The sequence below is a fragment of the Stegostoma tigrinum genome, chromosome 9 (assembly GCF_030684315.1).
Source record: "Stegostoma tigrinum isolate sSteTig4 chromosome 9, sSteTig4.hap1, whole genome shotgun sequence".
Taxonomy (NCBI): Eukaryota; Metazoa; Chordata; class Chondrichthyes; order Orectolobiformes; family Stegostomatidae; genus Stegostoma; species Stegostoma tigrinum.
Window position 1 is genome coordinate 72,615,332 of NC_081362.1, and position 134,858 is coordinate 72,750,189.

At 41.1% G+C, this 134,858-nt stretch overlaps 2 protein-coding genes across 2 annotated transcripts; both read left to right on the forward strand.

The window, feature by feature from the left end:
• Positions 1-7,876: 7,876 nt before the first annotated feature.
• On the forward strand, positions 7,877-19,263 carry LOC125454573 (epithelial cell adhesion molecule). The gene is made up of 9 exons (XM_048535472.2): positions 7,877-8,201; positions 11,597-11,710; positions 13,388-13,643; positions 14,791-14,853; positions 15,662-15,722; positions 16,351-16,452; positions 17,118-17,330; positions 18,625-18,675; positions 18,784-19,263. Exons 1-9 carry the CDS (start codon positions 8,138-8,140, stop codon positions 18,826-18,828), a joined length of 969 nt encoding a protein of 322 aa, XP_048391429.1. The 5' UTR covers positions 7,877-8,137; the 3' UTR covers positions 18,829-19,263.
• A 16,950-nt stretch (positions 19,264-36,213) lies between these two features.
• msh2 (mutS homolog 2 (E. coli)) lies at positions 36,214-109,033 on the forward strand. The gene is made up of 16 exons (XM_048536166.2): positions 36,214-36,693; positions 37,589-37,743; positions 38,406-38,684; positions 43,471-43,617; positions 45,540-45,689; positions 49,321-49,454; positions 63,489-63,688; positions 64,198-64,307; positions 65,550-65,673; positions 67,438-67,588; positions 73,414-73,511; positions 82,608-82,853; positions 86,014-86,218; positions 97,985-98,232; positions 103,086-103,258; positions 104,222-109,033. Exons 1-16 carry the CDS (start codon positions 36,480-36,482, stop codon positions 104,390-104,392), a joined length of 2,805 nt encoding a protein of 934 aa, XP_048392123.1. The 5' UTR covers positions 36,214-36,479; the 3' UTR covers positions 104,393-109,033.
• Positions 109,034-134,858: the final 25,825 nt, after the last annotated feature.

Here is a 134,858-nt window from a genome sequence, read left to right on the forward strand (position 1 = left end):
TTATTTTAGGTACTTCAGTTTAATAAGTGCAAAGAATATTGATGATGAGGCAAAAACGCTGTGAGACTTACAATATAGCATCAACCAAGTCAGCATGCATGATGAGAACATATTGTGGTTGGGGGCGTTGGGGTGGGAGTCTGGTGGTGTTGGGAGGCTAGTTGTCATGAAATGAAACCTTCTGTAATGCTCCCAAGCTCAGTTGACAATGCAGCTCATTGTAGGTGGTTTCACAGTCTGAAGGCAATCGGAGACACCTTCAGTGCCGTCTAACAGAAAAGCAAAAAATAAGCTCCAAAAACATTTATCAACTCTGGTAATTTACAGACAAGTTACTACACCTTCCTAAGTTCAAATGTTCCTACACGTGTGTAATTGAGGGAGTCCACAAAAAGGAGAAAATATCTGTTTATGTAGAAATACTGATAAGGCTAACCATAGATTGTATTATCTTAACTAACCTAACACAACCAAGATACGTTGCTGAGTCACAACTTTAAGGGCTATTATTTTTTATTTCATTGCTAGGTAACTTTATTAAAGTTATTAAAGTTGGACCAGGCAATGTCTCAGAGCACATCACAGAGAGATAAGCACTTCAAATGAAGGAAACATGACATTATTATACTACATTAACGCAGTAAAAATGATTGTGTCCTTTTATTCTGTAATTGTCCAACTTTTGGCCATTTAAGTTGAAATTGTCTGTGCTAAAACTTGGATATATGCCAACTAACACTGTCTAATGATAGCTTACATCCATTATCACTGGATCATTATCCTGGAGTTATCCATCTGACATCATTGAGGGGTTACCATCTTTATCCTTGTTGACAATCCCTCGGTATTAAAGTTGACTTGCTTCCATCTGGTTTACTGGATTCTAAGAGAGCTGAAGAGTTTAATAGTTAAGTTTGAAGCCTGTTCCATATGAGGGTCAGTTGGTGCTTGACAAGTCAGATAGATGTGTCATTTGAAAGTTTGTTCATTATAACCAACACCTTGATCCTGCCCATGTGTTCCCAAAATAAAAATACCCTTTTGAGATAGAAATCTACCATCTTTACCTGGTCTGATCAAGAAGTGATCTGGTTTGTTCTACACGTGACTCCAGATAGCAATGTGGTTGACTCCTAAATGCCCTCAGGGCAATTAGTGAGGGGCAATGAATGTGGGCCTAGCCAGCAACATCAAAATCCGTGAATGAATTGAACACAATCTCCTCACTGACACCCACTTTATATTCCACCAGGGCTACTCAGTACCTGATCTCATTACAACCTTGATCCAAACTTGGACAAAAGAGCAGACAAAAGCGGTGAGGTGCAGGTAATTACCTTGACATCAAGGCCGAATTAACTGAGTGCAGCATCAAGGAGCCCGAGTAAAACTAGTGTCAATGGGAATCAAGTGGAAATCCCACTATTAACAACCTGAGGGCTATCATTCACAGAAACTGAATTGGACTCGCCATATAAATACAATGGCTACAACAGCACATCAGAGTCTAGGAATCCCGCAGTCAGATACTTACCTCCTGACACCCGAAAACCTTTCCATTATCTACAAGTCAAGAGTGAGGTGGAATACTCCCCATTTGTCTAAATCAGTATAGCTTCAACAACACTCAAGAAGCTTGACACCATCCAAGCAAAGTATACTACTTGATTGGCACCACATCTGAAAATATCCACTCGCTCCACCACCAATCAGCAATAGTAGAAGTGTATACCATCTGCAAGATACAGTGAAAAAAATTCACCAAGGCCACTGAGACAGTCCCTTCCAAACTCACAACTGCTACCATTTAAATGCACAAGGGTAGCATATACATGGGAAAACCACCACCCACAAAATGCCCTGCAAGCCACTCACAATCCCAACTTGGAAGTATATTGCCAGTCTTTCAGTGTTATAGGGCCTAAATCCTGGCACTCCCTAACAGCATTCTATGTGCACCTACACAGACTGATTGTAGCAGTTGAAGAAGACAGCTCACCACCATCTTTTCAAGGGCAACTAGGAATGGGCAATAAATGCTGGCCCAGCCAGCGACACCCACATCCCATGCATGAATGAGAAAACCAAGACTCTTGATGTATTATTGCCTTCCTGTCAACCTTCTCCATCTATGTTGGTCATAAGCCAGGGAATTCCATGAATGAGAGAGTGTTTGACCTCTTCGGGGATGCCCTGAGGATACTCCAAGTGTTTCCGCGATTCACCTGAGAGTCTTCTGCCAAAACTGAATTCTGACAAGACAGTCAGTTTTAACATTTGATATCAGACAAATGAAGTACCTGTCCTGTCCAGCAGAGCTGGGTTTCAGCGATGAATGCCTTGCATCTGAGCATGTTGACTTGTCAAAGAATATTATTACTCCTCCTTCTTTCCAACGGATTTGGAAGATCTTGTAAAGACACCACATCAGTACTTTAGGTGCCTACCTTGGTTAGACTAAGTCTCAAAAACATTGGGATTATTGCCTGCTTAAATATGAACTACACTGGGCCCACCCTCACCAGGAAGAATGCAGCAGCTAAAAGGAAGTCCCACCACCAGAGAATGCCCTGACTGTGTCTCCCGCATTTCCCGCAACTCATCCCTCACACCTCCTCCTCGCAATAACAAACAGAATGCCCCTCATCCTCACGTACCACCCCATCAACCTCCGGATCCTCCGACACTTCCGCCATCTGCAACCCAACCCCACCACCAAAGACATTTTTCCTTCCTCACTTTTACCTGCTTTCTGAAGGGACCACTCTCTCCGTGACTCCCTTGTCCACTCCACACTCCCCTCCAGCCCCACCACAGCCAGTACTTTTCCCTACAACCGCAGGAAGTGCCACACCTCCCCCCTCATCCCCATTCCGGGCCCCAAAAAGACTTTCCACATCAAGCAGACGTTCACCTGCACATCTGCTAATGTGGTATGTTGCATCTGCTGTACGCGTTGTGGCCTCCTCTACATCAGGGAAATGAAGCGGAGGCTTGGGGACTACTTTGCACAACACCAATGCTCAGTTCGCACTAAACAACTGCACCTTGCAGTCGTAAACCATTTCAACTCCCCCTCCAATTCCTCAGATGACATGTCAATCCTGGGCCTCCTGCAGTGCCACAACAATGCCACCCGAAAGTTGCAGGAGCAGCAATTCATATTCCGCTTGGGAACCCTGCAGCCCAATGGTATCAGTGCGGGCTTCACAACCTTCAAAATCTCCCCTCCCGCTACCGCATCCCAAAACCTGCCCAGCTCGTCCCCATCTCTCTAACCTTTCTCCCACCTATCCCCTCCTCCCACCTCAAGCCTCACCCCCATTTCCTACCTACTAACCTCATCCCACCCCCTTAACCTGTCTGTCCTCCCCAGACTGAACTATCTCCGCCCTACCTCCCCAACTACACTCACCTTTACTAGCTCCATCTCCACCTCTTTGACCGGTCTGCCTCCTCTCCACCTATCTTCTCCTCTATCCATCTTCTTTCCGCCTCCCCCTCTCTCCCTATTTATTTCAGAACCCCCTTCCCATTCCCCATTTCTGAAGAAGGGTCTAGGCCCGAAACTGCTGATGCTGCTTGGCCTGCTGTGTTCATCCAGCTCTACACCTTGTTATCTCAGACTCTCCAGCATCTGCAGTTTCTACTGTCTTTCCCACTTCAATAATTGTGGCCTTGTCAATATTGCTTGGAGCAGGGACTATCACCCATGTCTTCCTGGAAGCTACCTATGCAACAAATGTCCAAAAAGAATTGCAGCGATTTTTCTCGAAGCTCATCTGTTGTAGCTCCATGATGTAATGTAATCCACAGGCTAGTCCTAGGGATACGTATTGAGACAAACAAGTGCTTGTATAAGGCCAACATCTTGTGGGTCTTCCAGTGTTAAGAGTTGTTCACAGCTGGATTTTGTAGATTGGCACATTCATGGTCCAGGACTGTGCTCCAGGGAATGCAGTGAAGCTCGATGTGAAAAGGACACTGTCTACGGCCCACCTGCCATAGCAAACAGAGGGAATGGAAACTGTGTAGAACCTCTCAGGCATTATAGTTGCTAAGAAATGGGCATATGTTGTAAATTTCAGACACAAATGCATTTGTACTGAGGCATGCCAAAGTGGGAAAGAATTCAAGCAATATTACTCTTCTGGAGATGTCAAACTTGAAACATTATGGAGTGTAATTTTGCAATGTTTTAGGGATAAAACATACTCTTTGAAAAAAAACTCACATTTGAAAATTTTAAATTTTTGGATGAATTCATTTGTATTTCCTTTGGCAATTAATTAGCACATTATTCCTGCAGGAATATTTCACTGAGGAACCTCAGAAATGAGCTGTTTTTGAGTTGGTGGAGAAGCGCCAAATGAATCAAGAGCATAAGGGAGCCAGGGAAGTGGGATGTGGGTGAATAGGAACCAAGTTAAGAGTAGAAGCCATGGGTTTGAAATATTGGGGTCTCGTCTGATGGGTACTTAACAGAAAAGAAGGATGATCCAAACCACTACATGCAGGCTCTGAAGCCAATTTACAATCAGCCAGAATTGGCGGAGCGCAGTGATCTTGGAGGATCGAAGCCTTGGAGCGGTCTGAACAAAAAGATGAGGATTTTTAGATTGATGTGTTGCTGAGGTATGTCTCAATGTTGATCTGTAAGCATATGGTGACAGAAAGTGGTGTGGGTGATAGGATACAGGCAGCAGAATTTTAGGTCAACACCACCAACTGCAAGTTCTCTTCCAAGCTACTCACCATCCTGACTTGGAAATACATTGTTGTTTCTTCACTGTCATTGGGTCAAAATCCTGGAAATCCCTCCCTAAGTGCATTGTGGGCTGCCTACAGCACGTAGACTGCAGCGGTTCAAGAAGGCAGCTCGCCAACACCTTCTCAAGGGCAACTAGGGATGGGCAATGATTGCTGGCCAGCCAGCAATGTCCATATCCCAGGAGTGAATAAAAACAAGTTTACAGACTGCATAAAGTGGGAAGAGATCACTAGAATAGTCAGAGATAACTCAAGTTCACATATGCAGTGATACATTCAGTGCACGGAATAACTTAAACTCATATTGATATCACAGCTTTTGAATGTCAAATCAATATTTTGGCTTTATTAAGTTATAGAACATTTATAGTCCAGAAGGACATTATTCAGCCCATCATCTCCATGTTGGCTCTCCATAGAACAATCCAGTCAGTCCCAGAAGGCAGTGCATCTGTGACTTTTGAGAAATTGCCTATGAGGCCCTGTTAGTGGCAGAAAGTATCAGAAATCTTTGTTAAACATTTATCTTCTTTATAAATAAATTGGACATCATGATGACAAAGATTCATCTGACTTGGGATGTTCATATAAATAGTGAGGCAATTAATGAAGAATACAATGCCTCAGTAAAAGCAATTAAGTTCAGTTTTGTGGAACTGCAAATGATTTGTTCTAAAGGTTTCTGTAAGCTAAACATTTTGCATGCATGTTTTCCCCACAAGCTGTTACTTAAATAGTTGAAATTGAAAGAAAAAATTACTAAATGAGTCAAATTTTTAACATTCACCAACTGAGTCAACAAAATGCATTATTTTCTATTTCTACCATCCAAAAATGCATAGAAATAGTTTTAAATATTTCATTTAGAAATGATTTGTAAAATTTTGACATGTCAACATATTATTTATGTATGTATCTATATTCTAACCCTTCATTTTTATATTCATCACACAACTACGGCACCCTTAAATATCTATAATTTGTTTTCTTCACTGTGTAGCACAATAAATTACCATATTATGTGAAATATGCTGTGTTTTAAATACAAAGTATTCTAGCAGATATTTACCAAAAAAACTGAATTATTGAAATGAAATTCAAAAGCATACCTTTGAGACAGTGGTTAAAATGGATCTCCAATTAAAACAAACCAAATATAACCCAACACACTTGGAATTGATTATCTTTTCCTCACCTTCTGTCCAGCCAGCCGTCCACATCCAATAGATGTCATCGTCTATATGGCATTATCAACAGGAACAACCTGTGCACATTTGAAGCCTTTAATGAACTGAAACTGCTTAAGGCACTTAGCAGGAAATTTATGAGAAGCTATGGCATCATGAGGCTATAGGGTGACATAGACATGATGGTTGAAATGGCTGTTGTCAGTGGACTTCACTGTGAGGAAGTACACACATTAGAAGGACTAATATGGAAAGTCAGTATACTAGAAAACATACATACATGTTAGAAGTGTAAATAAAATTAGAGACCACATCATGCATGCCCACAATATTTCTGTGTTTTAAGATGGCAATGGAGAGTGCTGACACTATACAACACTTTTCACTGTATTTTGTAACAAGATATACGTGACAATTAATAAATCAAATTTTAAAATACACTGCAAGTTTAAATCAAACTGATAAGAGGTGGTCAAAAAGGTATATGGTTTACTTTATGAAGGGCAGAATTTTTGAGGCCAAACAGGAATGTTTTATCATAGGCAAATCTAGAGGTAACAAAAGCACATATGAGGGTTTCAGCAGCAAGTGAGCTGAAGCAAAATAAAAGTGGAAATAACAAAGTGTGGAGCTGGATGAATACAGCAGGCCAAGCAGCATCTCAGCAGCACAAAAGCTGACGTTTCGGGCCTAGACCCTTCATCAGAGAGGGTCTCTGATGAAGGGTCTAGGCCCAAAACGTCAGCTTTTGTGCTGCTGAGATGCTGCTTGGCCTGCTGTGTTCATCCAGCTCCACACTTTGTTATCTTGGATTCTCCAGCATCTGCAGTTCCCATTATCACTAAAAGTGGAAATAGGCAGGTTTTGTGTTTGTATGGAAATTGCATTTGCATTAACATTTAAGGTGAGATCAAATACTTTGCTATACATTGCCATCCATTTCAGCCTCCTAAAATGACCCCAAGCTTTCGACCGATTCCCATTTTAACACTGCCCCACTTTGACTCCAAGCTCTTTGTCCTCAGCCTCTTAAACTGTTGCATTGAAACTTAATTGTAGTGCTTCATCCCTCCATTAGAGACTTTACAATCTTCCAGATTTACTATTGATCTCAGTAACTTCAACTAATAAGCTTTGCTCCAGTTTTTTATTCCCCAAAACAGTAGCTGCTGGTCTTGGTCCCACATTAAATCTCCTTTAAGCTCATCTTATGTTGTATTCCATTATTTACACAGTCTCCCTTTTATCATTGAATTCTGACTGCTGCTATTGCATTTGTTTTCTCCTCCCTTCGATCTCTCTTTAAAGTCGTTACACTCTAATTCGTACACTTATTACTAAAGACCATTGACCTGGATCACAATAATAGTTGTTCCTCCATGAGGTCGCGTATTTTCCGCTTCGATTTTTGATATAAATTTATCTATTAAATCACATTTTCCTTCACTAACGTTGAAATACACAACGAATTAGTTCCTGACAATGCGCCTTGAAACACGTTTGATTTGATTTAAAATGACTTTGCCGTGACTAGGCCCTTGGGTCAGTGAACATCAAAACGAACATAAACAAAACCGTTTGGATTCACATGATAATTTAACATAATCTTCGTCTCACAGTGATGTATGATAGTTAACCAAAACCTCAGTGATTCAGTGTCACATCTTTGTCAGTTTCTCCATATTGTGGGTGGGGTGAGGAATTTGAGACTTCTTTTTCAACGGATATATTTTGGTCTACAATCTCAGAGAGAAAGGTGGGATAACGCCCTTTTCGTTCGGAGGAAGAGACAAATATGGTATTGCAAGGGGCAGTGAGTGAACCGAAACGCTGATGTTACCCAACAGGAGAAAGACTGTCTCCAGTTTCAGCAGGTAATGAATTGACGTCAGTTGCAAATGGTATAAATACCTGTCGCTAGACAGAAACCGGTTGAGATCGTAACAGACGTTCGTGACTGCACTGGAAAGGTTCAATTCTCCTTCGTTATATTTGGGCTAGTCGGTCTTAAGACAGCAGTTGAAGAATTTTCTTTTCTTTTGAAGTGAGGGCTTCGTTTGTTGGGAAAGTTGGAGCTTGTGCCTGAAACTTTTGTTGCCCGTTGGAAGCAGGAGAGCGAGGACTGGGCGTTGTGAAGAGATTCTCTGAGGTTTTTGTTTTGCTGTCGTGACTGAGGGAAGATGCGTGTCCTAGGCTGGCTGCTTCTGGCGGTGTTGAGCGCCCTCACTCAAGGGCAAGAGATTGGTAAGTGTTTGAGTAAAGCCGCCGCTTTGTTCTCCAGGTGTGGGTTCCACCCAAGCAACCTGGGCGTTAAAATACACTTAATGTCTCTTTAAAATCTCTTTAAACACTGAATATAGCTGATTCTATAACTTTCAAAAAAAATAGAAGTGTTTTAGTTTGACTCGATGGAGCTCATGGGTTTCGAACTCTCTCTCAATTGGTCTGGATGGGGGGGTGGCTTTTTTTTTTGCTCCTGTTGTTTCGAGCGGCGAGGTGGGGCAGACGACTGTTCCAGTGCTGGCCATTAGGTCGCGCCAAGGGTGCCGCGTAGTTCCTCCACCTCCCTTTTGAGGTCGCTTCCCACCCACGCGTACACGTACGAGGTTTTATCCGAGTTGGGTTTTTAGTCGTTTGGGGAAATCCTGCAACTCCATGTCGAGTGCAATAACGTTAGACTAACGTAGGAATTGCTAAAGAAACTCGGCAGTTGTTGGATCTTACCCAGTTCCAAGACTGTCCCTCCACTTGGACCCCTCCCTCTGGCCTTTTTACCTGTACTTGATCAATTAGTTGAGAACTGTTGACATGATTTTGATTGCCTCAATTCCTCTTGCTTTCCCCCTTCACCAAATTCAACCTATCTCTCTGAGCTGATTTGACACTTAGATTGACCCCTGACTTTGTTATTAAGCCTGCTAATAAAGGTGGTGGTTTTGTAGTCTGGCAGACTGATGTCTACATAGCAGAGGCTGAGTGCCACCTTTGATTCCCTCTTCTGGTCTTTTCCTGGACCATGACTCATCAGGCCATTGTATCTATTATGGTAACTCACTACTCAGTGATCTCCCTTCCTCCTGCTCCCCAACTGCTTCCAAGTTGATAGCTCTCCCATCCCTGACAGCTGCTTCTACCTCCTTCCAAAAATCTACAAACAGGTCTGTCTGGGCAGGCCCATTGTTTCAGCCTGCTCCTGCCCCACAGAATTCATCTCTTCCTACCTTGAATCAGTCTTCTCTCCCCTGGTCCAATCCCTTCCCATGTATGTCTGTGGTTCCTCTACTTTATGCTGGCTTCAAAATTTCCAGTTTGCAGGTTCCAGCCTCCTCTTTACAATGGATGTGCAATCCCTTTTTTATATGTCCATTCCTACCAGGAGGGTCATAGGACTCTTTCCTGAAGCAAAGACCTGAACTATACCCACCACCCTCTTCCACTTGGCCAAGCTAGTCCTCACCCTCCAGTTCTCTTAACTCCTTATTTTCTTCAAGTAAGAGGGGTGCCTATGCATTACCAGCATGGGTCCCAGCTGTGCCTGTCTCTTAGTGGGGTATGTGCACCATTCCTTGTTCCAGTTCTACTCTGGCTTCCACCTGCAACTCTTTCTCTGATTATAACTATAATATTGCTGCTTCCCTCTCATCCAGAATTGGGAAGGTTTGTCATTTTTTTCTTCCAATTTCCACCCTGTCCTCATTTTCACCTGGTCTGCCTCTGATTCCTCCCTTGACATCTGTTTCCATTTCTGGGGATAGACTGGCCACCAATTCACTTTAAACACAGCTGTCTGAACTATACACTCTCTGCTTCCTGTAAAGACTGCATCCCATTCTCTCAGTTCCTGTCTCTGTAATATGCTCACATGAGGCCACCTTCAACAAAGGAGCCTCCACAATGTCCACCTCCTTCCTCAACTGAGGATTCCCAGCACTGTTGTTGACAGGGCCCTTAATCAGATCTGACCTATCTCTTGCACTTCTGACCTCGCCCTTCTCTTCCCTCCCACAAGTTTTATAGGGTTCCCCTTATCCTCATCCACCAGCATCTATGTCCAGAAGATCATCTGATGCCATTTCCACCACCTCCAGTAAGATGCCATCACCAGACATGTATTCCCCTCCCTTGTCTGCCTTCCTCAGGGATGCCCTGATCCACTCTTCCTTTGCCCCCTTCCCCTGTAACTGATGAAGGTGCAACACCTGCCCACTTACCACCTCCCTCCCCAGTATCTAAGGACCCAAACATACCTTCCAGGTGAAGCAACACTTCACCTACACTTCCCAGAATCTATTCTACACACTTGCTCAAATGTGGTCTTCTCTACATTGGGGAAATGAAGTGTGGACTGAGTCTCTGCTTCACAGAACACTTGCATTCTGCTTGCAAAAAAGACCTGAACTACCTGTTGCCTGCCATTTTAATGCACCACTCTTTACCCTGGCCAACATCTGTATCAGGTTTGCTGCAGTGAAGCTCGAGGCAAGCTGGAAGAACAATGCCTCATTTTTTTGCTAGGAGATCCTGCAGCCCTCCAGACTCAATTTAGTTCAATAACTTTAGGGCCTAATCTTTTGCATGTCCTAGCCCCCTACCCCACACCAAGCTTTGTCCTATAGCCTGCCATTACACACTGGCCACTGTTAACCACTAATAGTCACATTAACAACAATTCACCCCCCCCCCCCCCCCCCCCCCCCCAAAAGCCAGATCATTATCAATTCCCTTGTCTTTCCAACTGCTGTTCTCTCTTTGGGCTCTATCCTACCACTTACTCTGTACGACATCTCCCACCCTATCTTCTGCATATGAACTGACCTTTTCACTACACCCAAAACATGAACTGATTTCTCTTAAGATGCTGCCGGACCTGTTGAGTATTTCCAACAACTTCTATTGGTCTTTGGATGCTGCCTGACTTAACTGAATTTCTCACTAATTTTGTTTCTGATTCCAGCATTCTGTTTTTTATCAACTTTGGAGCCTGAATACCACCTTCCTGCCTTTTTAACCCATTCCCATACTCCATGGGCTGCTTTCAGTAGAACCAATCTATTTGTCTACTAACAGTCCCCGTTATCAGCTTTTCTTCCCTGGATTATTATCACTCATTCCTTTGCCCAACTATTTTTGCTCACTGGTCCCTGTTCCCATCTATCTTATACTACTTCTGTTCGCTCCCCCAATTCCTGGTTACCGGCACGTATGCCTGACTGCAGCATATACCAAGGGTCACTGGAGTCAGAGCTTTCTCTTCATGAATCCTGCCAAACCTAGTGAGTTTCTCCAGCAATTTTTTTAGCTTTTTAGATCTTCAGCATCTACAGTTCTCTTTTTTTTTAGCTTTTTTCTAGTTCTGTTTTGAATGTTTGCTCCATTGTTTGGTAGGTCATCTCCTTGCCTTGAATAACGGTAGACCATTTAGGTATGAGATGAGGAAATTCGATATTCTCTCTTGGCAAATGCTGCCAGACCTAGTGAGTATTGTTAGTTTCTGGTTTCCAATATCACAGTATGTTGCCTATTATTATTGCAATATGGTGAGACAGGTTTTTTAAAATGCAGTTGGTCTTTAACTAATATCTTTGTTTTAGTTGCATAACTAACAATGAATTAAATGAGCCTAAACTAACCTTTTTCAGACTGTCCAGTGTGTATGACAAACCGATTTGCTAAATGTCTAAGTAATGATGGCGTTTGTACCTGTACTCTGCAACTCTCTGAACAATTCAATCGTCCAGTCAACTGCAGTATCTGTAAGTATTTTTTAAGGACATTTTAGTGTTTTAAGCCTAGTGAAATGATCCTGAGCATAAGGAATGTATCTCTACTGTTTTAAAAATTGCTAGCAGTGATGTTTTACTTTTACTTAAATTTCAGAAAAGTGTGTCCTGCTGTTACTTTCTAAATTACCTTTTTTTTATTGCAAGTGATTCTTCAGTTTGCACCTTTTTAAAATAACTTCTGTGCATTCTTATAAATTGAACCAGAAAATGCTGGTTGAGGAGCACTGCAATTCCACAATCTAAACCACCTAATGGTAACTTTTGGTCACCAGTACATCAGCATTGCCCTCCCACATTTTGAATTTGTGCAGAAGGTGTTGCATCTTGAATAAACTTTCAATCGAGTGTAAAAGTACCTTTTTTTTCTCAGATTTAAATTGTCTTCAGTATACCTGACACCCAGTGCATCTCTCTTTTTCCAGCCAACTTTTTTCATTCTTCCACAAGGGTGCACAATTTTTCAGTGCTTCTTTCTTTTCCACATTTTATTTGCTACCTTGTGTTTAGTTGATGTGCCTAAATTAATTAACCTCACACTAATTTGGTTTCTTAGTTTTGCTTTTATTCTGCACACGTGTGGACATCACTACCTGGTCAGCATTCATTGCCCATCTCTAGCTGCTGCCTTGAACAACTAGTCAATGTGTTCTAGATAGAACTTCCATTAGCTTATGGATTGGACAGGTGTCAATGACTAATGAAGGAAGTGGTGATAAGACTGTTCCTCTCTCTTTTTGAGACTTGCTAATGTGCTCAGCATTAGTTTGAATCCCCTGTGACTTGTCATTGGAAATCTTGAGTTGGCCACTGATGTAGTGTTTTATTGATAAAGCTATCCTTCACTCTGGCTCTTAGTGTACAATACTGACAAAATAATTAAGTAGCATTTGAGGCTAGAGAAGTAAATGGGTGAGTCAAGTTTGAGGGATTGCTAATAACACTTCAGTAGCTCTAAGTTGTACATTATACTGTGGCTGGTTCTGCTTGGAACTCTACTGTACATCAGCTAATATTGTCCCCCTCAATTCAGCAGCAGTAGATGACTGAAGTTTCACTTGCAAATCCCACTTCTAGTAATCTAGATAAATAGCTTGTACAATAGATACCACAATCCCCCTTAACAGGGTGGAGGTAGTGTGGTGCTGCTGTCACTGGATTAAAAATCCAGTGCACTAGCCTAAAGTAATGGCAGCATGGATTTCATGGCCACTGTGGCAGATAATGAAATTTGGGGGTTAAAAGTAGCCTAATGGTGACCACTGGGTTTTTGGGGTGGGTGGGTGGGTGGGTAAGAAAACAAATTCCCCCTGGTTCACTGATCCCTTCTTGGAAAGCTTGTCATCCTTGCCTGGTGTAATTAACACAATGTGACTCTTAACTGCTGTGAGCAAAGCCAAATCCCATGAATGAATTTTTAGATCTGTCTATTTTAAATTTGAGGCAAATTAATCCATATGTACAGTTAGCCAAACAAACACTACAAATTTTGTTAATAGTCAGCAATTGAGGTAGCTCACAGTATAACAATCACTATTTTGTAAATAAAAACTTTAATTTTCTTCCATGAAAAGAATCCTCAACCTTCTTGCATTACAGATTCAAATTGAGCTATCATTAATGTGTAAATTTCATTCTTTAACACTTTAGTGACCACTAAGTGCTGGATGATGAAGAATGAAATGTTCCGATTGAAAAGTGGCATTGGAGCTCGCAGAAAGCCTACTGAGCACGCTATGTTAGATAATGATGGTATCTATGATCCTGATTGCCAGGATGATGGCAGTTTCCATTCTAGGCAATGTAATGGGACCAGCACCTGCTGGTGTGTGAATACTGCGGGTGTTCGAAGGACCGACAAGGGAGATGAGAACATTGAATGTCCTGCCCACCCAGTCTCAACTTTGTAAGTATTTTGCTGGGGTCTGGGGACAGTAAGTGGGATATCAGTCAGTGGCTTGGGAATGCACCAGCTGCTCCTGGTTGTATGCTATATCATCCACTTGTATGTTGTGTAATAATGCTCAAACTGTCCTACAATCTCAGCACTCCTGTAATTATTTAATCTGTTTCTATTCAGTGAGCAGCTTGAATCCCTGTATACATTTTGTCAGCTAAATGATAACACTCAACAGCTTATGTTGTTAGCTACATTGTGTCCAGCTGACAGATCAATAAGTTAAGGGAGGAGGAAAAATTGGCAAGTGGAGTATAATGTGGAATGATGTGAATTTCCTTGTTTTGGAAATTAGAACAACAACTCTCAAATAGAGAAGCCACAAAACAAGGGGCCTTTGGGGTACTGGAGCACAAAACCAAAAACTAGCAAACAGTGCCGCAGTTAATTCTGAAGGCTAATGGAAAGGTGGCCCTTATTTCAATGGGGTTGGATTATAAGAGTAGAAAATTCTTAACGCACCTCCATAAGGTGTTGGTGTGATCATACCTGGAGTACTGTCAGATTTTTTCCTCTATTTAAGGAAAGCTATTTTATTGGGGGTAGTTTAGAAGCAGTCCACTAGGATAACTTCTGGTGTGGAGGCCCTACTCTGAGCAAAGGTTAAATAGGTTGGGACTCCAACCACTGGAGTATGGAAAATGAGGTGATATGATTGAAAGAGGATTTTAATGGAGCTTGTCAGTTTAAATGCTGACACTCCTGGGAGAGCCTAGAATCAGAAGGCATTGTCTCAGAATTAGAGGTACCAATTTAACACAGATGAGAATCCCTTAGGGTTTGAGCCTTTGGAACTCCTTGCCACACAGATATGGGGGTAAAGTCCTTGCCTCTATTTAGGGCGGAGGGGAGGTTGTGGAGAAGGGCAGGAAAGTGAATGCTAGAGTAGCCATGATCCTACTGAATGATGGAGCAGACTCAGGTCTGAGCAACCTATTTCAGTTGCAATGTCTTACAGACATTAAAAAAGTGAATTGCTATTTTTAAATAGGCAGCTTTTGTAGTATCTAGTGACTTCCTCAAATGTGTTTGAACTTTTTTGTTGATGTGATTATCAAAATAACATTGCTTACTAACTCTTCCTTTTTTACTGCAGTTGGTTTCAGATTCAGCTGAGGCACAAACCCATAAATGAAGTGGATGAAGTGAAACTAAAAAAGTAAGCATTACTGTTCAACTTATTGGGTACTATATCATGAGGTTTGTTCCCAAAGTATATATGGAGTCAAAAGTTGTAGCTTTCAAATCCGCTATCTCCTCCAGGAGAATGTGTAGGCTGACATTTTGATACTGTACTGAAGGAGTGCTGCATAAGTGCAGTCTTTAGATCTGAGCCATGGTCCTGTTTCTGTTGCTGGCATTTATGTCCACTGTTCAAGAAATCAGTTGCTGTTTAAAACTTGCCTGCGTTTTCCTTGCATTACTGCATTTCACAAAGTAACTTGAGTGTGAAATCTAACTTTTTAGAGCAAGTTTTGTTCTTAAGATATTAAGTACTTGAATCATGATGACTAACACCTGGTATTGTGCACAACTCTACCTCCAGCAACCTTGGTGCACCAGTGCACAAGACCAGAGTTAGGCCAGAGCTGATGCAAAGATTGACCTCCTGTAGGTCACTTATAGTGGATTGAGACTCTAAATTTGCCTGTGAAGAAGCCACTTTATCCTAGTGTTCTAAACACAATAAAACTGACTTTGCAATAGTAGGAACTGCTGACTCTAGAGAATGAGAACCAGGTGTCGAGCTGGATGAACACAGCAGGCCGAGCAGGAAAGCTGACATTTCTGGTCAGAACCCTTCAGAAAAGAAGGGTCAAGACTGATTTTCCTGCTTGGCCTGCTATGTTCATCCAGCTCTACACCTTGTTTAAAACTGATTTTAGTACCTGGTCTTTATGTTCTATTAACTGGTATGTTGTATTGTGATTGCATTCTGTTTATCATTCCTAACATTTTCTCAAAAGGGCTATCAAAGACCTCTTTTCTGCTTACCAAGTGGACCCTGGTTACATTGAAAAGATTGAGGTAATCAAATGAAATTTTATTTTGTTTTTTCTTTTCTCCAACTAGTGCTAACTGTTTGAAAATATCTAAAATCCTGTATCCAAATGGCAATTTGTGTGGGCCCAAGAGCAATAAAATGCAGACATGAAGCCACATAAATCTGTTATTGTATGGCAATGTCTGCAGTTGTTGCTTAGAAGCTATTTTTGTGTAAGTAGCTTTTATGGCTGATTAAGATTTATAAGCACTTTTCCAGAATGCCATATTCTGTAGATTCATGCCTTGAACATATGGTGCTGGACATAAAGTCTTAAGTTTATTGTACGGGGGTCGGGACAGGGAGAGTATCTCTGTGGTTCTGGTTTAGAATTTAAGTCTGCATATTTACTGCAGAGTTCTTATTTCAGCTTCCATTGGCCAGTTCAAAAGTTTAGGGATCAAATGATGTGAATGTAAAAAGTCTTAAGGCATATACTTGGATTTCTAGTTAACCTTTTGTCCAACTGGCAGCTGACCACAAAATACAAATTCTCTTAAGTGGTCCTTGTGTCTTTACAACATTCACCAAGATTTTCCCCAGTTGCACTACACTTTTGAGTGTCTTAAGACAAATGTTGTACTCAAACTTAGCCTTTGTTTGCTTTTTTAGTATTTTGCAGAAGACCGTTATATAACCGTGGACTTGAAACAAAATTTGACTGTGCAGACACCATCTGATTTGGCTACTGCAGCATATTACCTGGAGAAGGATGTAAGTGGCATCAAACATTCTTGCCAAAGTAGGTGCTCACTGTAGCTCACCCTTCTCCCCATCCTGAAAAATACCCTGCATTTGGCATATAAATTTTCACTAATAGCCAAAAATCCAGGAGATGGGAGTATTGGAGGAGGCTCTGGCCCATGAATCCGAAGGCTTACACATTTTCTAGGGGAAAGCAATTTGATTTCCACAGCAGGAGGTGGTGGAACTGAAATTTAGTTAACAAATCTAGGATGTTGCTGGTGACTATTTTTTAAAAAATAGCTAATGTCCTTCAGGAAAGAATCTGACTTCCTGAGATTAGATCCACAAAAAGTAGTTAAATTTTGACTAACATCTTGCAGTTGCCCAGTAGGACTGCCTTCAAGGGCAAACAGGGATGACCATTTCAGACTTGTCACATCTGTTGGGGTAGGATGATTGATTAAAATTCTTCAATGAGGAAAGTGATTGAACTCAATTGTCTTGCAATTCCTCTAACATAGAATTCTTTGGGGCTGACTGAATAATCTACTGTAAGACTTTAAACCTAACTCTTTATGCTATGAGATTGCACTTTGGGAAGTGCATTTAATTGCTAGATGTAACTCATGGAGTTTTTTGACTAGCTACAAGGCAACATTTGTCTGTATAACCCTTTTTTCCTTCCTTACCAGGTCAAGGGTAACACCTTGTTCTCCTCCACATATAATCGATCAATTCAGGATGATGGAGTCCCATTTAATGGAGAAAAGCTTAGTTTTGAGGAAGCTTATGTGTACTATATTGATTCAAAGAATCCTGAGTTCTCCATGAAGCGAATGACTCCTGGCATTATTGCTGTCATTGTGGTGGTCTGCCTAGCCATAGTTGCTGGACTTGTTGTGCTTGTAAGTATAAACAGAACTTAGTTATTGGCCTAGCATATAACTTTTGGTGTGATATTACCTATTAAATGAAGTGCTGGATTGTGGTTTTTTCACTAGAGCCAAATTGGTGATCTTTAGCAATCAAGATGCTCTGTAGATGTGTAAACAACAGAAATCTGCATAGCTTTATGTCCTGCTGTGTTTTACAGCTGAATCAGCAATGATCTTGAGTAAATGGAGGGAGTATCTAGATATTTTCCCAACTTGCCTGTTCAGAGAGCTAACACATACCACTAGAGCAGGTGGGGCTTGAGACTGACCCTCTTCTTCCAGAGGTGAAGACTCTACCACAAGAGTATCCAATTGAGGGGGTCCTATGATCCCTCAGACACTAACTCATTTTGCAATTGACATGAAGCAAATAAGCTCAAATGGGGCTGAAATAGATCTACCCTGAGCTCAATGAACAAATGATTTGGTCCTGTTCCAAGTGTTTTCTTTTTTTCCAAAGATGAATTTTTTTTTACAATGTTCAGTTGTGTGCACCCTGTGATACATCCACTACACCAATCACAGGTATCTGAGGAAATGTTCTTCACTGAAGTTTAGAGGAACATATGTTCCTCTAAAATCCTAGGAGGGCTCCACAAAGTGGATGCTGAAAGGCTCTCCCTGTGGGAGAAACAGAACTGAAGGGACACTGTTTGTTTGAAAGAATCCCCACATTTTGTGGGAGTTGGCTATTCTGCCCCACCAAGCATCCCACCAGACCCAGACCCATCCCTCTAGCTATAACACTGTATTTCCCATAGATAATTTTACCTAACCTAAACATCCTTGGATGCTACTGGGCAATTTTTAGCATGGCCAATCCATCTAACCTACACATCTGGCCTGTACGAGACCCAGAGCAGCTGTGGAAACCCCCCACACAGGACAATGTGCAAACTCCACAGTGTCAGCTGAGGGTGGAATTAAACCCAGGTCCCTGGTGCTGTGAGGCAGCAGTGCTAAGCACAGCCACCATTTTATTTTCAGATGTACATCAGAAATTTGGGGTTGGCACTTGGGTGCTCTCTTCGGCTCCTTCTTACTCACTGAATATTAAGCCAGAGAGAAATTCTTGAAGTTGGGGTATTGAGGGTGGGCAGGAATATGAAGGTGAGGCTCTAATCTGATCAGCCATGATCTAGTGGGCTCGAAGAGGCCAAATGTTTGGCTGTTCCAAATTTGTGTTCATGAGGTTATAAAGCTGTACTTGCCAAAGAATAAGTTTCAACTTCTAAAATGTTTTAATGGCTTATTTCTTTTCCAGTTCCTTACCAGAAGGAAGGCTGCCAAGGCCCATATATATCAAAAAGCTGAGGTAAGGCTTTTGTTCTTACCCCCCCCCCCCCAAAAAAAAATTGCAGTTAGTGTTTTTAAAGACAACGCTACTTCTGCTTCAATGTTTGCATTCTTTCACCTCTTACAGGGAAGAGAATTGGATGAAATTCAGAAGCAGCAGCTGACTACCTAATCCTCCTAGCAAAGGTGTTAGTTGCAAATCTCTCACTCTGAATTTGGGAGATCATCATTATAAAATGAGGCAGTGCAAGTGAACAGACTCCTGGTTTGGGATTCTCTAAAAGGTTGCTGTGCAGCTCTTTAACTTCCATTCATTTTCAACTTAATTTAACTGCAATCCAACCTTTTCCTGTGTATTTGGAAAGAAGAGCTCTTAAACTGGTACTGTTAAAGACATTTTTCTTCCCCTCCACAAAAGGAGATGGATATCATACTGGAGTCAGCCATTTTTTATTGGGTTCTAATAATTTTGTACTTAGTCTGGAATTTTAATTTCTTGGACTATTATTATTTTAGGTCACTGCTTTTATACTTCAGTACTTCTATTGAAGTGTAATGTTTAAATGGCTTTGTAAAATTCTTTTTAATAAAGACTTAAACTTCTGAAGTGACTTTGTTTTATTTGTGGTGAGGCCTTGACTTTTCATTGCAATCTATTTTCACTTTCCCCATCTGTTGCTTTTGCATGCCCAGGTTCCTGAATTATGGTAAAATAGTTTATCTTGTATTTTATAACCTTCATGACTATATTTGCCATAAATCCTTAAATTTGCTGTTCTGAGCTGTACATTCAAGTGTCATTTTAAAGCTTTTTTCCAACTCAGTGTTACAGAAACTTGTACACTACACTAAACATCTCCTTACAATGTTGAATTGTAACTTGCAGGTTCGAGTTGGCCACTCAGCTCTTGAATTATGTATGGAACTTTACGACCAAGCAAAGTTCTGAATGTCTCTTTTAAACGAACTGGATATAGCTAGGAAATACTTCACTGTAACACCAGTCTTGAGCTTTTTTAAACACTAAACGACAGCATCTGTTTATTGTACTCGATACAAAAAAAATCAAAGTTCCAACTTCAGGCTATGCTAGCTTTGAGAATTTGGTAATGGGATTCTTTTAAGTTTTTTACATTGAATGTGTGCATGCTTTAAGTCAAAATCATTACAGAATGAGCTACCATCATATTTGAAACCTAGATAACAAAGTGTGGAGCTGGATGAACACAGCAGGCCAAGCAGCATTTCGGGAGCACAAAAGCTGACGTTTTGGGCCTAGACCTCTCATCAGAGAGGGGGATGGGGAGAGGGAACTGGAATAAGATTTGTAGCTCAGGTTGAGGTTCTGGATGTGAGTTTGCTCGCTGAGCTGGAAGGTTAGTTTTCAGACATTTCGTCACCATTCTAGGTAACATCAGTGAGGTTTCCTTGGGCGAGCAAACTCACATCCAGATCCGGAATAGAGAGGGGGAGGTGGACTGAAGATGCAGAGAAAACAAGATAGGTAGAGAGGAGAGTATAGGTAGGGAGGGGATTGGTCAGTCCAGGGAAGATGGACAGGTCAAGGGAGGCAGGATGAGGTGGTAGGTAGGAAATGGAGGTGTGGCTTGAGGTGGGAGGAAGGGATGGGTGAGAGGAAGAGCAGGTTAGGAAGCAGACAGGTTGGGCTGGTTTTGTGATGCAGTGGGGGAAGGGGAGATTTTGAAGCTTGTGAAGTCCACATTGATACCATTGGGCTGCAGGTTTCAGCCTGGGAACCCTATCTTTGCTCAATATCCATGTCTTGAGTGGAAGAAAATTTGAATAGCATGCAAGATTGTTAATACCTTTTTAAAGTTTAGTTGCCTAAAACATTTGAGGAAGCATTTTCCAGAGCATGCCCCAACCCTTCCTACCAGATGAGGATGTCAATGTTGAGCCACTTACAAGTGCTTTACTCTGTAACGTGGTTGATCCATGCCCACTGAAGCCTGGGTCACAGCAGCCTTTGACAGGGGGCACATCTCTAATCTCTAGCTTGCAACATTTGCATCCTCTAATTGAACAGCTGTCTCTTTCAAGATGGTTTAATGGCTCAATCCTCTTGTCAGGTGTAAAGGCTTGCCATTTAACAGAATCTGAGCCTGTTTTGGGTTTTTTCTACTGGTAGTGGTAGTGTCAGCGTCTCCTACCTGGAAAGGCAGGATTGTGATGGAAGGTTTTTTTACACTAGCCAGGCCCTGATCCAACTTTAATCAACGTTGGAGATTGTAAATGTAGTTTCTTTTATGTGGAGATTGTGATGAGGTAACTAGTTCCCTGGTTGGACCAGGTTAGTAACCCAGAGGGCCCAGGCAGACTAAGTACTGGGGTGTTGGATCTGCTGCTCGCTGACAACTGCCTCTTGGGGGAAATTATACCAGTGTCAATATCTTTACATCTGTAAATAAAGGGTGGTGTGATGGGACACGGATTCCTGGAGTTATTTCATCTTAGTGCACAAATTTGGTACATTTTTATGCAGAAAAGTCTCACTAGTTAAAATTCAGCAGGGGAAGTTTTTTTGGGGGGGGCGGTGGTGGGTGGGAATTCTGGTACCTTCTGTATAATAAAGTAGGCTACATGAAGTTCAAGTGTTGGTGGTTTAAGAAAATCTCTTGGGGTGGGGGTGGAAATGGATCTGATTTTTAAAAGAAGTCAGTGGGGTTTATTTAAAGTGATGATGGCGATCCCAGTGGAAGCTAAATGTTTGCAACAGGCTGACCAGAGGTTGGTTGAGATGTAACTTTAAAGAATTTACCTGCGTGGGTAAATTTTACCACCTTTTACCTTGGAGTAGGTGAAGAAGCCGAAACATTAAGAGATACAGGAGCAAGTCAATCTTTAGTGAGCAACAAGGAGATATGTACTTTGGAATGAGATTTGACAGGAAAAAGGTGGTAGAATGTGGAATTCATGGCAAGAGCAATGTTCTGTAAGGTCAGAGTTTGGTGAAAAGCGATTGGTAACCACAATTGAGGAAATTCTCAGTTCCAGAAATATACTTTATCCTTGTTAATGGTACAGCTGAGTCACAGATGGGAGTGGATGCCTACTATGGTTGAAAAGCCAGTGGGGAAAATCACACCCCTGAGTTGTTACAGGAAGCATATCCTGGGATTTTTTTTTTCCTGTCTCTCTAAGGTCACAAACCCACAAGTTGAAACAGGAGGACAAATCAAGAATAAAGATAAGCAAGTTGAAGTTCAATTATAATATAGTATGTTTGATCAAATGGTTAAGAAAAAAAAACAAGAACAGGTAGTGGACAAAGTGGATATTTTTAGTTCAGAGGTTAGTTGAATTGCAAAGAAAAAGCAGTGACATCAAAAAACATACACAGAACAAGAATCTGAGTGTATCCCAGAATTTTACTACCTTAAAAATGAAGTCTTGACGAGGAAGTGGACACCATTACATATTAAGCAGATGAAAAGTGGGCAGAAGTTGATCAAGTTGTATTACCAGTGGGCTATAGAAAGGAGGTATTGGAGATAACATGAGAGACCAGTAGGAGGCCTTTTGGGAGTGAGGGAAACTCAAGCCAAAATACAAAAACATGTTTATTAGCCTAGACTGCATAAAGATTTGGTTGAAATTTGCTGGATATGTCATACCTGTCAGGTGATAGGAAAACCTCAGGCAGTGATAAAACCAGCACCATTAATATCCATTCCTGCATTGAGGGAACCTTTTACAAGAGTCTTAATTGATTGCATAGGACCCCTCCTAAAAAAAAAAGTGGGAATCAGTATTTGTTGACCATAATGAATGTCTCTATTGGATTTCCAGAGGCCATTCCATTATCCACAATCACCATTTAAAAGATTGTAGAAGATTTACTCATTTTTTTTATTAGATAAGGATTACCCACAGAAATATAGTCCAGTCAAGGATCAAATTTTACATTAAAGTTATTTGGGGAAGTTATAGATAGCTTAGCAATAAAACAATTCAAATCCACTGCATACTATCCAGAATCTCAGGCAGCATTAGAATAGTGGCATTAAACTTAAAATAAATTTTGTACTACATGCAATTAGGGATGCACCTAATGAATCAACTAATTCAGTCAATTTGAATTAGTTTTTAGGCATGAGGTGAGAGGACCACTGAAGTTAATTAAGGAGAAATTGGTGGATCAGAGTTCAGAGATTATGTATTTGCACTCTGTATCTAATTTCAAGGAGAGATTAAATAGAATGAGTGAATTGGCTAGACAGCATTTAAAAGTAACGTAGCACATAATGAATCAAAGCAAATGAGATCAAAAATCTATAATTTTGCTGGTGGAGATGAGGTGTTGATGTTGCTACTAGTGGTAGATCAACCATTAAATCAAAAGGAAGTTGAGTGAGCTGAATTATTTGATAAGAATGCCAGATGGAAGGAAATCTCACAGAGTGTGTCATGTGAATATATTCAGAAGGTATTTTGATTGGGATGGAAAGAAAAAGGAGAATGCGGTACTGGTTACAACACAGAGTGAAGAACCGAGTTCAGATGATTCTGAAGTGGGCATTCCTCAAATGTAATCAGACAATGAGAAAGTTCTCAGAAATGGGATAAATTATTGAACTATCTTCCAGAAGAAAATCAAAATGAATTGAAAGAGTTATTACAAATATATGGAGAGATATGTGTGAATAATCTGGGAGGTACTAATCTGATCATGTATGATGTAGATACAAGAAATTCTGTTCCAATTAAGCAAGGTCGTTATGGCACAGGTTCAAAAAGAGATTGAATGTATGCTCAGATATGGCGCAATCAAAGTGAGTTGCAGTGACTGGAGCTCACCCATAATAATGGTTTCAAAACCAGATGGTACCCAATGTTTATGTGTGGACTATTGCAATGTCAATGCAGCTGCAAAATCTGATTCATTTCCCATTCCACATTTGAAAAACTGTATTGAGACTTGGGACAAGCAGTTTATATTTCTAAGTTGGGCTTACTCAAAGGATACTGGCAGATACATTTATTCAAGAGAGCAAAAGAAATTTTGGCTTTTGTGACACCGAATGGACATTACCAGTTTAAAGTCATGCCATTTAGTACAAAAAATGCACCAGCCACATTTCAAAGACTAACCAATAGAGTAATTTCAGGATTACCTAACTGTGTGATGTACATAGATAAGTTAGTGACTTTTAGTTACACCTGGAAGGAACATTTGGAGCATCTAGCACCATTATTCGATCAATTTCTGGAGCCAGACTTGAGACAATTCTGGTTAACAGTGAGTTGACAAAATCCCACGTCATGTTCCTGGGCCATGTTTTGGACATGGACAGATGGCCATACAGGATGTGAAAACGTAAGTTACTGGGGAGTGTCCCATACCATCAATGAAAAGGAAAGTAATACGATTCCTGGGACTAAATGGTTTTTATCAGAATTTTGTACTGAACGTTGTGGGTCCACTGGCTGACCTGTTGAAGAAGTGCAAAAAATGTCAGTGATGGAAGAGAGTCAGCAGGCATTTGACAGCCTGAAAGCTGTGTTAACCACCGCCACCATGTTAGCCAACCCAATTATGCAAAGCCATTCAAGGTAGCTATTGACCCGAGTGATGTGGGTGTTGGTATTTTTGCTGGTGGATTTGAAACATTACTGCTTTTGATCCTTCTTTAGATTGTTGTTTGTACCCTAAGAATGAAGAACAGCATAGCATGGACGAAGGCCCTTCGTCCCACCAAGCTGATGGCGACACAAAGGCCTTTCTAAGCCAAGATCCTTTCGCCTCTACGCAGTTGCAAATCTCTCTAGTAAGACCATAACTATAGTAAATACAGTAAATGCAATGTCTGTGAGTCGTCAATTCAGCTGGAAAAATTGGGTGTGCCGTTGAATTGTTTGCTTCATTGAAAGGATACTGAAAAGGTTGGGATTTACTGGTTTGGCAGAGGGCAGGAGGGTGATCTCAGCAAAGCCTATAAAAATCTAACAGGATTAGAATGATGTTCCTGATAGCGGGGAGTCCAAAACAGGGGTCACAGTCTAAGGATACAGATAGGCCATTTGGGATTGAGAAGAGGGTCATTTCTTCACCCAGAGAGTGGTGAATCTATGGAAATCTCTGCCACAGGAGCTGGTGATGTTTAAACATTGAATGTTTGCAAGAGGGAGCTAGATACAGTTCTTATGGCTAGGGGTATCAAAGGACAAGGGGTGAAAGCAGGAACAGTGTGCAGAGTAGGGTGATCAGCCATGATCATGTTGAACGGCAGAGCAGGCTGGAAGGGCTGAATGGCCTAATCCTGTTCCTATTTTCTGTGTTTCTGCATATTAAATAGCCTGCCTCCTTATTCCAAGACTATACCCTAGTTCCTGATTTCTCCAGCCAGGGGAAACAGCCTTCCATTATCCAATTTGTCAAGCCCTGCATGACTTTTGAGTGTTTGAATGAGATGACCTTTCCTTCTTCTAAACTCAAGATAATAAACCCCAGATCTATGTAATTTTTCCTTCTAGAATGATCTCATCATCCCTGGAATTAGTTTGGTGAACTTCCCAGGTATATTTTCCTCTAGGTAGAGAGACCAAAACTGCACACAATAATCCAAGTATGGTCCAACCATGTAATTACAGTAGGACATCTTTAATTCTATACTCAGAATTAGAATTAGGCTTTTTTGTCACATGTACTCAATTTTGTGGATATATATGAGTACAGTGAAAAGTGTACAGTCAGAATTTCCAGCTTTGGTACAAAATCCTTGGTATAAATTAGAAAACTAAAGAAATGAAGTTAAAAGTTCAATGTTACAGTGCTTCTAAAGCAGAGAGAGAGAAACAAAATCAGACTGAGCAGATGAGTCTGCGCTGGGCTTCACCTCAAGGCAGGAGTCCTCGAGTCAGCACTGGCTCAACTCACTGCCCCCGATGTCATGAATGGGAGGTAAATAGAAAGAGAGAAAAAAATGAAAAGAGAGAAAAACAAAAGAAATGAATGGCATGTAGGAGCTCCAGTTCATGAGCCCTATTCTGTCACCATCTTGGAACAAAAGCAATCAAATCAAATTCTCTTATAATAAAGTCTGACGTATTGTTTGCCATTTTAGTTGTTTGCTATACCTGCATGTTAATTTACAGTATCTCATCAATAAGGATACCCAAATCCCTTTGAAATTCAACACTTCCTAGCACTTCTTACCAACACATTGCCCAACTCTGTCCCTGTCTCAGCTTATCTGCTGCTCAAACACTTAACCATGCCTTTGTGATGTCTAGGCTTGACTATTCCATTGCAATCCTGGCTGGTTTCCTGCAATCTACACTCTGAAATTTTGGGCGTCCAGAACTCTGCTGCCTATGTTTTAACTTGCAGCAAATCCAGTTCAGCCAACACCCTACCTGTGCTCCCTGGTCTAAATTGATTTGCAGTCATGCCACATTTTAATTGAAAAATTCTCAATCTTATTTTCAAATATGAAGTTGTGTTGTTATCATGAGCAGCCCAATAAGGCATGGGAAATATTTTTCATTGCCCACTCCTAATTGCCCAGAGGGCAGTTCAGAGTCAACCACAATGCTATGGATCCAGAGTTAAGTGAAAGCCAGACTAGGTACAGATGGCAATTACCTTCCTCAAAGGACATTACTGAACCAAATGGCTCTGAATTCCAGATTTTTTAATTATTGAATTCAAATGCTACCATCTGCCATGGGGGTCATGAACTCAGATGACTGGGCCATTATCTAGGTCTCTGGGTTAATAGACTAGCAAATCTACTAGTGCATCATCTCCCGATACAGAAACAAGAAAATGGGAGAAATGGAAACTAAAACCATATGAAATCTGGAATAAGACCCAGGCAACCTCTGGAAATATATCAGAGCTAGTACTTCCAGCACTGTGTTAGTCTTGTAATTTTTTTTCTGTGTGGCAGATCTAAGTGCTTCCAGCACTTGTTTCTTTTATAAACCTACTTGATATTCTTCACCGACAGAACTGGTTTCCCTCTATCTGAAATTCATCACTTTCCTGTTGTCCAGTCTTTTCCGTCTACCACTTCAAGGGTTTTCCATTTCCTGACCCTTTATCCCATTCTAATGAGGCACAGTTATCCCTCTAATACCTCACCAGATTAGCTTGATTGCTGTTCTCTTCTTCCTTAAACAAAGGCTCAACATGTTTTCCTTCTGCCTGGTGAGTCTCTTTTCACATTTGAACAACTTTGCCTTTGACTTCACTCTCATCCTTCAAATAAAAAGTGTTGCTATGGGAACCCATATGTGTCCTAACTATGCCTCTCAAGTTCTATCGCTTATCTTTGTTTTGATAGCCCATGGATTGCTGCCAACTTTCCTGCTCCTGTCCTGAACTGGAAAACTTATTTCGTTTTGCTTCCAATTTCCACGGTTCCCTCAACTTCCTGGGAGAACTCACCACTCAGCAGATACCCAAAAAAACCAGCATCTATTGCATTTGCTTCCTCTTTGAAAGGCCAATGTGCAGCTGGTTGAGCACTGATATTCGGAGACTGTCTGGTCAGGGATGCTTCTGAAGGTGCTAGAGAAGGGGAAGATGGTGCTCCTATTCTCCGACAGCGACAGCAGATTCTGGAGTAGGCAAAGGTGCAAAGGAGACGAGCGTTTTTCCCAATGGACCCGCAGAGGAGGCCACATCATCAGATTCTGGCAGCCTGATCTCAGCTTGCTCTCCAGGACAATGGCATCCATTTTGTACTTCCCGAGGGAGCATCCATTTTGTACTTCCCCACGGACCTTAACCAGCTCATAGTTCAGATGGCTTCTACAACGCTCAGTGGCCTGGCTCAATTAAAATGTTTTTTTTCAACCACAACTCTTAAGTATGAAATCAAAGATTAATAGTCCATAATTACATCATAATGACATTACTTACCTTTTCATGTGCTGATATTTTGAAAGAACTGGTCAGGCAGGTTTTATTGAGTCCAACAAGTTCATTTTATTAGACCAACATCACCACTGTAACACATGCACACACGCACTGAACCATACATTCAAAACAAGAAATGATAGAGTACAGGAAGTTAATTTTTACTAATGATAGTTCAAGGGAAATAACACAAAATACAGTTCATTATCTATAGCTGGTGAGCTAATCCACCGCAGCTATCAAAGGCTTATGTTCCCAGTGAGGTGGTTTAAATCTGAACTTGATACCTCATTCTTTTTGAGACACTGCTTAAACCGAGGTGTTCCTTTAAAATCCTCTGTACACTGTCACACAATCAATCTTAAGCAGACAGGGCACATTCTTAGATGGAGTGATAGGGAGCAGCAAGAAAGAGAGAGAGAGAAACTAGCTTTCCTCATTAGTTGCCAGTGTTCTGCTCAAATCCATGTATTTAGAATATACATACAAACAGCCTGGCTTATCACATAACTTCTGTCATAGTAGTTCAAAATTAATTACAAATTCCAAAAGGTGGCTTCATTAGCTCATGCCTGTTCAGTTACCTTTGCCATATTCTTTCACCGCCCGACATTTTAATGTCATTGTGAACTGAAGTTGCTTATATCAATGTTTTTTAAGAGTACAGGAGATAGAGTTTTGCACATTCTTCACAGGTTTATTGACTCCAATGTGGTCTCCCCAGAGTGTGTGTCACTATCCCAATTAAGTGGTACGTGGACTGCATAATTGAAGCAACCATTTTAATGAAGTCAATTGTCCCTTAAAATTGTTAGAGAGATAGTAGGAACTGCCGATGCTGGAGAATCTGAGATAACACGGTGTGAAGCTGGATGAACACAGCAGGCCAAGCAGCATCAGAGGAGCAGGAAAGTTGACATGCTGGATCGAGACCCTTCTTCAGAAAATCTGAAGAAGGGTCTCAACCCAAAACATCAATTTTCCTGCTCCTCTGATGCTGCTTGGCCTGCTGTGTTCATCCAGCTTCACACCGTGTTATCCCTTAAAATTGTCTTGTTAAAAAGATCCAACAAATCCAGCTGATGAGAAATTTTAATATTTGGCATAAATACTCCATGTTTTCATGTGGGTACAATATATAAGAAAAGTGAAAATAAAAAGAAACTGGTATGATTTCACAACTTTTTATTTATTGTAATCAATTGTACACCTTCTTAAACTGTAGGTCAATGGTCCAACAACCAAGTTGGGAAATGCTGTTTACCAAACTAGGCAAAGTGGTTTCATTGTAGCTTACTGGAACTGAAAAGGAATAAAGTTCCATAGTGGACCTTCCTGAAACTCACTGTAACCTCTGTGCTGTATTTGGTGCTGGTGGTTTCTGGTTTCACATGTTATATTAACAAAGAACAAAGAACGGTACAGCACTGGAACAAGCATTTTGTCCCAACAAAACTGCACTGACACATGATGCCTTTCTAAACTAAAAACCTTTTGTAAAATAATACAGTCATGGAGTTATACAGCATGGATATAGAGCCTTTGGTTCGACTTACTCCGTGCCAAACTGGAACCCCAATCTGACCTAGTTCCATTTGATAGTATCTGACCCATATCACTCTAAACACTTCCTTTTCAAATACCCATCCAGATGTCATTTAAACGTTGTAACTGTACCAGTCTCCATCACTTCCTCTGGCAGCTGGTTCCATAAATGCACCACGCTCTGCATAAAAAGTTACCTGTCAAGTCCTTTTTAAATCCTTCTTGACTCGCCTTAAACCCATGCCCTCTAGTTTTGAACTCCCATACCTGGGGGGAAAAAGACTTTGGTTATTCATTTTATCCATGCCCCTCATGATTTTATAAACCTCGAAAAGGTCCCCTCTCCACCTCAGATGCTTCAGGGATATAAAAACAATCTCTTTGGTTTCTCCCTATAGCTCAAGTCCTTCAATCCATCAGCCTCCAACGCTCCAGGGGAAAAAAGAACACAACGTATTTGGTTCAGGGATAATGGGAACTGCAGAGGCTGGAGAATCCGAGCTAACAAAGTGTGGAGCTGGATGAACACAGCAGGCCAAGCAGCATCTTGGGAGCACAAAAGCTGACATGTCGGGCCTAGACCCTTCATCAGAAAAAACTTTTTCTGATGAAGGGTCTGGGCCCAAAATGTCAGCTTTTGTGCTCCTAAGATGCTGCTTGGCCTGCTGTGTTCATCCAGCTCCACACTTTGTTATCTCACAACCTATTTGGTTTCTCCCTATATCTCAAATCCTCCAATCCCTTAGCCTCCAACGCTCCAGGGAAAATAGCTCCAGACTATTCAGATCTCCCTACACTTAAACCCCCCAAACTGAGCAACAACCTGATAAATCTTTTCTGCACCCTCTCACATTTTACAACATCCTTCCTATAGAAGGGTGATCAGAATTGCACACAGTATTCTAAAAGTAGCCATCACCAATGTCTTGGACAACTGCAGCATGATATCCTAACTTCTATCCTCAATGAAGGCAAGTATGCTAAACGCCTTCTTCACCACCCTGTCTACCTATGACTCCTGGTCCATTTCTCTCTATTTCCTGCTTAATCACACATCTGTCAAGATGCCCCTTAAATGTTGGTATTGTATCTGCCTCCACCACCTCCTCCGGCAGCTCATTCCATGCACTTATTACCCTTTGAGTTAAAACTTGCCTCTCAGATCTCTTTTAACTTGCCCCATTTTACTTTAAACCTATGTCCCTTAGTAATTAACATTTCTATCCTGGGAAAAAGACTATGACTATCCATTCTATCCATGCCTCTTACAATTTTGTAAACGTCTATTGAGTTGACCTTCATCTTTTGACATTATAGTAAAAACAAACAAACTTCATCCAATCTCTCCTTATAGCTAACTCCAAATCAGGCAACATCCGTATAATCTGTTTCTACACCCTCTCCACAGCCTTCACACCGTTCTGGTCGTGTGGCAACCAGAAATATATGCAATATTCCCAATGTGGCTTAACTGAAATTCTATACAGCTGCAACATAGCCGGTCAATTTTTAGACTCTTCGACCTGACCGAACGAAGGCAAGCATACCACATGCCTTCTTGACAATCTTATCCACTTGTGTTCCCCCAGAGAACTGTGGTCCTACAGATCCTTGTATGTTAATGCCACTAAGGGTCCTGTATACTTCCCTCCTGTATTAGAGCTTCCAAAATACATCTACTCAAATTTGATTGGATTAAATTCTATCTGCCATATCTTCACCCACGTGTCCAGCCTATCTATATCCTGCTGTATCGTCTGGCAATCCTCCTTACTATCTGCAGCTCCCCCCAGGCTTGGTGCTCCCACAAAATTATTAATCAGACTACCTACATTATCCTCCAAATCATTTATGTATAGGTCCAAAACACAGGACACCCAGCACTGATCCCTGTGGAACACCACTAGTCACAGATCTCCAGTCAGAAAAATATTTTTCCTTTGCTACTCTCTGTCATCTACAAATAAGCCAGTTCCCTGGGCAACATGGCTCAGTGATTAGCACTACTACCTCACAGTGCCAGGGACCCACCTTTGATTTTATCCTTGGGCGATTATCTGAAGTTTGCACATTCTCCCCATATCTGCGGGTGCACCACTTTCCTCCCACAGTCCAAAGATGTGCAGGTTAGGTGGATTGGCTTTGCTAAATTGCCCATGGTGTCCTGAGATGTGCAGGCTAAGTGGATTAGCTATGGGAAATGCAGGATGTTAAGGTTGGGGGTGGATTTGGGTGGGATGCTTTTCAGAGGGTCAGTGTGGATTCAATGAGCTGAATGGTTTGCTTCCACACTGCAGGGACGCTAAACTTCTATATCCATCTTACCAGCTCACAACGATCCCATGTGATTTCACCCGTTGTATCAACCTACCATGAGGCACCTTGTCAAAGGCCTTGCTAAACATCATACAAATAACATATATCTTTCCTCACCAATCATCTTTGCCACTTACTCAAAAAACTGAATCAAGTTTGTGAGACACAACCTTTCTTGCACAACGCTATGCTGCCTATCTCTAATAAGTCTGTATTTTCCAAATGTGAATAAATCCTATTCCAAAGAATATTCTCTAACAATTTCCCTACAACTGACATAAGGTCCACCGATCTGTAATTTCCCAGATTATCCCTGCAGCCCTTCTTAAACAAAGGTACAACGTTGGCTATTATCCAGTCTTCTGGGATCTCTCCTGTGAATAAAGAGGATATAAAGATTTTCTCCAAGGCACCAACAATTTCTTTACTTGTCTCCCTCAGCATTCTGAGATCCCATCAGCTCCTGGGGACTTGTCTACCTTAATGCTTTTTAAAATATCTAACACCTTTTCTTTTGTTATACTGACATGCTCCAGATTATCAACACACCCCTCATTAAGGTGGGGACACAAAGGGATAAAACTGAGACCTCTGCTACCCTCTTCATCTTTGTACATCCATAAAATGCCTTGGGATTTTCCTTAATCCTGTTTGCCAAAGACATTTCATGGCCCCTTTAGGGCCTCCTAATTCCTTGTTTGAAGTCTTTCATGCTATCTTTGTATTTTTTGCAGGGTCTGTCTGTGTTCTGTTTACTAAACCTTACATAGGCCACTTTTTCATTTTTGACTATGCTCTCAATTTTTCTCGTAATCCAAGGTTCCCAAACCTCGCCATCCTTAGCCTTCATTTTCACAGAAACATGCTGGTCCTGAAATCTAATGAATTGGCTTTTGGAAGATTCCCACTTGCCAGATGTGGATTTACCCTCAAATAACAGTCTGTAGTCTATATTCCACAATTCCTATCTAATATTGTAGTTGTTTAGCCTTTTCCCGGTTTAGTACTTTCACCCTAGGACTACTGTTATTCTTGTCTATAAGTAACTTAAAACTTACAGAATTATGGTCACTGTTCTGGAAATGGTCCCCCATTGAAGCTTCAATCATCTGGACATGCTCATTCCCTTATACCAGCTCTAGTATGGCCCCTTCCTCAGTTGGACTATTTACATATTATTTCAAAAAACCATCCCAGATATACCTAACACATTTACCTTCATCCAAGCCCCTGATAGTAAGCCAGTCCCAGTCAACACAGGGGAAGTTAGCCTGAACCAAAACAACAGACCTGTTGTTTTTACATTGTTCCATAATCTGTCCACATTTCTGTTCCTCTATCGCCCGCTGGCTATTGGGAGGCCCGTATACAATCACATCAACGTGTTTGCAACCTTCCTAAGCTCCACCCTATGGCCCTGTATGAGTCCTCCCAGGTGTTCTCCTTCAGTATAGCTGTGAAGTTCTCCCTAATCAGTAACACAACTTCCCCAACACTCTTACGCCCCTCTCTATCTTGTCTGAAACATCTAAATGCTGGAATTTAAGCTGCTACTCTTGTCCTTCTCTCAAAAAAGACTCAGCAATAGCTATATCATTGTTAATCCACACACTAAATTAACCTGCTTTACCTTTCATACTTCCAGCATTACAACAAATACAATTCAGATTGCTAGTTTTGCCTTATTCAGTAACCTCCCCTGTTTGTTCTGCCTCCTGAGTGTTACTGACTCATAGTCTCTGACTCCTCCACAATTATTTTACATGCTGATGTACTGCTCCAGTTCTCACCAACCACTCCCCCACACAAGTTAAAACCCGCTGAAGTGGCACTAGCAAACCTCTCTGTTGGGACATTGCTGGCCCTCCAGTTTTGGTGCAACCTGTCTTTCTTGCACAGTCCCACCTGCTTTGGAAAACGTCCCAATGATCCACACATCTAAAACCCTCCCTCCCACACCAGCTCTTTAGCAATATATTTAACTGTACTATCTTCCTAGCTTCACTGGCACATAGCACAGAAAGTAATCCCAAGATTACAACCCTGCTTTTCCACTTTCTTACCAAACTCGCTTTGCAGGACTGCATCTCTGTTTCTGGCTATGCCATTGGTACCGATTTTGACCACGATCTCTGACTGCTCATCCTCCTATTTCAGAATATCCTGTGCCTGCTCAGAGACATCTTTGACCCTGGCACCAGGGAGGCAACACACTATCCTGGAGTCTTGTTTGTGGCTACAGAAAAGCTTATCTATGCCCCTGGCTGTAGAGGTTTAATCACTGTTGCTTGTCTACACTTTGACCTCCCTGCTATACAACAGTGTCAGTTGTGGTGTCACTAATCTAGCTGCCGCTGCTTTCCCCTGAGAGGCTATTCCCTACCCCCAACCCAGCCAACAGTGTCCAAAATGATATATCTGTTTGAGACAGGAATGGCCACAGAGGACTCCTGCACTGCGTGCTCAAGCCTAGTCATTTTGCTGTTGGTCACTCAATGCATTTCTGTCAGTGTATTCCTTACAGATAGTGTGACTGGCTTGCTAAATGTAGTATCCATGACATTTCCAGCCTCACTGACGCTCCATAGTGAATCCATCCAGCTCCATGCAGCAAATCAGGAGCTGCAATTGAACATACCTCATGCCAACATAGTCACTATGGATAATGGAAGTGCCCCTGATTCCCCATACATTGCAGAAGGAGCATTCCACTGGGCTGAATTCACCTGCCATTGTGAACCTGATTGACTAAATTAACTTCACCAACTACAGACAATAATCTAGGAACTGATTAGGCAATCACTAATCTACTCATCACCAAACTCAGGTCTCTCACTCACACTGTCTATATTGCTGTGTGATTTGCCTGGGCAACTTACTTTTATTTTTGCTTATAATTTCTTCTCTCACTAGAGAGTAGGTGGCACGGTGGCTCAGTGGTTAGCACTGCAGCCTCACAGTGCCAGGCACCCAGGTTCAATTTCAGCCTCAGGTGACTGTCTGTGCAGAGTTTGCACATTCTCCCTGTGTCTGTGTGGGTTTCCTCCCACAGACCAAAGATGTGCAGGCTAGGTGGATTGGCCATGCTAAATTGCCCATAGTGTTCAGGCATGTGTGGGTTATAGGGTAATGGGTCTGGGTGGGATGCTTCAAGGGCCTGTTTCCACACTGTAGGGAATCTAATCTGGATTGGTATGGGGTAAACTGTTCCCATCTCTCATCACAATTGAACAATGGTTGTCTTTTTCTCACAAGCTGTTTGTTTTAAAAATAAAGAGCTTTCAAATTCCGGCCCCTCACCCAGTGCTCCAGCGAATAATGTATCATGTGGCATTGAGACAAATACATCAGTAAAATCCTAGGTTCAATTCAAGTTGGTTAGTAATTCCCTTATTGGTAAGAGTATATAATCAATTTTTATTCAAAGAAATAATTCACTTTTATATCACCTTTTTTTCACAGCCCCCAGGACTCCCCAAAGCTCTTTACAGCAAATGAAGTAATTCTGGTGTAATAACTGCTGCAATGCAGGAAATGTGGCAGCAAATTTATGCACAGAATATTTCCACATACAACAATGAAATAATGACAATCTGCTGTTGTCTTCTCTGTTGAAGGATAAATATTAACAAGGATTTTGTTTTGGGGTAGCTGGGGAGGGCGAACCTCTTGTTGTTCTTTGAAATAGAATAATCCTATGGGCCGGATTGCTGTCCAGGACTCCCGATGAAAGATGTTGGCACAGGTATTGGGTTACCAAGATAGTAGGAACTGCAGATAACAAGGTGTAGAGCTGGATGAACACAGCATGCCAAGCAGCATCAGAGAAGCAGGAAGGCTGATGTTTCGGGCCTAGGCCCTTCATCAGAAATTTCTGAAGAAGGGTCGAGGCCCAAAACATCAGTCTTCCTGCTCCTCTGGTGCTGCTTGGCCTGCTGTGTTCATCCAGCTCTACACCTTGTTATCTCTTTGTAGGGTTACCAACACTGCAGACGCATGGCCTGGAGTTTTCACCATGGGACCTCATTGTTTCCAAATGCTAAAAGAGCCGAACCCCCAACCCATCTCCAAACCTTTGATAAATAATTAAGTACTCAATGGAAGTGCTAACATTTTTTTCTTATTCTGGACAACACAAGCATGCAGCTGATTGATTTTAAGTTTCTGGACACTGCAGGCCCATTCTGGACGGTTGGCAACCCTAGATGGAACAGGTCAGTTTAGCCAGGTAAATGGCTCACTGCTGCCATTATGAAAAGTTGGTTCCTGGTAAAGTAATATAGAGCAGCAAGACATCGAAGCGTATCCGACAGGGAAAAGTTCATCCACAAGTCCAGGAAAGATAAAGTTAAATCAATTGGATTTGCTCATAGTAGATAGTTGCAAAAATGACTCTATTGACCATTTCATACTAGCAACAGGCAAAGTCAACGAATCGTGTATGAAAACATTAGACCGTATAACTTTCAGTGAGATAGAAATTATTCCTGTTCTGAAGGGTCAATGGTCCCGAAAGGTTTATTCTGCTTTGTCTCGACAGATGCCACCAGATTGGCGAAGATTTTCCAGCAATTTCTGTTTTGCTTTCTGAATTCTAATATCCACAATTTTTCCGGGATTTTTTGTTTAGAAACCATTCTCCAGTCGGAGAACTCCACTTTAAGCCACGTGGGGATTGTTGCCTTTTTGGCCCCGCCCAGATTGACGTTGAGGCTCCGCCTCCCACCACTGCTTCTCCCGCGCGGCGGCCCCGGCCTCTGACCCTTGGCCCCGTCGCCTTTTCCTTGCGCGCCCCTGTTGTTGACCCGCCCCCTTCTGGTTCTCCCGCACAGCGTCTGCTGTATCCGTGATCCCGCCCCCTCCTGGTTCTCCCGCGCGGCCGAACCGTCGCTCCGCCTCCTCCTGGTAGTCCCGCGCGGCCAAACTGTCGCCCCGCCCCCTCCTGGTTGTACCGCGCGGCCAAACTGTCGCCCCGCCCCCTCCTGGTTGTACCGCGCGGTCGCCGTTGTGCTTGAGGGAAGGCCGTTCTGGTCTCGCGCTGTGGTGTTTGACCTGTGACCGCGGAGCTTGGCGAGATGGCGGTGCAACCCCGGGACCGGTTATCCGGAGCGGACAGCGGGCAGGATGGTAGTGCCTTTGTTGCCTTCTACAAGTCTATGCCCGAGAAACCGGACACTACTTTTCGTGTCTTTGACCGTAATGACTACTACACAGTGCACGGGAAGGATGCATTGTTCGCCGCCAGGGAGGTGTTCAAGACCAACGGAGTGATCAAGACCCTGGGATCGGGTGGGTGCTTGGCTTAGAGAGGCACAGAACCACAGGCCGGTCCGACTGTATATGGGGCAGCTCATCTTATCGGATTCTCTTCACTCATCATTTGGATAAGTCGCTGTCTCGGCGGTTTATGCGATGCTTAGCCACTCTGTGCTCCTGTCAATCTGTGATGCTTTTTTTTGTTGTCACACAGATAGTAGGAACTGCCGATGTTAGAAAGACCCAAGTCCCGTAAATCGCTCTGCGTTTTTGTAATTAAGTCCTCGGCCGCTACATTGAATGTGTTAACCTGGAGGCTAATGGCAACCCAAGTGACTATGTAAATTCTGTTAAATGCTGTTTTACTAATTCAACCACTCTTTTGGGCAGTGGGTTATAGCTAGTTCTCCTCATATCTTTGCTTAGATTGAAGGTAATGGAAATACGTCCTCCTATTCATGTGGGAGCATTAACTCGTAAAGCATCACGGGGAATGATTTTAAAGGAGGCAAATGGTAATTCTTAGGGTGTGTGTATAATTTTTAAGAATGCTGGTGGAATATTAAAACCTGCGTGCATATGGGTGTCTGGTTAATTTAATTCTGGTCTTCGTTAAATATATTTCAGTTAGGGTTACTTAATTGCCTTAACGTAGTAAGGAATGAAAGAAAAGCATATCTAACTGTACTTTGTCTGGTCCACTAGCTCTATGTGAAGTTAAATGAGCTGGAATGTGGTAGCTGAGGACACAGTGGGGATGCTGAATTTCCTTCTGTTGTGGCCAATGTGCTCACATTGTCTAAACTTACATTGAAGAATAACCACTTGAATGGACGTCTATTGTGGTTGTGGAATGCACTCAGTCAAAACCAGGAGGTGAAAATGAGAAGAAAAATTGTAATAGTAATCATTATCCCTCTTTTTCTAGGAAACAATAAGATTGAAAGTGTTGTCTTGAGTAAAATGAACTTTGAATCTGTGGTCAGGGATCTTCTGCTTGTCCGACAGTATCGTGTGGAGGTTTATAGGAATAAAGCTGTGAGTAAGTCCTCAAAGGAGAATGATTGGTACTTGGCCTGCAAGGTAAGCGTTGGTAAACTCTAAATTTGTTGAATAACTTCCAGTTTAGTTTGAGCATTTTTATGCCTTTTTTAATGGGGGGGGGTGTGAAAAAGAGGAATTGCCTTCCAGATGTCTGGCTTTTTCTTTACGTGCCTATTATGTGAAAGGAGTTCAAGGAGCTTGCATGATATCAACTGATCGCTGCAATGCTTAGAATTGGGATTCTTGAAATACATTAAATGGCTGTGTTCTAAACCATGCTGAGAGAGCTGCCTGGCAGAAACTGTAATCATTTTGGAACATTTGAGATGGTTAATGGATTCCTTAATTTTCAAAGCTATGCATGTAATAGGGCAACAGTGAAGAGGGTTTAAAAAAAAACTTTTAACAACACCATATTTTCAAGGGAGAGACACTCCCTAGGCATTAGAAAAAGATCTGAGAGAATATGTTTAGGTAAATTTTGAGGTAAGTAACTTGTCGAGAGAGATGTTCATTCTCTTTACAGCGTACTGCTATAGCAGAAATGTGATGCCCAGATATGTTCAATGGTTGTGAATCTGCTGTTCCCTCACAATCAACATTTGGGGAAGGTCTTGAGATATGTTAGTATTTTGAAAATCTCTAGAATTATTACCTCGTAGAAATCTAATTTCTCTCTCTATTTTTTTCGCTCTGTATAGGCTTCTCCTGGTAACCTCACTCAGTTTGAAGAAATTCTTTTTGGTAACAGTGATATGTCTGCTGCAGCTGCAGTGGTGGGTGTTAAACTGGGCACGGCAGATGGGCAGAGGTTAATTGGTGTTGGCTACGTTGACTCCACGCTGCGGAAGCTTGGTGTGTGCGAGTTCCCGGACAATGATCAGTTTTCCAATCTAGAGGCTCTCCTGGTGCAGATTGGGCCAAAGGAATGTGTTTTATCAGGTGGCGAGACTGCAGGAGATGGCACTAAACTTCGACAGGTACATTTCTGGTTCTGTATTTAATGCTCAATGACTGTGTCTAGCCATAATGTGAATTTAGTTCCTGTTCAGATGCGCAGTGCTGATATTTATAGCATTGCTGTGTTGAGATTGAGGGTCCATATTGCCTCAGTTGGTGAATTTTTTTTTGGGGATTTGATGAAGGACTAGGGACTCGTCACAAACAGCATATTAAGAGTAGAGTTCACTGCAGTGCTCAAACAGTGGATTGCAATTTGACTGGGGAGTGTAGTATGGCTAGCTCTAGAATTAGGCTTAAAAAAGCAGACCTGAAATGATGTGGACCCAGACAGGACAGAGTCTCAAGTGGATATGGCCCAGAGCCTAAGAAATCTGGATTAGGACAAGATTGGGCCTGAAAAGAGCTGCCATTGCACCACCTGTGGTGGGAGGCCTGTATTGGCAGTGTGATGGGTGTTTACGTTGTAAATTCCCATAGTAACCGCTTACATTATTCAGTTGTCAACTGTTGTCATCAATTAGTCTTATGTGTAACTTTAATAGAAAACACCAATTGCTAGCTAATATAATTGAAGTTGTTCTGACCTTTTTTCAGTTCGTTGCTGTAAAATGATCACAATGTCCTTTTTTTAATCTTCAGTGTGTTAAGAGCATCTGGAAACCTCTTGGAGACCTTGATAATTGTTTAACCTGCCATATTACTGTCCCTGTATCTCTTCTACTCTTCCTTTACCCCATTCTTCTGAAGCCACTCATGATTGTGTATGGCTTTAAGAACGTTGTGGTTTTATTTACTTATCCAAGTGAATTTGGAGCACTGTTTGCTTGTTGACTAGTTTGGGTCTAGTGTGGCAAAATCAATCTAATCTTTTTCTCCTTAAGTATGCCCTTAGTCATCTATTTTGTTGAGTTGAACCAGGTTCAGTGTGTTCATGTTCTTTCTGTCTGCAAAGTGCAGGGCCTTGTTTGTTTATGTAGCTTTCACAATATGCAGGTGCGTCATACTGATCCAAGCTATCTTCATTTAGTTTTGAACAAAATTCTCAAATGTTGTCCAATTATGGAATTACATCTACTATTGGTACTGTTTGGGTTTTGCAAGCACATGTCAGTTGGATATGATCATACCTTGCCCATTGTGAACAGCTGTAGGGACATGCTGTTTGATAGACTCCACCAGTCATTAGAATGTATGAATTACATACCTCGCATCATACAGGTGCTGAAATTCATATACCACATTACCGGTTTATGTGATAGACATAACATCATTTTGGCTTGATGGTAGCTTCCTGTTAGTGGGCCTTGCCACTTGCGTTGCTCCATAGCTTCAGCTATTGCTCAAGCCTTTGAGATGCTTTATCTCCCAGAGTAATCTGATGTAGATTGAGTACTTTCCAAGAATATGTTCTGTTCTTAAAACCAGCATACAGACATGCTCCAGTAGAGGACAACTGGCAAATTTTTGTTCTTCCTCACCTATACCCCGTTTACATTACTTTTTGCGGATTACATCGTCAAATGCATCGCACATAAGGGTCAGGAACATAAAAACAGGACCAGGCTAGATTGCCATTCAGAACTCTGCTGCTGAATTTAGGTGTTCACCTTCATTGCCTAGTTCTAAATCATTGAAGTACCATTTGAGACTGGATGTATTTTCCTTAAAATAAATATTTACGCTCTGTATTTTCAAATGAAAATATGTTCAATTTGCCCATCTTGCCTACTGAATTAGAAAAGTTTCAGCCTGCAAGATATTTCTTGCCCTGGAGTAAAATTCAAGGTTTACTACCTTTTTTGATCAATCAGTGTGTGTTGTGAAGGGGGCTATCTTTCTTCAGTATTAATGTGAGTTTCAGCAGAGTTCCGATGTTAGAAATTGCACAAACGGTGTCCTACATTTTAACCAGTGATGTGTACAATTGATTTTAAAAGTGCAAAGTGACTGGCAAAGGCCTTTAACTGAAAAGTATTTAACTCTGTTTCATTTCAATGAGTTATTAATTGAGAGAGACTAGCAACTGAAATTTCTTCCCAGGAATTCTCGTTTTTGTTTCAATTCCATGCTGTTATCTTTAACCAAAGTATCTTTGGTTAGAATGCCGAAAGTTAAGGATTAACAACTGTGTTTTCTCTCCTTAACATCCTTTCAGGCTTCACTTTGTTCTTGGGATAAGCATTAAATCATGGTCGAGTTCTTCCAACACTTGCATGAGTGCTTCCAGTTCTCATCAGCACCAATCTATAATTAAGTATTCTGGCTGAGTTCTTTCATTCTTATTCACTTGTGGGATGTGGCTGTCTCTGGTTGACCAGCATTTATTACCCATCCCTAGCTACCTTTGAACTGAGTGGTTTACTAAGCCGTTTCAGAGCGTAGTTGAGAGTCTGTGGATCTGGAGTTACATGTAGGCCAGACCAAGAGACAATGGCATATTTCCTGCCTGAAGAACATTAGCGAGCTAGATGGATTTTTCTGACAATTGGCAGTAGTTTCAAGGTGATAAGAAGATTCTTAATTCCAGATTTGTGTTTTTTTTAAATTGATTACAAATTCTGTCACCTGCCCTGGCAGGATTTGGACCTGGGTCCCTAGAAAATTAACCGAGTTTCTGGGCTAATAGTCTAGTAATAATGCCACCAGGCCATTTCCCCACTGTGGTTTTTTCCTTTACAATCATTTTTTTTTAAAGAAGATTTATACAGGTCATGCATGTTTTCAGTCACTCAGTAGGTTTTGTCATATTTATTTCTGCTCCTACACCCTAAAGAAACTACACTTTCCATACTTGGTAGGAATATCTTTGGTTGAATTTGCCAGCCACTTGCAGATGGGCAAACAGGAGACTATGAAGTCTTTGCCGTTGCTGGTAGGCCATCCACCTATGGTGCAACTGAGATCCTTAAGTTGGCAATTTTCGGTAATTTACGTCATTCCCCTGTACGCTCAATTGAACTGAGAGGAAGAAGCATGTCCCCAACTTGCAGGGTGAGTGGGAGGTACATCCTTCCCAAGCTCCCCTGTCAATTTTGCATCCTCATCTCCACTTTCACCATCGTTCTGCCCTTTGATAGATGACCTATTCCGAACAAAATCTGGCCTTTCCTATTCATAGAGCCATCCATGATTCTGATTCCTTCTGGGCCTTTTGCAATACAGGCAATGGCTATCAATCTCAATGTTGTCCAAAAAACCGTGACCTTTGATTGGCAGTTCTCTGAGATGGAGCTTCCTCCTGAATTCGGATGGACATCTCGTCTCCTAAACCCAGAAAACTAAAATGCACTTCCAACAAGTTCCCACACTGAAATATCTCTTGCTATCAATAAAGGTCACTGGTGAGACTCCAGAAAATATAGATGATTCTCAGCAAAGACAGACACAGCCAACAAATTTCATCACCTCTAATGTCCCAGCTTAGCCTTTGGCTGACTGATGAATGATGAACGAGGATCTCAAACCTAAACTCATGGTTTACCAGCAGCAATGGTTCCTGTGCCTTTGTGTTTTGGAGACTTGGTCAACCTACTTCAGGTACTTCAAGGCAGTACAAAATTGCCACAGCAGTTCCTTTGCAGAATCCTATAAATCTGGTGGCAAGGAAGGCAGTCCAACAGTAATGTCCCCATTAAGCCATCTCTGCAGGGCAGGATATGGATATTCTTAACCCTAATACCCAAAGCAACTGCTTTCCTCTGAAGTCCATTGTGACAAGAAACTGTTGGGAGGATATCTAATGGGTTTTAGGGATGTTCTGAAAGCGTCTGTGAAGAGATGAAACATTCCTGTAAACTTTTGGGAGATTTTGACCTTTTGAGTGAAAATTCATAAGAATCATTTGGGAAGACATGGGAAGGTCAAGGCATTGATAGGAGCAGACACACCACCAAATAATTAATCTGCCAACTTGTCAAACACCAACTGCTCTGCATGAGGCAGAGCTTGCAGATCACGTGTTGAACTTGTCCCATGGGTTCCGAGACCATTGCTAAGAATAGAAGCAAGCCATCCTTGGTTGAGAAGGAGAGAAAACATTGTTACCTGATGAGTGACAACAGAATGAGTCAACCAAACAGAGATATGTTTGCCCCTGAAATTTCTGCAAAGAGCCCACCTTCAACATGCTTTTTCTCATGTGCAGAAGTTCAAATTGTGTCTGGTCAAAAGAATAGGAACGTTGATTTTGTGGGTTGGTGTGTTGCTCTCTAGTGAGGGATAAATCACTTATGAAGCAATTATATAATGCCTTTTGATGTTTTACCATATTGAATGTGCGTTACAGCCAGTGACGTACTTTTAAGTGTAGTCACTTATAACGTAGGTGATGTGGCAGCAAGGTCCCACAATCAACATTGTGATAACAGCTAGAAAATCTGTTATACTTACTCAACATAACAAAGATGATGGCTAGAACTGACAACTTCACTGCTCTTCATAATAGTGCCTTGAATCATTTAAGTCCACCTGAGAGGCCGAAAGAGCCTTGTCTTAGCATCTCATCTGAGCAACAGTGCTGCAGTAGTGCGACATTCCCTCAGTAATACAATTGATTGCCAGCATTTTTATTGTGCTGCAGGCCTAATCTAAGACTTGAGCCCACAACCTTTTGGTTGGAGAAGAGAGAATGCTACCAAAATATGTTTGAGTTACTTTTTGTACTTAAACAGCTGTGCATGGGAGTATGATGGATGGTGCTTGAAAAGCTTCTGCAATAACTGTACAGCGCACTTGATAAGTATTCTGTTAGCTTTAACGTGTCCAGGTAGACTGCAGTTGTGTTTTTACTGATGTATATTACAGATTGTACAACGAGGAGGCATCTTGATAACAGATAGAAAGAAAAGTGAGTTTACAAATAAGGACATTGTACAGGATCTAAACCGCCTGCTGAAAGGAAAGAAAGGAGAACAAGTGTCAAGTGCTGCTTTGCCAGAGATGGAAAAACAGGTGAGTGAAGCAGCTATCATTTTTTTATTTTAAAAAAAAGACTTTTTTTGTTTTTATAAGTAAAATAATGGGGATGCTGAAAATCTGAAATTAAAAAAAGACTTAAATGTTATTTCAATATACCAGACCAGAATTTTCTGTTTTGTTATGCTCTATGTACCGCAGACTTTGCCTTGTATTTAAACAGAACCTTTTTGTTTGTACTTGTAAAATTTTCATACTTCAAGGATCCTGTTTATGGAACTATCGATGGCAAGAACAGTTAACTGTTTCTGAGTCAGGTGCTACCATTGCTTGCTGAGCACGTTTGACGTTTTCTGTCTATGTTTGATTTCCAGCATCTGCAGTATTCTGCTTTTTAAAACATTTTGCTAATCATAATAAGTTAATGTCAGAAAATGGATAATCTTCAAATAACTCAGAAATAAACCCTTATTAATTTCCCTGTTCATTTTTGCAACATCTGTGGCTATCTGTTTCCAAGCCTGTGTAGCCACTGTCCTAAAAAGGGCAGAATCCAGTGTTTTAAGTGAAATATTGACTTTCCCAGCCTTTCTGGAGGCAAATTCAATTCATTAGTCCTTCTATAGTAACTTGAATAAGAATAGTTCCTTATAGGTCATGCATGTGAATCCACTTCCCACCATCCTGTACTGCCAATACATACATGCTAAAATCAATCTTTCCCTGACAGTTTATGCATTGGGGTGTGATGCCTATGAAATATTTATTCAATTTTGTAAACTTAGAAAATAAAATGCAGAATATTTGTGTAATCCAGCTTCCTGTTCCTTTATGAACTGGAAATGGTACATGGTCTGGAGTGTCATTCTGCATGTTGGCCTCCTTCCTTTAAAAGTTTAAAGCAAAGTTGAGGTGGCTTGTTGGGTCACTGGTTAAATATCCTAACTGGATCAGATAGAATTGAATTGAATCATGTTTGAATTATGTCGAACCAAATTAATTGGCTGGACCACATTTTGGTAAACTATCACCTAACATATGTAAAATGTTCGAGTTTTGAGAAGACTTGTAGCTCAGGTTGAGTTTCTGGATGTGAGTTTGCTCGCTGAGCTGGAAGGTTAGTTTTCAGACGTTTCGTCACCATCCTAGGTAACATCATCAGTGAGCCTCCGGTGAAGCGCTGGTGTTATGTCCCGCTTTCTAAACCTAAACAGATAGATAAATAGAAAGCGGGACGTAACACCAGCGCTTCACCCGAGGCTCACTGATGATGTTACCTAGAATGGTGATGAAACGTCTGAAAACTAACCTTCCAGCTCAGCGAGCAAACTCACATCCATACGTAAAATGTATTAACTGTATCTTGGGGCTTGACAAATTGTGGAGCAGCTAGAACCTACCACTGGAGCTTGGAATTTTTCCCACCCTATTCAAAATATCCACTGTAAGATAGCCATAGGGCTGATGCTGAATGTGTGACAGCAAGTTCAGTATTTGCTGTTGTTAAATAAGGTGTTCTAACTGATGAAACTAATTATTTGGGACTCCTTGATGCTGCATTCTGCCAAGTATCACTGATAGTATATCTCTTAATGGTGAGAGAACTCTGTCTCAAGTAAACAGAACTTTTGAACTCTGTAGGTTGGAGATTTGTTTTATGTCATTACACTCTCTTTTTTCAGATTTTCTGACTAGCCAAGAAAAGAACAGTTGATTGGCATTGGCTTAGTCTTACTTGCTGCATGCAATTCATAGTATGATGGCAAAGTAGGCTGCTTTTGATGTTCCCTCTAAGCTGCATAATCACACACTTAAATGAATCAGTCACACAAAAATCAAAGCATGCATCAGTTGCAGCCTAGGTGCTGACGGCTCATTTGCAAATGCTAGATTCCTGTAAGAACCTATGTTGTACACAGTTGATGTTGCTAATGTAAATTTTCTTCGAATTTCAAAAGGTCGCCATGTCTTCTGTTTCTGCTGTGATCAAATATTTGGAACTTTTATCTGATAAAACTAACTTTGGCCAATATGACTTGATTACGTTTGACCTGAGCCAGTATATGAGGCTGGATAATGCAGCAGTCAGTGCACTCAATCTTTTTCAGGTGAGTGGGCTGGGTATAACTCTGTACCCTGTCAGTCTGAGGACAAATGTTTTCATTCAGAGGGAGAAGATGACGTTCCAGCCCATTAACCCATAATTGCTAAAAGCATGTCGCATAGTTTTAAGTGCTCTAATTCAGACCATGTTGTGTTATATTAGTTTAAAAAAAAGAGCTTTTGGGCTGGGGTAATTGTGCAAATTATTGTGCATTAATTCTTCAGAATGTGTTAGAGGTTATTCAGGCTAGATAATGCCAGACAATAAATATTACAGAAACAATCATCAGTATAATGCCCTAGATTATTGTACATTAGGTTCTTTGTAGATCTTTGTAAGTGCATTTACACTAATCATTAATTAGGCAAGAAGGATTGTTATTGGCTCATGATTCATATCAAGGTAAATATGTACACCAACGTTGCATGCTAAATTACTGTGCTGTGACACATTGCTGCAGACTGAAGCAATGTTGGTATACATTGTTCTATGAGAGAGTTAGAACAGTTCCTCGTTCATTCCCCGAGATATATTCTTATGTTCACTTTCTGTATCCCTCAGTGCATTTCCTGTGGATGAGTAGGGGCGGCATGGTCATTTAGTAGTTAGCACTGCTGCTTCAGTGCCAGGGACCTGGTTCGATTCCAGCTTTCGGCAACTGTCTGTGTGGAGTTTGCACGTTCTCTCCATATCTGGGTGGGTTTACGTCAGGTGTTCCAGTTTTCTCCTACAGTTGGAAGATGTACAGGTTATGTGAATTGTCCATGCTAAATTGTCCCATAGTGTTTAGGGATGTGTGGGTTAGCCACAGGAAATGCAGGTTTACAGGGATTGGGTGGGGTGGGTAGTCTGGATGGGATACTGTTTGGAGGGTTGCTGTAGATGCAATAGGCTGACTGGCCTGATTCCATTCTGTCGGACTTCTATGGAGTATGTAAATCTAATTTGAGGACATTTAAATCATCAAAGTTTGCATTATGCTTAAAAGCGTCACCAAAATTTTATGTTTTGGTTTCTTCTAAACTTAAAAAGTTTCCAATCAATATTTGGAAAGTTGAAGTCACCCACGACTACAACCTTGTGACTTCTGCACCTTTCCAGTATCTGCCTCCCAATCTACTCCTTCACTTCCCTGCAACTATTAGGGGGTCTGTTTTTTAAAAAAAAAACCCAACAAAGTGACTGCTCCTTTTCTTGTTCCTGACCCTAACCCAAACTGACTGTGTAAACTATCATTCACAAACTGCCTTTCAGTAGCTGCTATACTAGCCCTGACTAGCATTGCCAATCCACTGCCTCTTTTACCACCCTCCCTATTTCTTTTAAGGCATCTAAATCCCAGAACTTTGAACAACTATTCCTGTCCCTGAGTTAACCAAGTAACATCACAGTTCCAAGTACTGACCCACGCTCTAAGTTTATTTGCATTATATACAGTAAATGGAAAAGCCCTGGGGAAAATTGATGCACGGCGAGATCTGGGTGTTCAGGCCCATTGTACCCGAAGGGTGGCAATGCAGATCGATAGAGTGGTCAAGAAGGCATGCTTTCATTCATTGGACGGTGTATTGAGTACAACAGTTGGCAGGTCATGTTACAGTTGTATAAGACTTTGGTTCAACCACATTTGGAATACTGCGTACAGTTCTGGTTACCATGTTACCAGAAGAATTTGGATGCTTCGGAGAGGGTGCAGAGGAGGTTCACTAGGATGTTGCCTGGCAGGAAGGGTGCTAGCTATGAACAGAAGTTGGGTAGATTAGGATTATTTACATTAGTAGGACGGAGGTTGAGGTGGGGAGGGGACCTGATTGAGGTCAACAAAATCATGAGGTATAGACCGGGTGGATAGCAAGAAGCTTTTTCCCCAGAGTGGGGGACTCAGTTACTAGGGGTCACAATTTCAAGGTGAGAGGGGAAAAGTTTAAGGGAGATACGCATGGAAAGTTCTTTACACATTGCCAGTGGAGGTGGTAGAGGCAGACACGATAGCGTCATTTAAGATGTATCTAGACAGATACGTGAAAGGGCAGGGAGCAGAGGATACAGATCTTTGGAAAATAGGTGGCAGTTTTAGATAGAATATCTGCATCTGCGCAGATTTGGAGGACTGAAGGACCTGTTCCTGTGCTATAATTTTCTTTGTTCTTTGTTCTCCCCTCCACCTCCCATCTATTGCGTAACCACTGCTTATCCAAACCCTGTGGTATAGCTGGGAGTAATACAGAATATTTGGGAATCGTACATGCAAAGCCGGATTCATTTTCTGTCGTAACCCTCTATTATTTACAGCCTCCAATGCATCCTGATAAGGTAGGATATTTTGGCTGCTAGGTCACCCTTTTGTAATAAGCCCCCCCCCCCCCCAAAAAAAAAGCCCCATGCGCACACAGACACACAGTTCAGCCAGTCCTCTTTGTATGATCAGTTGAAATTATGATGTCTGGCTCCTCCTTGATACACTGCATTATAACCGCACCTTTCAGGAACCAGTCTTCTTGTGGTCTGGCAAGTATTATGTATGGTTTGTATTACAGCATACTTAATGGCCTCACTAAAAATGATAAAACTTCTAAATGATTCATCAAATGAACCATTCTCCTCCTTGAGCTGAATGACTAACTGTTATTAATTTGCCCACAACAGACTGTCATATGAAGTAAATCCTCGGTCATGGACAAGCATAAACCCAAGATCACCTGTTCCACCGAAGCATGTGACATTTTCCATGCATCATAATCAAATAATTTTCTCCACTTCCTTTTTGTCCCAATCCTTTACTTATTCCAACCCCTCTCAAAGATGATGTTTGCTTAATATCAATTATCTGGGAGGAAATAAGGAAAAGTGCACTGAACTCTATGCTTAAAAGAATTTATGACGTCTGTCCGATTTCTTCTATTTTACTCATAGCTAGAATATCCTATTATTGGTAGGTATTCCAACTTCAGGTTTGGCCTATGATACAAAAAATGTTGGACTTCAAATTGAGGTTGAACTTTCTAGTTTTTGCTTTAACTTTGTTCTATCTTGGGTCATAAGTCAATACAAAATGTTTTTCACTATGACACTGAAAAAGTTAAAAAATGAAAGGTTGTTGTGTTGCCATTGATATCCATAAAATGTAGCCTCCCCCTCTGGGCATGATTAATTGTAGCTGATGAATTCATAGGGCTAACTTATAAAATGTTGGGCCTTAAAAGATTCATCACTGATGCATGATCAGTGAGAAGCAAAAAGACTTAGAGTTCAATATTGACAGAACTGCAATTTTAATGCAATTTGCTTCTCAATCTTAATGTTAAGAAATGAGCCATAATGTTCGTGATACACAGGATGACTACGACCTTTATAAGTCCTGGGACCATTTATCAACAGTTTGGAGTTATCCATTAACAGATGGACCAGAACCAAATGATTTGGTGATTGTTATGTATTTCATTCATTTCTGACTTCTCATAATCTGTAAAGAATTTTATGGCAATTGTTTATCACTAGACTGATCCAAGATATTCAACAGCTCTCCTTTGAACGAATATCCTTTAGTTGTTATGAATGGAATAGTATGGTGAGTAACTGATACACTTTAAAAAAGCGTTTGGTGGATATCACTTAAGATACTGTTTTTGTTTTAGGGTGCATCAGAAGATCCCAGTAATACGCAGTCATTAGCCGGTTTACTGAACAAATGTAAGACCCCTCAGGGACAGCGCCTTGTCAATCAGTGGATCAAACAACCACTGATGGACAAGAATAGAATCGAGGAGAGGTAGGCTATTTTTTTCTTTTTTTTGAAAGAAAACGTCTCCAGTTCTTCAAGTTGCAGCTGTTATGTGATGTCTTGCCCAAATGAACGTTGTTTTATCACAGCCAAGAGTTGAATATTTGACAGATGTAAGGGAGTTGGGCATCACATTCGTGCTTGTTTGACATTTTGGCTGTCGATATTCAGTGCCTTTTGCTATGGTGGTCACTGACCAAGGATGGAAGGCAAGAAACTAGGCTGATGTTCCTCTCAATTTATGTATTGAGTCTGTTTACATTGATCTTATAACAGATCACAGTGGACAGTGGAAGGAGCATGCTTTCACTAGAGTCCCTTCAAATTATGGTTTCTCAATCCAATAGCTCAAGAGCTTGCAGATCAAGAATTGGTCTCCGCAGTGCTCATACTGCCAACCAAATAGGATTGCCTTCCCATTATCTTAGCATGCAAGCTATCTGCCATGATCATTATGCCACAGCAGCTGATCTCTCCTAACTCTTGCTGAGACTTTCCTGGTCTTTATGGTTTAGTTTGTTCATATGTTTGTTACCTCTAGATTTAACAATTCCAAAGTCCTCCTGGTTAGTATCCCACATTTTGCCCTATAGGATAATCCAAACCTCTGCTGCTTCTATACCTACTTGTTTTATGATCTTTTCATCTATCTCCTCTCAACAGTCATCTGCATTTGCCCTGAGTTGAGCAAGTTTTGATTTCAGAATGCTCATTCTTGATTTTAAAATTCATCCGTGTCACCTCCTCTTGCAACTCTGTAAATCTGCTCTAACCCCACAATCCTCTGCAATCTGTGCCTCTGTAATTCTGGCCTCTTGAGCATTCCTGGTTTTAATTACTCCAGCATTGGTGTTTGGATCTTCTAGTGGCCTGAGCCTCAAGCTCTGAAATACCCTCCATGCACATCTCTGCCCCGTATCTTGTAACTCTTTTTCTTAAAACCTACTTCTTTGACCAAGCTCTTGATTTTTGACTTAATATTTACTATGTGAGCCTCTTGTCTTCTTTTGATTTGTAATGGTCCTGTAAAGCACTTTGGAAGTTTAAAGGCACCATATAAATTTAATTTACCATTATAGTTAAATACAGGATGTATATTTAAGTAAGCTACTGTACTGTATTTCGAACGTTTTGCAATAGTGATTAGGAGCTGTAGGTTTTTTTTAAAAAACTTTATCTAGCTTTATAATATTAGGCATGAAATTGAGGTGCTGGTGTTTGGCTGGAGTGGACAAAGTCAGAAGTCACATGACACCAGGTTATAGTACAATGAATTTATTTGAAATCACAAGCTTTGAGAGTGCTGCTCCTTCGTCAAGTGAGGTCTTGATTTGAAATCCATGTCACTTCCTCTTGCAGCTATGTAAATCTCCTCCAACCTATGCACTTCTGTAATTCTGGCCTCTCGAGCATCCCTGATTTTAAGCACTCTGGTGTTTGTGGCCACATCTTTAGTAGCCCGAGCCTTAGCTCTGGAATACCCTCCATACACACCTCTGCCCATCTATCTTGTCATAATTCTTTTCTTAAAATCTACCTCCATTGACCAATCTTCACCTGACGCAGGAGCAGTGCTTTAGAAGCTTGTGATTTCAGATAAACCTGTTGGACTATAACCTGGTGCCTGTGACTTCTGACTTTATAACATTTGGGGAAACAAATAATAAAATTGTCAGTTTGTTCCCATTATACACACAACCTAGAAAGTCGTGATGTGGTGAAAAATATATTTGGGCTATTGACGTAAAATCCATCGAGCAACCAAATTCCCATTTTAGGACTGTTTTCTATTAATAGCGTTTAACGATGCTGCGATAAATTGAGCTGTGCAATGTAATGTTGGACTGTCTCCTTTTCTGTTAACTTATAATCAACATTAGATCTCTAGTTCAAGCCTTGCAATGTTTAGGCTAGTTGAGGCCCTTGTGTCAGCAGTTAACCCCCATTCTTCCAAAATAGGATTTGATTTGAGTTGGATGAATAGGTGTAATATTCATTTAATTTAGCTATAGCAGATGTTCACGAAATATGGGAATGAGATTGTTCTTTTAATTTTGTTTTTTGAAAATGAATTAAAGCAAATTTAATCAAGGTACAATAACAGCATTGTGAGGGCTAGTATTTTGGAGATTGAAGAAATTAGAAGATAGTTCAGATGGTAACTGTGGTTACATGTAAGACATGCGTGCTGTTGGATATTTTAAGTTTTGGCTGCACCAAAACCGCTCTTGTGATATTTAGCTTGAAGTTGACCAAATTTTTTTTTACCTGAACAAAATACAGCTAAACTGAATAATGCTGTATTTACAGCTGAGACTTTGAGGCCTGAAAGGAACATAGCTCTGGTTTAAAACTGTATATTGTGGGTTACAGGCTATAAACATTCTTGTTCATAGGAAGTAAACACATTCAAATTTCAGCAATAATGAAAATAGCAATTGGTTTGTAATTAAGAGTCTTGTATATAATCAACACCACCAACTTGCATTTATTTAGTACCTTTGATAGGGTAAAACATTAATGGTGCTTCATAGCAGGCATTGCATTCAAAACCACTTTACATTGCAGATATTGGCACATTCTTCTGAATGAGTTAAGGAGCAGTTACCATAAGTGCTTACTGATCAGAATTCCCCTGCCTGTATTGCTCCAAATTCACACTGCACCTCACCATCTGACCAAGCCTGACACTTTGGTTTATATCTGCCATCCCTGCTGTCCACTAGTTAGTCCTGGCCCCTGTGAAACAGTGCATGATGGCTTCTTTTAGACTAAGTGTAATTGTCTTTATGCATGTTAGTACTATACTTGGGTGCCTGATTTTACGTGCGTGTCTTTTTTTTGGTGCTTGTCGAACTTCTCGTGCTAATCTTTGATTTTCTACTGCTAAAAGCAGTATATAATTAAGTTGATTACTTCATTTTTCGATAGGGGTAGACATGGCTTAGTTTCATTTTAATGCACTTGTAGGTTACTGATGAGATACCTGGAAGTCAGTTTTGGTTTCGCACACTTTAGTGAGGCTTTTAGAGTCTTGGTTTGAAGAGCTTCAAGGATTATCAGTTCAGTGCAATTTTTGTTTCGAAAGTAGAAGTTGTGTAGTACAAGTGTCCAGATACTTAGAGGCAAAACAATCTGGAGAGCCAGTCTGTGGGTTGGGCTTTGCTAGAGAGTGAATAACTACTGGACAGTGGAGTTAGGGATCCTGTAGTTCTGCTGAAGTTGAGTTATAGTGAGTGTAATTTATTGTTTGGCTAGGGTGTCTATGGGAGAAATAATGGCCAAAGAGATAAAGCATCTCGTGATTGTGCCAAAATATGCCAAAAGGATTTGTCAGTGTTATTATCAGATCACTCTTTAATAGACTGACTCCCATGTGTTGAACTAGGCAGCAAAAGACTTGCAGAGATTTACAAATATCCATTATAAATCGGTAGTTTAGCACAACTATCAGTTTCTACTTTTTACTTTTCTGCAAGCCACACCCTTACAAAGGAAGAATCAAGGTCTTGCTTTTTTTTTAAACAGAACAATTTAAGCAAAACAAATCCAGTCAAGCCATTTCTGAAGAGGGGTCCCAACCCAAAACGTCACCTTTCCTGCTCCTCTGCTGCCTGGCTTGCTGAGTTCCTCCAACTCCACAACCTCTTATCTCTGATTCAGCATCTGCAGTTCATTCTGTCTCCAAATCAGTTAAGCCCACTAGTGGCAGTGTAACAAATTTTGAAAGGAAACTTATTAGAAAATTTCAAATATTTCAAATTAAAATGTCATTCGTGGGAATAATGAAGAATCTTACGCCTATGGTGCCCATCTGTAGTGAAACATTCAGTGGAGTATGTGTGCTCCCCCTCCAAGGACATCAGGAAACTGATGAGGAACCCAACCTTTTGAAAAATACTTTATGGTGGGGTCCTGGCGAGTGTTCCTGAACAAAAAGACCTTGCGGTGCATGTTCATAGTTCCTTCAGGTGGAATGAGTTTCTAGAGGAAGTGATAGAGGCCAGTGCAATTACAACAAAGAAAAGGCATCTGGATAGGTACATGAGTAGGAAGGGTTGAGAGGGATATGGGCCAAATGGTGGCAAATTGGACTAGATTAATTTAGGATATCTGGTCAGCCTGGACAAGTTCAACTGAATGGTCTGTGTCACTCTGACTCTAAATGGATCCACCAATTAACTAATTGCCCAGTTCAGAGGCTGGCTGCTTTTATAAGGCTGCCAATAAATCACCTGTGTCTCTAAGTTAACGAAGTACAAACGTTGTACATCAGGCATAACAAAAGGGAAGGATAGGGAGTGGGGAGCAGAATAAATTAAAATGGAGTTGGAGGGGGAAATAAGACATTCTGCACTCTGCAAACTTGGATATCTTCTAATCAACCAGTTCAGAGATGATATTACAAACCTTTGGAACAGGTGGGTCTTGAACCCAAGCCTCCTGGTTTGGGGGTAGGTAATCTAGCAATGCATCACAAGAGTCCCCTTGAGTTGAACCCAGTCTTACAGGCAGCGGTGCTAACCACTATACTAATATGGAGCTGTTTAAAAAAAAACTCAAATTGAAATGTTTTGCTTATTTTACCGAAACCAGGATTGAACAAGGGTCCTTAAATCCTTATGCTGTTGTTTTCATAACTGAGCTATTTCAGCAGATAGAACCCTCTTCAAATACAGATCCCGTGAATGTCACCTGCTCTGTGAAATCTGTAGCTGTTTTCAACTTTACCCTTTAAAGGGGCTTTCAGTTCTAACACTGACATGTAACTCCACCTACCCTCCATTTACACTTTGGTTATGGAGGAGTATTGAGAAATTCAGTTGATGATACCCAAACCCAACCTCGTCCCATTTATACCAAAACTTTAATTGATGGCTGGTGTGCATCTGCTGCATGTGTAGTTTCTCTGTAAAAATAAGTTAGAGACTTATAAGTAAGAACTTGTCTATTCTGCTTGTCTCCTCCCACCTCAGATTGTTTAGGCCACTTGAAAGGCTGCAACTACTGCCTAACCTGGAGGATCATTAACTAAGCACGTACTAGGGGATTGTTTCTTTTTCTGATTCCGTTATCCAGCTGCTGATGGTTCAGCTTCCCCTTTGGATTACGTACTGGTCTGCCTTGGTTTTTTGTCTGTTCCTGTTTTCTGTATATATTGTTGTTTTGCCAAAGAGGAAGGTATGATAATGCTTTAAAGCACTTTTCAAAAAGAAACAAATGAGCAGTGACATGAAGATTTGGAGAAACTGTAACAACAGAGATAACACGGTGTGAAGCTGGATGAACATAGCAGGCCAAGCAGCATCAGAGGAGCAGGAAAGCTTGAAGTTTTGGGTCGAGACCCTTCTTCAGAAATGGGGGAGGGGAAGGGGATAAATAGGGAGACCGGAGGAGGCGGATAGAAGATGGACAAAGGAGAAGGGAAGGTGAGAGGAGACAGACAGGTCGAAGAGGCGGGGTTGGAGCCAGCCTTTTTACTGTATCCACTGTTCCCGTTGTGGCCTCCTCTACATCGGGGAAACCAAGCGGAGGCTTGGGGACCACTTTGCGAAACATCTACGCTCAGTTCGCAACAAACAACTACACCTCCCTGGCGCGAACCATTTCAACTCCCCCACCCCTCCTCAGATGACATGTCCATCCTGGGCCTCCTGCATTGCCACAGTGGAACCACCCGCAAGATGCAAGAACAGCATATAATATTTTGCTTGGGAATCCTGCAGCCCAAGGGTATCAATGTGGACTTCACAAGCTTCAAAATCTCCCCTCCCCTGACCACATTCCAAAACCAACCCAGCTAGTCCCCCCCTCCCAAACCATTCCTCCCACCTCAAGCCCCATCTCCTACCCACTAACCACATCCCGCCTCCTTGACCTGTCCGTCCTCCCTGGACTGACCTATCCCCTCCCTAACTCCCCACCTACATTCACCTTCACTGCCTCCAACCCCGCCTCTTTGACCTGTCTGTCTCCTCTCACCCTGTCTTCTCCTTTGTCCATTTTCTATCCGCCGCCTCCAGTCTCCCTATTTATTTCAGAATCCCCTTCCCCTCCCATTTCTGAAGAAGGGTCTCGACCCGAAATGTCAAACTTTCCTGCTCCTCTGATGCTGCTTGGCCTGCTGTGTTCATCCAGCTTCACACCGTGTTATCCCAGATTCTCCAGCATCAGCAGTTCCTACTATAAACTGTAACAGCAGTTTTGTTTCTTTTAGTGGAGAAGTTCTATGTGGTTGTAAGTCTTTGGTACAAATTTTATCTCTCTTTTTGACTGAAAAATGTTTTAAAAGTTAATTCATCAGAACTAAGAATGTTCCTGTAATCATTCATGTAGAGCACACATTGCCTTAGGTCTTTGAGCCTATTTAAATAGACACTCCCATTCAAACCAGTTCAAACAGGTTTCTGTTGCTGCAATTTGACTGAAGGGTTGGGCATTTTCGGTGGGTTTGGATACCTACTTTGGTGGGATTACTGTGGTGAGCTTGCAAGTTTCAGCAAATACTTGTAAAATCTTCCTTTGCAGCCTTAACCAAATACTCTCTCGGATTCTCCTAAACACTGGATTCCTAACAGGTTGTTTCCAAAATATCAACACTAACTCCGAGCGAATCATTGTAAACAAGATCTGCTTTTGGCTTCTGATCTGAAAACCAGTAACTGCAAAGGCTGGGATCTCTTTCTTTTAAATTGTGGTTTTCCCTTGGCTGTAGTAAGGAAACTAGCTGTATACTGGCACTGAGCCTGACTTTTCTACAGCAACACCCACATAGGTTGGCTTAGCACTTTTATGCTACTGAAATATCCCATGCTTTACAGAAGCATAATCAGACAAAAACTGAGCAAAAGAAGCAGACTTCAAAGTGTCTCTGAAAGCTCGGTCATGTATGATCTTAAAGGTGGCAAGAGATGTTGAATAGAAAATTTCAAGACTTTGAGACCTAACTAGCTAAAAGCTTGGACTCAACTGGTGGGGAAATTGATGGAGGCATGTCAAGGAGGCCAAAAATGGAGCAATGCAGAAATCTAAGGAGTGTGTGACTGAATGATGTTGGAGGTAGGCAAAACAATGCCATGAGGAAATTTGACCACGAAGATGAGAATTTTAAAATGAAGGAGTTGCCTGTCGGGGTAAATTAATAAGTAAAGCGGGGACTTGATGCATATCAGGACACATTCATCAGGATTTTGGATGTGCTGAAGTTGGCAAATGGAATATGAAATAATTAAAGCAAATATGCATGCTTCGTGTGGTGTTTGAATCATCACAACTTGCTCCTGTCTTTCTCACCATCACTATCAGAACCTCACACAGTTGCATAGCTCAGTGTTTTCCCTAGATGCAACCCTGAGTGGTCAGAGTTAGAAATACTCTGTTGGACAAACTAAATGCCTGGCCTTAATTATACCAAGTTGTTTTGGACATGTTCATTCCTGTGTTTGTTTTTAAAAGAACGGTTTATCCCTCTGTCCAGCATATCTTTCCAAAGGTCACAAGATGTCTTTAGACATTTTTTTTGTTTCCTTCTTTTGTCAGTTTTACCCTCACTAACCTTGCAGGTGGAAGCTAATTTCAGTATCTCCTTGTGCCGTTCTGATTTAAGTTGATAACTTTGCATTGACCAGAAGTTAGGTGCCTCCACCTTTTATGCAGGAAGGCTAGGAATTGTATTCCTTTAGGTGCAATCTGAAATAGTCACAAGATCTGGATTTTACTTTGTGGTTTGGGCAAATGAGATCTTTAGGTGTGGATGCTTTCCCCATATATTCTACTGTTAATATAGTTAAACAGTAACTATTTTTGAGTTGGCATGCCCTCTTCAAGGCTGCTATTAATTCTTAATTTTGGAAACTGACCATGTAGTGCTCTTTTTGAACTGGTAGTGTAGTTGTGAAGCGACTTTTGGCACACTTGTTTGAATGTTGTTTTCCATTTTTGTTTTGCCATTATTGACAGTAAGCAGCTGTTTTGTGTTGGCTCCTCCTCCCAACCATGTTCTCCCTGCCCCACCACGACCACTTCAACGTTGCCCTGTGTTGCACATTTTGTGGTGTCCTGCTTACCCAAAAGCTTCATGAGGAGCATGCTTAATGTCTCCTTACCATGATGTTGTTTATTTTCTTGTTTTCTGTAGACCTGAATTTTGAGACTCATTCCATCCAAATCAGTTTTGATGTGTAATTGTAAGGGCCCTGCATGTGTTGGAACAGTTCAATTTAGCTGTATTTTTCTCGTGTGGCTTCAAGAGAGCATATTCAAATTTTGTGAAGCTTTCTCTTTTGCACCTGGCTTTCAGGTTTTTTGGAAGTTGTTTGCATTTCTTTTATTTCAGGGGCAAGGAGTGATATTGTGTGATTATGTTGTGGGGGAGGGCAGTGAAAGAATGAGACCATGTGAACCTCCAAAATTGGGCCCCAGGATTAGGTGTCTCCCATTTCTTATGGGGGTTAAGAGATACTTGGTAGTTTTAGGGTTTAGGTATGCATATTGGTATTTGATGTATATACTTGTTAAATAGGGAATTTCACTTTTTCACACTGGAGGGAGGTCCTTGTAAGAAGCCTGAGAGGCCAGGTTTTGGGCAGGGTCTTCCAGTAAAGAGACAATTTGTGGACCTTGTAGGTTACTGGCCTGTTTAGTGGTGTAGGCAAGGTGGCAGTGGCAATAGAGCCAGGGACTCTGTTGTTGGCATGTTGTTGCTCTTCGCAGAGTGGAACATTGAGAACTGGAACACCTCACAAAGACGTTGAAGAACCTCTTTCGCTGTGCTTGAGACCCCAATTTGATGATGAACTCTGACTTAAGCAATTTATTTTTATCCTTATTGTACCTCAAAATGGCACTGAAATTGGCGATAAAACACTTGTCACTGTATCTTCAAGATATGTGTAACAATAAATAAATCACTTATTACTCATTAATGAACAATGCTTCATTATTTTCTGGAAGATGACTGAAGAAACATAACACGACAATAGTTATCTTGTCAATAGCCTCTCTGGGAGTCAGTTAGTATCAGGATCGAGCAGATGCTGCATGCATGCAACATGATTTAATTTTATTTTTTCTCCCCTGCATTCTCTGTTGTTCTTAGACAATATAATCACAAACATGACTGCTTTTATGACCCTTTTGCTATTGTGTTATTTTGCTGCAAATACGCATTTTTGGACTAATCCACGTGAAGATCAAGCTTATGCATTGTGTTAAGTAGGACAATGTAGCTTTGCCTGCAACATGTATTTTGCAGAGATAGTAGCAACTGCAGATGCTGGAGAATCTGAGATAACAAGGTGTAGAGCTGGATGAACACAGCAGACCAAGCAGCATCAGAGGAGCAGGAAGGCTGACCTTTTGGGCAGAAATGGAGAAGGGTCTCGGCCCAAAATGTCAGCCTTCCTAATCCTCTGCTGCTTACCCTGCTGTGTTCATCCAGCTCTTCACCCTGTTATCACATGTATTTTGTAAGGTCTTTTTTGGCAGATTGGTGAGGTGAAAGCAGATTGTCCTCCACGCTGCACAATGTGTCTTTCCATAAAGTTTTAGATATCATTAATTAACCTTATCAGACATGCTATGCCACATCTTTTAAGGAGGTAGGCTTCCTTTTCCAGGAGTAGGGACACTACCATTGTTTAAAAAGAGCTCTCTTGAATGCAGATTTCACCATTTGCATGGAAATGGTGAAATGTTAGCCTTTCAGAATGGGATTTCTTTATTCATTCACGGGATGAGGGGATCACTGAGTAGGCAGCATTTATTGCCCAGAAAGCAGTTGCTGTGGGTCTGGAGTCAAATATAGGCCACACCAGGTAAGGACGGCAGTTTCCTTCCCTAAAGGACATTAGTGAACCAGATTCACAGTCGTCACTAGACTCTTAATTCCAGATATTTATTGAATTCAAATTCCACCATCTGCCATGGTGGGATTTGAACCCGGGTCCCCAGAATGTTATCTGGGTCTCCGGATTAATGGTCCAGTGATAATACTACTAGCCCAGTGATGTTACCTCTGCACCACCACCACCTCCTTGACCTGAGTATCCTTAATCTGTTTGCACATGTAATGGCACACCTCTAGAACGGGTAGGACAAACCCAGATGTCGAGCCTAAAGGTAGGATATTACCACTGTGTCACAAGAGCCCTCAGGATATACAGTTGGTTTGGTTTAAAATATAATCTCAAAAGACAAAGGGCTAATAGTTACAGAAATGTTCATAGGCCTTTATTCAACTCTTGGAACAAGGATTCAAGCAACTTGTAAAATTATATGCAGCAAAAGCACTTTTAAAGCTAGTTGAAATCCAATAAAAGTAACACTTAACTACACAATGTTGCATATTAGGACACGTGAACACTGCCAACCTCTTCCCAGTTATCCACTGAAATAGAGTTCCCACTCCCTTAACGTGTCTCCCCCACACCTCCATACAAACAGGAGAGTTCTGACTTAATTAATCGAGAAAGCTGGCTTCTTCAAAACTGTATGAAAATTACTGCATCCTTACTCATTTTTTTGTGTATCTCTGCGGAGTTGCTTGTGACTATCCATTTTACACATTGTACTAGCTAACTTTAATGTGCCCGCAACCTTTTTCTTCTTGTGACCTGTACTGCAGCAAGCTTAATTTTTTAGTTTGGTAGTGTTAGCTGTTGTAGCTAGTGCTAGAATTCTTGCCATTTTGTCAAAACAACACATACGTATCATGTTTCCTCACTTATTTGTGAAATCAATTTTTCCACAAGTCTGTAGATAAATGCCTCAAGATATTTTATATAGTGAAGGTAAATTTGTTCTAGAAATGCAGTTCATTGTTTTTAGTTGAAGACTAGATTCTTTCAAAATGGAAGATTGTAAAATTTGTAGAAAAGGACCCTACTGCTCTCTGCTGGCCACAACTTAGAATTTTTTAATGATATTGTTTAAATTCCAATATCTTCTTGAAGAAGCAGGGGTTGTTGTTGTCCAGCTGGTTTGGAATACACCCCTTTTTATCCAGAAAAGCAGAGGTGTTGAGGAGCAAAAGGTTAGAGAGCAGTCCTTTGCTTAGATCAGGCCGTTGGTATAATTGTCACTATGCTTTCTGAGCATTCTCAGTGGGAAGCAAAAGGACGTAATAGCCTGAAGTCTTTAGCAATCAGATTTTAGAATTTATTTTCTCATACAGCTCGTTGCAAGAAACCCGTATGCCCATCTATATGGGTGGGACATGAGCGAAAAAACAACTAAGATTCTTTTTCAAGTTGGCAACATGTAACCAATGGAGTTCCTCAGGGATCTCTGTTGGGACCACAACTGTTCACAATATATATTAATGACTTGGAGGAAGGAAGCAAGTGACTTTAGCCAGTTTGACTGCTGACACAGTTATAGGTGGAAAGGCAAGTTGTAAGAGGGATGTAAGCAGTTTAGAGAGAGATTGATTGATAGGTTAAGTTAGTGAGTTTAAAAAGTTGGCAAATGGAGTATAACGTGGCCAGATGAGAAGTTCATTTTGGGAGAGAGAACAGTATTTAAATGGGGGGAGAAAAAGACTGCAGAACAAAATGTCTTTGGTGTACTTGTACGTGAATCATAAAGCTGGCAAACAGGTGCAAGAGGTAATCAGGAAGGCTAATGGAATATGCACACTTATTTTATGGGCATTGGAGTACAAGAGTAGGGAAGTCTTACTGCAACTTTACAAGGTGCAGGTAGGACCACATTGGAAGGACTATGAGGAGGTTTGGACTCTTTATTTAAGGAAAGATCATTTCATTGGAGGCAGGTCAGAGAATGTTCACTGGGATGATCTCTGTACGGAGGGATTGTCTTATGAGTAAAGGCTAAATAGAGATAAATAGGGCCCTACTCCCTGAAGTTTACAAGAGTGAAATCACATTGAAACATATAGGATTCTTCAAGTATTTACGCTGTCAAGCACTTTAAGTTTTCAAAGATTTGTAGCTTGGGTTGTGGATGAGTTGTAGACATGCGCATCGATCCGGTAGGTTTGGTTGCAAACAATTCATCACGCTACTAGGTAACATCGTCAGCGTGCCTCCGGTGAAGTGTCGGTGTTCTGTCCTGCGTGTTATTCATATGCTTCAGTTTGTTGTGGTATCAAACACCCCAGCAAACTGAGGTGTGTAAATAACAATTGGGACAGAACACCAACGCTTCACTGGAGGCACCCTGATTATGTTACCTAGCAGGGTGACAAAATATTTGCAATCAAATCCACTGGCTCGGCAAGCGTGTCAGCAACCTCAGGGTAAATACTTAGAGGATGTATATCCTTGTGTGAGACTCTGGGACCAGAGGGTATAATCTCAGAATAGAGGGGTGGCAATTTAAGACTGATGAGCAGGAATTTCTTCTGTCAGAGGGTTGTAAGACTTTGGAGCTCCCTGCTACAGAAAGCTGTGGGGCAGCCCCTGTGTGTATTTTTAAGACCGAGATAGGTAGATTCTTGATCAGTAGGGTTATGGGGAAAACGCAGGAAAGAGCCTGGCCTACTCCTGTTTCTAATTCTTATGGTCTTGTGGTCACTCACCATCCTGTCTTGGACACATATCACTGTCCCTGGGCTAAAGGGGACTCCCTTCCTAACAAACCATGGCTGTACCTAAACCAAATGGACTGCAGCAGTTCTAGAAAGCAGCGCACTACCTCCAACTCAAGGGTAATTAGGGATTGACAATAAATGATCCCCGAGCCATTGCCATTCTCATTCATGAATGAAAAAAATGTCAGTATGCAGGAATGACAGAAAAATGTATAGTGTCTAAATGAAAGCAGAAATGCGATGAGTATGTCTTCATTCCCTTTTAATTGCTAGTTAGAACTCTGAATACTCACATTAAGAAGAAGAGGCTAATGTACAGCCTCTTTTACAGTGTAGTAGCATCATTGTAAAAGACAGGGTACAATTAGAACATAACGACCTTTTAAAAGGGGAGGGGAAGAGGAAAATATATAAACTTCTGTGAGATGTCTTTTATATTTTTGCCTGCAATAGACTCTGATAGCCATGGGGTGGCAGGAGTGCAATTCATGGCTGATGTAATGCCAAGTTTGAAGACAGCAGAATGGAAGGATTTGATCAGTGAATGTAACATGCTAAAGTAGAATCTTTTTCTTTAAGTTATAGTTGTTACTTATAGTTATGCAGAATAATTCTCGTCATTATCTTAGTTCCTAAAAAGCATGATTGGCTGAGAATATTTGGGGCGCCTTGCAGTTCTGAAAAGTGCTGAACAAATACAACTTTGATTTTGAGAAAATAATTCATTGATTTTTTGGTTTTGGTCAGGAAGCTCCAAAGTAGAGGGAAGTGAGGGCTATTCCTTGCATCAGTTTTACCCCTTTGTCTGAGTTCCTCCGATTTTGGCTCCTCGGATTAGGCCAGAAATCAAACTGATACAGAGCCCAGCCAGCATGGTTCCAGGTTCTTGCCTTGCTTCTGCTGTGACCAAATGAATCAAACACATTAATTTTGTGTGATTTTAAAGTAATGGAACTGTGTGACAGGAACCAAGGAAAGAGAGATAATGGGAACTGCAGATGCTGGAGAATCCAAGATAACACAGTGTGGAGCTGGATGAACACAGCAGGTCAGGCAGCATCTTAGGAGCATGAATGCTGACATTTTGGGCCAGAAGGGTCTAGGCCCAAAACATGAGCTTTTGTGCTCCTAAGATACTACCTGACCTGCTGTGTTCATTCAGCTCAACACTTTGTTATCTACGAACCAAGGAAATCTTTCCTTTCCTAATCCTGTCTGCCCTTCCAGATCTGGTATCTGGCCTTTGGGATTTTCTACAGAGAAGCAGTTTAAATAAGGAATTGGACAGACTAAGGCAGTACCACTACCTGTCATCTCTAACTGGTGACACTCATTTGTGCTTCATTCCACAGCTTTGCGTCCTATTTGTCCCTCCACTCTGAACTTTTAATTAAAACCAAAAACGTTGTTGAGCAGTTTAGAGATTTTCTTAAAAGCAAATGATGATAACTTCTTGTTTCCCTGAAAAGATTGAACCTGGTTGAGGCTTTTGTGGACGACACTGAATTACGGCAGAGCTTACAGGAGGATCTGCTTCGCCGATTTCCTGACCTTAACCGCTTGGCAAAGAAGTTCCAGCGCCAAGCAGCAACTCTACAGGACTGCTATCGGATTTATCAGGCTGTCATTCATCTCCCAAATGTGGTGCAAGTGTTGGATAGATATGAAGGTAAGAAATAACATCAAAGTTCCCTTGCGTTCAGCACATTTTTCCAAAAGGTGTTGGCTTGTGTTTTGTTTTGATGTCCCTGAAACAATTTCGGAGCAATGAAGTGTAATCTTTAATTTAAAATCCTGCTGAAAATTGAGCTCTATTAGAGGACCACTCGATGCACATAGGAGTTCCTGCAGGAGGCTCTTCTGTCTTCCTGGCTAAGGCCTGAGCAAGTTGACCTGCCAGGTCTTCACTTTGCCTTGAACTCATCCCGTCAACCCCAAAATTGAGATTGGGTGAGAAGCAGCCAAAGCGCTTTACTTGAGGTGAGGACAATTGGCTGAGCTGGAACTTGCCCAGCTCCAGCATATGTAACAGTCACCCACCATTGTAGAGAGGTTGGGGCAAGCAGGTGTGCAAGTGGAAGGGCAATTAGAGAATTTTAGGGACAATCTTGACCTCTAACCAGCCAGTAAGAAACTCAGAGCTTGTCTAATGTGACGAACACTGATTTATTTTCACAGGAGTACACACGATGTTATTGAAAGCTGTATTTATTTCCCCATTGACTGACCTTATCTCAGACTTTGGCAAGTTTCAGGAATTGATTGAGACGACATTAGACCTGAATCAAGTAAGTGGTTATATTGAGACAGTTAATGTATGAGGTTCTTTTTAAGGTTTGAATTGGGTTTGTCAAATGAGAGTGAGACACTTTGTGAGCTAAAGAAAGGGAGAAGTTTAGACATATCACCTCTTGATAATTTCCGATTCTAGTGTTAGCTGACAGGCAAATAAGGAATTTGATTTTGTTTTCCAGTATTTTTCACAACATTCTATGTGGCAACTAATTTAAATTGAAATTTGGAGAGACTTTAAATTCCTTATAAATGATCAGAAAGTGGAAAGAGCTCATATTTTTAGTTTTGCACTATATCTGGGAAACATAAACTTAGGATATTCAGTGTAATTCAGTTTGTTGTTTGGCTGTTGTGCTGATGGCTATACCCCTGGACCAGCAGAGAAGCTGTATGTAACGCATTATAAGGGGCTGAAGCTGCACTTGCTGTTTGACCAGGAATTGCTTTGAGCATCTGAGGGCCATTCCCAGGGCAGTATGATAGATAAAGATTTATTTGGACAGGAAAAACAAAATAGTTAGAAAAGTACTTGCTCCAGGTAGACTGTTGGGCTCTGTTGTTTGCCTTTTGTAAAATCATGCAGTGAGATTCATGATTAGCACTGCCTTTACTGGTACGAAAGTGATTGTTTAATGATGAATTCCGCAAAATACAGAAAAGCAAATCACTTGTCAAATGATGTAAGATAACAAGATGTAGAGCTGGATGAACACAGCTGGCCAAGCAGCATTATAGGAGCAGGAATGCTGATGTTTCAGATTTCTGAAGGGTCTAGGCCCAAAACGTCAGCCTTCCTGCTCCTATGATGCTGTTTGGCCTGATATATTCATTCATCTCTACACCTTGTTATCTTGGATTCTCCAGCATCTGCAGTTCCTATTATCATTGTTAAATGATTTGTCAGGATATGTTTCTGATTCTACTACCTAGCAGTGACTAAACTTCAGAAAAACTTCATTGACTATGAGACACTGGATGCTTTCAGGTTATAGAAGGCTTTATTCAAATATATACATCCCTTTTGTTGTTTTATAGATAATTACTTTTTGGTCGCCGTCAGTTCCAGTTTTGTGCACTTGTTTAATTTTTATGACTTCCTTCCCGTGTCCAGTTACAATAGAAAGGGAGAGCCAAATTTTAGCTCACATGTGTCGTCCAATCTCTCTTTGCAAAAAAGTAGAGATTGAGAGTTGATGCAGCTATCTCAACCTTAAATCAATGACTTGATTTGACAGGTGGAAAACCATGAGTTCCTAGTGAAGCCATCCTTTGACCCAAACCTAACTGAACTGAGAGAGAAGATGGATAAACTGGAGAAAAGTATGCAGTCAACACTCAACCAAGCTGCCAGGGAGCTAGGTATGAAATAGATTTGAGATAAACCTGTGCTATTAGGTGGTGATGGCCTATTGGTATAGTTATTAGACTGTTAATCCAGGGACCCATGTAAAGTTTTGGAGATCCACATTTCGAATCCTACCATTGCAGATGATACATTCTGAATACAAATGAAAATCTGGAATTGAGCGTCTAACGTGATGACTGTGAAACCATTGTTGATTGTCAGGAAAACCCGTCTGATTCACTAATGTCCTTTTTAGGAAAAGAAATCTGTCAGCTTTACCAGGACTGTCCTGCATGTGACTCCAGATCCATAGACTATAAGAAATAGAAATGGGAGTAGGCTGTTTGGCCCCTCAAGCTTTCTCCACATTCAACAAGATCATGGCTGACTTAACATTCCTCATTTCCACTTTTCCTGCATATTCCTTGTAACCCTTGAATTCCCCACTGATAGGGAAATTTGGGTTTTAAATATACCTCCAGAGCTGTCTGTGACAAGGAGTTCAACTGACACCCAGCCCTTTGCTAGAAGAAATTCCTCCTCATCTAAGTCTTAAATTGATGTTCCTTTTTATTCTGAGACTACACCCTCGTGGACTCTGCCATGAGGGGAAGCATCCTCTCAGTATTTATTCTGTCAAACCCCTATATATTTCAATGAGATCACATTCTTTTAAACTCCAGTGACTAGGGTCCCAGTCTGTTTTACCTATGTTCTTAAAACAATCCATCCATTCCAAGGATCATCCTACTGAATAGTTTCTAAACTGCATCCAGTGAAACAATATCTTTCTTTAATGAAAGTGACCAAAACTGCTCTCAATACTCCACATGTCGTCTCCCCTTCACCTTGCACAGCTACTGATAAGAGCTCCCTACTCTTTTATAGCCCAACACCTTTGGAATAAAGGCCAATATTCTGTTCGTGTTCCTGATTTCCTGTTCCATCTGTGTACTATCTTGCTGTGTTTTGTCTGCAAGTACCCCAAGTCCCTTTGCAGTTTTTCTGTTGTTTTTGTTCTCCCTTCCAAAATGAACAATGTCACATTTTCACACATGCCAGTTTCTTACCCACTTACTTAACCTAACAATTATCTGTCTCTGAACTGTTTGTATCTCTCTTGTAACTTGCCTTTCCACCTATTTTGTGTCTTTTGCAAATTTGACTACAGTACATTCACTTCCTTCCACCCAAGGTCAGTAACATGTCCTGTCAACAGTTGTGATCTGAGCACTGATCCTTCTGGAAACCCTATCAGTTACAGGTTGCTAACCTGAAAAAAGTCCCTTATCCCCATTCAATTGGCTGCCTATTAACCAATTCTTTATCCATGCCAATGTACTGCCTCCCAAATCACGACTTGAACTTTCGTGAAGTACCTCTTCAGAACCCTTCTGGAAGTCCAAACACAGCACATCTTGTCCCCTCATTCTACGCTTGTTAAAATTTTCTTGAAAATCTCTAATAAATTAGACTTCATTCCCTTTCATGAAGCCATGCTGACTCTACTTGATTAGATTAAATGGTAATGTGGTTGATTCTTAACTCCCCACCGGGAAATTAAGGGTGGGCAATAAATGCTGGCCTTACGAGCAACAGCCACTTCCCGCGTATGATATTTTTTAAAAAACTGGTAATGTCAGTGAGAGTTAATAAGTGTGCATTATTGAAGAAAATGTCTATGGGAGCAAATAGGAGTAGGAAAATAAAAGGAAAGATACTTTGTAATTAACTATGTGGGTTTTTTTTTTCAAATTGCCTTATTGATTTATCTACAGGTCTTGAAGCTGGCAAGAGTGTGAAACTGGAGTCAAATGCTCAGTTGGGCTATTATTTCCGTGTCACTTGCAAGGAGGAAAAGGCTCTTCGTAACAATAAGAAGTTTAACACCATAGATATTCAGAAGAATGGAGTTCGATTCACTAACAGGTTAAAATGTTTTACTTTTAAATCCCTTGCTGTTGCCATAGTCAGTAGCTTGGATGGCGCACAGGGTCACAGAATTGTTAGTACAGAAAGACGTCATTATACCATCATGTCTGTACTGGCTCCCTGCGTACTTTAACCTGGTCCCAATTTCCTTCCTTTTGCCTTTAAACCCACACTTTTTTTTTCTATTTAAATAATAGTTCAATGCCCCTTCAAATACTTCAGTTGAATCTGGCTCTGTCACACTTGCAGGCCATACATTTGTGACCCAAACAACTTGCTGCTGTGTTTAAAAAAGGCTTTTTCTCATCACCCATTTGCAGAACTCTAGAACTTTGTGTCCTCTGGTTTTTGATCTCTTTGAGCCGGACCAGTTTCTCTGTTTCTACTCCGACCAGACCCCTGAGAACAAAATGTGCCGGAGATCACAGTGGGTCAGGCAAGAGGGCCAGTTAACGTTTTGAGTCTAGATGACTCTTCATCAGAGCTGACCTGTCCAGACTCCTCATTGATTTTTGAAGACTAGTATCACATCTTTTAAACTTCACCTTTCAACTTCTCCAGGAACATTACCCTAAACCTCTGCACACTGTCCAATACATTCATGTCTTTTCTGTAGTGCAGTTTTTCAGCTGAGTTTTAATTAGTGCACTAAATAAGTTCTTCATAACCTTCCTGTTCTTGTTCTTTATGTCCAATTTTATGAAGCAAAGGATAATTTTCTTTATTAATACTCAAATCCCTGTGCTGCTACACACCCTTTTAGAACAGAACCCCTTATTTTGTACAGTCTCCTGTTCTTTGTACCAATGTACATCATCTAGCACTCTTTCTGTCCTCACCCACCTCAAATGAAGTTGATTTGCCACCAATGAGCCCATTCCACCAACATGTCAACATCCTTCGAAGTTCTATACTGTCTTATTCTCAATTTATAATTTTCCCAAGTTTTGTGCCATCAGCAAAATTTGAAATTGTCTCCTGCATCCCAAGAACCTAATCATTTGTACACAATCAGGAAAAGACTCCCAAAACTGACTGCTAAACTCCACTGTAAACCTTCTAACCAAAAATTATATCCATTAACCCAATATGCTGTTTCCTATTCTTAGACCAATTTTGTATCTACATTGCTACTATTCCTTGAGGTCACTGTATCGCATACCTTTTTTAAAAATTAAGTTCATGTACATCATGTCAATAACCTTCACCTCATTCGCTCTCTTACTAATTTATAAAAATCCAAGTCAGTTAGACACTGTTTCATAAATCAGTGCTGACTCTTCCAGATCAATCTGGATTTTTCCATGTGACTATTAATTCTGTTCCAAACAATTGTTTCCGGAAGTTTCCCTACTAGTAAAATTAAACTGACTGGTCTCCGATTGTGGGGCTGATCTTTTCCATCTATTCTCATCAAAGATGTACGTTTGTGACCTTCCAATCATATGGCATCACCCCTGAATCTAGAGAAGATTAAAAGATAATTGCCCATGCCCCTGCAATTTCCACTTCTGATTTCCTGCAATATCCTTGGATGCGTCTCATCTACCCAGTTTCCTTGTCAGCTTTAAAACTGATGGCTTATCCAATACCACCACCTTATCAGCCTTAAACCCTTCTTGTGACTGAGTTTGCTGCTCTGTCACAGCCTGATATGTAAGGACAGATGCAAAATTTTAATTTAATGCCTCAACCAAGTGTTTTGCTTTCCAAGTGTACATCCTGTTTTTGGTCCCTGATTAGCCCTATGCCTTTTGCACTTCTTCACTATTGATGCATTTAAAGAAGACTTCAAATTTTCTTTTATATTAGCTGTCAGTATTACTTCACAATCCCTCTTTGCTTCTTGATTCTGCCTTTTTACACCTTATGAATCTTCTCTATTTGGCTTGGTCCTCAACTGCATTTACCATCTGACATGTTGTAAGCACACTTTTACTTCTTTAACTCAGTTTCTATATTCTTTACCATGTAGGAAACTCAGGATTGATTTGTCCTGCCTTTCCCTATGGAGGGAATTTACCTGCATCCAAATCCCCACCTCTTTGAAGATAGCCTGGTCAGCTACAGTTTGTTATGCCAGCATTTTGGTTCAAGTCTTGCTATTATTGTAGCCAGCTCTCCACCGGTGTAACATTCTACCCTAGATTGATCAATGTTATTTTCTACCATCATCTCGAACTTCATGATTCAATGATCACTGACCCCTAAATGTTCAGCTCACTTTCACTTGATCTACTTGGCCCATCTCGCTCCCAAGGATCAGGTCTTTTCTTGATGTATTGGGCATGTACTGATATGGAAAACTGTCCTGAACACAGTCTAAGAACATTTGTCCTTTGCTGCTTCTTACACTTACATACCTCCAGTTGATTATGCAGCTAAGTAAATTCCCCAGTCATAACCATTCTATAATGTCTGCACATCTCTCTCATTTCCTTGCAGATGTGTTCCTCTACGTCCTTCCTGCTGGCTGATGGTCTATATATTGCGCCGAGCAATGAAATATAATAATTATTTTTCAAGCCACTTGTACTTAATGTGAATCCAGATCTTCTCTTTCCTTTTGTTTTAGGAATATTGACTTTGAATCGAAATGTGCATAATACGGCATCAAACATGGTGCATTTTTCTTTCTTTTCATTCGGGGAATGTAGGCTTTTCATGGTCCAGTATTTATTTCCCATCCTTGTTCCTCATGAGAAGTTAGTGGTAAGCTGTTAACTTGAACCACTGCACAGCAGTTGGGTTAGGTATCCCCCTACAATGTGGTTAGGGATGGAGTTCCAGAAGTTAGACCCAGCAAATGAATGACAATATATTTCCAGATAAGTATGGTGTTTGGCTTGGAGGGCAGCTTGGAAGTGCAGATATTTCCATGTGTCTGTTCCTGTTGCCCTTCTGGATGGTAGTGGTTGTGGGTTTGGAGGGTGTTGATATAAAGTTCCTTGTTAAGTTGAGTTGTTGCAGTGCAGCGTGTAGATGGTGCACTCTGCTGCTTCTACGTGTCGAGGTGGAGCAAGTCACTAGTTATGGATATGGTGCTAATCAAGTGGCTGTGTCATCCTGGATGTTGTCAAACCTTTTGTGCTGTTCGAGCTGCACTCCTCCAGGCAAGTGAGAAGTATTCCATCACACTCTTGACCTGCACCTTGTAGATTATTAAGATAAGCTTTGGAGAGACAGGGGGTGTGTTACTCACGTTGTATTCGTAGCCTCTCTCCTGCTCTTATGTCCATAGTATTTAAATGACTAATCCACTTTGATTTTTAGTCAATTGTTAATCCTAGGATTAATTCTAGGCTTTCGCAAAAGAGATGTCATTCATTTAATATTAAGGGGCAATGATTAGATTCACTCATAATGGTCATTGACTGGCACTTGTGTTGGTGTGAATGCTACTGGCCACTTATTAGCCCAGAACTGCTTGTTGTCAAGGCCTTGCTGCATTTTGACTTGGACTGCATCAGTAACTGAGGAGGCATGACTGCTGAGCAATCTACAATCATCAGTGAACATTTCCACTTCTGATCTTATGATGGTGAGTTTATTCATAAAGTTCATAAAGATGGTTGGGCTTCGGATCCCACCCTGAGGAACACATGCAGCAATATCCTGGAGTTGACTGAGTCAGGATCATATGGCACAAACAGACCCTTCAGACTAACTCATCCACACTGATCAGACATGCCAATCTGACTTAGTCCTATTTGGCCCCCAAACCCTCCTTATTCATATAATCATCCAGATACTTTTAAATGTTGTAATTGTACCTGCCTCCACCATTTCCTCTGGCCGCTTGTTCCATACATCCACGACTGTCTGTGTGAAAGAGTTACCCCCCAGGTCGTCTTTAAATCTTTCCCCTCTCACTTTAAGCTTCTGCCGTCTGGTTTTGGACTCCCCCTACCTAGGAAAGAGGCCATGGCTATTCACTCTATCCATGCCCATCATGATTTTATAAATCTCTATAAGGTGACGCCTCAGCCTCTGACACTCCAGGTGAAAAAAAGCCCCAGCCTTTTCAGCCTCTCACTGTAACACAAACCATCCAGTCCCGGCAACGTCCTTGTAAATCTTTCTGTACCTCCAGCAACTGCAGTCATTTTCCTTTATGCTAGGTTCAGAGTGCATAAGTTCATTAGATATTCTTAAATATTAATTCTTCTTGATAGCTTCCATAAAAATTAAAATGTATCAGGAGAGTTGTACATGGAAGTTGAGATTCTTTTGAATTTTTAAAAAAATATGTTGGAATTTGTTTGTGCTTCAGTTGCGGTTGCAGTATTGCACTGAGATCAAACCTTGGAATGTCAGCCTGTTGTGTTGGTAAAATGAAATTTTAAGAGTTGCTCAATACTTTTTCATTGAGGAGCTGTGTTGGCCAAACCAGCCTTGCTTTGTCATCTGTACTGAATTTGCAGATCCTAGCCAGAGTTGGAATTTGCATTCTGGTTGTCCTCACAACTGCAGACGAGGAGTGCAATGTGGGGAAACAGTGTGCAGATTAATCAAGCCAGGACCTCTTTCCTGATTGCGGTTTAACTGTAGTAGGGATATATTTTTACCTGTGATTCTTTGTATTCTTTATGGCTATCCTCCATTCCTCTATATACTTTATTATGGTTGCCAATCGTCGTGACATCATGGTCTAATTCTGCATATCTCTAACCAGCACATGCTCCTCCAAATTTCTCTTGTATCCACTTGGCTTCTAAGACACAGCATAATCTTTGACAAAGTTCAGTAAGCAAGGTATGAATATCCATGTTAATGCCACCCAGTATTACCTCTTTCCGATAGCGGTGTAAACTATGCCTATACTTTCCAGCAAGTAATTCTATAATGCCCCATTATAAGGGGTATAGATATGGCGTATAAGAAGCGGCTTTATCAGTAACCAGTGGACATCGCTTTTTCTGCAGTGCACATCGGTTTCAATCTAAGAGGAAAGTTGGAAAATTCTTTTGCTGGGAGGGTGGCCCAAGTCTGGAGCACATTGCCTGAAAAGGGTTGTTCAGTTAGAAACTCTCAACATCTAAACAGTGCTTAAATGTTCATTTGTGTTGGCTTAGCCTCATGGGCTGTGGGCCAAGAGCTGGAAAATTGCATTAGTGTAATCAGATCTTTGGCATTTGAGATGATGAGCAGAGTGGCCTCCTTCTGTGTTGCAAATACAAAGTCTATAACTTGAGAACTGATCAAAAAGCATAGCCGCTGTGCGCTATAGATCTGATCTTGCAGATAGGGGTCAGAGCTGAGAATTGGAGCATGACTTCACAAACCACTTCTCTAATTTTAATGAATGTTTCATCTGCAGAATATTAAAATTTAATTAGATAGTTTGAGAAACCAAATACTGTGTTATGAGATGTGAAGTGAACATTCTGTTCATGCAGAGCCAGAGCGTAACCTTATGACATAACCATGCATAGCATCACAGAAGGAAACCATTCAGCTTATCGCTCCTGCACCAGTTCATCACACAAGCTCAAGATCAGAAGGGTAAATGAAGGCTTTTCCTTGTTTTAGGAAATATCCTTTCTCACAATTCATCTAAATCTCAATCAAGATTGTACATACCGGACACCTACATAGATAGGCTGTGTCCTGAACATACCATTCTTAATATCACTGGAGCATATCCTGGTTCATTGTTGAACGGTCTATCATGTATAACATTATCATTGTACAGTGCATGACAAATGGCGAAAAGCTTTGAGCTCTGCTTGCCAAGTGTAAAGATGAAATATCCTTAAAATGTGCTGCTCTGGTGCTGAATTTGTGGAATGTGAGCTCAACTTTTTTTTCCTTACTTGTAGTAAGTTGACCTCCTACAATGATGATTACATGAAGAGTAGGGAGGAGTATGAAGAAGCTCAGAATGTGATTGTTAAAGAAATCATCAATATCTCAGCAGGTAAGATGTTCTGAAACAAGTTGCTCTGTGTGTTGTTAACTGAAAACATAGAGAGATCCTACTGATCTGTTCATTTGAATGTTAATGGAATTGTTCCACATTTTGAAAGAAGAGGGTGTAGTTCTTCCTTATAGAGTATCGATCATTATTTCACCCTTGAAGACCATCATTCTAAACACAGCAGCAAGCTTTAAAAAGAGAGCAGAGAGTGGTGAGAGGCTTCATCCTAAACACAGTTTTGAGAGAGGAGAAGCAACAGCAAACTTCCTTCTAGAGTTGCTGAGCTGAGTTTCACAAAATGTGTGGGATATCATGGAAGTTAGGAGTTGATTCTTGTTGCACAGCTGCTGTTTGGTACTGTTACAATCTGTTTTTCAAAACATCCAATTCTACTGCAGAAGAGAGAGCTAATTTGTCAAAACATATAAACACAGAAGACCTTCTGGAGAAGAGTCACCAGACCCAAATCATTAACTCTACTTACTTTCCATGGATGCAGCCAGATATCGTTTTTGTTTAAAATAATTTTCTACTTATTCTAAATGTTGGTTAGGTAATTGAACGTGAGGTACGGCAGGGGAGTTCAGTCCTATGTGTGGCATGGCCTGCAATGTGCAGTACATCTTGGATCCGCCTGGCAGTCTGGATGACCACATCTGTAGGAAGTGCCACTGTTTAACCAGCTTGAATGTCACCCAGTGGTGCACAGTCATGAGGGTTTAGTTTAGGTAGATGGCATGTTTTTAGACATGGCCACCCTTCTTAACAAAGAGGGCTTAACAAGAGAAAGAATTAGTGACCACCAGTCAGAAGAATGAAGGCTACCAAGTAGTCTGGAAAGCCCCAGAGTGGCTCACTTGAGAAAAGTTTGGAAATGGTAGAGTAACAGTTTCTCTGGAGTGTGCAGCCAGAGTCCAGTTGCACGAAGAGCAACATTGGTCGGAGACTCAATTATGAAATATACAGACAGGCCATTCTGCATCCATTGAAGTGACTCCAGTGTGGTTCTGTCACTTCCCTAGGGCCAAGGTCAAGGATATCTCTTGCTACATGACCCCCTAAAAGGGAAAGGTAAACAGTCAAGGATTGTGGTTCACATCAGGACTAATGACCTAGGTAGAAGGAGGGATAAGGCTCTGCAGTGAGAATAAAGGGGAGGCAATGGCCTAATGGTATTATCACTGGACTGTTAATCCAGTACTCCAGGTAATGTTCTGGGGACTTGGGTTTGAATCCCACTGTGCCAGATGGTGGAATTTGAATTCAATAAAAACAATCTAGAATTAAAAATCTAATTATGACCATGAAACAATTGTTGATGTTTGGAAAACCCATCTGGCTCACTAATGTCTTTTAGGAAAGGAAAATGCCATCTTTACCTAGTCTGGCTGTATGTGACTCCAGACTTGTAGCATTGTGGTTGACTTTTATGGGCATAGGGCTGGGTAATAAATGCTGGCTTAACCAGCAATGCCTTCATTCTGTGAATTTTCTTAAAATTGAGGAGCTAGTGTCAGATTGAAAAGAATGACCTCAAAGATTGTAATTTCTAGATTACTCCTGGTGTCACCTGCTGTTAAGTATCATAGTACGCTGTTAGAGCAGCTGAATGTGTGGCCGAAGAATTGTTGCAGGAGGGAATGCTTTAGATTCCTGGATCACTGAGTGCGTTTCAGAGGAAAGTGAGACCTGTACTAGCCATATGGGTTATGCCTGAACCATAGCAGGACTTAACTTCCTTGTAAGGGGTTTGCTAATGATGTTATAGAGGATGTGACATTGCAGAAATTGACTCGTTTGTGAATATCACAATGATGGATGATTAGAAAGTTCCTCAGTCAAGAATGTGGGTAGACTGATCAAGCTGGTAAGGGTTCATATGATCCAGAGTAGTTTGGCACATTGGATCCAAAATGGCAGTGGCAGGAAATGGAGGGTAATAGTCAAAAGTTGTTTTTATGACTGTGAGCTTGTGTCCAGAGACAGGATTCAGTGCTTTGTCCCTTGCTATTTATCTGTATTAATGATCCAGACACAAATATAGGAAATTTGATTAATAATTTTACAGACAGCTTAGAAACTGGTGCTGTGGCAGCTGGCAAGGAGAAAAGCTTTAGACTACAGTTTGATATAGTCCGGCTGATCAGATGGTTAGAACAGTAGGAAAAGGCATTTAAACCTGAAAAGTGAGGTGGTGCAGTTTGGGAGAACTATTGAAGAATTACCGACATTTACTCTGAGCCCATAGACTCCCCTAGCTGCCTTGACTACACCACCTCCCACTTTGTATCCTGTAAAAACTCTGTCCCATTTCCCCAAATCCTCTGTCTCCGTCGCATCTGATCTGACGAGGAGACATTCCATTCACGAGCATCTTTTTTAAAGAATGTTCATTTTCCCCCATCTGTCATCCAGACAGCCCTCTATAGCACCTCCTCCAATCCCCGTTCCACAGCTCTTAACCACCATGCCCCCCCCCCCCCCCCAAACATAATGAAGGTAGGATCTCTCTTGTTCTCATTTACCACACCACCAGCCTCCACATCCAGCATATCATCACCATACGCTTCTGCCTACGCCAATTAGACCCCACACCTGGAACATCTTCTACAGGGCCATTCCTTATTTCGTGCCACCGTTCTCACCGCCCTCTCCAATTCGCTCGGTACCATCCCCTGTAACTGTAAAAGATGCAACACCTGCCCGCACATCACCTCTGTCACCTCCATTAAAGGTGTTAAACAACCCTTCCAAGTGAGACAGAACTTTACCTGCATCTCTTCCAACCTAGTCTGTTGCATCTGGTGCTTTCAAGGTGGTATTCTCAACATCGGAAAGACCAAATGTAGATACGGTGACCGTTTTGCTGAGCACCTCCACTTGGCCATAACAACCAACCTAACTTGCCGGTCACCACTCTTTTTGACTCGCCGTCCCAATCCCTCTCCGAAATGTCTGTCATCGGCCTCCTCTAGCATCACAGTGACGCAAAAAGCAAATTTGAAGAACAGCGACTCAGCATTGAGTTCTCCAATTTCAAATAACCTTGCCACCTATTTCCTGCCTCCCTTCCAATCCACCCCCCCTTCCATTTTGCCTTCTGACCCTCCCAACCACCAATCTGATTCATCCCTCCCATTGACCGACACTTTTATCTCCTGTGCACCCATCGCCATCATTCTGTCTCCACCTTTTTCCTCAGTACCCCAACATCCAGCCCTGACAATAGGTAATACCTGAAACATTGACTACCCCTTTCCTCCAGCTGCTGCCTGCCTTGCAGTGTTCTTCCAGCCTCCTGTTTGCCTACAAAGAAGAATACGCGATGAATTCTAGGACTCTAGAAAGTACAGAGTATCAGATTTACCTCTGCATGTCCACAGATCGTTAAAGCAGCAGGAACAATGGATGAGGTGGTTATGAAGGCATATGGGATATTTGCCTTTATTTGTCGAGGAATTGAATAAAAGGGCAGGAAAGTTATGATTGGATTGTGCAAGACATTAGTTACCAGTTGATAATGGGAACTGCAGATGCTGGAGAACTCAAGACAACAAAGTGTGGAGCTGGACGAACACAGCAGGCCAAGCAGCATCTCAGGAGCACAAAAGTTGACGTTTCGGGCCTAGACCCTTCATCAGAGAGGGGGATGGGGAGAGGGAACTGGAATAAATAGGGAGAGAGGGGGAGGCGGACCGAAGATGGAGAGAAAACAAGATAGGTAGAGAGGAGAGTATAGGTGGGGAGGTAGGGAGGGGATAGGTCAGTCCAGGGAAGATGAACAGGTCAAGGAGGCGGGATGAGGTGTTAGGTAGAAAATGGAGTTGCGGCTTGAGGTGGGAGGAAGGGATGAGTGAGAGGAAGAACAGGTTAGGGAAGCAGAGACAGGCTGGACTGGTTTTGGGATGCAGTGGGGGGAGGGGACGAACTGGGCTGGTTTTGGGATGCAGTAGGGCAAGGGGAGATTTTGAAACTTGTGAAGTCCACATTGATACCATTGGGCTGCAGGGTTCCCAAGCGGAATATGAGTTGCTGTTCCTGCAACCTTCGGGTGGCATCATTGTGGCACTGCAGGAGGCCCACGATGGACATGTCGTCTGAGGAATGGGAGGGGGAGTTGAAATGGTTCGTGACTGGGAGGTGCAGTTGTTTGTTGCAAGTTACCAGTTGAGCTGGAGCACTGTGTGCAATCCTGGTTATCTCAGTATTGGATCAACGTGATTGCACGAGAGAGGGTGCAAAAGAGATTCAGAGTGTAGCATTACAGCAATGAAGAAAGATTAGAAAGGCTGTGGCACTGTCCCTGGAACAGAGATAGCTATGGAGAGACCTGAGTGCAAAATTGAGGGCCATAGGTAGGGTAGATAAGAATTCTCTCCCCGTAGTAACCAGGGACCATAGATTTTAAAGTAATGTGCCGGATGTTTAGTAGGGATTTAAGGAAGAATTTTTCACCTAGAGGCTGGTGGATACGTGGAACTCACTGCCTTGAAAGGGTGGTAGGGGCTGGAACCATCACTATATTTAGCCGATATTTAGGTGAACACTTGAAGCTGTGCATTCTGCAACGCTGTGGGCTAAGTGCTGGAAAATATAACCAGTAATTGGTGCTTGATGATCGGCATGGATACAAAGGACTAGGAGAGCCTTGCCACAACTTCTGTGACAACTCTGAGCAAGTAGATGTAGGATGTGTCAATTTCAGAAAGGAATTCCAAAAAATAAAGATGATTCAAAATCAAGAGCTTATAGTGTCAATGTAGTGTATTAACACAGATTGGCCATTCTTCAGTTGACCAAAAGGGCGTAGGGGTAAATTGGGCATTTTTGAGTGCAGCGGTAACTAATGTGCTGTGAAGATCAGTGCTGGGCCTCGGCTATCTACAGTCTAAATTAATGACTGGGATGTTAATAAGCAGAATAATGTTATCAAAATTTTATAATGATAGATTTCTATGTGTAATACTATATTGCAATGAATACACAGTGCTGTAGAATGCTATAATCAGGTTAGTATGTTGTACCCTAGTATAAAACCCTTCTGAGGATGTGCCATTCGACCCAAAAATGTTAACTCTGATTCCTCTCCACAGATGTTGCCAGACCTGCTGAGCTTTTCCAGCAATTTCTATTTTTATCTTTGATTCATAGCATCTATAGTCCTTTCTGTTTTTATTTTAAACGATTTCCGTATTGACATTCTGCAAGATTCATCCTAAGAGTTGACATGCTGGTACAATGCACAGATAGAAAGACAAATGATACATTGATCCTTATTTCAAGAGGATTTAGGATGCAGTAATAAGGAATGTTTGCTACAGTTCTGCAGAGCTTTGGTAAGAACAGACCGAAGGTGCTGCATACAGTTTTGATTTCTCTCCCTAAGGAAGGATTTTAGAAATTGCTGGAAAACTTCAGCAGTTCTGGCAGCATCTATGGAGAGAAGTCAGAAGAGGCTTCTTCAGAACTGGACACTAGAATTGAAACATTAACTATTTTCCCTCCACAGAAGCTGCCAGACCTGCTGAACTTGTCCAGCAATTTCGTATTTTGTTTGTTTCACATTTCCAGCTGCACGCATTGATTTTATTTTAAGGATAAGTTTGTCTTTGAAGTTAGTGCAGCAAAGATTCACTAGATTGATTTGCATGAGATAGGTTGAGTAGTTTGGGCATGTATTCACTGCAATTTAGAAGAATAGGAAGTTGTTTCATGGCATGTAGATTCTAACAGCCTTGCCCGTGTGGCTGTAGATAGGTCAGTTCCCCAAGCTGTAGAGTCTGGAATTAAGGTGCATTGTCTGAAGGAAAGGTTCAATCATTTATGATCATTGAGGGTTATTAAATCTTCTGATTTCTTTGCTACAGTAAGTTGTTGGATGTTCAGTTGTTGAGTACCTTCAAGGCTGTGATTGATAAAACTTTGGGAATTTGTGGGTCATACAGATTTAATTGGATTTGATTTCAGAAATGGAACACCAACAGTACCACTCTGTCCCTTACAATTATTTGTTATTTTTGGAAGCTACAGAAGTTACCATGCAGTAGTGAGGCTGGGAGCTGGTATGGAGCGCCTCCTCATTTATAACTGCAACATTAGCCTGTAGAATTTGATCCATTTTAATTAGATAATCTGCTTTGAGACTCCAGCTAGTAATTAACCAGAAGGATTTTTGTCTGGTTCGTTTGTTTGCTAAATAAATCTTCCTATTGATGATACAAATAAGATACTGTAAATGACACTGACTTCCTGCTGCCACTATGAAAATAGGGCAGTGCATAGTTCCTTGGTATGCCCCCTTTTACAGTGGGATTACAGGTTTTTTGGAGGAGTTTATTATTGCTGTCAGATTTGAATATCATTATTAAATTGTGGATAATACCCAAGTTCACGCCATCTTCAATTTTGACAGTGGTTTATATTGTCCTTACAATTTTTAAGTTAATTACAGTTAACCATAGTCAGTGAAGTTTCATGTTAAAATAGCAAGGGCATAGTAAGGCAGTTGAATATTTAAACAGAATTATAAGAGATTACATTTGCGTAGGTACTTAATCCAATTCATTATGAACTAATGTGCATTTGTTAACAGTGGACATACCTATGCCTCATAATGTGTTGATGTAAATTCAGCACAATTTTACAAACTAACTGGGTAGCTTCAGTCAAACAGTAACTAAGTGTCTTTCAAGCTGCCTGGCTTCAGTTGAATTTGAGTGGATTTATTTGAAAAGGCCTTTTGTTATTGGTATGTATTCGATATTGTTTCTTTTATGGCATAAGGTTATTCTTTACAGAGAAAGCATTACATTTTTTCCCTAAAATTGAGGCATGCTACTGTTGTGGCTAACTTAACTATAGTGGATAATAAAATGTGAGGCTGGATGAACACAGCAGGCCAAGCAGCATCTCAGGAGCACAAAAGCCGACGCCTCGGGCCTAGACCCTTCATCAGAGAGCTCTCTGATGAAGGGTTTAGGCCCGAGGCGTCGGCTTTTGTGCTCCTGAGATGCTGCTTGGCCTGCTGTGTTCATCCAGCCTCACATTTTATTATCTTGGAATTCTCTAGCATCTGCAGTTCCCATTATCTCTTAACTATAGTGGAAATGGATTGATGAACCAGTAATTTATCATTAACCTTTCATTTCAGGTGTGTTTCCTGAAAGTCTGTCTTGTAAAATATTTGCGTAGAGATCATAAATTTCACCATAATGATCACAGATGAAGTGTCTTTATGATGTGGTTTTAGAATGAATGTTGAGTACTTCATTGCTTTCAGCAGGATTTGCAACTAAGACATGGCTAGAACAGTTTTTTCAGCTATATTAGTGCTTTCCTGATCTGTGTTTGAAAGAGATTTCTTAATGTTTCAGTTTGAAAGATGCCTTAAAATGTTAGTGTGACTTGCAGCTCTGCTGTGCTCCTGCTTTGTTGCAGTGGTAATTTGTAGCATAGCTATTAAATTTATCTATCTTCGATGGCTTTCCCTTTTTAAAGGGGAAATAAATATTTTTTCATCCATTGTCAACTTAAGTACCCCAAGATAGAGAGTAGACAAGGTTTCTCCATCTCTGTCCCACAAAAATATGCTGTGCCTGATTAGAGCTCTCCTACTACTCAGTTGGATGTTTTCTGTTCTCATTTCATCCTACCTTATAGCCTTTGAGTACAAATGTCAGGAGCAGCAAAGTTGGGAATTCTGCTATTGAGTGTTAGATTGAGACCATTACAACTGAAAGGAGAATTTCATGTTTAGTATGAACTGGATTCATGTTCAGGCACCTGAGGTGAAAGGCAAGTGCCAGCCAACGCTTTATTCCGTTTCTAAAAATATTGTAACTGATTACAGAATGACTAATTTAAAACTCCTACAAGCAGGCCATTGTGTACTTTTAAGCAATGGTGTTTCTGTAACTTTTGTAATAAAATTTTAGCCTCCAGAATAAATCTGGCAAATTTAGTCACCCATTACTGATCTACTCATTTGAATCTAAATTAAGAGCTTAATGCTGACCATGAATCCACTGCTGATTGTCAGAAAAACCCATCTGTTTCACTAGTGCCGTTTAGGGAAGGAAACTGTCATCCTTACCTGGCCTGGCCTACATGTGATTCCAGATCCATAGTAATGTGGTTGACTCTAAACAGCCCTCTGGGCAATTTAGGGATAGGCCATAAATGTTGCCGAGCCAGCGACACCCTCATCCTGTGAATGAGTAAAGAAAAAAATGTTAATCTATTGCAATGGAATGGGTATTCAGGGAGGTACGCCAAGTTACACTTGCATCAGAGCTAATCGTGTGAAACACGCTTATTCCATCTTTGCTTGTTTTTGGCAATATCATATGATGGATATCAAGCACCAGCATTCCACCTGACAGTGCCTTGCAAGATTCTCACTTCAACTGCACCTAAGCATTAGAAGTGCCTAACTGTGCTGCTGGCACTCACATGATCTTCAGAAGGAGCATTTCACCTGCATCATTTATGCTCTGTTGAAAACTTTAGAACCCCGTTACCTCTACCAGGTGAAGGGGAGACAGTACATGTTGTCCAGTTACTGTTAATTCTGTTACTGTGCTGATCTTGCTCCTTCACCGTTGTGCATCATGGTAACTTGAACTGGCGAGCAGGACACCATTAGAAGGAAGTGGTTTTCGTTTTTTAAGATATCCTTCTGAATTTGACTGTCTTCGTGGCCTGATCTGCAGTAATCTGCAGAAATTGGATCTTGGGTGAGAAGAGACCCAGTGGGCCAGATTTTTAAAAAATAAAATGTCAAGTTCTGCTGTAGGAGCATAAGTGCTGTCTACCGTCCTACCACCACCTTCCCTGAAGTCTTCACATTCTGTTTCCCACCCCTCTCCCACACACCTTCTGAAGGATGCCAGTCTGACTGGTGACAGAAGACCACGCCATTTTATTTAATTGAGATCCAGTTTAGGCAGGGCCTGCATGTTCATGCCAAACATTTTACGTGCTCCTACACCTTCTCCACCTGCACATTAATTTTGGGGCATAGGTAGATATGCTTACTTTGTTCTGAAACCAGTGATGGCTTTGAACAGTATTTGTTATCTTTTTCTACATTTACAGGATATGTGGAGCCTCAGCAAACTTTAAATGATGTGATTGCTCAACTGGATGCAGTGGTCAATTTTGCCCATGTATCTAATGGAGCCCCAGTACCATATGTAAGGCCTAAGATCCTGGAGAAGGGCCATGGTCGAATTATCTTGAAGGCTTCCAGGCATCCATGTATCGAGGTTCAGGATGATATGGCCTTCATACCCAATGATGTTACCTTTGAGAAGAGTAAACAGATGTTCCATATAATAACAGGTGAGTGTTTGTACTTTTACAAGATAAAAATGACTAATTTAAAGATAAATTCAAATAAACTAGGCTGAGGCTTTTGATGGACTAAAGAGAAGGAGGTACATATTTACCCTACTTTGATTATCCCATAACCTTCAGTATTTGCATGGGATTTTCTAATAATAAATTCCCTTGTAAAGTAAGTCTACAACAAGGAATGGAATCATTATATATCTTTTGTGTTTAGCCAGGTTTATGAAAGATTGAAATTCTGACTGAAGATATAGGGGTGTAAAAATGGGAGAGGTGCTGTTATTGTAGTGACGGCATAAACAAATCACTGGTCGAAATAACAAGCATGTCGAAATAAAAAATAAAAGCCACAGATTAGTGCCTTGTCTCTCCAGAGGTGCAGCAAATGTGGGGATCCTGGTTTAATTTGGGATTTTGGACATTTTTGGGGGGAAGAAAAAGTTCCCACCCAGAGATAAGTAAACACAATTATGAAACATTTTGTGGTAATATACTGACTTGGGTGGAGGATAGTCATTAGAAAGCAAATAAAGTAGGAATAACTGGGTCATTCACAAGCTGGCAGGCTGAGCCTCGTGCAGTATCATAGTTCTTGCGTCCCAGTTGTTAGAAATCTGTACCTTGATTTCGATGTGGAAACCAAATGCCGTATTTGAATGATATCAAATTTGGTAGAATGTGTCATGAGCTTCATACAAAGAGGTTTCAAGAGAATTGGAGAAGCTGAATTGGTAATAGCATGGCACGTGGAATATTATGTGGATAAATGTGAGGTTATCTGTAATCTTTGGAGGTAGAGAGCACCATTTAAATGGTGAGAATTTGAAGAGTATTGAAGTTTAGAGACATGGGTGCCCTTGTTCAGAAACCAGTGAAAGTTAACGTGCAAGTGCAGCAGGCAGTTGGAAAGGTAATGGTCCTTTTGCCTTTTCTCCAAGAAATCTGAGTACAGGAGTAAAAATGCAGTTATGGTCCCCTTACCCCACGAAGCATATACTGCCGTAGAGGGAGTGTGACGGACATTCATCAGAGTAAGTCCAAAGGAAGTGAGACTGTCCGTTGAGGAATCTGTGTCTGTATCCTCTTGAATTTAGAAGCATGGGAGGTAATCTCATTGAAACTTACAAAATTCTTAACGAGCTCCATGTTTCCCCTGGATCAAGAGTGCACAACCGGTACTTTCTCAGTAAAGGGCAGTCCATTTAGTACTTGTAGGAGGTATTTCTTACAGATGTCCGTGGAAATGCAGTCATTAAATACGTTCAAGATAGATACCAACTGATTTCTGGATGCTAATGATATCAAGGGATGTGGGAACCAACATGCTCTAGGATGGTGAATAGGCTCAAAGGATTGAATGACTTACTATGGCTCCTATATTCCTATGTACCAGTAGAGGATACTGGACCTAAATGGATGGGCACTTATGTGAGTGAAGCCTGTCTGTGTTATGTCAGGCGTTCCTTCCTTGTATTTTGATCAGATAACAAGGTATAGAGCTGGATGAACACAGTAGGCCAAGCAGCATCTTAGGAGCAGAAACAAAACCTTGATTTTACTTCATTGACATTAGCTTACTGTGGATGTAGGATTTAATTGACTGTCCTCTGCACACATTAAATAAGAACAACTCAAACCACAAGGAACAGATAGCAACAGAGGTGGGGAATGCTGGTCTCTAAACCTGCCTGGTTAAAAGCTGCTGTTTCAGTAATGTAAATGTAAAGGATATAATCCAGTGTATCAGAATTCAGCAGCCAGTGCTAAAGGTGTACAGGGAGGGAGAGCATCACAAGAAGTTTGAGCTGCAGTCAAGGCATATGCCCAGTCAACTATAAACATTGTGTAACAAAGTGAAGTGGATGAACACAGCAGGCCACGCAGCATCTTAGGAGCACAAAAACTGACGTTTCGGGCCTAGTCCCTTCATTGTGTGCCTGATTTGATTCAAGGATCATTGAGCTATCACATGCTGAAACTGAGCCCTCCTCCACTTCAAATCACCGATCATTTTTTCTCAATATTGTTGATGTGTGTTCTCTTTGGAATGACAGCATCTTGCCTCCCCTGCTTGTTAGGATATACCAGCTGTGGCTTAGTGGTAGCCACTTTCATCTTTTGAGTCTTAGGTTTCCAATTTGAAGTCTCACTCCAGAGCTTTAACTCAAAGTCAAGGCTGACTCCATTGCAGTACTAAAGGAGTGTTGCACTAGTAGTGGTGCTATCTTTCAGATGAGATTTTAAACCCAGAACTCATCGACATGCTGAGGTGAATGTAAATGATTGTTACAAAGTAGAGGAAGGGTATTATTGTCAGTGTCCTGGCCAACGTTTGACCCTCAACTAATATTTTAAAAAATCTTGCTGCCAGTAGGGGTTTGCTGTGATTTTTTTTCTCTTTGCAATGAGGATTTGCCGGAAAAAACGTACTCCCTTTGCTGGGAAACATTTTGATAGCTGGGGTATGAAAGGCATTATATAAAAATGCAAGGCTTTCTTTATGTGCACAGTATGAATGGCCATATGTAGGTCTCATTATTAAATAATAAAAGATGGTCCCGAACAACTAGTTTGAAAGACTGCATGGCAATCCTTTCCAAAGAAGTCAGAGAAACTTTGTATTTGAAATGTGTTACTGGTGAAAACCTGTTGTTACAAGGACCTTTCGTTGTTGTGTAGCTACTGAAAGTTCCCGATAAACATCTCAAAACAAACCTCTGATTGTGAACCGAGATGTTGTAACAACAATCAGTAGTGAGTTTTGAAGATAAAAGATCTCTAAAGAGAGGCATGGCGTTAAAAAAAAAACCAAATCTGCCTACAAACGTTTCCTAGAGGGGGACTATGAATCTGGGGTGTAGGTGCTGGTTGAGCATCAAGTAACGTCAGGAATCTTTTCCTTAATGAAGGTTATTACTGACAGAAGCCGTCTAGTAAAGTCTTACTTTTTATTTGCTCCTGTTTAAATGAGGAAGCAGAACGACTCTCCATATCAATAAAGTGGATATAGAGAAACCATTTGATCAACTGCAACAAGAAGTTTCTTCCTTGGTAGAATTCTGAGTGGCCATGATTGAAGTCAAATATGTTTCACTGGACTGATGTAATCACCTTTGTTCATGCTGCTAATGTTTCTACTTGTATTTAATAGGTCCAAACATGGGTGGTAAATCAACATATATCCGGCAGACCGGCGTGGTGGTTCTGATGGCTCAGATTGGTTGTTTTGTACCCTGTGACTCTGCAGAAATCAGTATTGTTGATTGCATTCTTGCTCGAGTTGGTGCTGGTGACAGTCAGCTCAAAGGCGTTTCAACCTTTATGGCAGAAATGTTGGAGACAGCATCTATTTTGAGGTAGGGTTTCTGAAACAATTTTCACCTTCCTGGAACTATTCTGTAGGTGAAGGCTACGTATTCTCTGCTGTAACTGGAGAAAACATTGTTTCCTGTCAGGACCACCTCTGTAAAGCGGATGGGACAGAAGATGGGAACAAATAAAGATGCATCCATATAAGTTGGCATTAAGATTCATTGTCCACAAATTTCTATCCTGTAAGTGCAGTCTGGCTGATATCACTTTTAAAGTGGACAGTTCTGTCCTTTGAAAGTGTGCCTAAGTAAGGTGCTACTAAACCAGTTATTGGATCTCCATTAGCAAAGTGAGGATTGGAAACTAAATATACCAGATTAGAAGGTTTACAGGACGGACAGGGAAAAGGGCAGAGGAGGTGGAGTAGCCTCTCCGATTAGAAACAAAATTATTTCAGTGCTGAAGATGGATATAATGAGGGGGGAAGCACTCACTGGAGACTAAGTGGTTGGAACTAAGGAGCAGTTAAGGATGTTTAAAAAAAAAAGTGGTTTACTGGTTCTTGGTAGCAGTACTGAAGTGCTAGATTGTACCAATACAGAAATTAGCTAAGTATGTAATAAAGCCAATTTTTTGGGGGGGGGGTGGTTTAACATAGATTGGACGAGGCAGACAAGCACCTGTCAGAAAGGTAGTGGATTTCTGTAGTGTGTCTGGGATAGTTTCCCACAGCAGTTTCTCTTCACTGCAACAAGGCACAGCCATAGGCAACTAAAGAATTAAGGGCTTACAAAAATGCAAAAAACAACACGTTCTGCTGAATGGGAAAGATGCAAAATCTAGCAAAGTGCAACAGAGCAGCTTATAAGAAATACTAAGAGATTATGAAAGGAAACTTGATGGGGATGTCAAAACCAATAAGTTTCATATTTTACATAAAGGAAGAGAGTGTGGGCAGGAGCCGTGTTTGTCCACTAAAGATTGAAAGTGGAGATATTGTCAATGACAATGAGGAAATAGCAGACATGTTAAATAATTATATTCCTTCAGTATTTGCAGTGGGAAAGCAGTCTAGCTTGCCAGAAGTCCAGAGGAAATTGACCATAGATTGGGGATAGGGATTGAATAACATTAATACCATTAAAATGTTGAAAATACAAATATTAATGGAATTAAAGAGTGACAAATTCTTGAGACCTGACAGTGTCCACCTGAAGGTGTTAAAGGAAGTAGGAAGCGCATTCTGAATGCCCTTCCTATAATCTTTAAGAGTTTGATAGATACAGGAGTTGTTCATCTGGATTGGAAAATTTTAACAGTCACTTGGTCATTTAAGAATGGCAAGAGGAAAACCAGAGAACTACAGACCAGGTAGTCTAACATCTGTGGTGGGGAAATTTAGGTTCTATAATCAAGATGGGGTAACTGAGCACTTTAAATTTTCAGTTAATCGTGGAGAGCCAGCATGGATTCATATCAGGTAGGTCTTGCCTGACAAATGTCATTGAATTTTTTTGAAGATATGGTTAAGGTATTGGATAAAGGAATGTCTGTGGATATTGTTTACAAGGGCTTCCAGAAGACATGTGATGAAGTCCCAAAAGCGACTGCTAAATAAAGTAGAAGCCCACAGAATTGAGGGCAAATGACTGACATAGCTGGGAAATTAGTTGAGTGGCAGATGACAAAGTGGAGAAAATGGGTAGGTACACAATTGGCAGCATGTGACAAAGTGGTCTCGTACAAGGATCTGTGTTGCAGCCTCAATTATTTAGATTATTTATGAATGACATGGATTATGACAAAGAAATTCATATGTCCAAGCTTGCTGATGACACAAAGTTAAGTAGTATTGTAGACAGTGTTGATGATAGTCTTTCAATATCCCTTTCTAATCTTATGCTAAGTGAACAGGCACACTATGGCAGGTGGAGTTGAGTGCAAGTGTAAGATTATGTTTTGTACCAGGAAAGGATAGATCAGGGTACATTCTAGATAGCATAAAGTTTAATGCAATGGATGTCCAAAGAGAATTTGGGGTGGGGTGGAGGTTCAGGTCCATAGATCTTTAAAATGTCACATACAGGTACAGAAAATAATCAAGAAAGCTGAAGAAATTCTGGTTTTTATATCTTGAGGACTGAAATACAAAGGATGCTGAAGTTATGCTATGGTTGTACAACATACGAGTTAGACCCGACTTGGGCTACTGAGAGCAGATCTGGGCACTACACCTAAGAAAGGATATATGGCTTGAAGGCTTTTAAGTTATTAGAAGACAATATGCAAATTAAGCCTGCTTTCTGTAGAATTCATGTTAAGGGGTGATCTGATCAAAGTCTTTGAGGAACTTTGTGGCACAATGATAGTATCTTGGCCTCTGAGCTAGGAAGGCCTTGGTTCAAATGACATGCTGCGCAGGTTTGTAGCAACATTCTTATAGCAGATTGATTTAGAAAAATCTTGAAGTCTTCAAGATATTAGCAGGGTAAGAAAGGGTGGATAAAGATAATTTATTTCGAATGGTTAAAATTCTAGAACTAGTGCATGTTTGGCTGGCAGTAATTCTCTGACATTTAAGAGAGATGTTAGGATGCAAAGGGTGATTGATGTTTGGAACCTTTTCCCACAAATAGTGGTGGATGCTGGATCACTCGTTAATTTTAAGTCTGCGATAATAAATTTTTGTTCGCCAAAGGTGTTAAGGGATGTGAGTCAAAGGCAGGTATATGGAGTTAGTGAGATCACAACTGATTTGTGGCCTGAATTGTGGAACAGGCTCGAGGGGCTGAATGGCCTTCGCTGTTCCTATGTTCTCAATGTGGTTGAGGCTAATCTGAGCTATGAATACTAATTTAACACTTAAAGCTTGAATTATTGAATGAAATAACTTTTGCACATTACTGTCTCAGGTAAAAGCTGGGTGCATTTTTTTTACTGAATAAAAGCAAAATATTGTGGATGCTGAAAATCTGAAATAAAATCAGAAAGTGCTGGAGAAACTCTTGCCTGACCGCATCAGTGACGAGAGAAACAAAGTTAATGTTTGGAGTCCACATTGGCACTAGGGAAGAATCATATTGGACTTAATGTTAACTCTGAAGAGAGAAACATAGATACTGATAGACCTACAAAAGTTCTCTAACACTTTCCTTTATAATTAAATTGTGAGCAGCTAATTGAGTGGACTAGATTGAAAGATCTACAAGTAAACACTGTTTCATGTGGAAGGTGTGTTTGGGGCCTTGGACACCAAGAAAGAGAGGTAGATAGCCAAGTGTTAGGCCATCTGCGATTGCATGAGAAGGTGCCATTGAAGATTGAGAAAGTGTTAGGAGCAATGGAGGAGTGGCTCATAGTGTCGCAGAGGGAATGGTCCCGGTGAAAACCTGCAGGACACTGTTTTGAATGTCATCGCTGTCCTCCGTTTTTCTTGCATTCTTTTCCCTCACCAAGGCCATGTTCTGTTGGCTTTGTTTGCAGCAGTGCAGACCCATTTTTCCCTTTCCACAGATTGTAGGAACTGCAGATGCTGGAGAATCTGAAATAACAAGGTGTAGACCTGGATGAACACAGCAGGTCGAGCAGGAAGGACGTTTCAGGCCTAGACCCTTCTTCAGCAAGGCTATATACTGCTCAGTTAAACTTCCCTGCTTTTGTCTTCCCTTTATGCTAATATGCATTTTTAATAGCCACTGATGGGCGTGGGCAATACTACCTCTCCACATTTTGTTTAAATCCATTTTATATCTCCATCCCTGTTTCACCACTATTGTCAGCCCCTTTGTCTTTTGCTCCGGGCAAACAGTCTGTTCCATTACTATTCCTCTGCCTCTGAGTTCTGAAGAATAGTCGTACTGGATTCAGTGTTAATTCCATTTCTTTCTGCACAATTGTCAGACCAGAGTTTCTCCAACATTTTTATTATGTGCTGTCTGCTTTTGGTGGTGAAGAGGACTGAACATTTATCATTTTAACTGCATTTTTAAAAGAAGAATATAGGTGTAGTAAGAACTTGAATTTTGGGAAGAAGCTTGCGTTTTGCAGCAAGTTCAACATCATCAATAATTATCACATTGAAAGCACTGATTACTGACTGCCCTCTTTTTTTGGAGCATTCTAATGACTTTCATGTAGCAGTTGGTAGTCCATGGTTCAAGTTTAAATTTTTGTATTTTAAATAAAATGTCACCAGAAATTTAAAGCATCAAAAGCAAAATAAGGAAATATTAAGTTAAAACAAAATACTGGAAGTTGCCCCGATAGTATTGTTTCTTGCTCCACAGATCCTATGATCTTTCTTCAAAACTGGAAAAACCTATCAATGCACCAAGTTTTAAGCAAGTACAAAGGCAGAGGAAGGAAGGAGAAACTAGTTGAGAGAGAAGGGGAAAATCTGAAACGATGGAAGACAGGAGGGACTAAATGACAAATAGATGATGATACAAAGGAAGTGGACAAGGAAAGAAACAAAACATGGGTTGAGAGCAGGTGCAGACAGCAATAATAGAATCACCACCAATGGGTGATGGCTATGCACATAGTATTTATGAGTAGGAAATAAGCCAATCTGTCCTTTAAGCCTATGATGCTATTTTATAGCCTGTGGACTCAATTCAACTTCCCTGTCTGTTCCCCATAATCCTTCATTTATTTGTCAAATAAATGCCTCATTAGTTAGACTACCCTCTTTTTACAACGCTCGCCCTCCGTCCATTCCCCGATTACCCCGTCTTCCCTTTACTACCCTACTGCCATCCTATGACCCATATTCCCTTTACTGTCATTGCTCTCGCCCACTGTCACTTGCCTCATTCCAAAAAAAACCAATGGGTACAGGCCTAATATGTTCAACCTTTCCTCATAAATTAAGCTCATCATCCCAGGATTGAGTCTGAACTTTGTCTCAACAGCTTTGAATGCAGTTTCAAATAAGGAAATCAGAACTGTACTGTTGACGATATAGTTTCAGCAAGGCTGTATACTGCTCAGTTAAACTTCCCTGCTTTTGTCTTCCCTTTTATACTAATATGCATTTTTAATAGCCACTGTGGGGCGTGACAGTACTACCTCGCCAGTATTTATTGTCTGTCCCGAGCTGCCTCCTTGAACCGCTGCAGTTCATGTGACACAGACAGACCCACTGTGCTCTAAGGGGAGTTCCAGGATTTTGATCTAGCAACAGTGCAGGAAGAGCAATATATTTCCAGGTCAAGATAGTGAGTGGCTTGGAAGGTAATATTCAGGTGGTGATGTTCCTATATATCTGTTGTTCTTGTCCTACTAAATACTAGTGGCCGTTGGTCTGGACGGTACTGTCTAAGGATCCTTGGCAAATTTATGCAGTGCATCATGTAGGTAGTATTTGCTGCTGCTACTCAGTGTCAACGGCGGAGGGAGTGAGTATGTCTGGATGTGGTGCCAAGCAAACGGGCTGATTTATCTTGGATGTTGTCAGGCTTTTTGGCTGTTACTAGAGTAGCACTTCGTACAAGTCTGCCATTATATCCACTGCCCTATCTTTTATTCTAGTTTCCTATTTCACTTTTTACATTTATAGCAACCTTTTATTTTGGGTTTAAACAGTAGTCTGGGACATTATTGATTAATCTGGCCGTGTTGCACAGTACAAGATCTAGAATGACCAGCTTTGTGATCAGAGATAATGGGAACTGCAGATGTTGGAGAATCTGAGATAACAAAGTGTGAAGCTGGATGAACACAGCAGGCCAAGCAGCATCAGAGGAGCAGGAAAGTTGACATGCTGGATCGACTGCACCCATTGTGGCTTCCTCTACATTGGGGAAACCAAACGAAGGCTTGGGGACCGCTTTGCAGAACACCTCCCTTGGGTTCGCAGTCAACAAGTGCACCTCCCAGTCGCAAACCATTTTAACCCCCCCTCCCATTCCTTAAACGACATGTCCATCCTGGGCCTCTTGTAGTGTCACAATGATGCCACCCGAAGGTTGCAGGAACAGCAACTCATTCTTCCTCTCACCTATCCCCTGCTCCCACTTCAAGCCGCACCTCCATTTCCTTCCTACCTAACCTCCTCCTACCTCCTTGACCTGTCCATCCTCCCCAGACTGACCTATCCTCTCTCTACCTCCTCACCGATACTGTCCTCTCCACCTATCTTCTCCTCTATCCATCTTCGGTCCGCATCCCCTTCTTTGATGAAGGGTCTAGGCCTGAAATGTCAGCTTTTGTGGTCCTAAGATGCTGCTTGGCCTGATGTATTCATCCAGCTTCACACTTTGTTAACCAGCTTCTTTGCTTGGTTTTAGAATGCACTGCTGTAAGAAATTTTCTTAAGTACCCTGTGTGAATTTGGGCTATTTTTGCCAATCTTATTTGCTTAATATACATGGAGTTTAAAATCGCTTACTACCTTCTTTACATGCCCCCTTTATTTATTTCTGTGCTCTCTGTCAAACAGTGTACAAACTATTAGGCGGCCTATAAACTGCTCCCACAAGGGATTTGTTGCCTTTCAAGCAAAGGTCTAATGAGATCATTTAATTAAGAGCTTCACCACCATCTTTAGCTTGCTGTCCTTTTGATAGCTGTAGGTGGTGATGAAGCTCTGTAAGTTAATGCAGTTTCTAATCAAAAAAGAGATACAGTTGTCCGCATTTTACTTTGAGCTTCATTGGAGCAGGTTAGGTGGTCAAAGACAGATGAAGCGTGTGGAGAATTGAAATGTCTGACCAGGAAAAGTGCAGATAAGGTCATGCTTGTGACTGAATGAAGATTTTCTGTAAAGCTGTCACTTCAGTCTGCATTCAATTTTCCCCCCGTGTGGGGGTGAATTGCAGTTTTAACTTGGAACATTTATGAATTGTTTTTAAAGACAGGGAACTGGATTGTATTTAGCCTCTGGAACACAAGTTGAAATTGCCTTAAATTGAATTCAAGCCATATTGGCAAGAAAGGATCTTGTGACATAAATTTGCATTCATTCCTAGTGCATTATTACTCCCAACCCAATTTGCTATTAATAGACCATCTCTTTGAAAGACTGCAGGGTGACTGACTGTCTGGGAAATTAAGGTATAGAACTCTTGAGATTGGGAGATTCGTCAGCTATGACAAGCTCCTTGATCTCCAAAAAAAAATGGAAATATTTTAAATATTTCTTGTTTCTTAGAATAAGATTAACTTTGTATATATAGTAGTCATCCAGTGCAATTATTATTGAGTTCCTGCTATAACCATGCCAAATCCAAATTGGTGTAATGCTTTGAGCTCACCCTAACCCCTTCACCTCGTATGTGATTGCCCCTCCTTAGCTCCCCAATCTTTCGTCTGATCCCACTGTCAGCAAGGCAAAAAAAAAGTCATTTATTTTGAACCCTTTGCACCATTAAATGCCTAGATAATTCTGGTGCAATGGCATATAATTGATTTATTTTTGTAGACATTTCAATAAGTCATTGATCTAAACAACCCTGTAAATGGATTATTTATTTTGATTAAATTTTGTTCCAAAATGCCTTTAATCAATACAACAATTCACTCTTGTACATAGTTGCATAAGGGCCTGCAGCAACCTCTAAATTTAATCATTTGGCAAATGCTCAAATTTTGTTGGCTTTGGATGCCTGTATATTTTTAAAAAAAGTTAATATATTGTATGGATAGAGAGAAGGAAGTAATAGTTATCTACATCCCTGCACAAATTGTTTCATGTTTGCAACTTGCTTCAGAATAGAAGTTTACTTTAAACACAAAAACCTCCATGGGTGAAGGTGCAACAGTGCTTGTTGACTTAATGAGCAGTTCTATTAACTAACTCCATTAACATCTCATTGTTATTCTTATCATGTGACAATTTGAAACCTAATGCATTTCCATTTAATAAAGAAGTCTGGCTGTGATGGGCAGGTGCTTTGAGATAAATTAATTCTTTAAAAATTAGCTCTTAACATTCAAATTGATTTAAGTCCTCCTGCTTGATTCTGCTTCTGCCATTTCAGCTTTGAATCCCCATGCTAGGGAAAGGATGACTTAGAACATAAGAAATAGGGGGGAGAGTAGACTGCTGTGCCTTTCCATGTGGTTATAGTTCATCTACTTCAACTTCAACTTCATTTTGTTGCCTGCTCCCCATAGCCCTTGAGTTTCCTGACACCAAACTTCTGTCCATTTCAACATTTTGAGATTGGGAATTCTAAAAGTTCACAACCCTCTGAAGAAATTTCCTCCTCACCTCAGCTCTAAATGAATGGCACCCAAACACGCTATAGCACTGACCCCATCAAACCCTTTTAGTATCTTATATTTTTAATGCGATCATCTCTCAACTGTCTAAATTGCAGAGCTTAGAGGCCCAATTTCATTGAATCAGAGAATCCTCACAGTGCAGAAAGAGGCCATTTGGCTCATCAGATCTGCACTGACCCTCTGAGGAGCATCCCACCTTGACCCAGACCCCACCCTATCCCTGTAACCCTGCTTTTACTATGGCTAATCCACCTAGTCTGCACACCCCTGGACACTGGGCAATTTATCACCTAACCAACGCATCTTTGGACTGAGGGGAAACTATTGGGAACCCATGCAGACCCAGGGAGAACATGCAAACTTCTCAGTCAGTCAAGGCTGAAATGACGCCCTGGTCCCTGGTGCTCTGAGGCAGCAATGGGAACCAGTGAGCAACTGTACAGTCCCATTTACTGAGCCTTTTAATTGCAGAATAGCTCTTTCAACTCAGAGACCAGTCTATTGAAGCATCATTGTACCACTTCCAATGCAAGAGCATCCTTCCTTAATTATGGAGATCAAAACTACACAGTTCTTCAGTGCACGTTTGTGTATCGCTGTAGCAAGACTTGTTTGTTTTTCTACTCTAATTACCATGTAATAAAGGCCAACTTGCTATGCCTTTCTAATTATTTTCTATGCCTGCATTCTAACTTTGTGTTCTTTGTACAGGTGCACCCAAGAACTTCTGACGACACTATTTCTAAGAAAAAGCTATACTTATCTTCCTATCAAAGCCCATAAGTTCATACTACCCCACGCACGCAACTGCAAGCTTACTGGTCTCTTCGTTTGTCTATGTCTCTCTGCAACCTCTGTATTCTCCTCACTTTACATTTCCACCTAGCTTTCTATCGTCAGCAATTTTGGATATATTACTTGTTCAGGTCTCTAACGTGGAATGTAAATACTGAGACTCCAGCAATCCCTGTGGTACTCCAATAGTCACAGACTGTCAAATTGAAAATGCTCATTCCTACTGTCTGCTTCCAAGCCATTAACAAATCTATCCATGCCAATATATTTGTCCTAACTTGAGTCCTATTTCGTGTATTGATAATTTTCGTGATATTATCAAATGACTTTTGGAGATCTGAGCACTTTGCAGCTCCAGGCTCTAATAGATAAATCCTTTTTTTTTAAAAGAAATTACTTCAGATACCATTCCCTTCAGTAAACCATGTTGGCTCTGACTGTCATATTAAGAGGCATCTTGACAGATACTTGAAAGACAGGGAATAGAGGCAAAAGGTATTTAGAAAGGCATCATGTGTTGAAGCAGGCTTGGTGGGTGAAGAACCTGCTCCTTTGCTGTATTGTTCTTGATTTTTTTTTTAAGAAAACTGTTCAATATTCAGTACATTATTTTGGTTCTGTGCGTTACCTTATCTGGTTTACAGATTTAATAAGTTGCAAATTATTAACTTTGAGATTTATGTACCTCTGTGGTTAAGGAGCTGAAAAGGGCTGCAGTGCTCACCAACCAAGCACCTACGTACTATCCTGTGATTTAGCTCCTCAGTAGTAGTAATCAGTTATTGCCGAAGTTAGGTTTTTAAAGGATATAAATTATAGGAGGAGAATAAGGAAGGTACAGTTGCAGCTCAGGTCCCAGGAATAGATCTATTAACTAGTGTCTTTTTACGGGAGGTTGCAGATTTTAAAAAAAAGTGTTGGGTCGTCTGCATAGCATTCAAACTAACAAGAAGAACAACAGAAATTTTTGACGGAATTCAACAGGTCTTGTTGCATCTGTGGGACGAAAGTTAATGTTTCAAGTTTGGAGAATTTTCATCAGAACTGACAGCAGCTAAGAAAAGCTGGTATTTATGCTGCAAGTAAGATTGGCAGTGGGAGGGGAAGGGATGGGGGTTATGGTGCAGTAGAGGTGAGTGGATAGGTGGAGTTGGGACCAGAGAGGGAGAGAGCGCAATGAAGGGCAGGCCAGGGCAGAAAAGAAGCTGAATAACTGATAATGAGAACTGAGTAGGTGAGAATGGATTGTCTGTGCCAGTAGCAACCTATGTCGTAACAGGACTGGGTGTATGACGGGGTAAAAAAATCATAGAAGAATGGAACCAGGCTTTAAAGTTCTTGAACTCAATGTTGAACCTCAGGCTGTAGAGTCCCCAAGTGGAAAATGAGATGCTGTTCTTCAAGTTTACACTGAGCCTGACTGGAGCACTGCAGTAGACCCTAGACAAGAATGTTGAAATAGGACAATGATCGTGTATTGAAGCGGCAGGCGTCTGGCGACTCTGGACCGTTTATTTTTCAGAGACAACCTAGGTGTTTTGCAAAGCAGTTACCCAGTCTGTGTTTTGTTTCCCCTATGTAAAGGAGACCATGCTGTGAATTTGAATACAGTGGACTAGATTGAATGAACTACAGTTAAATGATTCTGAGCTTCTAGTCATCTGCCACTTCAGCAAAAATGAACCAGAGTTTCCAGTCGCATGCCACTTCAACATGCCATCATTGTCCTGTGACAGCATTTCTGTTGCAGGCCTGCTGCTGTGTTCCAAGTGAGTTACAGCGCAGACTGGAAGAACAGCATCTTGTTTTTCACTTGGGGACCCGACAGCCTCTGGGGCTCAACTTTAAAGCCTGATTCCATCCTCCTTTTTTTTAAATCCATCCCTACATCTGATCCTGTTATGATGTGGATAACAAAGTGTGGAGCTGGATGAACACAGCAGGCCAAGCAGCATCTCAGGAGCACAATAGCTGACGTTTCGGGCCTAGACCCTCCTTCAGAGAGGGTCTAGGCCCGAAACGTCAGCCTTTGTGCTCTTGAGATGCTGCTTGGCCTGCTGTGTTCATCCAGCTCCACACTTTGTTATGTTGGATTATCTGCAGTTCCCATTATCACTGTTATGATGTGGGTTGCTTTTAGCATAGCCAACCCATTCTCACCCACCCTGTTATCACATGATATAGTTTGCTTTCAGCACAGCCTGCACATTTTCTGCTACCTTTTGCTCTTATTATCACTTATTCAGCATCCCTTCCATCCTGGTCTGCCATCAATAATCCTGTCATTTCTACAGTGCTTGTTCTCACACCCTCTCGCTCTCGTGCCGTTGCGTTCTCTCTCCCCCTCTCTGATGCATGTCTGCCCCCAGTTTCACAAGCATGCATGTGCATATACACACACCAGCCTGTAGCATGAGTACCCACATGCTCCTGGCTGCCATCAGTTCTCATGAAGAGCCACCAGACTCAAAATATTATCTTCTCTATTTCCCCCGCCCCACAGATGCTGCCAGACTTGCTGAGTTTCGCCAGCCATTCCTGTTTTTGTTTCAGAACTCCATCATCCACAGTTCTTTGTTTTATTAAGAAGAGGAGTTTGGTATGTCGAGTGAGGTTGGAGGCTAAATGTAAGGAACGGATAAACTTTCTTTCCTTGTATCTTGCCAAGGAAAAAACCATCATCAACAATGCATGTAATTTTGGATGGTTGTGTTTTACAGTGCACTGTGCATGTTTGTGATATCTTTTGACCCGTTGGCATTGACTTTGACATTGTTGTTTGCCAGATCGGCAACTGAACACTCTCTGATTATCATTGATGAATTGGGAAGAGGCACCTCTACATATGATGGCTTTGGACTGGCCTGGGCCATATCAGAATACATTTCCACCAAGATTTGTGCATTTTGTATGTTTGCCACTCATTTCCATGAATTGACTGCGTTAGCTGACCAAGTACCAACAGTCAACAACCTGCATGTGACAGCGCTCACTACAGATGAAACACTAACCATGCTGTACCGTGTAAAAAAAGGTAAAGCACAAACAAACAGCTGGATCAACTTGACTTGAAATGTTGTTTCCTTTTAAAAACTGTATGCTATTGTGTAGAACAAATTAAATGATGATAGTACTTATTTCAGAGTTTCCAGTTAGTCTATTGGAGTGCAGCACATTGCTGATTATTTTAGTAATATCGTATAATATTATCAGCTTTCTTCTTTGAATGGATCATTTCTGTTGATTTTTTTTTTCATGTTAACTAGGCGTTCTAAACAAATGGCCAAGATTCTGGACATCAATGGCCTAAATATCCTCAATGGAGAATTTTTGGATTCTAGGATTATCATGATTGTGCTTAGAAGGCAATGTCGTCAGTGTCAATACAGTGTGGAGCTGGAGGAATGCAGCCGGTCAGGCAGCATCAGAGACGCATGCTGTGTTGACTCTGACTCCATCATCTGCAGTACTTGTTATCTGCAAAATCTTTATGTACTAACTGTTTCCTGCCTGAATTATTTTTGAGTTTATTCAGCAATATCATCTTCTGGAAGAATGGAAATACTTGGGAACATTCACCCATGTAACAGCATGGGAAGGAAGCAGCGCAAATGAAATCTGTGTAATTAGTGTATTTTAGTTTATTTGTTATCTGAAATTTTAAAAATTATAGAAACAAATTGCTTTACGATATCAAATTCCATTTAGCTGCTTTATAGTTCTGAAAGTCCTGAAGTGATTTGGCAAACCAATCAAATGTAGCACTGCAGAGAGTGGATGAATGAGAATTTCTGGTGATATTGATTCATTTGCTTCCCACAGTCGGGCTCAGGATGCAGTTCAAACCACTATGTGAAATAGACTGGTTGAAAATGATGTTAAAAATGAGCCGAGGTAGATCAAAAGTTGCTCACTTTTTTTAGAAGTGGCATTACTGGGTCTGTGTTTTATAAGTGGATATGAAATAAGACAATTACTGTTGACTAAGAAAAGCATGATGAGTAATACACAGCTGGAGTAGGAGGATTGAAGACCTGGGGTTCAGCTCATTTTGAGCATTTGTAACAGTGTCATTTCAGGAAAGCAGTTGGTGCTGAATGATTTGAAGCCCAGCAAGCCTGTGCAGGCCCTTCGTTTCAGAGCCTATAATTAATGTGGGAAGGAAGCAATTGTAACTATGAACAACATGTTGAATATATAGTGTCTTAGAAGTTCCATGTGTTGCACACAGTCCAAATCCATCCTGCACTTATTGAAATGTTTAGCCTTTACTCACCTTTCTCTTCCTTTGCCCTCTCAAATTGCTTCCCCTCCCTTGCCCCCCCACACCATCCCTTCCTTTTTCATCCATACTTTTATGAGAGAGGGATGGGAAGTGGCAGAGGTGAGTGTGATGGCCAGCCGCAACGAGAATGTGTTAGCAAAACAAATGTTTGAAGGTGGATAAGTCACCTGCACTGGATGGACTACACCATAGAGTTCTGAAGCAAATAGCTGAAGATGTAGTGGAGGTGTTAGTGGTGATGTTTTAGGAATCATTGGAGTCTGGAAGGACCCCTGAGGACTGGAAAATTTCTAATGTAACCCCTCTATTTAAGAAGGGAGTGAGGCAAAACACGGGAAATTACAGGCTGATTACCTCGGTTGATGAAAGACTTCGGAGTTCATTTTGATGGATTACATTCTGAATACTTGGAAGGGCATGCTAAAAAGGGACAAAGTCAGCATGGTCTCATTGAGAAGAGTTCATACCTGACAATCCGTTAGAATTATTTGAAGAAGTAACAAGCAGGTTAGACGGAGAGCCAGTGGATGTTATCTACTTGGACTCCCAGAAGACCTTTGATAAGGTGCTGCACAGGAGGCTGCTGAGTAAGATTAGAACCCATGGTATTAAAGGGACGTTATTAGCATGGTTAGACGATTAGCTGTCTAGCAGAAAACAAAGTGAAGATAAAAGGGTCCCTCTCAGGATGGCAGCCAGTGACTAGTGGAGCTCTGCAAGGGTCAGTGTGGGGACCGCAACTTTGCACTTTGTACATTAATTACCTAGATGAAGGAGTAAAGCGTGGGAAAGTGTGAGGATGTGCTCTTTGGTACAAAGAATAGAGGCATAGACTGTTTTCTAAATAGGGAGAAATTCAGAAATCTGAAGCATAAAGGCACTTGGGGGAGCCCTAGTCCAGATTCTCTTAAGATTATCGTGCAGGTTGAGTTGGTAGTTGGGAAGGCAGATACAATATTGGCATTTATTTTGAGAAGACTAGATTATAAAAGCAGGGTTGTACTTCTGAGGCTTTATAAGGCTCTGGTCAGACCACATTCAGAATATTGTGAGCAAGTTTGGGTCCCATATCTGAGGAATGATGTACTGGCCCTGAAGGGGGTCCAGAGGAGGTTCGTGAGAATGATCCCAGAATGAAAGGCTTAACATGATAAATGTTTGAGGACTCTGAGTCTATGCTTGATGCAATTTAGAACAATGAGAACAGAATGCTGAAAGGCTTGGATAGAGTGGACATTGGGAAGATGTTTCCATTAGCAGGAGAGACTAGGACTTGAGAGCATAGCCTTAGAGTGAAGGGAAGAGCTTTTAGAATGGAGATGAGGAGAAACTTCTTCAACCAGAGAGTGGTGGGTCTATGGAATTCATCGCCACAGAAGGCTGTGGAGGCCAGGTCATTGAGGATATTTAAGATTGAGTAGAGAGAGGTTCTTGATTGTTATGGGAATCAAAGGTTATGGGAGGAGGTGGGAGAATGGGGTTGAGAAAGCCATGATTGAATGGTAGAGCAGACTTGATGGGTGAATGGCTTCATTTCCACTCCTATGTCTTGTGCTCTTTTCTACCCCTTCCATTTAAAAAGCCCTGGAGAAGAGCAAAAATCTTGCAGGTAGCAAGCTGTCTTATTGGATGACAGTACCCCTTGTTCTAGGTAAACAGATCTATAAGTCCTTAGAAGCAAGAGAGAAGATGGGGGTAGACAAAGCCAAAACCAGCTGAAGAGAAAGTGAAATGAGAAAGCACAATAATCCCCAGTGTTTGTTTTCCCCAAAATAAAGCCTTCGTGGTAAACAGTGAGCAGCCGCCCAAACTATTTTCACTGTAGTAAGCCAGGCCACTTGACAGAGATCTGTTGGTAACGAAATCCACAGGAGGGACTGCAAGCAGGATGTGGTCCATAGCTGAGCAAGTCATATGATTTATATTCAAATACAACTAAACTCCTGATTACCTTTTCGCTATTTTCTGTTTATGGAGAAAATAGCCTTAACTCTTCAAAGTAGCTGGAGAAGGAGATTAGCATTCTCTAAGACACTTGCAGTTTTAATGACAGGAGTTGAAGTTCCACCGAAGACCAGAATTAATGCCACTGTTCAAAGGACTCCAAGCGAAGTGTGTAGAGGTCCAGTTCATAAAATTTTACTTGCCAAGCAAATTAGTTCCAGAGGTAGAAACAATGGGTGTGATCTCAAACTCGACTATTCAAGAGAATGGACTTTTCATTTTGAAGTGATTTGCCCACTTGGAAGGCAGTACCTCCGAAGGGTTGGGGGGAGGCTGATTCAAGCAGTAGAATTCTGCGGGTTCAGAATCTGAAGAAGATTCCAAAAGTCCCACAAGTAGCAATAGAGCCTGAAAGAATTGGAGATGCTAAAGAAAAGCTAACTAAATTATAAGGGCCTGACTAGAGTGTACAGTGTTTTTATGAAACTGTTCATGTGGTTATTCATCATCTGTGAAAGCTATAGATGACAGAACATCCCCCTCCCTGTTTCTGGCCATCACAGCCAACACTCCTCCAACTTTATATTCCATTGCACAAATCTCTAATATCCATGTGCAGCAGTGAGTCCATGTGGAAATCAATACTACATCATGCCAGACTGCATTCTGAATGGCTGTACAGCTTGTAGAGAATGTCTGTCACTGCTTCTGCCCGCTTTATGCGTATCATGAGTTTTGTCTCCAGTACTTAGAATAATCCAGTAATTGATGGTCTCTATAAAGAAGTAATTGTTGCCATCACTTAAGATTCAACATTTTGACAGTTTGTACCAAGTTCCTGTGTTAATTTGGAATCATTATCATAATTAACATTTTCTATGATTTGGTTTTTTTCCTCTCCATTTAAGTGCTGTCTCATTTACTCTCCTTCAAATTTCTGACATTTACGATTCTTCTCACAACTCATTCTGCTTATACAGTATTAAGAAGTGTCCATATTGTTTTTCTTTGTCATTTCCAAGTCTTGGAGCTTAACCTTGTGCATTAGTGACTGTTACTGAATGCAACTTTCCAGAAGTATTCTAACAAGACTGTTGAAATCTCAATGTGTATAGTTAGCTCATTTCACACTCTAGTTCAGTGGTCTGGTTCCATTGTTGAATGTTGCTGTATAATGGAAGCTTCGTTGTCAGTTTGAATTTTGAAGTACTGATCTTTCAGCTTTGTATGACTGGACAGGAAGTGTATGAGAGGTGTTACTCAAAATACTATATGTAGCACTATTTTGTGATTGACACGTTCTGTAAATTTAAGCAAATGTGGAATGTTATAAGTGAAAAATTCAAGATCTCTTGCCATAGCATTTAACCCAGAAGTGTTGTTCAATTTTTGAGTTTAATTTTGATCAGTCTTATTCTTATCAGTAAGTCTTATTGTAATCATACATCATCTCACTAATGAAACTGCTTTCAGCTCCTGAAGTTCATTAACAGCATTGTCTTGCAGACATTGTAATTCTTGTTCAGCTTTGTTTATTTCAGTATTTCATGATCTGAATTCCAGAGTATATAAAAAAAATTATTGTTGCAACCTTTCTATTCCGAATGTAACCCTCAACATTGGTAGCTTTAAAAAGTTTTTTTTAAATTTAATTTTAGGCGTTTGTGACCAGAGTTTTGGTATTCATGTAGCTGAACTTGCTCAGTTTCCCAAACATGTTATTCAAAGTGCCAAGGACAAAGCCATGGAGCTTGAGGAGTTCCAAAACATTGGAAATTCTGAGGATTCTGATGAAGGGCCTGCAGCTAAGAAATCCCGCCAAGAAAAGCAGGTTTGTGGTTAAATTAAGAGCTCAAATGTTTGGCTTCTTTAGAATTATTTTGCATTTCAGAAGCAATAGTATTTCATACTGAGTTGAACTCTCTTATGTTAGACCTTGCCATGACATTACATATTCAAAGACCATATGTAGAACATGGACTCTACCAACTCCATACATTAAACCTGACCCAAAAGTACACAACTGTGAAAGGTCTTTACATCCATTTCATAGCCATATCAGTTGAATAAAAGTATTATTCAATCTCCATAAACCCATTTAAGTAAAGACACAGTAAGCAACAGAAAAAGGGAGCTATATTAGTGCCCCATTGAATTTCAAACCACCATTTCCTTTTGTTTCATCAAAAGCTACTTAGACATCTGATCTTCTGTTTGCCTGACCCGTAGTCCACTTTCTGTACGTGGGTGTTCAGCATTTTTTTAGGATTTCAATCCAGGCAGCCACTTGGGCAAAATCTTGTTGAGGCTTCAGGAGTGTCACCTGCAGGCTAGAAAGACTACAAGAGACTTGTACTGCCTTTTCTTTTTAAGGCTCACATGGTGGGCCTTTCCTTGGACCAAGACTCTGGAGACAGAAGTCTTTATTACTGAGAGCTGCCAGCACCTGTTGTGCTCAGTAGTATTGGGTAGTGAGCATGTTCTGTGGGTTTAAAATTTAAGAGGTTGTCATCATTTTAATTTGTTTAGTGGAACATGGGCATTGCTGCCAAGGTCAGCACTTACTGCTGATCCTAAGTGCTTAGGAGGGGATTATGATCATCCTCCTGAACAGCTGCAGTCTTTGGGGTGCAGAAGCTGGTTTAGTGCAGCAGCGGACTCACTTGGAAAATAATTTTAATGGAGTCCTTTTATCTGTATGATCTGAGCAAAGGTACAAAATATCACATCATTAAAATATTGTAGCAAGCAATGCACACTGTAAATCATGAGTATTTTCTCTTTCATTTTCTAGGATGGTGAAAGGATAATTGCAGAATTTTTGTCAAATATCAAAGCATTACCCATTACTGAAATGTCTGTAGAAGACGTTAAGCAAGAACTGATGAAGCTGAAGTCTGAAGTGCTGGCACAGAATAACGGTTTTATCAATGAAATTATTTCGAGATCTACAATCTCTGTGTAGGCTCGCAGATTTAAGTGAACTTCATAAAATATTCAGATATACAGTTTTAAATTTAATGGGAAGTAAGTTTTGTGGTTGGGGAGGGTAGATGGATCAAAAGGATTTAAATTGAATCCCACCCAAATTATATGGCTAGACATGGGAGAGGAGTTTTTTTTTTAAAAAGCAGTTTCCCTCCATGAAGACTGTATGTTACTGCATCTCTATGGAAGACAGACTTCATACATTGTAATAAAGGGTTTTAGATTTTGAGAGCCAAGAAATCATGGTTTTTGGCAATGGAAAACCCCTCATTTTTCAAGATCTTAAGTGTTCTTGTAAATGTCAGCAGTTCCCATATGGAATTCAGGTGTACAATGGGGCACCATTTAAAGGAGTTTTATTCTTGTCAACCTCTGCTTTATGCCATTTATGCTGCATACTGTAGCTGCAATGCAAATTCACAATTCACTTAATTTTGATATGATTAATTTCCTTTCTGAATGGGGTGACATTTTCAATAAAATAAATAAAATATCTTCCCTTGTTTCTTTTGTGACTTTGACAAGTTTGATGGTGACTAATGAAAGAATCCTACTTGTGATGCTCAGTTAAATAAAAAGGACTGCAAGTCAACTCATTACACTTTTAGCATGGAAAAAGATACTTCAGGAAAATGTAATCAGAAGAAATGAGCCAAAGGTGGAGTGAGACAACACTGGCATCTCAGCCACACAGTGGGAGAGGAAGGTGAATGGAAGGGCAATAGTTATAGGGGATTTCATAGTGAAGGAATCAAAACCAATGTTTCCGTGGTTAATTAAACATGATTCCAGAATGGACTGTGGCTTTCCTGATGCCAGGGTCAAGAATATTGCAGAGCAGCAGGAGTGTCAGAGAGCTACACAGCACAGAAACAGACCATTTGGTCCAACTCATCTATGCTGACCAATATCCTAAACTGATGTAGTCCTATTTGCCAGCAGTTGGCCTACATCCCTCTAAATTCTTCCTATTCCTGCACCCATCCAGATGCCTTTTAAATGTCATAATTGTACCTGCCTCTGTTATTCCTAACAGCTTGTTCCATACACGCACTGTCCTGTACGTGAAGAAGTTGCCCCACAGATCCCTTTTTAAATCTCAATTTAAACTTATGCTCTGTAGATTTGAACCCTCCTACCATAGGAAAAAGATCTTGACTATTCATCCTACCCATGCCCTCAGGATTTTATAAACCTCTGCAAAGTTATCCCTCAGCCTCTGATGCTCCAGTGAGGAAAGCCCCAGACTCCTCAGCATCTCCTAATAGATCAAACCCTTTAATCCCAGCAACATCCTTGTAAATCATTTTTAAGACCTTACAACTTTATCAACATCTTTCCTCCAAAAGGGAGATTAGAATAGAATGCAGTTTTCTAAAGATAGCCTCACCAATGTCTTGCATAAAATGGGGCGGTACGGTGGCTCAGTGGTTAGCACTGCAGCCTCACAGCACCAGGGACCCGGGTTCGATTCCAGCCTCGGGCAACTGTGTGTGTGGAGTTTGCACAATCTCCCCGTGTTTGTGTGGGTTTCCTCCCACAGTCTAAAGATGTGCAGACTAGGTGGATTGCCCATAGTGTTCAGGGGTGTGTGGGTTAGAGGGGTCTGGGTCTGGGTGGGATGTTTCAAGGGGTGGTGTGGACTTGTTGGGTCAAAGGGCCTGTAGGGAATCTTATCTAACCATGATATGACATCCCAACTGCTATACCCAGCATATTGACCAATGAAGGTGCGTGTGCCAAATGTCTCCGTCACCAGCCTATCTACCTGCAACTCCATATTCAAGGAACTATGCACCTGCTCCCCATGTCTCTATTTGGCAACACTCCTCAGGGCTCTACCATTTAACAGTGTAAATTCTGTCCTGGTTTGCCTTGACAAAATGCAACACCTCACATTTATATAAATAAAACTCCATCTGCCTGCCCCTCAGCCCTTTGGTCTATCTGAACAAGATCTTTTAGTCCTCCAATAACCTTCGCTTTCTGCTACACCACCAATTGTGGTGTTATCTGCAAACTTACTAACTAACCATACCTCCTATTTTTGCATCCAAATCATTTTATATAAATGATTAGAAAGTCATAGACCCAGCACCAACTTTGCTGCACACCACTAGTCACAGGCATCCAGTCCAAAAAGAAACAACCACTACCCACTGCTACCACACTGTCTCCTAACCTCGAGCCAATTTTGTATTCAAAGGGCTAGCTTCCCCTGAATTCCATGTGATCTAACCTTGCTAATCAGTCTACCATGCAGAACCTTGTCGAATGCCTTGCTGAAGACTTTGTAGAGAAGGGGCATCAATCATATAGGTAGAACTAGTGTTATAAGAGCAGTCATCTCAGGATTGCTCCTCATTGCGTACCAGTGAGTGTAAGAATAAGTGGACTAGGAGGGCATCAGATGTTTGAGGCTTTCGGTCTGGTGGGACCTGCGCATGTTGGACTGGTTACATCTTAACAGGACTGAAATTGATATTTTCACACGGAGATTCACTAGTGCAGTTGGGATAGCTTTCAATTAGTTTGTTAGGGAGATGGGAACCACAGGTGTAACCTCAACTAACTGAGAGTAAAAATTATAACAAGGTAAAAATCAATCTGCTGGTGAGGCCAGAGGTCGTATAAACAAAGTCAAAAACTTGGTCAGAAATTGAATTTTAAAGACAATCTCAAGGCAAGAGAAAAGCAAAGGATGTAATTACCGAATTCCCTGAGTATGAGGATTGAAGCATGATTGCCAATTGTTCCACAAAGACAGAGACAAATGCACAAAAGATCCAAATCTTAAGTTGAGCTGGAAGAAGTTGCAGAGCGGGGCAGAACATGAGACTGTATATTATGATTTAAACATGAGAATGGAAAATTTAAATTTGAGATCTCAGCTGAATGAAAAGGAGTACGCATCAGTTTAAAGAAGGGTGACAGGCAAGTAGATTTTTTGGGAAAGAATTTTGGATGCACTGAAGTTGGCGAAGAATAATTGAATAGTTCATTTTTGAATAGTTTGAACAGCAGATGGATACAAGTTGATATTGTACGGATGGAGTATATGATCATTGTGGAAGGGACAATGGAGTGTAGCTGTGTCAAACAGTACTCATTTGTTGATAGAGGTTTATAAAATCATGAGGGTCATAGATAAACCATGACTTTGAAATGTACATGCTGATTTCCCATGAGCAATTTAACCTCTTGTGCAATGCCAAGTCTATCTTGTATTCATATTAACAGGTTAACCCCCATAAAATTTAATCTTAACAATTAATGACTTTTTAAACTGACATTTATTTAACCTAAACTTACATTCAATCTTATATTTTCCTGACTCCTATATTTATTAACTGGTTTAATTGAAAATTGATTTTGTTGATTAGTTAAGTATTAATGTTAAGATTTTAAATTAAAATCTGTCATGGCGATATTTGATCAATTGCCAAACGTCCAGTTCTCACCACTGTGTTTTGGCTAATATGAGGAGGTAGTTTTTACTTTAGCTTAGTTGGGAGTGGAGTTTGGCATATCTCTTAAAGATTAAATTCTGACACCCAGACTGCAGATACAAAGTCACTGAAGGAAAACTTCCATTACTGCTTGCTTGGAGACCTGACACAGCCAAAATCTCTTGAATCACAACCTCATTAATTTGCTGACATCTAAGACAATCTGCTCATTCTTATTCTGCAAAGTTTAGCGCAGATGAATCAATGAAGAAAAGGTTATGACTGCAGATTGACTAAGAGTCATTAGAACTATTTGCGTGTTGTGGGGTGCTGATAAATGTTAATAAGGTCTGTTTGGGCAGAGTAGACTACTTCTCTGTTATAATACCCATATTCCTAATTGTGTGGCTGTCAAGGTAGAGTTGAATTGTTTCAGAGATAGTAGGAACTGCAGATGCTGGAGAATCTGAGATAGCAAGGTATAGACCTGGATGAATGCAGCAGGCCGAGCAGGAAGGCTCACATTTCAGGCCTAGACCCTTCTTCAGAAAATGAATTATGCTGGTTTGTTATGCAATACATTGCTATGAAAGAAAATGGAATGTGCCGATCAGAACATTTTTCAAAGGTCGGAAAGTATTTTGAATATCAAGTTCAAAACAGCATGTGAAGTCATTTGTTTTCAGGTAAATTTGCCTTCAGTAGCAAATTCATGCAAAGGAAAAGAGACCCAGATCAGCAGGTACAGTGAGGTTCAGTCTCCACTCAGTCAGGGTTGAGGAGAAGTCCTGAGAATCTTAGAAGTCGGAAGAGATCCAGAAGACATGCTTTGTTTAGTTAACCCATGTTGAGTATTAGTGAGTTGGCTTAGCAGTTTGTTTAAAGAATCTCTCTGAGAGAGATTAATTAAAAAAGCATCTCATAAACATGCAAAAATTTACAAAAAGTAAACAATTTACAACATGCCACCTGAGCAAGAGAGATATGGGTAACATCATTGGGGTCTGAGTGTCTATAAGGATACTGTTTGGATAAAAGTGTTGAATCTTTATTTCTGATGTACGTGATGATATTGTTTCCATAGTTTTTGTTTGGTGTAATATAATTTTCTTTTTTGTAATTAACTTTTATGTTCTTTTGTTAAAATTAAATTGGTAACCTCTTGTGAATGTGGGAAAGAAAAATAAAACTTATTGCCTAACAAGATAAACTTCACTCTGGGATCTGACTCATCCAGTGTTACTATCAGCTAGAATCCAACAATATGACTGAATATTCTAATAATGTTCATTATTTAACATTCAAATATCCATTTAGTCGGTGTCATCAGCAAAAAAAGTAACCTGTTGGAAAATTAATGAAACGAGTAGGAGTGAATCTTCATAAAAATAAACTTCAATTCATTTATGATTGATAACCAAAGCGATGCAGATTTTAAATAAGCCTTTGGCTATAAAAATATTATAGACCAAGAATTGTGTGTTTGCACCTCAGTCATTTCAGCCTTTAAGGAATCACCACAAGTTTATCATTTGGCCAAGGAGTTATTCCTACATATAGAAGTGGAATTTTATTATAGAGACTGTGAGTATTTAAATCACTGTGATTAAAGCTTGGACTGAAAGCAGGCTGGTATTTAGTCGTGCATGAGATTGTGAACACATTTGACACCCAGGGAAATAGAAAAGCAATGGGTGAGAATCAGTGTTAAATTTGTTTTTATTTGTGGTTATTTTGCATCTGCAAGACACGTTTAACCTTAAAAAAGTTTTTGGGTTAACACTATATTGCATTAGAATTTACCAATGATGCTGGAAATGAGAATGTATGTGTTCTGGAGGAGGATAATACAGCATGTATTCGAGATACCTAGAAAAAGAGTTAGTACTGAAAAATATATTAACAACATGGCTAAGTTACTGGGTATTGAGGAGAAACCGCCTTGGTTGTTAAAATGAGTCGGAGAACAAAAGAAAAAAGGCAGAAATTGTGGCCGTAATTCTTCAAACTTCTCTAAATACATAGATCGTACATCAAGGCTAGAAAAACAGCTATTGTAGCATCTTATTCAAAAAGCTGAAGAGGATAAATCAGATAAACATGGGCAGCTAGTTTAATTCCCGATGTAGCCAAATTCATAATTGTCAAATCTCAGTGAATTTAGTGAGCATTTGGAAACATATGTCCAAACAAGAGAATCAATGTGGATTTGTTAAAAACAATTCATGTTGGATTATTTTGCAGAAATAACCATGTTGATAGATGAAGGAAGTGCAATAGATCTAGTAAATAGATTTCCAAAAGTCATTTAGTAAGTTAAGTTAAGCACCACACAACCAGCCCAGCTCTTCCCCTCCACCCACTGCATCCCAAAACCAGTCCAACCTGTCTCTGCCTCCCTAACCTGTTCTTCCTCTCACCCATCCCTTCCTCCCACCCCAAGCCGCACCCCCATCTACCTACTAACCTCAACCCACCTCCTTGACCTGTCCGTCTTCCCTGGACTGACCTATCCCCTCCCTACCTCCCCACCTATACTCTCTCCACCTATCTTCTTTACTCTCTATGTTCGGTCCGCCTCCCCCTCTCTCCCTATTTATTGCAGAACCCTCACCCCATCCCCCTCTCTGATGAAGGGTCTAGGCCTGAAACGTCAGCTTTTGTGCTCCTGAGATGCTGCTTGGCCTGCTGTGTTCATCCAGCCTCACATTTTATTCTCCTGCTATAACACTGTAATTGTGTTTCTCTCTGCAGATGCTGCTAGACCTGCAGATTTTCTTCACCACCTTTCTTTTTATTTTCAACTTTCATAATGATAAAATGTCTCAGTTCTTGATCTTAAAACAAATTATTGCACTTATTAAACAATGGCAACAGTTTGATTATAAATACATACTGAAATATTTTATATTAACTTATATTATAAACAAAATTTATATTAGCTAAAGTGTTATCTGCCTTCGCTTAAATAAACTTTTATGAGTTATTTGAATGGCTAACCATAAATGTTATTTTTTATCTGAACAAGATATCTTGTGCACCAGGTAATTAGCTATGAAAGTATAGTTTTGAATCGTGCAGTAAAAATGCACTTGAAGGAATAAACAACAATAATGGATGTCCCATAATGAACTCTCTAGGAATACACCTTTTACACATTAAAGTGTAGCCCTGAACGTCATCAGTAAGATCTCAGTGGATTTGTTTGGATACCACATAGTTACTTAATGATACTTCCTTTTTAGTTGAACACTGAAGAGTAACACAGAATCCAATTTCAATCATGCCAGTTGACTCAATAGTTCTGTTGACATCTTACTCAGTAGTACTTGACCAACAAGTAATCAGTTTTACATGCTTATGATAAAAGGTCGACAGCCTCAGATGGGGCAGAGAATAATAGCATAAAATAAGTCCTCTACTTGCCTGTGGAATGGTAATTGCATCTCTAATCAGTGCATATTGTGGATATAATGCAATTTCACAAAAGATCGGGTGAATTCTGAAGCAATTTAATGTTAAAAGGCTTCACAGTGTCTATTAGTGTATAAAATTATTGGCACCATTTCTAAATGCAAGAAGCTTTTCTTGAAAGGAGGTGGTGTAATGCGTGTCACAACATAACCTGTTGTCTCTCTGGTGCAATGCATAAAAGCAGGCTTTTAATACCTTTAATTTGTTTTCACAAGAATGTTATAATGAGTGTATTTCTATTTTCCACACATCCAATCAAACTCTGATTTGAATTCCCAGTACTCAAATCTCTCCCTCCTGCTTATTTGGAGAGACTGCAGGTCAGTGATTTGACTTTTTTCTCTCACTGTTGCTTACATAAATAGACACAAGACAGGACTATTTTCTCCAAGTCTTTACAACTTGTGTTTGTCTAGCATGTTTATCTAGATTGGTGCCATATTTTTCCTTATTAAAGAGATGTTACAGCAGATAACTGAAAGCTTGGACAAAGTGGTAAATTTTAAGGAGTGGCCTTTTGTTTATCATTTCATGGGATGCAGGCATTACTAGTTAGGCTGGTCTTTATTGCCTAGTGAGCAGTTAAGAGTCAATCACGTTGCCGTGGATCTGGAGTCATATGAAGGACAAAGTGCATAGGGACAGATACTTTCCTTCTCAGTGAAGGGTATGAGTGAACCAGATGAGTTTTTATGGCAATCAAGAATGGCTACCATTAGGCTTTTGTTTTTCACTGCTAGATTCTTTTCCCCTGTCGTGTTCAAATTTCACCATCGGCAATGGTGGGGTTTGAGCCCATGATCCCAGAACATTGCTGTGGTTTATTAGTCCAGTGACATTTACTACAAGGCACTGGCTTCCTGTCTTAGAGGAAGGAAGTGAGCTGGAGAGGGTGAGAAGGAAGGAGTTCTAGAGCTAGGCTTTGGGTCGCTGACAGCACAGCTACCAATGCCATTCCTCTCTATAACGGTGGACTGACTAAAATCTGAGATACTCAAGAATTAGATTATCAAGGATATTACGCTGATTTTTGGGACTGGAGGACATTACAGGGATAGCAATGAGAAAAGTATTATGCTTCCAGCTGGTGTTACTACTGGACAAGTCAGACCCCAGACAGAATATTTTTTATTTAATGTAGTTGTCTTACACTGAAACATAAGCTCGATTGCTGCGAGATTGGTTTTAACAACAAAACAGAAATTTATTACACAAGGTAAATGGACAGAGGGAAGACAAATGGAGTGTTGGCCTTTATTTCAAAGGAAATTGAATATAAAATTAGGGAGGTTTTACTAAAATCAGTCAGACCATAGCTGGAATACTTTGGAAAGTCTTGGCCCCTTTAAGTCAGGAAAAATATACTGGGAAAAAGCAGGAATTACAGATGCTGGAGTCACAATTGGCAGGAGGAACACAGCTGGTCAGGCAGCATCAGGGGAGCAGAAATATCGATGCTTTGGATTTACACTTTTATCAGGACTGGGAAGGGGGAAGGGAACTCTAAAATGAATGGGGAAGATAGGTGGGATGGTGATAGGTGGATGCAGGTAGGGGGTAGAGGAGATTGGCCAATGGGAAGGATGGACAGGTTGTGTCAGGTCAAGAGGTGGGGATGAGAGGGAGGGTTGGAAGGTTGGCTGGGAAGATTTTGAAAATTGTGAATTCTCTGCTCAGGCCATTGGGCTGCAGACTCCTGAGGCTGAATATGAGGTGTTGTTCCTCTAGTTTGTGGGTGGCGTCATTGTGACACTGGAGGAATCCCAGGATGGACATGTCACCAGGAAAGGTGCCGGGTATGGTAGGGCTATTGGGGAATGTGCAGTGGACAAGTGACTCATGGAGTGAGTAGTCCCTACGAAAGGCAGAAAGGGGTGGGGAGGGAAATATCTCTTTGGTGGTGGGTGCAGATTGTAGGTGGCAGACATAGCGGAGGACAATGTGCTGGATGAAGAGATTGGTGGGGCAGTATGTGAAGAGCAGGGTGGCTCTGTTTTTATTTTGGTTTGGGGTAGGGGTTTTGAGGGCACAGGAGCAGGAAATGCATGCGATGCAGTTGACGGCATTATGAATCAACAGAGGGAGGAGTTTGTGGTCCTTGAATTAGGAAGACATCTGCAATGCCGGGGTGTGGAATGCTCCATCCTTGGGAGCAGGTGTGACAGAGGCAGAGGAGTTCGGAGTAAGGAATCAAATTCTTGCAGGAGGATGGGTGAGAGGGAGTACAGCCTAGGTATCTATGGGAGTTGATGGGTTTGAAATAGATGTCGGTGCTGAGATGGTTACCAGAGATGGAGACGGAGAGGTCCAGGAAGGGGAGGGAGGTGTCAGAGGTGATCCAGGTGAATTTGAGGTTGGGGTGAAAGGTGTTAGTAAAGTTGATGAACTGTTCAAGCTCCTCATGGGAGCACGAGGCAGTGGTGATTCAGTCATTGACGTAGCGGAAGAAGAGGTGAGGGATGTTGTCAGTGTAACTGCAGAAGAGGTACTCTTTGATTAGTCCTGCAAGGAGGCCGGTAAGTCTCAGAAACTGGCATTGGAGACAGTCCAGAGAGGATTCACCTGGATTGGGAGGGATTATTTTACAAGGAGAAGTTGAGTAGGTTGAGCCTGTTTTCAGTGGAGTTTAGAAGAATGAGTGGTGACCTTATCGAAGCATACAAGATTTGTAGTGTATTTGACAGGTGAGATGCAGAGAGGTTGTTTCCCCTTGTGGGAGAGTCTAGGACTAGAGGGTGTAATCTAAGAACAAGGGATCGCACAGTTAAGATAGCAATGAAGAGGAATTTCTTCTCTCAGTGAATCTGTGGAATTATTTATGGCAGAGGGCTGTTGTGACTCGGTTAGTAAGTTTATTCAAGGCTGAGAAGGACAGATTTTGAAGGGAATCAAAGGTGATAGGGAAAAAGTGAGAAAGTGAAGTTGAGAATGATCAGATCAGCCATGATCTTATTGAATGTTGTAACAGACTCAATGGGCTAAATGGCCTACAGCTGCTCCTATATTTTAAAGTTTATTAAAATAGAAATAGTCAATTATTTAGACATGTGACTATTTGAAAAGTTTCAAAATAAAATCCCATCTATTCCCGATGCCAGTGATAACAAGGTGTAGAGCTGGATGACCACAGCAGGCCAAGCAGCATCAGAGGAGCAGAAAGGCTGACGTTTCAGGCCTAAGGGCATCTGCAGTTCCTACTATCTCTATTCCCGATACCATCTGTTTACAGTACTCAAACACTAGAGAGTTCCCCTTTTGGCACATATATAAATTGAATTTAACTGATCCTATCTATTCTTCATCTCGAGACCTTGACAGTTCTTCCTGATTATTCACATAACTCAAGTTAGATTTTCTTGCTTCAAATAACCCCCTCATGTTTCTAACCAATTATGTCAGATCTGGAATTTTCAAACTAAATTCACTACATAGAGGTGACTATTTCCTCAGTGTTCTGCCCTAACTCCTTTCTACTGGAGAAACTATTCTTCCATTTGACACTAGCCAGATCTCCAGCCAACTTCCACAAAAACTTCCTAGTCTGTGGGATTGTTGATTCTCCGAAACCAAAAGCAAGCTAATTCCTTTCAATGTTTGCTCTTTCAAATCATAATCTCTCACAACAAACAAACTCGCATTATAACTCCAGGAGCATCTCAATCAGCTACTGTCTGACATATATTGATGTAAAATTTTGGCTCCAGAAAGACTGGATTATTATTTATTGAGTGCCCTCATACATATAGACTAAAACCCACATGCCACTAGTTCAAAATCCAAACTGTAAAATAAATTACATTAATAAGTAGAAATTACTTATCCTGCACCACAAAATCATGAAAGGGCTTGAAAATTAGGATGAGAATTTTAAAATCAAACTGTTGCTAGGACAGTGTGGATAAGCAGGCCTTGGATAATTTATGGAAGAAATTTGATGTGAATAAAGACATTGGTTGCAGCCTTGGGTGACCTCAGGTTTACAGTGTACAGAATGTGAGAAACTAGTCAGGGTTGCATCAGGAAGCAGCACTTGGATACATTTAGGAGCAAAGTTAGGGAAGCTACACAGGACAAAATTGTCAGTCTTGGTGATACTACAGATATTTGGTTAGAAGCTCACCTTAAAGGCAATTAGATCACCACAAGTTGGGAAGTTTGGTCTGACCTCTGTGATAGGGATGGTGTCCGTGGCTGGTTAACTATGCAAAGTGCTGTATATTTCTCGGTAGGATCACAAAGTATTAGAACTGTTGAGAGCATGTTATCACAAATTCCGTTACGTCCTGGACCCCAGAATCATTGAGGGAATCATGAATGGAAGTCTGGTTCATCTTTATAGACTCAAGGACAGAATAATAAAAGATGGGATCCTTTCTGCTTCATCTTCCAGCAGCTAATCAGAGAGATTTGCATTTTAAAGTGCCTTTCATATCCTCAGGTCATCCCAGAATACTTTCCCATCAATCACGGGATGGCACGGTGGCTCTGTGGTTAGCACTGCTGCCTCACAGCACCAGGGACCTGGATTCGATTCCACCCTGAGGTACCTGTCTGTGTGGAGTTTGCACATTCTTCCTGTGGCTGCATGGGTTTCCTCTGGGTGCTCATGTTTCCTCCCACAATCCAAAGATGTGCAGGTTAGGTGGATTGGCCATGCTAAATTTCCCATAGTGTTCAGGATGTGTAGATTACGGGGATGGATCTGTGTGGGATGCTCTCAGAGTCAGCGTGGGTTTGTTGGGCCAAAGGGCCTGTTTCCACGCTGTAGGGATTCTATGATCTATGAAGCAAGGTACTTTTAAAGTGTGGTGTAAAAAATAAAGTCCCACAAATATCAATCTGACATCAAGCAAATGATCTATTTTTGAAATATTGATAAATATTGACCAGCATTGGAGGGCAGTTCCACTGCTCATCTTCAAAGCAGTCAGAGAATCTTTCATAACCTTTATTTTTCATTTGCATTCATTTGAGAACATTCAGGGCCTTGATTTTGTATCTCTTGTTTAACGTATAAGTCTCATGTTGCATCCAAACATCATCAGAGAGGTGAATTTTATTATAACCTCGAATTGAAACAGGAATAACAATGCAGAAGAGGAATTTTTCACAATTCTCACCAATTAATTCTGACCTCTAGTTGGTGATGGCGGGGTGTGTTGTAATGAAAAGAACATTCCCACACCCAATCCACCCTCAGCACGACAGACTACAGGCCAGATCCTTCTTGATAACACTGCTAACTTATAATGTTACTTTAAAACTATTAAACTGTTGGCAGAAGTTTTTCAACTGAAATTAGTGAATAAACGGTGGATCTAATCTCAGGTGACCAAAATAGTTCAAACTTCACTAATACCTCTGGTAAAATCTGGAGGTAATTGATTTCCACATTAGACTTTGATTCTTTTTATTACTCTACAGAGATGAATATCTTTTAAATGTTCCTTGTAACAAAATTTCATTGCATCTAGAACTAGCTGGCATATGTGAGTAGACTAGAACAGGAAAACTTAATCAGAGCTAGGCAAGAAAAGTAGGACCAGGAAATTGTAAACTGTCTAGGTCAGGGCATTCCAAAAATGGAGATCAGGACTAAAAGGTTGGGATCGCGAGTTTTGATGCAGCTATTGTCATTGCAGATCTTTGACAGAGTTATAACAGCTGAGCCTCTCTCACAATATAGCCCCCTTTCCTTAAACCCACTCTCACAGTTCCCACTGGATACCAATGACTTCAGATGGGATCACAGTGGGATTAGGAAGTTCGAGAAGCACTGGTTTCAGTGATAACCTACAGAAATGAAAGCATTGGTTCATGCCTGAAATTCACCGCATACATCGCACACTGAAAAATGGTAGACTACTTGATTTGATTTGATTTACTGACTGTCACATGGACTTTGTTACAAAAATACAGTGAAAAGTGTTGTATAGTATCATCACTCTCCGGCCCCATCTTAAACACAGAAAAATAAACCAAAACACAGAATACAACGGCTGAAAAATGACGAAATAAAGAAAATTTTTCCAACGTTAGAATTCTTCTTGTTAAATGCTCCATCATAGGCAATGGAAGTGGTGGCCAGGCATGATTTTTTTTACGGCGGTGCCACCGCTGAAAGGAAAGTCACCACTCTTCAGTGCCAGTCTTTGCCCTCATTGATGCCTTCGCCAATGTATGTCCTCCCTGGACCTTGCCAGTTCAGGTACCATCAATGCTGCCCGACTGGCACAAGCTCAACTTTGCTGCCACCATGAGGCCATTTTGGGCACACTTCACCAATGCAGCCACTGATGCTGGGCTTCTCATACTGGGCCCAAGCCCACCTCTGCTACTGCTTTCTTGAATCTGTGCTGGACAGAGACACTGCTGGGAAACTAAACTCGCCTCGTCCTCCGCAGCAGCTATGAATCAGTGCTAACATTGTTTCATCGATGCAGATGCTGGTAGGGAAACTGAACTCATCTCCAACATGGCTACCATGAGCCCGCGTTGTTGGGCCCACTTGAGTCCGCGCTGTTGGGCCCACACAAGTCCGTGCTGTTGGGCCCACTTGAGTCCGCGCTCTTGGGCCCAGGTGAGTCCGCACTGCTGGGCCCACTCGAGTCCGCACTGCCGGGCCCACTCGAGTCTGACCTGCCAGGCCCACTCGAGTCCGACCTGCCGGGCCCACTCGAGTCCGACCTGCCAGGAACACTTGACCAAACTCTTCACCAAAAGAGTAAGTAAAATAAGTGAATAAGAAAGAAAGAAGAGAAAGAAATAAAGAAAAGAAATGGGGATAAAAGAGGAAGGAATGGATGGCTCCAGGCTCAGAAACCCAATTCCACCTCCATCTTATTGTAACAAGACTTCCACGTATTTTGTACATGCTTCATGTATTCCCATGAAGTTAGAAGGTTCTAGGGCTGATTTAGTTGAGGTTTTAAAAATCACAAACAATATTTGTTCGAGTAAATACAAGAAACTATCTCCTTTACCAAAGGGATTGAGAAAAAGGTAATACAATTTTGAAAGTGAAATTTGGATTTCAGAAGGATATTGATGATACAGATAAAAGGACAGAGACTGAAGTTGAGGTACAGGTCAGGTACTGTATCACAGACTTGAAGTTATTTTTGTTCATTTCTTCTCACTTGCCTGAATGTTTTGTAATCAGCTATTTAAACACGTTATTGCATATTTTCTGGAACAGTTGGGATTTGAACCCTGGCCTCTGTGGCTCAGAGTTAGGCATACTACGACTGCACCATAAGGGCCCCTGCCCAAATGGTTTATCATACTGTTTGGTTAATTGGAGTAATTGTATGGCTGACTGTGTAATATTTTTGTTGCTAATGGCTGAGGTAGAATTATTGCAGTCTGATTTTTAAATAAAGATAAATTTGATTTCAGGTTAAATATTTTGATTTTAAATGATCAGCGAGCAGTTTTAGCTTCAAAACATTTGCAAACACCAATGCTTTTCACGTTTGAGGTCTTAAGCTATTGTTACTCATCTTTTGCAACCATGCATTTACAGCTCCCACACTCTACTATCTGAACTGACTGGTCATTCTTGTGAATGGGTCCAGAGACTAGCATCTCCTGAATGCAGGGTGCACTAAGTAGGCCCCAGCTTCTTAGGTTAAAGCAACAGTTCAGCATGGAGTAGGGCTATTAATTTGAGATCAGAACATAAAATATGGAGCATTCAATACATTTAGCATCATTTTTATTTTCATAGAATCCCTACAGTGTGGAAGCAGGGTATTCAGCCTGTATGAACCCTCCAAAGAGTATCCCACCCCTACACCCCCTTACCTTACCCCTGTATTTCCCATGGCTAACCTACCTAGCCTGTACACTATGGGCAACTTAGCATGGACAATTCACCCTGACCTGCATAGATTTGGACTGCAGGAGAAAACCAACGCACCCAGAGAGAACCCCACGGAAGCACAGGGAGAATGAACAAACTCCACACATACAATCACTCAAAGGTGGAATCAAACCCAGGTCCTTGGCACTGTGAAGCAATGGTGCTAACCACTGTGCCATCGCGCTGCCTGTCTAATGCTTTTCTATAGAAATGTCTGTTCCAGTACTTTGCAACAAAGTCAGTGCATATGACAGATACTATTTAACAATGGGAAGCAATGGGGAGATAATCGAGATTATTGAAATAGCAATGAGATTGCAGGGGGAGGGTAGCAATTAGCTGAAATTATTGGTATTTCAGTAGGTGGATAATAGACCTTGAAGTAGCTTTCAGGATCAAAACCCCACCATCATTCCCTTTTTAGTTTCAAGAATGAACAGCATCGACACCCTATTGACAATCCTTACTATCTGCTCAGCTTCTCAACAGGATTTCAAGGTTCTATGAGTTAGCCAATTTTATGAAAAATTAAATAACTCCAGACTTCTCAGAATAACTCAAAATTTATACTGATTGTGGTTGTTTGGATCAAAATGGAGGTTGTTAGTATTAGACATTGTGACTTCTCTTTCATTTTGTTAACATCCATCCTTTGTTAACAACCAGTCTTGTTTCTGAAAATAGACGTGAAACCGGCTGCAGATATATTCCAATTGGTAAGGATTACTCAGTGGTTGGAGGGGATGGAGGATGTAAGAAGGTATGTGTCTCACAACAGTTCAAGCGTAACATAGTCAGCTACCTGCTCATTATGGGGAGCAGTGAACTCAAGGGCTATGTCCGAAATGTGCCACTTGCTTTCAGTGCCCTGGAGGGACAATCTGCTCTTTATAATGTGGTACAGCAATGAGGGTCAACAGTTTCTTCAACTTAGAGTCTCATTCCAGGTACTTACAGGGTGGTTAACCAAATAATCCTTTGACTATGAAAGAATGACAGGCTGCAGGCTAAAAATAATTTGAAATCATTTTATTCTGTTGTGCTCTGAAATTGTTAACGTGTTTTATATATTTGTGCACACATTTCCCTCTTGAATGGTTTAAAATTTTCTGGTGTTAATTCGAGATGTGCGACCCCACCACCCAAGACATTTTTCCATCCCCACCCCTGTCTGCTTTCTGGAGAGACCACTCTCTCCGTGACTCCCTTGTTCGCTCCACACTGCCCTCCAACCCCACCACACCCGGCACCTTCCCCTGCAACCGCAGGAAATGCTACACTTGCCCCCACACCTCCTCCCTCACCCCTATCCCAGGCCCCAAGATGACATTCCACATTAAGCAGAGGTTCACCTGCACATCTGCCAATGTGGTATACTGCATCCACTGTACCCGGTGTGGCTTCCTCTACATCGGGGAAACCAAGCGGAGGCTTGGAGACCGCTTTGCAGAACACTTCCGCTCAGTTCGCAACAAACAACTGCACCTCCCAGTCGCAAACCATTTCCACTCCTCCTCCCATTCTTTAGATGACATGTCCATCATGGGCCTCCTGCAGTGCCACAATGATGCCACCCGAAGGTTGCAGGAACAGCAACTCATATTCCGCCTGGGAACCCTGCAGCCTAATGGTATCAATGTGGACTTCACCAGTTTCAAAATCTCCCCATCCCCAACGGCATCCCTAAACCAGCCCAGTTCGTCCCCTCCCCCCACTGCACCACACAACTAGCCCAGCTCTTCCCCCCCACCCACTGCATCCCAAAACCAGTCCAACCTGTCTCTGCCTCCCTAACCGGTTCTTCCTCTCACCCATCCCTTCCTCCCAACCCAAGCCGCACCCCATCTACCTACTAACCTCATCCCACCTCCTTGACCTGTCCATCTTCCCTGGACTGACCTATCCCCTCCCTACCTCCCCACCTATACTCTCTCCACCTATCTTCTTTACTCTCCATCTTCGGTCCGCCTCCCCCTCTCTCCCTATTTATTCCAGTTCCCTCTCCCCATCCCCCTCTCTGATGAAGGGTCTAGGCCCGAAACGTCAGCTTTTGTGCTCCTGAGATGCTGCTTGGCCTGCTGTGTTCATCCAGCCTCACATTTTATTATCACTGTGATCTTGATGTTTTTAAGATGTGGTCCCATCTCTTTTGTCATTTAAGCGCAGTCTACATAATGGCACAGACCTCATGTTCAAATTCCCTTGTGACCTCATCTCTTCCTCATCTCTGTAATCTCCTCCCACTCTACTACCTTTTAAGAACTCTTCAACCCTGCATGTCTGCTTCCTGTGCACCCCTCACTTAATATGTCTCACAAGTGGTGACTAGCTTTCAACTGTCATGGTTTAGTGCTGTACATCTTATTGCCTCTCCACCTCACTCACCCTGCTTTATGACTCTCTTAAAAATCATCTCTTTTACCATCCTTGCAGTCACCCTCCTAAAATTTCCTCTTTGGCTTCACATCCATTTTCGTCATTTCCCTTGCTAAGAAACTATACATACGTGCAAAGTTGTTGTTATGTGATTGCTTTTTCATCATTCATTCTTCAGAGCAATTTGAGATGAACAATAAATGCTGGCCTAGCCAGTAACACCCACATCCCACAATCAAATAAAATACATAACACTTGGAAAGATTACATTCTTTGAAAATGGCACATTCCCTTGAAACAGATGACTCACATTTTAATGAAGGAAAGAACTCCTTCTATCCTGTATTAGTAATGAGTTCGCTGAGTAAGATATACTGATGGGAGTTTTAGAAATGGGCTTAAGCCAAAGAGATATTGGATTGACACTTTGCTGTCTTGGCCAGTCGAGGTTCACTCATAGAACTGGGACTCAGGGTCAAAGAAGCAATGGATTGAGACTTGATACAAAGCTTACATATTGTTTAACAATAACAATACACCTACCTTAAAAATATTATAGTGGATGCTTTATCAGGACAAAGTAATCACAATTAAATACATTTTCTGTGGATTTCAGAATCATAGAATTCTGATTCCCAGATGGGGATGGCTAGCACGAGGGGACATAGCTCTAAATTGAGGGGTGATAGATATAGGACAGATATCAGAGGTAGGTTCTTTACTCAGAGAGTAGTAAGGGCAGGAATGCCCCTGCCTGCAACAATAGTAGACTCACCAACTTTAAGAGCATTTAAATGGTCATTGATAAGCAAATGGATGATAATTGAATAGTGTAGGTTGGATGGGCTTCAGATTGGTTTCACAGGTTGGTGCAACTTTTAAGGGCCGAAGGGCCTGTACTGCGCTGTAATGTTCTATGTTCTATGTTCTATAAGGAATGTTGGAAGGCCATGTAATATTACAGTGATCTGGTGTCTTCAAACCACTTTCTCTCTGACATCAGAGTAAACATCACTCTCGTCACTGATTCTACAGCTGATCTCATTTCTGTACACAAGCAATTACATAGTTATTTATATACTTGCACATTCTTTTGTATTAAAAACGGTGAAAAGTGAGAAGTAATTAACCAACAAGTCAAACATTATGTGCAGGGACTAGACCTGATGCATAGGATCAAAGGAAATCTCCACTCAATTCTTTGCGTCTGCCTCAGGAACAAGTGCCTCCAGTAAAGCAGGATGTTCAATTCAATGGGGCTGTGGAAGTTGCCACATGGCGTTTGGTCCACTAACCACGGGACCAGATAAGAAGTTGCCATGAGATATACCAAGTGCTGAGTTCTCTTGGACACCATCCCTTACAACTCACGCCCCCTCAAGCACCCACTCACACACTCCCCAAGTTAACTTGTGCCCACTTGTTGCAGCTCTGCACACACTCGCTTGACAAACTATAGCTTGTATGCCAACCCACTGTCAAGTCATGCCATCCCAGCCCCTGCCATTCTTTGCCATTACACCTTCCATGCTACGTCCCTAAGTACCCAAAATAGTCAAGCCTCAGGAGTCCTGATGAGGTGAAATAAAATAGTCTTCTAAATATTTATTCAAGACTTAATTATACAAAAAATTATGTTTCCTGAAAAAGGAGACATGCTATTGTAGAGATAGTAAGCTGTTGTAGCTTTTTGATGTTCATTTATCAGAAGCAAATCAGTAAAATTTCAGTTCTGTAGACCCAAGCCATTGTATGTAATGTATGTACAGAACACTCATTAGTGAAATCCCATCAAATATATTTAAAGCTTCTCAAGTATTAATCTCTTATAAAAACTAACATTGTATTTTTAACCTGAACCAAAGACAGTTAATCCCTGAATGATGTATTTGAGCTATCAGCTTACCTGTGATTTTACAATAGCCCTTTCCCCATTTTACATTGGTAGATTGTGAAAAATGACCAAGCATTAACAATGGTATAATAATTGCATTTTGGGTTATATTAACAAACAGCTGTTCTTAAGGCCAGCCCAGGTTTTTTTTAGCAACTCACAGACACAGCTAGGCATGTTTTGCAATTTTTAAAGGGCATGCTATTTAAACAACCTGTCAACTTGATAGTCATTGTGGACCTTATCTGATTTTCGTAGCATTTCTGTTGATGTTAAAAACTCATGATTGTCACATCGTGTGGTAAAGCCCTTGATCCAGTCACGAAAGGAAAATATTTAATACCATAAGACATAGGAGCAGAAATTAGGCCATTTGGCCCATTGAGTCTGCTCCACCATTCAATCATGGCTGATAAGTTCCTCAACCCCATTCTCATGCTTTCTTCCCGTAACCCTTGAACCTTTTGATCATCAAGAACCTATCTATCTGAGTCTTAAATATTCTCAATGATCTGGCGTCTACAGCCTTCTGTGGCAGTGAATTCCATAGATTCACCACTCTCTGGCCAAAGAAGTTTCTCCTTATTTCTGCTCTTATAGGTCTTTCTTTCACTCTAAGGCTGTGCCCTCGGGTCCTAGTCTCTCCTACCAATGGAAGCGTCTTCCCAAAATCCACTCTGTCCAGGCCATTCTGTAAGTATCGATTAGATCCCCCCCTCATCCTTCTAAACTCCACTGAGTACAGTCCCAGCGTCCTCAAACGTTCTTCATATGTTAAGCTTTCCATTCCTGGGGCCATTCTCATGAACTTCCTCTGAACCCGCTCCAGGGCCAATACATCCTTCCTGAGATATGGGGCCCAAAACTGCATGCAATACTCTAAATGCAGCCTGACCAGCGCCTTATAAAGCCTCAGTAGTACATCCCTGCTTTTATATTCAAGTCCTCTCAAAGTAAATACCAACATTTTATTTGCCTTCCTGGCTACTGACTCAACCTGCAAGTTTACCTTGAGAGAATCCTGGACTAGAACTCCCAAGTCTCTATGCACTTAAGACTTCTGAGTTTTCTTCCCATTTACAAAATAGCCCATGCTTTTATTCTTCTTACCAAAGTGCATGATCTCACACTTTCCCACACTGTACTCCATTTAACTAAGCACTGGGTTGAAGTGGCTCTGCTCAGTTTGGTTTTCCTACATGTGGGAGTGATGTTCAAACCTCATTCCCACAAGTCAATGAAGTTTAGATCTAACTCAGGAAACTCAGCATATCCCCTGGTAAGCAGGGGATATACTATACGTAAATTATAGGAATCTTTTGAATTGTGCTGCATTTTTAATTTACCCTTAACAACATAAGCACATTTTAATATGCAAAATAAGTTCTTACAGGTTAAATGCTGAGACCACATCATTTTTTAACAATAAGGTCTTTTCAATGTTTGCTTTTTTAGAGTGAGATATAAAACTGATGGTGGCTCAACTTGAGGCTCACAATATCCCAAGCAAGGGGAAAAGTTGAGAAGGAGGGGCCGTTATGGTAACCTCATCTGATACAGGAATTGAACTCATGCTATGCATGCTATTCTGTGCTCCAAACTAGTGGCCTATCCCCAAATGAGCTAATCAACCCCTGTATCCTGCTTCAGACAAAATGAGAAATACCTAACAGCAAATACAATTGAACCATTAAGATACTGTTCCAAATCATAAAATACTCATCGCCACATTCTCAATGAGAGTTAAACATCAAACATTGGCCTTACCAGTGATATCCACATGCCATGAAAGAATTAATTTTTGGTATGCTAAGAGTATGCACTATAAGCACAGGCCTGAGGCTGCCCAACATATCTGCTTATTACCAGCAGACAGCTTTAGACATGCAGAAGCAGCTTGCAGAATCCACAATCCACAATTAGCCGGTTTGGGAAAGCCAGTTAGCTGGACTATCTTTCCAGAGCTAATGAAATGTGAGGCTGGATGAACACAGCAGGCCCAGCAGCATCTCAGGAGCACAAAAGCTGACGTTTCGGGCCTAGACCCTTCATCAGAGAATGAAGGGTCTAGGCCCGAAACGTCAGCTTTTGTGCTCCTGAGATGCTGCTGGGCCTGCTGTGTTCATCCAGCCTCACATTTCATTATCTTGGAGTCTCCAGCATCTGCAGTTCCCATTATCTCTTTCCAGAGCTGTTGAGTTGACCCGGGAGAGAGTGGATTTGGTGGGGGGGGTGGGGGGGGTGTGTGGGAGAGACAGGTGGGGCCCAGAAAAACTTCCCGGAGATCATCGTGAGACTGCTGGAGGAAGCCTGCTCCTCCTGGCTGCACAGTCGGGTAAATATTCAAATAAAGCTGAGATAATAATGTGTGAAGCTGGATGAACACAGCAGGCCAAGCAGCATCTCAGGAGCACAAAAGCTCCCATTATCTCTGATTTAAACAAAGCTGTCCTTTTTTTTGGCAGTCTTCAGCAATCCCTTTAAAGGCCATTAGTATGGTCACACTTAGCCAGATGGGATAAATCTGAATGCACAAGCCAAACTTCTGTTATACTAGCACCTTTACCAATATTAGAGGTGGAACACTAGGAAGAGAATGCTGTTACGGTGGTGTGATCCCAATAACATGTCAGGCAATTGAGAGAAATATCAACTTGGTCATTTGGTAGATTCCTCAGAATTTCCAGTCAATTAGTTGCTGTCAAGTATCCCGTTCCTTTAAAGAACCAGAACCTGCTTGCAAGATCTGCAAACCAATTGAAGTTTGGCAGCACCTCAGTCTCAACATCTTCACAGTGAGCAGTGGCCAGAGCTGGGGCTGCATCCAACCACAAGGGCGCAGTGATGCGCCCTGCAGTAGGAAGACAATGGGCACTCCAACCCTCATCTTTCCTTGGCATTTTACTTGCCAAACCCAGCCACTATCCAATCTTAGAAGTTTGGTAAAATCTATTCTGACTGCACAGAATGATCCTCACACCATAACAGACTGTTTAAAGGACTGCGATTAACTCTCTTGCAAAATAGGCTCACAATTAAACAATAGTCATTTGAGTGAGGATTGGAGGCCGTCGGTTTCTGTGGAATTATATACCAGTATGAGTCATTGCCTTCAGAACAATGCAGGCAAGCTGACAAAAAAATTGTGGAGTGTTGTTAGGAAGATAATTCAATTAGAATAGAATGGTTTTCTGCTCTTATCAAGCAATGTCTTTCTGCTATTCCAGTAATCCTGCACTTGAAATGCTTTCTTATTGAAATGGCAAACTTGGTCATTCTTTTTTCAAAAATTTATTTTTGGGATGAAGGCATTGCTGGGTGGGCCAGCATTTACTACCTGTAGAGGGGTTAAGAGTCAACCAAATGGCTGTGGGTCTGGAGTCACATGTAGGTCAGATCTATAAGGATGGCAGTATTCTCCCTTCAAGGATACTGATGAGGACCACTGGGTTGGCACTCAACAATGATTTCATGGTTATTATTAGACTTTTAATTCCAGATTCTTTGTTGAATTCAGATTCCACCATCTACCATGTGGGATTTGAACCTAAGTCCCCAGAACATAAGCAGAGTTTCTAGATTAACAGTTAGCAATAGTACCACGAGGCTATTGCTTCCCTTTTTGATGTTATGAGGTATGTACATAGTAGCAACGAGGTATCTCTGCATGAAATAGGGCTGCTGTTAACCACAGGAGGGAGACATTACTTATCACCAGTCGTAGTAGTAGTCAGCCCAGACATTTTTATGAGAAGATTGTTTAATTGACCGGGACTTGCTACAACATTAAGGTGACTGAATGACAGGCAATAATTCATATCAACTGTCTTCATGTTCTGTGGTTGCTTTTGTTGACTTATTGTTAAGAACACACTACCACTGCATTCGGTAACAACAAAGGCCATCATCCTTTGTTGCCTTCATTAATGAAGACCATATTCTTACAGTACCTTACCAACAGATAACCAAACTCGATTTAACTGTACCTTTCAACAAATGCAGTTTCTAACAAAACATTTTTGAAAAGTACCAATACAGTTATCTCCCAGACATTCACCACACAAGGCTTCATACACCTGAAAATGTAGTAGGGAAATGCTGTAAGTGACAAAATTATACAATCTTCAAAACAATATTAGTGGATAAGCACTAATGAATCAGTTCAATACTACACTAGAAAATCTCTTTGTTGAAGGAAACTAATTAGTGTCTAGTTCACTGAAGATCACATGAGCGCATGAATTTTCTGCAATCTGGATGTGTCCCATCTGGTTTCAGAATTTGATCATAGTCTGTACTGGATTAGTTGATTTCAGCCAGGATTCTGGCAATGTCCTCTGTAATTGATTTTAGTGCCCCTGGCAAACCAGCCCAGTTCGTCCCCTCCCCCCACTGCATCACACAACCAGCCCAGCTCATCCCCTCCCCCCACTGCACCCCAAAACTAGCCCAGCCTGTCTCTGCCACCCTAACCTGTCTTCCTCTCACCCTTCCCTGCCACCCACCTCAAGCCGCACCTCCATCTCCTACCTACTAACCTCATCCCACCTCCTTGACCTGTCCGTCTTCCCTGGACTGACCTATCCCCTCCCTCCCTCCCCACCTATACTCTCCTCTCCACCTATCTTCTTTTCTCTCCATCTTCGGTCCGCCTCCCCCTCTCTCCCTATTTATTCCAGAACCCACACCCCATCCCCCTCTCTGATGAAGGGTCTAGGCCCGAAACGTCAGCTTTTGTGCTCCTGAGATGCTGCTTGGCCTGCTGCGTTCATCCAGCCTCACACTTTATTATCCTCTGTAATTGACTTTAGTGACCCTGGCAAAGAAACAAAATTGTGGAGATGTCACTCCTGGCAATTATCTAGTCATCCAGACAAAGGAATACTCATGGGTAGACATCAGATTGGAAGAGGATTGGACTCAAGCCTGGCTTCTGCTGATACTGTATCAGTAGAACAAAGATATAGACAAATTGCAAAAAGGCACCTGTGTAGGAATTAAAGCTACCCATGATTTAAATGAACAGTGGAGCAGGATTGAGGAGTTGAATGGCCTACTCTTGTTTCTACATTCCTCTAGGCTGGAGGGCAAGAAGCAGCAAAAAAAACAAGGAAAACAATGTACAGAAAAAGAACAGGGAGAAGAGACATGTTAGCAATGATGCAGTACTTACTGGCTTGTGTCCATAAATACCATTGACTATTGATAATTCCGAGGGAGTGATGTGAGAAATCTTTAAACTTTCAGTGCCAAAACTTCAATTTAAACTTTATTGAATTAGAAAAGAACAATCATTGGTATATATGTGTTACTTGAAATAGCCATCATTTTGCATATATTGGTTCAGAGCAATGCAAGTCCTAAATTACATATTATACATATGAATCTTGTGGGGTTTATGTCACTGCTTTGAATGTCTAAAGCTGTTGTATCTTTTAGCACTTGTGTTCCTTGGAGAAGGATGTGCACATTGCTTATTCTAATTTATTGTAATAAGTGCCAAATACATTTTGCCAATGTAAAAACAATTGACATGTGGTCAGTAGTTAGAAAAGTTTGCTTCCTCGTAGGGTTGCTATATATTGCCAAGACAAAAATGGGATAGGACATAGATTTTCTCCATGGTCTGAGTTCTAATATTTACACTGTCACTAATGAATATTTGTTGAAAGTGTTAAACTTAATGACACTTTCATACTATAAGGCAAAGTGGGAAAATAGCAAGTGTAATGTAAAAATACATATGTTCTGATATGATTTTGTGCAATTTACAGACTCACAAATTGTATTGTTCAGTCCAGAATGAGAGAGGTTCCATACCCCGTCCTGGATTTAAAATGGATTGTAATTTAAAAGGAATAGAGCTGATACATTTGAAATAACTGTCATTTTCAAAGTTACTGAGGTGGACATGCATCATTGTACAGGTAACAAAATCTTTTCAAGGGACGTATGTCTGCAAACCTTCAAAGTAGCAAGGATCTTTTTGATTTTTCCTCTATTTAGAGGTATCTGGGAGATCTTCTTCCTTTACATGCACAAATGCATTGACATGAATTTGTGCCTTCAGGAAGCATCCATTGCAAACAAGCAAAAAGATAAATAGATGAAATTTCTTAAAACTGGTACAGTGGATTTAGTTAGGTAATTTTGTGCACTAATTCAATGTTGTTTATTAATATTTGGATACAAAGATGAATACTTCTAAAAAGGAATATCAGTCATCCATGAATATATTTAGCATTTGATGATCCTTGAAAGTTGCCACCCAGGTTGACAGGGCTGTTAAGAAGGCATACAGTGTTTTAGCTTTTATTAATAGAGGGATCGAGTTCAGGAACCAAGAGGTTATGCTGCAGCTGTACAAAACTCTGGTGCGGCCGCACTTGGAGTATAGTGTGCAGTTCTGGTCACCGCATTATAAGAAGGATGTGGAATCTTTGGAAAGGGTGCAGAGGAGATTTACTAGGATGTTGCCTGGTATGGAGGGAAGGTCTTATGAGGAAAGGCTGAGGGACTTGAGGCTGTTTTCATTAGAGAGAAGAAGTTTGAGAGGTGACTTAATTGAAACATATAAAATAATCAGAGGGTTAGGTAGAGTGGATAGGGAGAGCCTTTTTCCCAGGATGGTGATGGCGAGCACAAGGGGGCATAGCTTTAAATTGAGGGGTGAAAGATATAGGACGGATGTCAGAGGTAGTTTCTTTACTCAGAGAGTAGTAAGGGAATGGAACGCTTTGCCTGCAATGGTAGTAGATTCGCCAACTTTAAGTACATTTATGCCATCATTGGACAGACATATGGGCGTACATGGAATAGTGTAGGTTAGATGGGCTTCAGGTCGGTATGACAGGTTGGCACAACATCGAGGGCCGAAGTGTCTGTACTGTGCTGTAATGTTCTATGTTCTTTCATTTTTGAACTATGATCAGTGTAAACATGTTAATCTACAAGTTGAAAATTTGTTTGCTTATTCAGATGTATTGAACCAGATTGTTTAATTTGAAACAGTAAAACAAGGGGCAGGTGAGATCATTGAAATGAATGAAGTGCATTCCCTGGTAAAATGAAACAGCAATACGGCAGAATCATCAGTGCTGTAAATCTCTAATTATATAAGTATCTGTGGGTGGAACCCAACAGTAGAAAGACATTTAGACACACAAAAGGGATTTTGAGGATTGGAAATAATATTAGGAAAATTGTACTGTAAAATTACTTCAACGAAAAGAAAACGTGTGTGCTGGTACAATTATTGTAAATATTGAAATACTCGCATCTGGTTTTGTATTTGGAGCAGTAAATTTTATATCACTGGTGGAGAGCTACTTTTGCAAGAATGTAGCTGGTCTCTGACTTTCACCTCCTTGATTATAACTTTCCTACTGACCTACAGCCGAATACCAATGCCAACTAAGATAGAAATGCAAAATTTAATATATACCATAATTATTAACATATATATTCATTTTTAATTACTTAATGTATACTATTTGTTGCAATTCAATTGCTATTCATCACCTGGTTAATTTGCACTGATCACAATACGACACTTAATCTTCGCTATAGATATTCTCACTCTTCATGGAATTTACTGCATATTCTAGCCCAGATTAGAAAAGAAAACAATTAAATTTGATGATGGATGGTCATTGGGATGTAAACTATGAAACAAACTTGTTTCATTTCTAACCCCCAGAATCAGCATTAATCCCACTAGGCTAGTTATAGTGTTACCATTTGCACAGAAATTATGTTGTAACAATTTGCATTGAACCCACACCCACAAGATTAATTTTAATACATCAGTGCAATTTCTTTCTGATGAAGGGTCTAGGCCCGAAACGTCAGCTTTTGTGCTGCTGAGATGCTGCTTGCCCTGCTGTGTTCATCCAGCTTCACATTTTGTTGTCTTGGATTCTCCAGCATCTGCCGTTCCCATTATCACAGTGCAATTTCTTTATTATTTTCCTACACAAGGAACATTTCCTAACCTTTTATGAGGGAGATGGAGTATTGACTGCAAAGTTTTAGGTAGGTTTGGATTCTGTGTCAACAAACACTGGAAAGCAGACTGAAACATCCAAGCTCATTTCACATAGAAGCTTTATAGTTATTAAAGTAGCCCTCAAAACACACACCATGTTGGCCTGTCTGTTTGTGTCATTGTGAGGGTTGAACCATTTTTCAGGCTGGTGCTAAGTGGGGACCCTGCTGCATTTCACTTCTCTTGGGTAGGTGGGAAATTGGCCCAACTCAACATGGACCAGGCCAAAAGGTTGACCCTGGTTTGAGGTAGGCATTAGACTAGGGCTTATGGGTGCATATAGTGGCAGGATGATCAGGAGTGCCTGGTGAATTATATTGAACAAGTGTCAATATTTTCATAGGAAAAATGCCAGTGAAATAAGCAAGAACAAAGTCCAGCTAATATCCATGAAATACACGATAGTCAGTATTTGGAAAACACATTCGCACATGCTACACGTGTGGTGCTGTAGATTGAGAGTGTCTGATACGCAAAGAGCAATAGTAGCTAACAGGAGATACTGGTAAAGGTTATATGTGCTTTGTTTTGTTCTTCACTATTTATTCAATAGGACTTCTGACAACATTATCAACAATGAGAAATAACGTTAAATAAAAATAGGAAATGCTGCAATTACCCAGCAGCTGGACAACATCTATGGAGAGAGAAACAGAGTCCACGTTTCAGATGACTACATGGAGAAAGATCATTGACCTGAAACGTGGACTCTGTTTTTCTCTCTCTCTTTCCCCAGGCGCTGTCTGATATGTCGGTTCTTTCTAACCTCTTCCTGTTTCAGATTTTCAACATTTGCAGTATTTTGCTTTTATAGTAGAGAACAAACCTTAGGTAGGTACTGAAAGTCAGTTCAAATGCAGAGACTTGTTTTCTTAAATGGGAGAAACATGCTCAAAAACTGGAAATACTTGAAATGAAAGGAAGCCCATCACTACTTGAAAGAGATGAAAGCTAAATACTTTCAAGATGGCAGTGCCAGCACAGTAAGTCGTAAATGGGTTTATAGAACATAGAACAATACGGCCCAGAATAGGCCCTTCGGCCCTCGATGTTGCGCCGACCTGTGAACTAATCTAAGCCCATCCCCTTACACCAAACCATCATCATCCATATGCTTATCCAAGGACTGTTTAAATGCCCCTAATGTGGCTGAGTTAACTACATTGGCACGCAGGGCGTTCCATGCCCTTACCACTCTCTGAGTAAAGAACGTGCCTCTGACATCTGTCTTAAATCTATCACCCCTCAATTTGTAGATAACAAAGTGTGTTTGTTGGAGCCCATCCATTCCAGGCTAGCAGCATCCTTTTCTCTATGCACTTTTCATCTTCTTCTATTTCTGTTTCATTTCCTTCTTCATCTTCAAGGCAGCGGGTTGGGGCAGTGGATGCAGAATCTGGATGCCTGGCAGCTGTGGCAGTGCCTGGACTTTTGGTGGTGGGTGTGCCTGGAGCAGAGACACATGGCAGCAGTAGGCCTGGAGCCTGGACTCACGGCAGTGTTGAATGGCAGCAAAGCTGGGGTTGCTTGGGGCATTGGAGTTGTCACTACTATTTCTGGTGAGAGGATTTCCTGAGGACCAGAACACATTGCAGAAGCCCTGGAGCCATGCTTGACCCCAGTTTGAACCCAAGATGGGCTCTTATTTAAGTAATTTCCTTTTTGTAGCTCAAAACGGCCCCAGATCTTAGAGTCCCTCTACTGTGAAAAACCGGCCACTCAGCCCAACAAGCCCACACCAACCCTCTGAAGAGCATCCCAGCCAGAACTATCCTTCTATGCTTTCCCTGTAAACCCTGCATTTCCCCATCACTAACACACCTAAGCTACACATTTCTGAACACTATGGGTCAATGTAGCATAGCCAATTCACCTAGCCTGCACATCTTTGGACTCTGGGAGGGCACCAGAACATGCAGCAGAAACCCACAGACATGCAGAGAATGTGCATACTCCACACAAACAGTCACCTGGGGTTGGACTCGAACTCGGGTCTCTGGCACTGTGAGGCAGGAGTGCTAACCCCTGAGCCACCAGATGTCGAAACAAAACACTTTTCACTGTATCTTCAAGATGCATAAAACAACAAAATCATTCATGCATTCATACTTAATGACATATCAAACAATTATTTAAAATTAAGTAAGACTTGGCAAAATTTTACTTGACAATTTTTTTTGTCCTAATACTTTCTTCTGTGGCTCAAAGCCAAATTATGGCTTAAAACACTCCTGAGAAGCAGCTTTGGAAAATTTGCTATATCAAAGGCACTATATAAATACAAGTTTCTTTCTGATGAAGGGTCTAGGCCCGAAGCGTCAGATTTTGTGCTGCTGAGATGCTACTTGGCCTGCTGTGTTCATCCAGCTCCACACTTTGTTATCTTGGATTCTCCAGCATCTGCAGTTCCCATTATCTCTAATATAAATACAAGTATTTTTGAACAATAGAATAGGCTTGAGGGACTATATAGCCTATATAAGATCCTATTTCCTATGGTTATAGTTATAATGTCAGGGTCACTTGCGTAGTTTTGCACCCCACAGCATGGAATGAATTTTTTTTTCCTTCTTTATTCTTTATTCTGTGAGGCATCAGTGCTACTGTACCACCCTTCTGTAATTCATGAGCCATGGCCAACAAATTAGTTAAGAGACAGGAGGTTTATGCTAAGAGAACAGGTTTACCCAGTTTTGAAGTATTGGAGTCCACAGACTGGTAGAGAAATCTAATGTGATAAAGACCATAAGACATAGGAGCAGAAATTAGGCCATTCATCCCATCGAGGCTGACCCACCATTCAATCATGGCTGATAGATTCCTCATCCCCATTCTCCTGCTTTCTCCCCGTAACCCTTGATCTCCTTGATAATCAAGAACCTATCTATCTCAGTCTTAAATGTAGTCAATGACCTGGCCTCCACAGCCTTCTGTGGCAGCGAAGCACATAGATTCATCACTCTCTGGCTGAAGAAGTTTCTCCTTATCTCTGTTCAAAAAGGTCTTCCCTTTACTCTAGGGCTGTGCCCTCGAGTCCTAATCTCTCCTACCAATGGAAGTATCTTCCCAAAATCCACTCTGTCCAGGCCATTCAGTATTCTGTAAGTATTGATTAGATCCTCATTTGTTCTTCTAAACTCCAATGACTATAGTCCCGGAGTCCTCAAACATTCCTCATATGTGAAGCTTTTCATTCCTGCCCAGCTTTACCATTCTCGTGAACCTCCTCTGAACCCACTCCAGGGCCAGTACATCCTTCCTAAGATATGAGGCCCAAAATTGCACACAAATAAAGGTCTCATATAATATAAGATGCAGTGAAAAACAAGAATATAAAAA

Bases quoted from the DNA above. Each gene is read 5' to 3' on its own strand.
- msh2 (XM_048536166.2), top strand. From the start codon at position 36,480: ATGGCGGTGCAACCCCGGGACCGGTTATCCGGAGCGGACAGCGGGCAG. The intron at 38,685-43,470 runs GTACATTTCTGG...TGTATATTACAG, and splicing joins ATGGCACTAAACTTCGACAG to ATTGTACAACGAGGAGGCAT. The intron at 64,308-65,549 runs GTAAGTGGTTAT...TTGATTTGACAG, and splicing joins CGACATTAGACCTGAATCAA to GTGGAAAACCATGAGTTCCT.
- LOC125454573 (XM_048535472.2), top strand. From the start codon at position 8,138: ATGCGTGTCCTAGGCTGGCTGCTTCTGGCGGTGTTGAGCGCCCTCACT. The intron at 13,644-14,790 runs GTAAGTATTTTG...TTTTTACTGCAG, and splicing joins GCCCACCCAGTCTCAACTTT to TTGGTTTCAGATTCAGCTGA. The intron at 14,854-15,661 runs GTAAGCATTACT...TTTTCTCAAAAG, and splicing joins GATGAAGTGAAACTAAAAAA to GGCTATCAAAGACCTCTTTT.